Source organism: Lynx rufus, unplaced genomic scaffold (assembly GCF_022079265.1).
Source record: "Lynx rufus isolate CCGP_SWC_20201006 ecotype Redwood Valley unplaced genomic scaffold, mLynRuf1.p SCAF_17, whole genome shotgun sequence".
In the NCBI taxonomy this organism is placed as follows: domain Eukaryota; kingdom Metazoa; phylum Chordata; class Mammalia; order Carnivora; family Felidae; genus Lynx; species Lynx rufus.
Genome location: NW_025814831.1, coordinates 39,959,939 through 40,104,117, shown reverse-complemented (window position 1 = coordinate 40,104,117; position 144,179 = coordinate 39,959,939). Strand labels below are relative to the sequence as shown.

Here is a 144,179-nt window from a genome sequence, read left to right as displayed (position 1 = left end):
GTCCTTTATACATCAAGAACAGTATCAGTTCATAAACACTTCCCTTCCTTGGCCCCTTCATATTCTTATTCTGTCCTTTCCAGCCTGCTCCAATATCTTGTTACAAATGCTTGAAGATTCAACTTAAAAATCAGTTGCTGATGGCTCATCCTATGTATGCAATAATGAAAAATCGGAGCTGACCCAAATGTCTCTCTGTGGGTGATTCATTAAATAAATATAGTGAATGTATAAAGTGGAATATCATTCAGCTATGAATAATACAATCTTCCATGGTGTGGAAGATTGTTCATGATGCATTTTGCATGGAAAAAGTGGGTTACAGTGCAGTATGTGTAATAGAAAGATACTTCTAAATATGCATATCTGTGTCTTAGTCTGCTCAAGCTGCTGTAACACAATATTGGACTGGGGGCTTGTAAACAACATTTATTTCTCACAGTTGGGAAGTTTGGGAAGTCCAAGATCAAGGTGCTGGCAGATTCAGTGTCTGGTAAGCTGCTTCCTGGTTCATAGATGGCTATCTTCTCGCTGTATCCTCACACTGAGAAAAGGACAAGGGAGCAATCTGGGGTCCCTTTTATAAGGGCACTGATCCCATCATGAGGGCTCCACCCTCGTGACCTAATCACCTCCCAAGGGCCCACCTCCAACTACCAACCCATTGGGGATTAGATTTCAATATGACTTACGGAAGACACAAACATTTAGTCTATAGCAATTTGTGTGGCAATGGTTTTAGAAGAGTTTATTCCAAATAGCCAGAAGAGGGACGCCTGGGTGGCGCAGTCGGTTAAGCGTCCGACTTCAGCCAGGTCACGATCTTGTGGTCCGTGAGTTTGAGCCCCGCGTCAGGCTCTGGGCTGATGGCTCAGAGCCTGGAGCCTGTTTCCGATTCTGTGTCTCCCTCTCTCTCTGCCCCTCCCCAGTTCATGCTCTGTCTCTCTCTGTCCCAAAAATAAATAAAAAAAACGTTGAAAAACAAAACAAAACAAAAAATACAAATGGCCAGAAGAGGTTACCTCTACACAATGGAATTAACTTTTAGTTTTAGTTACTGTTACTGTTACTGTTACTATTTAAGTTTTCTTACTGGTTTTTTACAAAATTAAACTGCTTCTGAAATACAATTTCATCACCACTTACTCAAAGTAAGTTATCAAAGAGTCACTTTCCCTAGTTTCTCACTGCTTCTTCCTTTTTTTTTGATATAGGAATCAGGGGAAATGTTTCTCATGGTTTCTCAACTACCAGAATTCAGAGAAAAAACTGAAGCTGTCACTGGCCTCTTTCCTTCCCTCCCAACCACAAATTCAACAGTATGTAATATGTGTACAGCCCCTAGAGCCCAGGATGGCCTCTCCAACTGGTGACAGAAGCAAAGCCCATTATAGTCTGAGAGACAGACCTGACTCTTCCTCAAGGTCAAAGTCAATATCCACACTTTGTATGCCCTGTTGATGACATCTATTTCATTCAGCCACAGCTCAGAGTTGGTAATATGGACCCTTGCTGAGGTTACTTCTGCAAATCATTTCCAGGGAGATTGGTTGTGTTTCCAAAATAAGGAGATTTGGGGGAATGTTTAACCCATTTGAACAAACCTGCCATCTTCAATTTGTTTAGCAATATCCTTTTTGTACACAGTTGTATATGCAAGTACAATGATTTCTAATTATTCGTATTCTTATCTACTTAACAATTGGGGCAACTTTTTCCTGTTCATTTATTTGTATCATGACAATCTTGAGGACGACAATACGAGATGTGCTAATGAATATACAGTGAGCGATTCAGATTTCTTACCAATTCAGGTTGGGCACTCTCCATGTCAAATGAGTTTAACTTTACTATAAAAATGTATCCACAAGTAAATGTCACCTAAAAATAATGTGTAGGGTTTATGCATTCATTTCTTCATTCAGTGAGAAAACATTATTGAGTGCCTATTCTTTGCCAGAAGTTGAGTTGATCCTGGGAAAATGGACAGAAATAAGATAATCTTTCTGCACTTAAGGATCTCCAAGCCTGGTGCAGGACACATACAGGTAAGGAGACAATTACTCTCCAGGGTAGTAAGTGCTATGATAGAAACTCCAGTTATCTCTTCCACATACTCAGCTGTTTTTTGGATATCCTCATTTAGATGTTCCTCAGAATAAACAGGCATCTCTGAGCATTTAAAACAGAGACAGTTCAGAGCACTTGGGTGGCTCAGTCAGTTAGACATCCAACTTTGGTGCAGTTTCTCATGGTTTGTGAGTTTGAGACCCCCATCGCGCTCTCTGCTGTCAGCACAGAGCCTGCTTCAGATCCTCTGTCTCCCTCTCTCTCTGCTCCTCCCCCATTCACAAGTGCATGCTGTCTTTCTCAAAAATAAAAAGATAAAATAAACATTTTTTTAAAGTCTGTTTCAGGGGCACCTGGGTGGCTCAGTCGTTTAAGTGTCTGACTTCAGCTCCGGTCATGATCTCACAAATAGTGAGTTTGAGCCCTGCATAGGGCTCTGTGCTGATGGCTCCAAGCCTGGAGCCTGCTACAGATTCTGTGTCTCCCTCTCTCTCTGCCCCTCCTCCACTCGTGCTCTGTGCGTGTCTCTCTGTCAGAAATAAATAAACATTAAAAATATTTTTTCTAAAAATCTGTTTCAAAAAATTAAATTAAATTAAATTAAAATAAAAGAGAGACAGTTTAATGCTATGCAGGGGAGAGAAGAGGGGAGAGCCTGAACAGGAGACTCCGAGGAAACCCTGCGTTTGGCAACTCTAGGAAGCTAGTGCCACCCTTAAAGTGGAGGGACGGAGAGGGTGATTGAGTCACTAACCAAAGATGTGGGTTATTGGAGGAGAACGAGCTGGGCCACAGAGCAGACGCAATTGCTGCTGGAGACACTGCCAGAGGTAGAAAGGGAAGAGGAACAATATCCTGGCTTTTCCCCTCCTTTTGTTCTCTAATCCCTTGCCAGCGCTTCCCATTGCCCAAACCAAGCTACCAGCCAGCTAACACAGGAGCCTGGGAGTCTTAACCAGCAAGTCAGCTCCTGTTGATACACAACAGAGCAGGGAAGAGCAAGGAAAATGATATGCGGGCAAATGCCCAGTACCAATACACGCCTCACACTCAACTCAAAGTGTTCAAAACTGAACTTTTCATTTCCCTCACAGCTGAACCCAACCCCCCAAAACCTCTCCATCCTCCTTTGCCCCTTAATGATTGCTGTCAACAACTGTCCAGTCCAAAAATTTGGGTATCATCCTTCATTCCTTTCTCATCCTCATCCTGCCAATCAGTCACCAATGCCATTGGCTCTGTCTCCTTCATCTGTCAAAACAATCATTCTTCTCCATCCCAACCGCTCATCCTCTTTTCAGACTACCATCATCGCTGACATCAGTGACCACACCAGCCTCCCAACTGATCTCCTGCTGTTAGACCTGCCTCTTGCTTTCCTTCCAATTCATTTTACCCAAAGTAATCTTTATAAAGCACAAATCTGATACATCAACCTCTTGCTTATGCCTTTCTTCCTTCTGTAGAGTACCGATGGGGTGTCCTCAAAATAAAGTCCAAATTCGTTTTCATATGAGTTCCTTTTAATCTGGCCCCTTCTTCAGCCTCATTTGTTCATTCATTGACTGTGTGCATTCAATCACTAAGTGTTCATTCATCAAGTGCCTGCTCTTTCTATTGGGCACTGGGCCTAGCACTGAAGACACTCCTACTCTGAATGAGCCAGGCTCTTACTAACCAGCACCTGGAACCATGTTCCCTCTCTCCTTTCTCTTCCCCAGCCGCTCCCTGCTTTACCCATTCCCATGTCCTAACTTATTCCTATTCTTCCTTCATATCTTAGGTGAGTCTTCCTCCAAATAGCTGTCCCTCATTCCCCAAGTCTGGACTTGTGTCCCTTCTGAGTATCCCCAGAGCACCTTGTGTATATTCATTCATGAGCTAACCACACTTTATCACAATTGTCCCCTTACTGTACTAAATCTCAACCAATGTGTAAATTCCTTGAAAGCAAGAGCGCTATTGTATTCACCATTGTATTCCCATCACCTCACACAATGCTCAGCCCATTGAAAACTTCAAATCTTTATTAAATAGTTCAATCAAGTAACTAATAAGGAAGGTGCCATAAAGGGGCATCTGACCCAGACCTAGGAGTGGTAGAATGTTGGGAAGGAAAGGCTGGGCAAGTTTACCCAGAAAAGGTAGCATCTAAACTCTATTTTGAAGGACAGGTTGGAAAGTTTGTTGGCAGTTGGAAAAACAAGAATTAGGTTAATAAGCAAAAGAAAGCATACCAGTGAGAAAAGTTAGCATGGTGTGAACACAGGAACTTTAGGTAGCTTCCTTCAAATAGCCTGGTTCATAGAGTCAGAGGAAAGACAATGAAAGACGAGGTTAACTAGGGATAAGAAGGGCCTTGCTCAAGAGTTAAGAGCTTAAACTGAAAATTTTTAAAGATGTTAAATGAGGAGTTGAGAGGACCACACTTATACTTACAAATACCACTGGCAACTGTGCAGTGAGTGAATTAGAGACAAGCAAGGCTGGCAGGAGGAAGAGCAGTTAGACATGAAATGATTAGGACCTGAACATGAGCAGAGTGGAGAGATACTAGAGAAACAGAATTGACAAGACTTGGTGACTAATTGACAGGACTTGGTGACAAGAAAAAAGACAGAGTGAATCTAGAATTATGAGTTCAATTCTATCATTTTGGGTTGGAGGTGTCTCTTGTCCATCAAGGTAGAAATTTGTATTTGGACTACATAGGTTTGAACTTAGAAAGGTCTAAGCTGGGATGGGCATTTCTATGGGAGTAAGAAAGGAATGGACATATGGATGTTCACTGCACAATATTTCTGGTTTTTCTTCAACTTGAAAATTTTCATAATAAAATGTTGAGGAGAAAAAGTGAGAACAGGCTGAATAAAGCAAAAGGAAAATAGAACAGAATTGCATAAAATAAAATAAATAAAATAAAAGTAAAGTAAAAAAATTTTAATGCAATTTAAGAGGTAGATAGAAAACCAGCAAGGGGTGGAATTCTAGAAATCAAGGGAAGTGTTTCAAAAAGAAGGAAGTAATTAACAGTGTCCATTTCTGCAGATCAGTAAAGCGAGGTAAGAAACTCTGACTCACTTATTGAACTAAGCAGTGGAAAACCTAGGTAAAGGCCATTTTGTGGAGTGTTGGGAGTAGAAGACAGTGAGGATAAACAGTGATCAGGGAGTGAACAATGCAGACAATGAGTGCAGACTACTCTTTTAAGGGAAAGCAATAGCAGATGACAGCTATAGGGGACTATTGAAAGAGTCTCTTTCTAGATGGGAGGCATCTGAGCCTGTCTGTACCCTGAGGGAAAAGAGTCAGGGTAGAGGTTGAAGATAGAGGTGAGAGGGGAGATAAACGGAGTTTCCAGATCCCTGAAGAAAGGGCAGGTGACGAAATCCAAACACAGGAGCAGAGATTAGCTGCTGGGAGCAGAAGAGATAGCTCTTCCTAGAGACAAAGAGTTAAGGATGGGAATAGATGCAGGCAAATTTGTTCAGGGACACAAGAAGCAGAGCAAATGCTTGTCCACCCACCTCTAGTTTCGTTGTGAAATGTTGGCCAGGACACTTGCTGATAGGGACAAGGAGGAGACAATCCAAACAGCAAGGTTATAGAATGGATCTATCTGTTTAATAGTTTTCATGTATACTGTGCACTTTTACCAATTTTCATGGAATTAGAGAACTGTGGGGTAGAATGCAAATACTCCACCAAACTATCCATAACATGATATAATCTTTAAGCTTTCCATTGCCTGAGAGTAATTTTTAATTATCAGTCATATTTACAGTACAATCTGCTTGAAGAAGTGCCAGTGGATAGAAATAATCTCCCTATGCCTCACAATGCTCATCTGTAAACCAAAGCATTTGAATCACAACCAGATGGGTCTTAATTCTTACGGTTAGTGTATGTGACGGGCCTTGAGTGCGCCCTATGCAATGTGTGATACTTTGATGTCCAAGCAATGTTTTCGACAATGTTTTCTTAAGAGGTATTTAAAAAATTTCTTGGATTCACACAGCTTTTATTTAGCATGCTATAAAACTCCCCTGGGCTAAGAATCCACTGCAGTGCATGTGGTAATCTCTCTCCCAGACAACGCAAAATATAAATTGAAGTCAGATTGGTTTTAGGTCAACCTCTTCCATAAATTCATTTCTTTATTACAGATAGCTAGGAGGTAGAAAGTTGCAAATGTATTTTATAAGAATGAATGATAAAGCTGTAAGCCTTAAACTTCAAAGTAGCAGAGGGGTGCCTGGGTGGCTCAGTCAGTTGAGCATCTGACTTGTGATTTCTGCTCAGGTCATGATCCCAGGGTCATGGGATTGAACCCCGCATCAGGCTCAGTGCTGAGTGTGGAAGTCTGCTTAAGATTTTCTCTCCCTCTTCCCCTCTACCCCACTCATGTTCTCTTTCTAAAAAGAAAAAAATAATTTTTTTAAAAAAATTAGAAAGGGCGCCTGAGTGGCTCAGTCAGTTAAGCATTCGACTCTTGATTTTGGCTCAGGTCATGATCTCACGGTTCACGAGTTGGAGCCCTGCATCAGGCTCTCTGCTGTCAGTAACAGAGCCTGCTTCAGATCCTCTGTCCCTTTGTCTCTCTGCCCCTCCCCAGCTCATGCTCTGTTTCTCTCTCTCAAAAATAAATAAACATTTAAAAAAATAGCAGGGGTGTTAAGGGTAAGACATTGTTCTCTTAATGATTAGAGCCAATTACCCTTTCTGGGTAGTGATTCCTTTCTTGCCTCTCTCTTGGCACGTGGAGCCCAGAGTAACCAGGTGCGAGCTGAAGCTTCAAATGCAATGGGATTCTTAGTATGTCCTCTGATAACAGGGCCTCCAGACCTACAATGCCCAAAGCAGGGATGAGAAGTACACATTTCTCAAATGTGTCACTGGGAGTGATGATAAAAAAGGATAGCCCCATTCCATTCCTTGTGTTCCAAACTTTCGCATTTTACCTATCAGAGATACAGAAATACCACACAATGTTTGTCATTGAGGATTTACACAGCATCCTGGAAGATGGTGCCAACCTCACAAGGTATCCTCTTCAGAATGGAGCCTCAGATTCATCTTTCAGAAGCTGTTTCACCGCTCTACTGGACTGATGGCTTCTGGGGGATACAGCATGAGATAGGAACAATGGACCCCATGGCCATGTGCCACTGCTGCACCCCTTTGTTGTAAAGTTAGTCCCTACAGGAGTCTGAAAGAATCCAGTTCATAATGGGCTGCATGAGCTGGAAGACTACTTGATGTCTCATGTTATATGCTCTCTCTACCATGACCCAATAGTCCACTGAGTACTGTTTTGAATGGTTGGCCTTGTGCCAGAATCCCAAAGGTGTACATTATGGTTTTCCTTTGAAACTTTCCATGAACTGCAAATGATGTCTTTTCCCACCACAAATATTTCTAATACACACATTTTTAAATGAGGGTGATAGCATCCACAAGAGGGCAAAAAATGATTCTTGGGTAGTAAAAAACAAAATACAAAACTCTGAGATACTACAATGGTTTGTGGTTATTCAAAACTCAACTCTACCTGACAAAATCATATTCCTTAATATTTCATTTCTCTTACTGGATTTTCTTGGGCATTACATGAGCAGCATTGACATTGATTTCATAGAAAACACACAAAACATATATAAGATGAGTGCTACAAAACTATGGTGAATAATGGCTGTGATTGGCAGATTTTCTCTTGATGGATTGCTCTATCTTGCAATGATACAGTGAGAGTGGGCTGTGTGTATATGTGTGTGTGTCTATTAGATGCTATTTACTACCTTGTAGATGTTGTCCATGTTGGATCCTCAGTGCTGTTGTGCGTGACTGGGACTTAATAAGTAAAAATAGTTTCTATTTTATAATTTAATTCTACAAAAGTCTTTCAACCCATCATTAATTATGTCAAGCATTTAGAAGATGTTGACAATATCTCACTGAGTATCAGCCTATAGTTTTACTGAAAGCCCATTCAACTCAAGACAGTCCATGTGTCATAGCGATAGTTCTTTTTCCCCTGACCTTATGAAACTACTTGATCACTTGAAAAGGAAACATCCTGATAAAGTAGGCAAATGTATGTAGTATATAAAGTCTTTAAAACAGAATTTTAAGCTATCTAACACTGCTACTTCCTTAGTTAAGAACACATGAATGAATGGCAATGGAGTGACTGGGCCTTAGAAAATTGCAGAAATCATTACAAAACCTGGTAGTGCTCGTACAGTTGCTAAGAGTATTGTGTGAATGTGGAGACTACAGTTTCAATAGTGATGTAGCAAAATTCAATATTTTAAAAGAACTGCCATTAAGCGGTGATTAGATTCATAGATGTTACCTATGAGTTGTTAGTTGAGAAGCAACTAATCAGCACATTAAAAACAAGAAAAATTTCTATGCAGAATGATGAAATACAGTTACTGACGATAAGTCCTTCTAATGGCAACTATTGTTATCTCTGGGGTGATTATAAATTATTAGGAGGGATGTTTATAAATTCTTTAGAAACTATACTATCTATTTTTGCTGTTGTAGAATTTTGGCTCAATGAAACACAAGTACCATTGGAAAGTTAAGTGCCCCATGGTGCTTCTGGTGGAGCAAATTAAACGGTTGGAAGACATAAAGATATATAGCCCACCTAAAGGAATTATGTCCTGAAGTTCTCTCAGTAAACTGCATTGTGCATTGACAACAGCTGATTGCAACAAATGTTAGTCCAGTCCTTTATCTCACTATTGCAATTAAAACCATCAATAAAATAAAGTCACATAGAAAATATGATTACCTTTCCATAAATCTTAATGTTGGTAAGGAATAGTATGTGAGGCTTCTTCTGCAAAAAAAAAAGTCAGATGGCATCCTGAAGGAAACTAACAAGATTTGTAAGCCTTTTGGATATAATCCATTTTTCAGAAAATAAAGAAGACAGATTTAGCAAAGGAGATCAGCAAACACACACACACACACACACACACACACACACACACAAAGCTTATGTGCTATGGTTTGAATTTTTCAGAAAACTTGATAAAGTAACATTTCAACTTCAGGTGAAATTATATATTATACAAATATGCAAATTTAGCAACACTCACTGAAAATCTGGAAATATTTTCAATCAATTGAATGAGAAAATGATGTAATAGAATGCAGGACTTAACTGAAATCAATGCATTAGTCACTGAGAATACAGTTAAGAATTTTTGAGAGAGTTTAAGAAGTCAAACTTCCAGCCAGATAGCAAGCTATAGCAGCATGGCTTAAGAAGAGCCAAATCCAGAAAAAAAATTCATTGCCATAACACTGCAGGACACTTTGTTAGCAGATGTTCCCACCTGTTCAGGTAAGTACTCCAATTCCCCCGAAGTGTTTTCGGAGAGCCCCAGAGGAGTATCTCACATACCTTCACTGATCAGTGCGGGTCCTTCATTTCCTTACTATAGCTGGCCTCTGTAGTGCCAGGGCTCTGCTTTGGTAAGTGCCAGCTGGGGATCTGCTTAAATGCTGTTACTTGCTTCTGCCATGTTGACGTTCTATGCCAGGTACAAACCCTTGCCAATCACTCCAGCTACCAGTGCGCTCAACTCTTGCTGTATATAATGATACGGCAGCAGTGAACTGCAAAGTGAGGAGGGAGACTTTTCTCCCCTCTGTGTTATACTGTTGGAGGGTTTTGTAACAGCACTCCAACTGGTCTTAAGGGTTAACTTACTTCAAGTTTATGCACTCCTTGCTTGCTGACCTGAACCCCATAATTTATAATGGAACTAACCCACTTCCCTAAGATCCTGCAGACCGCTAGCCTTGAGAAAGGAAGGGCTGGACTTTTGGGAAGATAAGGCCTGACCACACTCGAAAACAGCCACCACTGACCATGATATCCTCAATAAGAGACACCTGGGAGCCTTGATTCCTGGGTACATGGGGAGGAGTGTGGATGGCCTTGTCAGGGCCTGGCTTGTTGGGCTGTAAGGGTATCCTTTACTGAAAGACACCTGGGAGCCTTGATTATGGGCAGAGAGGAGGACTCTGGACACCTTGCAAGGACAAATGATTAACTGCTGAGCACCGGCTTCTCCTGTATGTAGTCCGTTCACCATTTCCTTCACCTCTATGGGGAGGATGGTCTTTGGAACATTAGTCTTCCACCTTCCCAGGTTGCCGACCTCTTGAATAAAGTAACCTTTCTTTTCCAACCAATACTTGTCTCTCAAATATTGGCTCTCCAGAGGAAAGGAGCCAAACCTGAGTTCGGAACCAGTCCTCTGTCCAGTAACAATCTCACAGCAACATTCTCAAACTCTAATATGTAAAAATAAAAATTAAAGTAAATAAATACAAAATAAAAAACACCACCAACAACAAAACAAAACTGCCTCCTTCAATCACTAGATCACTTAAATTATGTTGCTAAATCCAGTCTACAACAGACTTTCTATAGGATAAGTTATCTTTGAGATTTAGTTGTCCTTTTGCTGTAATTTGCTTCCATTGAATTCTTCACAATTTACAGGTGCCTATGTATGCCTGAAATCAATAATTGCCATGATCCCAATTATTTTCCTAAAGGCTTATCACCGTCTGTATAAATCGAATAAAATGGAATAGATACAGGTAGACAGGAAGTTGCCTGTCTCTGCCGATAGCTGGATTAGGACTCAGTTTTAGTCAACCTAGGATGTCCTAATTCATTCTCAAAGAAAATGTAAAGGATTTTACTGTGAAACTTAAAAAACACATATTTTTAGAAGGAAAAAACCTTAAGCTCAGATTCTGGAAATCGGGTTTCTTTTTTTTTTTTTTTTTAATGGTTATTTATTTTCGAGAGAGACAGAGACAGAATGCGAGTGGGTCAGGGCAGAGAGAGAGGGAGGCACAGAATCTGAAGCAGGCTCCAGGCTCCGAGCTGTAAGCACAGAGCCTGACACGGGGCTTGAACTCACGAGCTGTGAGATCATGACCTGAGCCTAAGTCAGACACTCAACCAACTGAGCGCCCCTGGAAATGGGTTTCTAATCTTATCTCTGTCTCTAGTTTTCTGTACCTCATGCCTTGAACCTATTTCTTACCACACTGTATTAAATAGTTACACAAGATGGCTTTGATTGTCAAGCAGGGTGATAGATGTCAAAGTGCTTGGAAAATATTAACTGTACTGTTCAAATGTGAAGGATTCTCATTTTTATAATATTTACTTCAAACTTTACCTTTTGAATTTAATTGTCCACCTACTAAGTTATGACATTAACTCTGTGTTTCTCAGTCTTATACCTTTAAAGGCTGTATGAGATAAATTACTTTAAGGGAGCTTTGTCATAAAACTTTAGAGTTAGTAGGGGCTCTGGGGATTACATAGCTCAAATCTCTCATATTTCAGATAAGGGAACTGAGTCCCAAAGAAAGATAGATTATCTTGGTTGTGGATGGTGTAAAAGGTCAGGAACACAGGATCCTGATTGATACATAGTACTGTCATGTCATAGAAGCATGCCCTCAAGTACATTATTTCTTTTCAGAGATTATTCAGTATGAACAGTTGTCCAACATGCCTATTCACCAGGCCTCCAGATAAGCTATGTGATATTCATTCACACCATTCCTCATCCCAGAGCTTTTAAACACTAGTGCTCATAGAGCCCAGTTTTTAGGAGACCAACAAAATGGTATTTATTGAGTTCCTTTTCTGTACCAGGCACTATCTGAGGCACTGAAGATCAGCATAACAAGATAGACAAACCACTGCTATAACAGAGCTTATATCCTACTGAAATACTGACATAAAAAGTAATATATATGTTAAAAGGTATCTGTTGTCTTAAGCTTATAGGACACACAGTGAATGCTGTCCTTGGCAGTGTATTTCTTTAGTTGGAAGTCTCTATTGGAACACTTTTCTCCATATTGTACTAATATTCAAGTTTCAGTCTTCCTAGAAATAGTTTCCAAGTCCTTTAACCATTTAAGAATATATCTATGGGGGCACCTGGGTGGCTCATTTGGTTTCGTGTCTGACTCTTGATTTCAGCTCAGGTCATGATGTTGCAGTTCGTAAGATGGAGTCTGAATCAGGCTCTGCGCCGACAGCACAGAGCCTGCTTAGGATTCTCTCTCTCCCTGCCCCTTCCCTCTGTGTGTGTGTGCTCCCTCTCTCTAGCTCTCAAAATAAATACATAAACTTACAATAAGAAAAGAGAATATATCTATGGAGGCCCACATGCAATTATGAGAACCACCTGTATGTTTCAGGCATCTGCCTCGTACACAATGACACTCATATTTTGCTAATACATACCTTTGGTGGCATTCATTTCCTAAACAGAGCAGACCTTAGTTGAGTAGGAATGAGAAAAGAGCCATCTTTTAACCTCTGTGTCTGGTCATTTCATTTTCCCTTCACACTTTGGAGCAGAGGCAATTCATTCAGCTATTTTACCCTCCTGAATTTTTCTCCTTTATGCCAGCTGACAGTCAGCTGCTATATATATTCTTCTGGTTGGAGTAGTGAGAACTGCGCATGTAAAGCTCTGAAAAATGGAACTGGAAGCAGGATCCAATGAGCCATAGACACAGCCACGATGAAAGACAACAAAGGACTAGGATATAGACAGCATTCAAGTGTTCAACCAATTGATAGTTGAAATGTATCCTAATGAGGATAATACCGAAGAAAGGTCAGAAACTAGACAAGAGGCACAGTGAACAGGTGGTCAGCGTCTTTGTAAGAGTATCATTTCTTATCTATTTTACTGAAGTGTAATTTACATACAAGAAAATAAACCACTTTATGTGAGTTTGATGTGTTTTGAAATATGGACATACTTGCATATCCACCACCATATCAATACAATAAGGTCTTAGGATGGACTCCTTTTTCCCTCCATGTAATCTTCTCAGCTATTTCTTCTTGCAGATTCTAGGATTGCTAAACTCTGGGATTTGTCTTTGCTCCAACAGAAAGTATCAATGAAGTACCAGCAGCAATAACACCTTGAGATAAATTCTTGTCCCCAAACCTAGTTGCCACAGATCTTGTTAACGGGATCTGGAAAAGGCTTGGTAAATGTTTGTGCAGCAAGCATCAGAGATGTTCTGCTGCGTGGGCATGTGGGGAATATGGAGGAAACAGTTTATAAATCCAGATGCTTATCTGTCCAAATACAAAAGGTTTTAACAGCTCATTAAGTTGTTTTCCTTCTGTCCCTTACAATCCTAGAAAAGTAGACAGGAAGTGAGGAGTGGAGGTGAGGGTCAGGACTAGAAGTATTGGTTGAAGTAATGATAGACAATGTCTGCAATTCCCAAGATCCACCCCATATGTTGATACATAGTGCATGTTTAATATCATGTGTCCTGATAATAAGATAATGCTGGGAAGCTTTGGCTTACTTGGTATTGCCATGTAATGTACACTCACACAGGAGTGTAGCTAACCTGTCTTTGCAAGTCCAGGTATAAAATTAATCAACTTCTTGTGACTGCCTCTGGTTCTTCATAGGCAAGTCTTGACACACTTAACCAAAGGAATCTTTGTAAGTTTTCCAATATAAGAGCCAACTAGCTAATGTTTCTGCATTACCCACAAAAAATCAAAGGGAAAATATTATCCACCCCAAATTTGGAAAGTATGAGTTGCCAGTGGCTTAGTGCACATGGAAAGAAAACCAAGCTAGGATAAATATTAAGCAATGTAAGATTCTTGTTTTCTTTCTGCTATAATTTTTCTATCACAGTTTTTCACTTAAAAATGGTTATTTTAAAATACCTGGATAATAGAAAGATAAACTTGTAGTAGAAATTAACATCTAGAAGAAAAGTACCTTTTAAATGCCATGGTCACTGGTACTTTGAGTGTTCTGGGTAGTGTTTTCTTCCTAATAGAAACTGCAGTTGATTTGGAAAGGATGAGTATATCACACAAACAGTTTCTAAAAGTTAAGCACTCTGTCCTAAGATTTATTCTGGGGTTCTCTCACCTACCCTCTATCATCTGACTACCTGTATTATAATTTGAAAAAGTTTTTTTCTGTGAGCATTGAAACAAAGTTGGATGGAGATGCACAGAGATTCTGGAAGGCTACAGGCTTGCAAAAGATTATTGTTTGACAGGGTTTGGGCAGAACCTCAGCAGACAGTATATAGAACTTGAAGATGTTTCTCCTCTAGAAATACGTGAGCCAATCTAAATTTTTACCCCGAAGTATAATTATTTAATATTAATTCATATCACAATCAGAAATGCTCAAAATCTAATAAATGCATTCCTAAAACTCTTACTATAGAATTATTAGATTCACAGTGTCCTTTTCACTCATCACTTTCATAAAAAATCAGATGAAGCTCACCTGGTTTCAAATGGATCTGAAGTCATTAGTTGTTTACAATCAAGAGGTTTTGTGTCCTTGCAGCTAAAAAGATGATGTATGATACACAAATTCAGAGTAGTTGCTCTAAAGATAGTAAGGATAAAAGAAAGAAAAAATAATTTTTAACTAGTTAGAATGGTCAAAATAGGTAAAATACAAGTATTTTTTTTCCATTTATAACTCATTTAAGGTTGATAGCTTTCATAAACAGATAAGGAAATTGACATGGTGAAGTTTTTCCAAAGCAAACTATAATATAAAAATTTGTCTTGCTAGCTGTCAAATGTCTCTTTGTTAACCTGCCTAGAGAAATCCAATTTTATTTGCGGTCAAAATTAAAAGATACTTGTTCATAGATATTAAAATTACGTTAATTTTATTTTAAAATTCTTGCCAAGTTGCTGTCTTTGTCATCATCCATCGGTTTACTGTAAATACTGAAAATATTAGATGTATGTGAACTGATGAGAGATAATCTCCAAATGATATTGTTATGTGAAATAGATTTAGTAGGTAGTCAAAGTAAATACTAATCTATCATCTGTACAGAAAGGAAAGGACACAAAACAGATCTTTTGGTATGCTAATATCTCTGGACAGACACACAAATACTGGTAACAATGGGTTCCTCTACAGAGAAGGAGGAGGAAAGGGAGGTCAGGAGAACTTTTTGTATTTGCTCATTTGTTGAATTTGAATTTTTTCTAGCCAAAAGCACAACACACCCTACAATCACACGCATAGTTATATTACTCAACTTTTCCTCATTCTAAAATTGATGCTGTAGGAAGATGATGAACTATGTTTTTGTCCTCCTCACCCTACCTTCCACAGCTTCGAGCATTTTCTGACACACAGGTATCACAGTTTAAGTGCCATAAAGGAGTGGCATGGTCTATAATTCTGGTTCCACTAATTCCTAGCTTTGTGATTTTGTATTTTTACCTCTTTGACCATTAACTCACTGATCATGACATGATCACCACAATTTCTACCTCGCAGGGATGTAACAGTGCTTAAATGAGTGTATCTAGAAATGCTTAGCCCACCACCCTCCAAAAAAACGCAAAAAATAAAAAAATAAAAATGCTTAGCCCAGTGATTAGAATATGACAGGTGCTTAAGAGATGGTTGTTCGTATGTGCTGGGCACCATCCCAGGTTCTAGGGCTGCCAATATAAAGGATTCCTGTTCATAAGGAGCTCATACTGTATAATGGCACATACACCTGCAGATTAAAGAAAAAATATGTCTGGCCCAAAATAGAATGGCTCAGTTGGTTGAGCATCCGACTTTGACTCAGGTCATGATCTTGCAGTTCGTGAGTTCAAGCCCCGCACCAGGCTCACTGCCGTCAGCCTGTCAGCGCAGACCCTGCTTGGGATCCTCTGTCCCCCTCTCTCTGCCCCTCTCCAACTTGTGCTCTGCCCAAAATGAATAAATATTTAAAAACATGATACAATTGTATACTCTAAGTATGTAACATATTGGTGTGGTCTGGGATGGGGATAGAAAACAAGCAAGGCGGATTCTTTTTTTTTTTTTTTTTTCAATGTTTATTTTTTATTTTTGGGACAGAGAGAGACAGAGCATGAATGGGGGAGGGGCAGAGAGACAGGGAGACACAGAATGAGAAACAGGCTCCAGGCTCTGAGCCATCAGCCCAGAGCCCGACGCGGGGCTCGAACTCACGGACCGCGAGATCGTGACCTGGCTGAAGTCGGACGTCCAACCGACTGCGCCACCCAGGCGCCCCGGCAGATTCTTAATAAATACTTTTTTTTTGAGTTATTAATGTACCAACTTCCATACAGGTGAAAAAAATATGTGGAAATACTATAAGCATTTGGATCGGGAGGTAGTATTACCATTATTTTTCAAAGATAAGACTCTATTCTCCTTTTTCTTTTATATCTTTACTTTCTAGAAATAAAAACTTTTATAGAGCTGTGGCTTTTCAGAATCTTCTTGCTTACTTCGATGCTGGAAAAATATCCAAATTTCACTTTTCTTTTTAGTCAAAGGGATGTTTTATCAAGGTTGATTCTTACAAATTTAAGCCTTTTGCTTTATTCAGGAAGATAAGAAAACTTGACTTTGGAAGGATATTCCTTTTTTTTCTCTTATAATTAATAGACTATTTCTTAGTTTTAGGTTTACAGAAAAATTAAACAGAAAGTACAGAGAGTTCCCATGCATTCCTACTTCCTCCCCCTATAAACACACCATTCCCTTATTATTGACATCTTGTGTTGGTATGGCTCATTTGTTACAACTGATGAAGCAATATTGATACGTTACTATTAAACAAAGCCCATAGTTTACATTAGGGTTCACACTTTGTGCTATAGAGTTCTATGGGTTTTGCCTAATGTATAATATCATGTATGCGTCATTAGGGTATCATACAGAATAGTTTCACTGCCTTAAAAATTCCCTGTGCTCCACCTATGCATCCTTCCCCTCTTCCCTCTAATTCCTGGCAATCACTGATCTTTTTACAGTCTCTGTAGTTTTGCCTTTTCCAGAACGTCAATAGTTAGAATTATATGCTATGAAGCCCTTTCAACTTGGCTTCTTTCACTTAGCAATATGCATTTAAAGTTTTCTTAAATATGCATTTGATGTCTTTTGGTGACTTGATAGCTCATTTCCTTTTAGCCCTGAATAAGATTCCGTTGTTTGGATGTATCACAGTTTATCCACTTACCTAGTAGTGAGTTTTAGTTGCTTCCACTTCTTGGCAATTATGGATGAAGTTGCTATAAACATTCATGTGTAGGTTTTAGTGTGAATGTAAGTTTTCACCTCATTTAGTAAATATCTAGGAGCATCACTGCTAGATTGTTTAGCATTGTAATCAACTGAGAAATTATACTCCAGAGTGGCTGTGCCATTTTGCATTCCTACCAGCAATGAAGGAGAGTTCTATTGCTCCACATCCCTGCCAACACTGGTGTCAGTGCTTTGGATTTTAGCCATTTAAAATGTGCAGTGGTATCTCATATTTAAATCTGCAATTCCACGGTCGCCTTGCTGGCTCCATGGGAAGAGCACTTGACTCTTGGCCTCAGTGTCATGAGTTTGAGCCCCAAATTGGGTGGAGAGATTACTTAAATAAATAAATAAATAAATAAATAAATAAATAAATAAATAAATAAATATTTTTAGGGTATTGGTTAGGCATCTGACTCTTGGTTTTGGCTCAGGTCATGATCTCATAGTTTGTGAGTTCGAGCCCCACATTAGGCTCTTTACTCACAGTGCAGGGCCTGCTTGGGATTCTCTCTGTCCTCTGTCTCTGCCCTCCCCCACTCATGTTCTGTCTCTCTCAAAATAAATAAAACTTAAGAAGAAATAAATATTTTTAAAAAATAAAATAACTTTGCAATTCCCTAATGACATACGATGTTGAGCATCTTCTCATATGCTTGTTTGCCATCTGTATATCTTCTCTGGTGAAGCATCTGTTCAGGTTTTTGGTACATTTTTAAATTGGATTATCTATTTTTGACTTACTGTCAACAATTATCTTATTGTTCAGTTTTAAGAGTTCTTTGTATATTTTATATGCAAGTCCTCTAACAGATATGTGTTTTATAAGTATTTTCTCCCAGTATGGCTTGTCTTTTCATTCTCCTAGTAGTGCCTTTTGCAAAGCAAAAGTTTTTAACTTACTAGACCCCAATTATTATAGAAATAATAATCTATATTTTTTCTTTGTCTCTGAAAACTTAACATTTTCTTTCATGGATAATGCTTTTGGTGTTGAAGCCAAGGTCACCTAGCTATTTCTCCTATGTTATCAAAAAAATTTACTGTTTTACATTGTACATTTAGGTCTAAGATCCATTTTGATTTAATTTTTGTGAAAAGTATGATGAGGTCAGAGTTTAAATTCATTTTTTTTAAATGTGGATGTCCAATTATTCTAGCACCATTTGTTGAAATGATTTTTTTCTCTATTGGATTGCCTTCTTTGCTCCTTTGTCAGAGATCACTTGGCTCTTTTTGTGTGAGTTTATTTCAGAGCTCTTTATTCTGTTCCATTGTTCTATTTACCTATTCTTTCGCCAATACCACACTGTCTTGATTATTGCAGCTGTATACTAAATCTTGAAGTTCTTTGTTCTTCTTCAATACTGTGTTTAGTATTCTGATCTTTTGCTTCTCCATATAACTTTAGAATCAGTTTGTTGACAATGAAAAGTAACCTCCCAGGGCTTTAGATCGCATTGAGTCTATAGATCAGTTGAGGCAAGAATTGACATCTTAACAATATTGAGTTTTCCTGTCCATGAACATGAAATCTCTGTTTATTTAGATCTTTGTTGTTGTTGTTGTTTTTCCTGAGAGTTTTTATAGTTTTCCCCACATAGGTCTTGTGCATTTTAGGTTAGATTTATACCTAAGTTCCTTCCTTCCTTCCTTCCTTCCTTCCTTCCTTCCTTCCTTCCTTCCCTTTCTTTTTTTGGTGCTAATATAAATGGCATTGTGTTCCCCCCTCCAGCTCTACTGAGGTATAATTAATATATAACACTGTGCACGTTTAAGGTGTACAATGTGGTGATTTGATACATGTATATGTTGCAAAGTGCTTACCACAATAAGATCAGTTAACACTCCTTTACCTCACATAATTGCTATTTTGTTGTTCTTGTTATGGTGAGAACATTTAAACTCTACTCTCATAACAATTTCCAAGTATACAATACAGTATTGTTAACTATAGTTAGTGGTGCTGTGTTTTTAATTCAAATTCCAATTGCTCATTTCTGTATATAGAAAAGCAATAGACTTTCCTATATTAATCTGGTATCCTGCAATCTCACTATAATTGTTTATTCATTCCCGAAGTTTTTGTTTGTTTTGTTTTTAGTTTTGTTTTGTTGAACCTTTAGAATTCTACTTGTTGCCCTTGTCCTTCATTTCTTTTTTGTCTTCCACTCCTTTTCTGCATCTTTGGTTTGAAAAAGAAACACTCCTGGGGCACCTGGGTGGCTCGGTTGGTTGAGCATCCAGCTCTTGATTTCGACTTGGGTCATGATCTCACAGTTTGTGAGTTTGAGCCCCACGTAGCGCTTTGCACTGACAGCTTGGTTCTTGCTTGGGATTCTCTCCCTCCATTTCTTTCTCTGTCCCTCCCCCACTTGCTCTCTCTCTCTCTCAATCTAAAAATAAATACATAAACATTTTTTTAAAAAGAAACATTCCCTCTGGTTTACTCTATATGATTACATTTTCTCTCCTCTCTTAGCATATCAATTATACTGAAAAAAAAAAAAAAGGCCCAGGGAAGGGGTGGGATAAAAAAAAGAAAAATCAGTGGTTACCCTACAGTTTGCAATGTACATTTATGACTAATCCAAGTCCACTTTCAGATAACATTATACTGCTTCATCAGAAATGCAAATACCTTATGAGAATTTTCCCAGTTCCTCCCTTCTGTCCATTTTAACACTGCTGCCATTCATTTCACTTATCCAAAGGTATAATCATTGAATACATTTTTACTATTATTTTTCTGAACAAACTGTTATTTGCTAGAACTAAGAAAAATAAAAAAAATTACATTCATTTATTTTTTCTGTAACATTCTTTTTATGTAGATTTGAGTTTCTAATTTATATTATTTTCTTTGTCTCTGAAAACTTAACATTTCTTGCAAGGCAGGTCTACTGACAAATTTTTTTTTCAATTTTATTTCTCCTTCACTTTTTTTTAATTAAAAAACTTTTAATGTTTATTTATTTTGAGAGAGAGAGAGTGCAAGGAGGGGGGGTGCAGAGAAAAAGAGGGAGAGAGAGAATTCCAAGCAGAACACATGCTGTCAGTGCAGAGCCCCATGTGGGGCTTGATCTCATGAACTGTGAGATCAGGACCTGAGCCAAAATCAAAAGTCACACACTCAACAGTCAACTGACTGAGCTACCCAGGTGCCCCTCTCCTCCACTATTGAAGGATGATTTCACTGGGAACATTATTCAGGATGGTGTGTTTTCTTCCTTCAGCACTTTAAATATTTCACTCCACAGGCATCTGGTGGCTCTGTGGGTTAAGCGTGACTCTTGATTTTGGCCCAGATGATGATCTCACAGTTGTGAGATGGAGCCTCATGTTGGGTTCTGTGCTGGGTGTTAAGCCTGTTTGAGATTCTCCCTCTCCCTCTGCCCCTCTCCTCCACACCCCTCCTCACTTTTGTGTATTCATGAGTTCTCTCTCTCTCTCTCTCAAAAAAAAAAAAAATCACTCCTCTGTCTTGCTTGGAAGATCTCTGAAGAGAAGTCCAATGTAATTCTTCCTTCCTCCTCTATACGTAAGGTATTTCCACCCCACCTCCTACCTAGCTTCTTTAAACACTTTGTCTTTGGTTGTCTGCAGTTTGAATATGCTATGTCTAAGTGTAGATTTTTTAGTATTTATCCTGCTTGGCATTCTCTGAGCTTCCTGGATTTGTGATTTACTGTCTGTCATTAACTTTGGAAATTTTTCAGTCATTATTTCTTCAAATATTTCTCGTGTTTTTCTTTCTTCCCCTTCTGACATTCCCATTAAACCTTTTCTCATTGTTCCACAGTTCTTGGATAATTTGTTCCATCTTTTTCATTAATGCATTTTCTTTGCATTTCAGTTTCGGAAGCTTGCACTGACATACTTTCAAACTTTCATTCTTTCCTTAGCTGTGTCCAGTCTACTGATGGGCCCATCAAAAGCATTATTTCCATTACATTGTTTTTCATTTCTAGCATTTTCTTTTTCATATCTTTGCTTATATCACCATCTGCTCCTGCATGTTGTTCACTTTTTCCATTACAACCCTTAGCATATTGATCATAGTTATTTTAAATTCCTGGTCTGATAATTCCAAAATCTCGGGCATATCGGAGTCTTATTCTGGTGTCTGGTGTTTGGTTTATCGCTTCAGATTGTGGGGTGTTTTTTTTTTTTTTTGCCTTTTAATATGTTTTGCAAATGTTGTTGTTGTTGAAAGCTAGGTAAACAGAACTTTACTATGAAGTTTTATGTTTATCTGGCTAAGAGTTAGGCTGTGTTATTGTTTGTTGTAGCTGTGGTGTCTGAAGCTAAAATTGCCTCTAGTGTCCTTATTTTTGTTTCTCTTGTTGTCTTTGGATGTCCCTAGTGATTCTTTAAATAAGGTCTGAGGCTTGTTGTTCTTTTAGCTGCAGTTCCCTACTATTACACAGAAGCCCTACTGATGTGGTAGCATGGTCAGGTGTGGGAGGAAGGAAAGCATTCTATAGTCCTCTGATTAGTTCTCAGTCTTTTAGTGAGTCTGAGTTGAGTATTTCCCTTCCTCCATGTTGAAGGCTAGCTAGGGCTGGAGCTGGGTGTTTTCCCTCCACAAGGTCAGTTGAGCTCTGGCAAAATAGTTTCCTTTGAGGGCAGATCTTGTTAAAAAGAACAGAGTGCTCTGGAAGTATTTTTAAGGGTTACTTTCCCCCACGGAAAGCAAGAGGAGAGTTTTCTCAGACCATCACAGTGAGAATTTGTTAGGGCTCCTGAACGTAAAACTCAGAAAAGTTGTGGCACCCCTCTAAGGCTGAGCCTCAGAGTTTTATTTTTTTTCAATATATGAAATTTATTGTCAAATTGGTTTCCATACAACACCCAGTGCTCATCCCAAAAGGTGCCCTCCTCAATACCCATCACCCACCCTCCCCTCCCTCCCACCCCCCATCAACCCTCAGTTTGTTCTCAGTTTTTAAGAGTCTCTTATGCTTTGTGAGCCTCAGAGTTTTAAATGCTAAAGCTGGTCCCCATAGAGCCCCCAGCAATCCACAATTATAATTAAATTAAAGTATTCCTACTGATATTTGCTCCAACTGTCATGTTGGCTTCAGCTGCTGGCTTCGGCTCCTGGTAAACTGTGATCTTCTGGTAAGCTGTGATTCTCCATATCCATCTGTCTGTCTCTTCAGTTTTCAGGACAACAGTTTGCCCAGTGACCTCAATTCTCTGATGGATCTAAAAAGAGTTGTTGGTTTTCAGTTTGTTCAGCTTTATTTTCTTATTGTGAGGATGGAAGCTTCCAAGCTTTTTAAATATTGGACCAGAAACTAAAAATCCTTCAGCATTTTTCTGTAAAATTATGCTTAAAGTCCGTATCATAATTAAAAAGTGCTAGTGGCAAATTTTCAGGCTATTCTTATTTTCCATAAACTCAAACAATGTATTTATTTTGTTTTGATCCTTGAAAGAAAAAGATGAAAGATCTGTAATTCTGTTACCTTCTAGGCACTTTCCTTCCAGATGATCTGCTTTTCTTTCTTCCTTCCTTTTTTTTTTTTTTTTGTTATTGTTCCTAGAGTAGGTCAAAGGTGCAGGAGGAACTAAGGGTAATAATAAGCCAAGAATCACTTACCACAAGTTCTTCCCACATAGTTTGATACATTCTAAACTATCTGAATCTGACGTTTCACTCGTTAAAAGTTTCAATGCTCTATTTAGTAGCGATCCAAATTTCAAGTTTTACCTTGCCTCATCCTCAATCACTGCCTAACTTCCTGCTTCCTACTAATATGGGTTAAGGGTCAATCAAGTCATTTGCAAGTCACCTGTCAGTCCACTTAGAAAGTTCCTCGGAGTGTTTTACATTTAAATCTGCTTACACAAATTAGAAAGTGAATAAATAAGACTGCTCATTAAGGTTTATTTAAATTGTAATAAAATAAATATATTTACTAATAGGTGGTTGTAAAGAGGATAACTTAAAATTTTATCCTATAGAAACCCTTGCTTTTTCAAATTGTTACTTAAATAGGAGTGATTGGATTATGGAATACTACTTGTCTCATTGGTAATAACGTGAAAACAAATTGGTTGAATATTACTGCTTTCATTGCTCATACATGGTACGTGTGTGTGTATAAGCATATATACATACATACTTTTCACACATCCATAAAATACCATATTCTTCACATTTTTGGAAAGGAAAATTGAACTTTGGGGCAAATTTAACGGAGGCTGAAAATGTCTTTTGCTGATTGAATTATCCTTCTGCTTTTAACATTTGAAATGCTCAGTTGTTAATAAATGGCTTAATTTGCTATTACAAAGTGCTCATTTTTTAAAAATGTAACAGACATTATACACTTTGGCTATAATCACAGGCTAGAGAGAATTTCTTAGCACTATAATGAGAAAGGAACTGATTGAGGGTCTCTGCCACCATGCTTATATACAAGGATGGTAACACCATGGGCAGTTCCAAAGTTTAAAAGAAAGAATATTTGTGGATTATATTAACATAATAGGCAGTCTTGGATAGTTAAAACTAGCTGAACTGTGACAGAAGCCCAAGCAATTACTACCAGCAGAAGCACAAATTTGGGGGCAAAAATAATAAGAATAATTTTTAAAAGCCCACCAACAATACTCATATTCACATTTATTGATTGCTTACTGTGTTCCAGCAACTATTCTAAGTGCTTTAAATGTATTATCTCCATTATGCCATAATTCTGTGACATAGACATAAATGAGTAAACTGAGGCACTGAGAGATTAAATAACTTGTTAGTGTCAGAGTCTGTCTTCAAACTCACTCCTGACTGGTATCAGTATATTTAACATTGAGTTTTCAGCATGTCAAATTAAAAGGTTTGTGTTTTATAGAGCTATTCTTCACAACTAAGAAAGAAAATATGAGTAAATATTTTTGGTCCTTTTTTCTTTTCAGGCCTTTCCAATGGTATTTTTCAAGAAGACATATCATTCAGCAATGTAGAACTAAAACTTAAAAAAAAATAACATTAAGATCAGTCTTTATATCTTTATGGGTCTAGTGAATCGGTTTTTAACAGAGTTTAATGCTGTGTTAGATGGACTATTGTTTTTACACAACAATATAACTGAATCCAATATAGATATCCACATTAATATACCACTCTAAGCTAGATTGTAACAATATAATATGGCAAATATGAGAAGTAAAATAATCCAGCATCAAGTGGAGATAAAAGCGCAATGATTTTTTGTTGAACTCAAAATACATTTTTCTTTCGTTTAAAAGATTTACAGGTTTGAAATATATTTTTTCAAAGGCAAAAAGTGATTTTTATTCAGTAGCTTGCAAAGTCATGTTAGCAAACAGACAATACTGGCCGCCACCATGTCGAGTTAACTCCGGTTCAGCAGTCCGCTGCCCAAGTCTGGGCAGGGGGTTAGAAGAATCCTTCCTCTTTCCAGTCTATACAGTGAATTAAAGGTGGTGAGTCTCAAACTAAGGGTCATCTTCCATTTTTCCCAGTCCATCTAAGATTATTGTGGGCTCTTTTACAAACAACAAGAAAGTCTACCTAAAGCCATTTTCCTCCCATACCCCTGAAATTCTGGTTTACGCCTTTATTAAAGCCACTGACACCTATTTGTAAATGCTTAATTTCAGATTTTAAGATTTCCCTGCTACCTTAACTACTTCCCTTGAGAAGTTTACAGCATGAGGCGTTTGTTTGCTTTATATTTTTATTTGCATTTACTCAGTAATCAAACTTCTTCATAGAAAAACTTAGTGGACAAGGAGAGTACCCTTGCGTTCCATGGCAAAAAGGGCGCTCGGTGACCGGGCCCCCGTGGTTGGACAAGCTGGCAAGAAAAACCCCATTGTAACATATAAGCAAAGGGTCGAAAGAGAGCTGCCACGACGTGAAAAGTCTGCTTTGTTGAACTGGGGCTCAGCACAGCTGTCAGCAACCTTGCACAGCACAGCCACAGAGGAGAAAGACATCGCAAGACTTGCTGCACCGGGAGCAGGAAACGCGATGCAGGCTTGAGACCCAAATCCCTTCTCAGCAGCGCCTCCCAAAGCCAGCCACTGCTTTCCCTAGGAGAAGGCAAAGCGTCCCCAGACCCAGGTTGGCCGCACCCCAGCTCCTTTCTCTTTCCTCCGCAGCTGCACACAGACGAGCACGTGAGCCCGGCAGCGCTTCCCAGCTGTGCCTCAGCTGACCGCTTCCTGATTGGCTGAGACAGACGTGGGCTGGGGTGGGACTGGCCGCCGGCGTCGCTCGCCATTGGCTCTCAGGGAACCCGCCTCCCCCTCAGGTGAGGCGGGCTTGCGTGAGCGCGAGCCGGGCTCCGCGGGCGGGCGCGCCCCCGACACTCTCCTCCCCCCCCCCGCCCCATCCCGCGCGCCCCCGAGCGCGCCTCCGCCCTTGCCCGCCCCCTGCCGCTGCCTCAGCTCCTCAGTGCACAGAGACGCCTCGTCTGAGGGGACGCGAGGATCGGCCTCGCCGCCGCTTCGTCCGGTGCTCGGGGCCCTGACAAGCTGCCTGAGGGGAGGCTCTTCAGAGCCGGACCTGGACTCTTACGATTGCCGCCTGCTGCTCCTGCCTCCGGGTTTACGAGGGGGTTCCCGCCTTGCACCTCCCACCTCTGGACGTGCCTCCCCTTCTCTCCTCGCGTGTGGAGGGAGCCAGCGCTTAGGCCGGAGCGAGCCTGGGGGCGGCCGGCCGTGAAGGCTTCGCGGGGACCGATTCGCCATGGAGGGCGCCGGCGGCGCGAACGACAAGAAAAAGTAAGCCCCTTTCCTCCGTCCGTCGCGTTCTCCGCCGGCGCCCCCCGTCCGCCCGCCGCCACGGGCTCGGGGGCCAGCCTCAGCGCTCCGGAGGGGGCCGCCTTTTTGTTTCTGCCTCTTCTCCCCTCCCCTCTCTCCCCCCAGCCTCGCCGGCCGGGCTCCCCCGCTGCCCACGTCGCCATCTTGTCGTGGGGGGTGGGAGACGCCTCGAAAGTGCTTTCAGGGGCCGGGGGCTGAGCCCCGCTGGCCCTCCCCTCCCTGCCGCCGGGGCCTCGCGCCGCCCTCCTGCTAGCCTTGAAAATCACCCGGCCTGCCCTATACCCCCATCCGGGTGGACTTTCCCTGGCCCGAAAACCCCGGGAAGAGAGACGAGTCGCAGCTCGGTCGCCGCCGTTTGCACCCGAGCTTCCGCTCCTTCCCGCCCCCATTCTCTCCAGTTCCATTGAACACTCGGCCCCGGGGCGGACCCTGCGCGCTGGTCCTGGCTTCCCAGTGGGCTCGGGGCCCTGGGTTTCCCACCCAGGGGCTCGCGTGGTCAGATGAGACCTTACGGTGCGGTTGTCTAGTCGCGGCGGGTGTCTTTGCCTTTGTGCATTAGGGATTTGTCGCGACGGCCTGAAGATGCTAACTTTAGTTTGCACGTGCAGGTTTTGTTTTGTTTTAATCGCCTTGAAAAACTTGTCTAGATTGAGGAGTCGGAGTAACGGGAATTTGGCGAAGTAGCAACATTTTAAAGAGGGCATCACAATTGGATTCTTGTGTTTATATCAGCTGTCAAGGGAGCCCAGACGTTATAAATTAATATGTGAGACTGAAAAAGTATGTGATCGCAGCAAGTTTCAATGTAGCATCGAAATTTTTAGAACGGTCTCATTTTCATGAAATTGAAGCATATTAAAGGAAAACCTTCAAGATGTATCCGAAGTAAATAATCATTCTGTTAGAACTTAATGCAAGTTTTTAAAACACCTTAAAGTTTGAGTCTAAATGGTACATTATAGGATTAAGAATTATAAATGGATCCAGTGGGATTGAGGCCCCCCCCCCCCCCCCCAGCCCCTCACACAATTTGGTACATTTTTGGTATTTTAACCTTTGTGGAAATCGTTTTTAAGGAATTGGAGATTTATATAGTAAGAGTTGTGATTGGTAGACTGGCTTTACTCCTTAAAGTCCTTCCACTCTTCTGGGAGAGATTAAGATTAACTTCCCTAATCAGTATTAGCAGAAGATAAACTTGTTTATATGTTCTTGCTATTTCGTAGATACCATTTTGGTCCTTATTTCGTAGAATGATAAATTCTCTTTGTACACCAGAGAAAACCCTTATAAAATTCAAAAAGTGAGTAAATAGGCCTGGACTTAATTCCAAGAGTTGACAGGAATTAATTGCAATTATTTTTGCGGAAATGATTACAATGCTTTTAATGAAATGATGAAGCTGCTATATTATAAACGTGAGGCAGATTACCTCTGTGTAGTGCCAGTTTTCAGTTCTTATTCTGTGCTGAATCATACTTAATACTGTGCATCAAGTTATACACCAATCATTTCTTTTTTATATGCAATTCTCTTTAATTGTAAATTCTTTGCAGTTAGTTGAGATTATCACAAGCAGCTTTAATATATTTGAATTAATTAGTTACTGTGCATCACCCCCCAATTCTAAATTAGTTCTTAGATTTTGCTCAGTCCCATGTGTTATTTTCAAAATACTCTCATTTGAAAATTTAGCAAACTTGAATCGGATTGCATCATATTTCTTAATATAGAGGTTCTTATAACTGAAAAATTAAGTTAAACACTTAATAAAAAGCTACTCAACAACATTTAGATGTTTGTTAAAGATATCTGGTTTTTATCCTTTTCTAACTAATAATTTTAAAACTTTCTGAAAAGGTAACTGAGATTGAGGGACAAGGTACTTTCTTCTTACAATTTTTCCATTTTAAATGTGCTGTAGAGTCCAGTTTGGGAAGACAAATTTGTCTTCTTAAAGATGTTCTAGGAAACTAAAAAACTGAAGGATTGGAAGAAATCACAACAGGATGGAATAGTTACAATAGATTTAACAGGGAATTTCATGTTGATTTCTTAGTGGTAGGTAGGGCCTGGACTTAATTTAATAGCACATTAATACTGATTTTTAGATTTCAGAGTAATGTCAAGAGGTTCATTGTTCTATCTTTAAGGTGTCAGGCCAGACTCCTTCAGTTTCCAATAACAGTTATTGGATCATTAGAGTAAAATTTCTGAGAATGGACATTTCTTAACTTCTTTAACTTTGGCCATTAAAGTCAAGAAGCTCTCATTTATTAGTAAACTTTTCTCTTGTTACAATTGTACTTTGATTTTCCTCTTTTTTGAAGAAGAGCATGGTTGGTAGTTGAGAGTATAGGATCTGGACCTAGACACTTCTAGTTAAGAGTCCAGTTTTTTCGCTTGTTAGCTTTGTGAGCTTGGGCAAGTTACTGAATGCTGTTGAGCATATTTCCTCCTTTTGGAATGATAATAATAGCAACCATTTCAGTGGTTATTGTCAACATTACATGAGATAATGTTCACTGTATGTCTGGTTTAGGAATCTTGGGAACACTGTATACTTGGAAATATTATTTGCATTACCTGTTAAAGTTCTATTTAAACTTCCACAACACTTAAAAACTTTTTTGCAAGTGTTTCCAAATATTTATGTTAGTTCTTCTCCCCGCCTTCATAGATTTTTTCTAAATCTCCTAAAAATGAAGGCCAACATTGGATTTAGAGCTTTAAAAGGGGTTCTTTTCCAGTTAAAACAGTATATCCCTGGGTTATGTTGGCAGCTAGCATCGGTTACTCTTCTTGAGCATCTGTTCTCTCTACTCTCGGGTCCCTTCTTCACAATTCCTTACCCTGCTGTTTCCTCCCCAAATAGGCCACTTGTATTTACTTTGGGCATCAGAGACTAGAGTTGTAAACAAATATACTAGGCTTAGAGTTTATTTCAGTAAGGTATGTGCAAGTAACTTAAAGGTATGTGCAAGGAGTGGCAGTAACTTAAAACATTTTTTGTCTTGACTCCATAGTTAAGAGTAGATAGTTGCATAAATACTTATCTTTGCTAAACATGGTAAGTTGATAAAATGCTCCTGGTAAAACATGTGAACCTACACAATAGAAAAACTCCTTTGCTTATGAATTTCTCCAGGTAAGACTACTGGCCTCTGTCTCAAGGCAAGGCTTCAAGCTGTATGTTAGTCTGATTTTTTGAGGCTTGATTTGTATGAAATCTGTATTAGTGCAGTCTTTTACCTAAACTGTGGTAGTTTGTTCCTGTAGTCCACTGGAAAGCATTTTGTGCCATTGGGAGAATGTCCAATCTTTACCTGGTGATTTCCATTGTCTGCAGCACTAATGGTGTGTGGGCCCAAAGTTAAGATTTTATGGTTATATTCTATTGTTGTATATTAAGAATGATGTGTAGGAGGCTGAGGAAGATTAGTCTTGACTGATGTTTTCTGAAGAACTCCTAACAGTTGATTATGTTTGCTGGTGAAATTAAAAAAAACTGTTACCATACATGAATGTTAAAGATTTGGATTAGATTACTGAGTTTGTTCATAGATACAGCCTCTTAAAATGTAATTTTTAACATAGAGATACTTCTTAAAATAATATATTCTTTGTTAAAAATTTTTTTTAATGTTTTCTATTTTTGAGAGAGGGAAAGGGAGACACAGAATCCGAAGCAGGCTCTAGGCTCTGAGGTGTCAGCACAGAACTCGATGCGGGGCTTGAACTCCTGAGCCGTGAGATCATGACCTGAGCCAAAGTTGGGACACTTAACTGACTGAACCATCCAGGCACCCTTAAAATACTGTATTTTTATCTAAGATTGTTAACGTAAGTCTGTTTATAAAGTAGGAGAAAATAATCAAAATTAAATGTGTTGTTAGATAGTTTTCTATTAAGAAGTTGATTTTAATTCATAAGAATGTTCTCTTTTTATCTTGTTTCTTTTTTTTTAATGATGGGACTAACTATCCAGTTGGTGGATTTTAGCCAGCTTTCTGCGACATGTGGTGTATGTATTGTGTATGTTTTCTGCCTAACTACAGAGCTAGAAAAAGAATTTGAAGCTAAGTCAATCATATTGCTCAGTATGTTTGGTAAAAGTTTGGCAAGAATTTTTGAAATAACTAGATCTTGGAATTTTAAAAATAATTTTATACCTCTCTTTCTTGGAGCATCAAGAATTAACTCTTTTGTATGTATATTGAGATTTAGATTAAAATTCACGTTTCTGCAATAAAGACTACCAAACCCATATCATTTGCCAGACATGACTCTTTCAGAAAAATGGAATATATAAAATCTACATTTATAAAAACAAAATTTAAGTGATTTCCTCATGACTTGTTTTTCCATAGCTTTTGAAGTGATTGTGGGGTTTTTTTAAAATTGTGGTTAAAAAAAAAAAACCCACATAATGTAAAAATTCCCATCTTAAGCATTTCTAAGTGTGCAGTTCAAGAGTAAGTGTATTCATGTTGTTGTGTAACTAGAATTTTTTTACCTTGTAAAACTGAAAGCATTAAGCATTTCTCCTAGTTTCCCCCTCCTAGTTCTTGATGACCATCATTCCACTCTGTTTTTATGAATTTGACTACTGAATACCTTACGTATGTGGAGTCATAAAGTTTTTGTCTTTTTGTGACTGGTTTATTTCACTTAGCATAGTGTTGTCAAGATTTATCCATGTCGTAGGCCTGTGTGAAAATTTCCTTATTTTTAAGGCCAATATACACTACATTTTGTTCATCCATTCATCTTTCGGTGGACACTTAGGTTGCTTCCACGTGTTGGCTGTTGTGAATAGTACTGTTATGAACACGGATGTACAAATATCTCTTATAGATCTTGTTTTCAGTTCTTTTGGATATATCCCCAGAAGTATGTTGCTGGATCGTATAGTAACTATTTTTAAGTTTTTAAGGAACTGCCATACTGTTTTCCATAGTGGCTGCACCATTTTATATTTCCACCAACAGTGCACAGGGGTTCCTATTACTCCATATCCTCCCCAACATTTGTTAATTTCTGTTTTTGTGATAATGACTATTCTAATGGATATGTTCAAGTGGTTGTATTTTAAGGGTTTGTGTGTAATAACCAACTTAAAAGTTAACAACAGAGAACAGTTGCCAGGGGAAGCTTTATCGGACATGAGGTTAAGCTCCTGTAAAATGAGAATTAAGTTTTTCTAGGGACTCAGATTTGATCTGCCAGTACATTTTCAGAAATACTTATTGATTAAAATGGCCTGTAACTGTTTTGTTGTTAATAAAGTTACACTTAATTGGTAACTTATTTTAAATGACTTTTAAAAATAATTGAAATGACTTATTTTCATAAGAAAATCACCTCCAAGATGATACCATTTAGTTCTGGTGATCTCAACTGTTGGAGTATTTCTTCATTTTAAAATTTAATTTATAATATTAAACATAAAGATGATTTCACAGTGTGATTTTCAAAATTTATTGTTTTGCAAGTGGTTCAAAAATCTAGTGATGGAACATAACTTATGGTGGTTCTTCACCTACTTGTTTTGAAAGTCACAATATATTTAGGCAAATTAAGTGTCTGCCACTTAATACTGCAATTTTCACTCATTTGTAACAATTTCCTGTGCTGCTTCTCTTTTCCTAATAGTTTGTGAGAATCTGTTTTGCCAACTAAAAAATAAGATTTAAAGGCAGTAAGTTTAAGTCTTTAAGAGTTCTGATATATTTCTCTTCTTAGAGATCTTGTAAATTAAGATGCTAACTAGATTTCTCTAAAGTGACCCTCTCTCCTTTTTTCAAATTATAAAATTGAAACATTTCAATGGGCAAGATCACAAATGGGAATAATTGGAAGCTTGTGGTGTAAAAGAGAATACACACAGTGAGTTCTTAATAAATATTTGAATGAACGAAGAGAAAGCAGAGAAAGATTTTAAGGTTTTTAAAAGGTTTTTTGGAAGTCATTATTGTCCTCTCTTCTATGTCTTAATTTTCATAGGAATTTTTCTTATGCTTGGAAATGCCTTGTGTTACTTTGGAACTTCCTTGAATCTTGAAATTTATTTTTTTTGTTCTTTCAGAAATGTTTATAGTATCTATTAGAACCAGGCTAAAAAAATTTTGTTAGTAAATACAGCTATATCATACATACTTGGCCTTGAAAGTAAATCAGTACCCTATTTTAAGGTATGTTAAAACTTAGTGCTTGCCAATTCTATATTGGAGCACTGAGTAAAAAAAGTTTACCAAAAGAAGCATATGTATATGACTGCAGGAAATTCGCTAGTTAAATGTATGGAATGTGTCTTTACCTTGTTTCATCTTTAGCAAATGTTTCTTAAGTCTGCTCTAAACTTTCAGAAAGTTTGGACCAATTAATAGTCTCCAGCAGTGTTGGAGAGTGCCAGTTTCTTGTACTTGGTCATCATTAAAGTTTGCTTCAAGTATGAAATGCTTGAAGTTTATAAGTATATTGGGATGCTTTCTATTGCAGTGTAGAGACATAACTCAAGCTAGTTTAAGGGGGTAAGGCAGTCATGGGCTTACACATGACAAGATACAACTCAAGCTAGTTTAAAGGGGTTAGGCAGTTAATTGGCTTACACAGTCTAGTTTTGGTTGAGAGAATAGTTAAATCCAGAGTCTCAAGTGATGTCCTCAGAGTATAATTTCTGACTTTCTCTTGAATATTACTTGGTTTATATGTCTTTGTTCTATATGCATGTTGGCCTTGTTCTGCCACTGACCGGCTATCTGTATGGTATGAAAGATGGTACCTAGCATTCCCATGCCTGCATTCATAGAGTTTGTGATTTAAAAATGAAAAGAAACTGGCTCTTCTAGTATCCATATAGCTGTCTCCTGGATTAATGCCAGTTTGCCCTGCGTGGACTATTCATTTTTAACCATGTCAGTGGGGTTCCCTGATTACATGAGTCAAATGTCTTATTATAGTATTTCATTGTCTTGATGTAGATTATTAATTATCTCCTTATCTAGGACTCTTGGTCATTGCTGGTATTGTAATGAATGGGCTATAGGTTTTTGTTGCAAATCATCTGAATACGTATTCTACAGATACCAACCATAATTGTTCTTGCTGTGCACTTTGGGAAGCTTAGAGTCTCTTCTGTGGATTAGGGTTTTCATTTCAGGTTCCTTAAGAAAGAAGTAGAATGACTAATGGCTAAGAACTTAAGTGCTAGAGGCTGGCTGCTTGCTTTGCCACTTACTAGCTATGTGGTCTTGTACAAGTTGCTTTACCTCTGTAGATCTCACTTTCTTCATCTATAAATTAGGGTAAGAATATTTGCCTTTTAGGATCATTGTGAGGATAAAAAAAGATATTAACTCATGTGAAACACTCAAGAGTTCTTGGCACAAAGTAGGGGCTTAATAAACTAGAAACTATTATTAGGTTCATATTATAATTATTATGTTTTTTCAGAAGAGTTTCACTCTTTTGAAGTCTCATATTTAGAATCATTCAAGCCTTCTTTGGGACAGTCTAAGAACAGATGGTATCTTTTGGGCCACACCATTAGTAAACCTGTAATAGTAGTAGAATATTGGTGATGCTTTTCCTCTACATTGGTTTCTTTTCTCCACGAATGCCTGGCCTTTGCAGGTTAAATAAAGATATTTGTGTGTGTGTGTGTGTGTGTGTGTAGATATGCTGTTTTAAAGTATTTTTTCTGGGGTGCTTGGGTGGCTCAGTTGGTTAAGCGTCTAACTCCTGGTTTTGGCTCAGGTCATGATCTCGCTGTTCATTAGTTTGAGCCTCACGTTGGGCTCTGTGCTGACAATGTGGAGCCTGTTTGGGATTCTCTCTCTCCCTCTTTCTGCCTCTCCCCTGCTCATGCTCGCCCGCTCTCTCTCTCTCTCTCTCTCTCTCTCTCAATAAATAAATAAATAAATAAATAAATAAATAAATAAATAAAAACGTTTTAAAGTAATCATTCTTCATAGTGATGATGGTAGAGAGGAAAAAAAAATATTCACAAGGCTCTTTATTTGGCTGTTAGAGGATGGCAAATTAAGAAAGCCTACTTTTCCATACTCTTTTGGTGTCAGGAAATCATTAAATGTCTTTTAATCCGTTTGCAGAGGAGAGTTGGAAATTGCTTGCCTTTGCAGATAACATAGCTAAAATGTTTAAATGGGTTATATGTCAAACCAGTAGTCAAAGCCTTCACTGTGAATCGAGGAAGTACTATTTTTCTTGGGTAATGTGAGCAAGTTGATTTATTTCAGTGGTTCAAAAAATTTTTTTCAACCCAGGACCATTGCTCCAGCACCTAACCACTTGACCTGTAACAGATTATTGTATATTCATTTGTTTAGCAGATATTTGTGCATCTAATTTGTCAAGCAGAGCATTGAGTTGTTGATGGCTCAGGCCACAGTTGAGTAGTTTTTGATGCATCTGTTATGTAGTCCATCTTTTATTTTTTAGTACAGTGATTTCAAGTTTGGGGTTCTTGCAAAATGTAGACCAGGATTTAAGTTTTGTTATTAATACCAATCATCACGGAAGCATCCTCTATAATTGTATTTACTTATTTGGCCAGTCTGCTTTGAGAATTTTGACATACACAGAAGCACTCTCATAAAACAGTCTATTCATTTTTGGCAGCTTTAAATGTTAGAAAGTTCTTTTGTTCCAGTATTTCTTGACACTGACCAATGTTTAGATCTCTTTTGGATCAAAGCAATCCCTGTGAACCTTTGAGATGTACCGTCTGTGCACTTTAAAAAAATGTAACTATTCCTTTTAGTGATCATTTGGTACCAATTTGATCATAAACACATGCAACCTCAAACATAGAAAGTTTGTGGCAACAATATAGACTTATGTAGAGATTATTTAGATGATCCAGAATATGATTTTTTTCCCTTTTTCTTACATTGCCACCAGAACGGGAACACAATTTAAAAATTCATAAAGTTTACCTTCAATACTGTTTTAACTCTGTTGAGCAAAAAGCCTGCCATCTTTTAATTCCTATGTATTACTCTCTGCATTTGAAAAAATCACCGAATTTGTATGACATCCTTTTCAAATACCTGAAGGTAGTTATTTCTATTCCTAAGTAAAAACATCCCCAAATTTCTTTAATTTTTCCATTTAAAAATTATTGAGCATCTGATTTGTGGAAAGGCATAGGCTATATTAAATATGGGAGCTTCAGTCTTCGGTGGAATCTGAGCCCTTCCACTTACTGATAGTGTTACTTCCTTTATATAAAGGAAATAGGATCGGGGGATTCATTGGGAAAATTTATTGGGTAACATTGGATAGGATTGATTAATGTAGGTGGAGGACCGAGACATTTGCTTAGGAGAGCTTTTTCTTTGTCATTGTTTCCAGGATCTTCATTATGGTCAGGGTTTAGAACTAAATAAAAATCTTCAGCTTGTGATTTCTATGTCTACACCTTTATTTCAATACATGTGAATTTTTTTACTAAGTACTTATTGTAACTTACATATTTTCTGTTATATTTAAGCAAGTAATTAAGGGCACATTCTTCTGAATACATACATCCACACACACACACATGTAGTGTCATTGACCTTCTTTAAGTTCCAGTGTCAGTTCTATTAATATAATAAAACAAAATCATTTACAAGCTGAGGTGGCTAAAACGTAAAGGGAGAAGAGTAACAGAGGAGGTGATGTGCTTTGGGGAAAGCCATTAACACATAGCTGTTACTCAGGGACAGTGATTCTCAACCCCTTTGATGTTTGTGACATTCATAAAGAGATTTAAAGGTGAATTTTAAAAATTGTTTAAAAGGTTTGAAAAAAATCATTCTATGGTTATTATGTTTTTTAATTGGTCATCTTTGAAGCCTAATTATGCTCTTGTATTTTATTACTCACTTGTCACTGAGCTGTACCATTCATTAGCTTCTTATTCCTAGCAATTGTGCCTCATTCTACACAGCATCGCCCAACCCACTGAGTGCAGTGTTCTGCCTGACAAACATAGTTGTCTAGTATGTATATGTAGTTGCAGCTAAAAATAAATTTTTCTTATTTTTCAAAATTTGCTGGCTAACCTGTTAAATCTCTGCTATAAGACCTGCTGGTGGTTCTCAAATTTCTGTGACTTAATCACCTGGGTGTTTACTTAATATAAGGATTCCCAGGTACCCACCTGTAGACATTCGGATTTGATAATTTTGGGATGAGATTCAGGAATTTTTAAACTTTACAAGCACTGATAGATGAAATACAAACTTTGAATAGCTCAGAGTGCTAAACAGAATCATCTGAGAGATTGTTTTTTGAAAGACACATTCCAGGTCTACCATTTGAATTTCCAGGGTTGGGATTTAAGCACAAATACCTGGGAAGAAAGTTCCATTACTGATGATGATGTATATCACAGATCAACCAGTGTCTAATCTAGTCTAAGTCCTTAGTGTATTTTGTAGTTTTTGAGTTCCTAAGTATTGGCAATGCTAATATATGAGAGATTGGATATGTTTCCTGTACATGTAAAGCATTTGGGCAGATTGAAAAAAAAAAAGTTAACCATTTTTGGGTGTTGAACAGTCTTTTACTTCTCTGGGAATTTTTGAAAGACACATAAAGTATTTTCTTAGAGTAGAGGGGCTCAAAGTATTCTCCAGAGCAGCATCATTGGTACCTACCTGCTAACTTGCTACAAATGGAGATTCTCAGGCCCCATCAAGCTCTCCTGGATCAAAAACCCTGGGTAAGGCCCAATAATCTGTTTCCAGAATCCTGCCAGTTGATTGTGATACAAGCTAAAATTAGAGTAATACCTTCACATACACATTTTTGGTTTTATATATCTAGTACTTCATATATAGCAGAGGATCAAAGACTTTTTTGAGAGGCCCAATACCAATTCTGAACCAGGAGAGAGATGATGTAAATCACTAGTTAGGAATAATCTAAAAACAAAAGCATATTCCTTTTACAGACAGAACTTTAGTACATAATATTGTCAACAGATGTAAATCTGTTAGCTAATTAATAAGTTTATTTAATGTATAAATAGAACATTTTCACATTAATACTACTCCAGATGTGATACAGATTTTTTTTTCAGAATGTACCCTGAATTTAAAACAGTAAATCTTTCTTCCCTGTTTATTTTACTGCAGCATTAGAAAATCGAGTATTAAGCATTTCTGTGAGGTTATTGGAAGGAGAATAATCTATCTTTTTCCTAATTGTGGATATTTGCAAGATATTGCCAAGCTAGTAAGATAGTAAACACTTAAACCAAGAAATTTAAGTTCCTTTCAAAACTCAAATAAGTATATGTATACTGAGTATTTTTCTTTGGAAACCATTTCACTTGATTTTATAATTTCAGATTAATTATGAAATGCCAAATTTAAAAGCCAATAATTAGATGAGAACGAGAGACTGAAAATATTGAATTATATTGCTTACTCAGTCACCACTTTCCGTTTCTCTGAAAGAAATATGATTATTCCTGCTTCATTTCCAAAATGAAGAAAACATTTAACTCCTTTCTAATTAGTCTTTCTGGAAAACAAATTGAAACGTTAGATGACTACTTCTTTCAGACTTTTCTGACAAATGCAGGTACATAATAGTATCAGTTCACCGATGAATTTTGAAGTACAAAATATTCTGGGATCTTGCCATCTTGAAACTATGAATTTGGTAACTGTATATTGTGTTTTTCAGGTTTTATCTAAGCATTTGTAAGTTACATGTCTGTATGTATATGTGTACATATATACATACTGATTTACATATGTACACAGGTATTATACACAGAAAAATGGATTCATATTCAAATTTTGTTGTATACCCTCTTCACAATACTATACTGTAACATCTTCTATAAGCACAGATTAATTTTTGTAGACTTTTTTCTTGTGTCTTAAATTTTTGTTATTTGATTTTATGGAAAGATTTTTCCTAGGGCAAATGTGTCAGTTAGGGATTGACCTACTAACTGCTACTGAATAAAGACAAGAAACATAATGGTATATTTGTCCTAGAATGTAAGCTCCATGGGACAAGTAACATGGTCTGTTTTGTTAATCAGTCTTGCTGAGAACAGTATATGGCTCAATGGAGATGACTAAGAAATACTTGTTGAATAAATGAATAATATTCTTTAACATGAATATCCTAAAGGTTCATTTTTAAGTTTATTGGAAGTTAGAAGACATTTTCCTGGAGAAAATAGTTATAAATAATAACTAGCTGTCCTGAAAATGTAATTCATGTTTAATTTTAAATGTCACTGTTTGCAGTTTTTTTCCATTAAGTAAGGATATATATTTTTAAACATTAGTACTATATTGCATTTATCAAAAAAAATTCCGTATATAAGTGGATCTACACATTTCAGATCTGTGCTGTTCAAAGGTCATGTGTATGTAGCAAAATAACCAGAGTGGTGAAATTTAGGGGAGAAGAACAGTTTTGGAAGACAGAGTAGAGACAAAATAATGCTGGGTTGAATCTTAAAAGTTTCTCACATAAATTTGCCAAGTCACATACTGAGAAGGGTACCTCAGGCTGAGAGAGACTGAGCGAGAAAGGAACGAAATATGTTTTTGAGTAACTGCAGTGTGACCAAAGGAATAGGGAATAATGAAGATGAAGAGATGGACAGGGAACTAGCTAAGGGAGGGTTTCTTTAGAAAATAGATTTTGTCCTGTGTACATTTGATGGGATTTTAAGCAGGGCATAATATGAGATTTCTGACTGTGGAATGATAATTGGGTAGATATTTGGGTGAAATTAAAGCACAGTAATAGTGAAATAGTTCAGTCAGTGGTTCCCAGATCTAACTGTGTATCATATGCATCTTGGGAGTTTTACAAACCCAGAATTTTGGGCCCTGCTTCAGATCTACTGAATCAGAATTTACGAAGGTGGAGCCCAGAAGTTTGGAATGTTGAATGCCCCTAAATAATTATGATGCACCTAGACCAGCATTTGAAAATATAGCACTAGGTAACTATTTCTACAGTAGGCTAAGTGGGAGGCTATCCTGCTTGTCACTATATTCCTTATAACTTGAACAGTGCATGGTAAATGCTCAATAAATATTTATGTAACAAATATTTCTTGAATGAAAGAAGTTATTCTGAAGTTCAGGAAGTCCACTTCCCATCTTGTGTTTTGGTTCTCTATAGAGTTGTTTTCATGAACTGAGCTAATACATGAAAGTGTTTAACATAGTGCCTGATACACATTAAGTGCTCAATAAATGGTAGAAGGGGAAGATTTTCTTCGTCTTTTTTCTCTTACGTTACTTTGTGTGATTAGGTATCTTGGCAATTTAGCTTATGCTTAGCCAGCTTTGAAGTGAGTATGCAGATTGGTTTTACTTTGGGGATCCAGATGTGGAGCAAATAAAACACCAGCAATAGTGAGCTGAGATGTTTGAGTACAGTCTGGTGGGATTATATGAGGTAGATTGAATTACTGTCCTCTGATTCTCTCCCCTTAGTGGTTGGCAGTATCCACTAAAGGCTGTATTGCTTTGAAGAGCTGGTGGACAGTGGAGCCCAGAGCATCGCCATTGTAGGTGCTTTTGAATTAGGATTTTGGATTTATAAGCGGATACCAGGAAAGAGCCTGCCCGTGAGTGCTTCTGAATGGCTTAGAGTCAAGTTCTAAATTCCAGAGCCAACCCCTCTACCTCTCCTTTATGTCTTGGGAGATGTGTAGACAAATTTTGAACTTTATAATGCCTGGATATATGTATACTTACCTTAGTAATTAGAATTGAATTTCTGAGAGGTAGCATAGTCTGTTGTTAACAGCATAGTTTTTAGAGCCAGACTGCTTGAGTTTGAATAAAGCTGTGCCACTTATTAACTCTATAAACTTGGGTAAGTTATTTAACCAGGTTCCTTATTTGTAACATGGTGATGATAATAAAAATTAAGTTAATTGATGAGAAATGTTTAGAGTACCACTGTGTACATAGTATAATCACCTTGTATAGGAGTTTGGATTAAAGCTGCAGGCCAAAATGCCAACTAAGAACATAAAAATTTCCTTGGAATTTCCTCTGGCCTGAGATTTTAAGAAGTGCAGGGCAGTTAAAACAGTGAGATGTACAATTTTTCACCTATCAGCTTCACAAAAATTAAAAAGGTAAAAAAGACCCATAATATATATATTACAGCAGAGTGCGTGGAGAAATAGATAAACACATTCATGAATTTGCAGAGACAAAAATAGTTACAGACCTTTTTGGAAAGGTACATTTAAATGCCACATCCTTTAGATCATGGAATTTCACTTCAGAAGTTCTGTCCTGTAGAAATACCAACATAAGAAGTGGAAAACAACAACTTGTACCTTCAAAGCCAGAAAGAGTTTTTAAAGCAACAAATAATAGATTTGAGAGACTTTTAAAAAAAAATGTATACATTAACTTTATTAGAAATAAGATGAATCAGGGTGCCTAGGTGGCTCAGTCGGTTAAGCATCCGACTTCAGCTCAGGTCATGATCTCGTGGCTCATGAGTTCGAGCCCCACATCTAGCTCTGTGCTGACAGCTCGGAGCCTGGAGCCTGCTTCAGAATCTGTGACTGCCCCACCTCTCTGTCCCCTCCCCAGCTCATGCCCTGTCTCTGTCTCTCAAAAAATAAGTAAACGTTAAAAAAGAAAAAAGTAAAAAAAAAAAAAAAAAAAGGAGGATGAATCAGTTCTTAACGTTTTGAATGATTGGCTCTAAGTTCAGGTCTTTAAGTCACATGTATTTGTAATCAGGAATGTTAATAGGCTTTTCTTTTATAATTAGACAACAAAAAGATGAATTAAAATATCTGCAATTATTTTGTGTTCTTGTTAATCTAAAGAATACTAAGCATTCTCTGTAAAATGGCTATTGCCATTCAACTTTGTATACAAGAAGGTTAGTGACAGCGGCTCATTTTCCTAAGTGTATTTTCTATACAAAATAATTTCAAGATATAATTTAGTTAGCTTCTTGTCCAGTGCTGTATGTTAAATAATGATGAAATAGTAAGTGTGTGAAAACTACAGTACCACAAAGATCAACTTATTTTGCTGTTTTCCTCAAATGTTAGTCCTAAAACAGTCATAGAGATGGGTAAGCAAACTATTGAAAAGATAGATTTTTTACTATACTCTTAACTGATTTCTACTAAGATGTGAAATAGCACTTTATACAGACATGTCAGTGCAGAACTTTACTTGATTTGTACTTAATTAAAAACAACAAAGATGGAATTGATAATTTAGAGAAATACAGTACCTTATTTGCATGCAGAAAATCTGCCCATTTTCTTCTGATCTACAAAAACTTTTATTTTGCAATCTAAGTAGTAAGTAAATAAATAGTACAGGATTCATCTCTGTGGGACGCAGATGCTGTGGTTTGTCCGAAATAATTTCTTGGCTAGTACTTTAATTCTGTGGGGTATGACCTGATAAAAAGAGCCTTCTGAGGAGACAAGAAGCTGAGCCATGCTGATGCTGAAACTCATAAGAACTTTGTTGGTTATAGCTTTAAGCTAAGAAATGTTTTAAGAGCCCCCATAGTCACATGTGTGAAGAACATCATATAAATTACTATATTAAATCTTTATTATAGGTCTCCTGATTGCTTTATGTCTAGATAGATTACGTAATATAGGACACAATGATTTTCATCACCTTCATCTAATTTAGGTTTGTCAACTCTTGAAATACCCTGTTACTTGTTTTATTGAGGCTTATTTTTCTTGCAGAATTCTGGCTCATGCTCAAATTCTTACTCTCCTAGTCTTCACTGCTTAAGTATATTATGCTATAAATGTTTTATCCAGGCTCACATTTCTTATGGATTTGTCTTATAAATTTAGTTGCCACATCTTTAACAATATTATCTTCAGAGTTCTGGATAATACAAGTGTTTCTAAAGGTGTAATCACCATGGTTAGCTAGATCAGATACCCTTTAAAAGCATATAGCAGGTAATAAAAGGATTTAAATTTTTTACCAAGTAAAAATTTGGATAGTCATTTATTGGTAGCTTTAATTTGGTTGAGTAATTAACAAAAGAAGCCTAGTAAGTTTGATGAAAGTTGTTGATAAAATTCTGATCACCTGGACTAATTGTGACATTTGAACTAATATTCAGGTCAGTTGGTCATCACACTTTTTTTGCTAGCTTTACTTGAACCAGATAGTAATCTGATTTCCACTATCATCCCTTCCTCTCACTTGCCAATTCAGAGGGGAAAGAGAGGAAAGTTAGATGCTAGAGCCAATAGGGACATATTGGATCTCTCTCCCCTAGAAACTCTGGTATGTGTATAAAATAGATTTTGAAAACTTTTATTATTTTACATTTTATTCTAAGTTCCAATTTAAACATTCATTAAAAGTTAACGAGAACAGTGAGGCAGTTCTAATGCACATAAAAAATGAAGTTGCAGACTGTTGACATTATTGAATTTTCATGGTAGCCTCGGAGTCTAATTTATTTTCATGTTTTTAAAAAATTATACAGCATTGGAGTGCCTGGGTGGCTCAGTTGGTTAAGCGTCTGACTCTTGATTTTGGTTCAGGTCATGATCTCACGGCCCATGAGTTCGAGCCCCGTGTCGGGCTGCACATTTGACAGTGTGGAGCCTGCTTGGGATTCTCTCTCTTCCTGTCTGTCTCTCTGTCCCCCCCCCCCCAAGATAAATAAACTTAAAAATACTATATGTCATTAAGAAAATCTTGATTCACATAGATCACTAGTTATAAATAGTAATAGTTTTTAATAGCTTACCTTAAATCTCAAAATACTCAAGTAAAATTGATCTAGATGCTTGAGTTGAAAAATTTGTATCAAAGTTCAGTTACTAACAACAGCAAATATTCACATTCCTTATTAATGTATGAAAGTCAGATACACACACAAATTTAAGTGTTAAAACTAGATTATCATTGTTGCACAATACAGCTGTTACTCAACATAATGGGAGCATGTGCTGAGAACCCTGCCTGTTTTTTTGAGAGTGTTGCTTCTATGATTGAACCTTGCAGTTTTGCAGATCATCTGGAGGGAGGAGAGATTTGAGGTAGATACAATTATGTGCTTCATTCATAGGATGTAAGGAGGATTAAGTGATAGAATGCTGACAAAGTCCTTAGCATAGTGCTAAGTGCTTAATAAATGGTAACAGCCGTTTTCAACATTTAATAAATAATTGACTTAACAGAATGAGGTTGAAAGTCATAGGAGCATGCTGAGTATTTGAGGTAGAAGCAGCATTCTTCCTTAAGATAAAACACTGGAAGAGCAAACAGACTTTGGAGTGAAAAAAACACCTTGTGTTCAAATCCCGTCTGCTAATGGCTGTTTTTAGCCTACTGTATAACCTCATCTGTAAAAAGGGATAATATTTACCCTATTTACAAATTTTGAGAGAACTAGGCACCTGGTATGGGGTAACATTTGGCACATAGTAGGTTTTAATAAACAACAGCTCTTAAAGAAGCTAAGGACAGAACCAGGGTTAGCCTTGTTTACCTCCTCCAGCTGGGTCAGGAGGAATAGATGTTTCTACACAGTCAAGCAAAGGAAGGTGAATGTCTCTGCTTAGGAAAATCTTTCTGATTTTATTCTTGGAAAAGTTCCCTAAAGATATATCCTTGTTTTGACACCTTTCTTAATGTTTATTAACCTGTTTCTTTCAATTCTTAGTATTGTGTCACATCTTTTTTTTTTTCTTCTATACTCCTGCTTTTATTTGGTACTTGTGCTAGTAAAGAAAAGGCGCTGCTAAAGAGGCTGCTAAGGGAATAAGTAACCTGAAAATGGTAACTTATTATAGCTGCTAATATAGATTTCTTTAGCTTATAGTCAGTATTGCTCATGTGGTAGGGTAGAAGAAGTTGGGAAAATATCAGAGTCCAAAGAAACAAGTCAAAAATCAGTTTGTAGCTGTAACTGTTCTGCCAGCTTAACAACTCCTGTTTTCAAGTTAATATGTACAGCTTTAGTTTCTTTAGACTTAATGGTGCTTTCTTTATGTTGAAACTACTTCTGAATGGCTATGAGGGTGCACATACACAGGCTACTTTTAAGACTTTGGCTAAAACAAAATATCCTCTCTAATTTGATATGCCAGGAAGGAAATACCTGTTTTAGACAGGTTTAAAGCTCCATCTTGGACTTCTTTGTTAGAGTTCCCTATGTCTTCAGTAATCCAGAAATTTGTGTATCTGTCTCCTACATTCTTACTTTACACATTCATGTAGTAGACCAATCTCTATATAATTACATGGCATCTTCACATTGTTTTATGGAAAGCAGAAAGATGTAAAATTAGTTTTATCCAAGCAAAGGCAAGCTAACTTATATAAATTTTCTTTTTCTGTCCTCCTTTTTTTGCTCAATAGGATAAGTTCTGAACGTCGAAAAGAAAAGTCTAGAGATGCAGCGAGATCTCGGCGAAGTAAAGAGTCTGAAGTTTTCTATGAACTTGCTCATCAGTTGCCACTTCCCCATAATGTGAGCTCGCATCTCGATAAGGCTTCTGTTATGAGGCTCACCATCAGCTATTTGCGTGTGAGGAAACTTCTGGATGCTGGTGAGTTGTTTTACAGGGGCGTAATGAGCCTAAAAATTAGAAATTAGAAGTAATTAGAAGGTGGTCATACTCTCTGTCCTTTAATGTAATTTTTATTACCTGCTTTTAAAGCTTCAGTAAGGAATTTTTAAGATACTGGCCTTTTCCCCCTCTTTCTCTTTTGCCCCACCTTGCTACCAGTCTTCCTTTTAATAACATGACCCTTCTTTTCAATGGTTTGCTTGCCATGTTACTTTAAAAATAATCAGGGGTGCCTGGGTGGCTCAGTCGGTTGAGCGGCCGACTTTGGCTCAGGTCATGATCTCGCGGTCCGTGAGTTCGAGACCCGTGTCAGGCTCTGTGCTGACAGCTCAGAGCCTGGAGCCTGTTTCAGATTCTGTGTCTCCCTCTCTCTCTCTGACCCTCCCCCGTTCATGCTCTGTCTCTCTCTGTCTCAAAAGTAAATAAACATTAAAAAAAGAAAATAATCATTAAAAGCAACTGGCAAGTCTAATTTTAGTTTTTAAATAAAGTATCTGGGGAAAACTTTATACAACTACCTAAATATTGCTATCATTTAAGTATAACTTTTAATTTATTTTCCTTTTCTTATGTCCTTTTTTAGGTGATTTAGATATTGAAGATGAAATGAAAGCACAGATGAATTGCTTTTATTTGAAAGCCTTGGATGGTTTTGTTATGGTTCTCACAGATGATGGTGACATGATCTACATTTCTGATAATGTGAACAAGTACATGGGATTAACTCAGGTAAAATACCCACATATTAAGAGCACTTCTAATTTTTTTTTTCATTTTATGATACAGATCTAATTTTTTTAATGTTTTTACAGTTTGAACTAACTGGACACAGTGTGTTTGATTTTACTCATCCATGTGACCATGAAGAAATGAGAGAAATGCTTACACATAGAAATGGTAAGAAGAAAAGTCTGTTGTTTGATTTAATCTGGCAGGTGGTTTTACCTAATAAAATACTGTTACTAATTTAAAAATTCTGCTATTGTACTAACCTAAGGCTCAAAACATCATTTCATGTTTAATAAAATGTTATTCTGTTCTTTGTTAAATCTTTGTTACTCTGTTTTTTAGAAATTTCATAAAAATACCTTAATTTTTAAAGCTCACTGAATTCCATAAATAATTATATAGATAATAATACTACATAAAATGAAAAAGTCAAGACCCAAAGAGGTCAGTTTATAGCATACAACTTTTAGGCAAGGGGAAGTCATAATAAATAATAAGATTTTAGATAGTTGTTATACTTGAGGTACCAGTTTATGTTCAAGCTTTCTCAAGGACCAGGGTAAAGAAAAGAGAAAGTTCACCAGATTTTTTAAAAGCCTAATTGTTTATTTGACTTCAGGATGTTCACAGTAATTTGAGACTATGTAGTAAGATCATAAAGTATTATATTATTGAATGCCCCCACATTAGCAGCAACAAAAAAGACCCACTAAGACCTCTTAACTCTCAGACTTGAGGGTTTTTTTTTAATTTTTTTTAATGTCTATGTATTTTGAGAGAGACAGAGCATGAGCTGGGGAGGGGCAGAGAGAGAGACAGAGAGGGAGAATTCCAAGCAGGCTTCATGCTGTCAGTGCAGAGCCCAATGAGGGGCTTGATCTCACGAACCCTGAGATCATGGCATGAGCCAAAATCAAGACTCAGATAGTTAACTGACTGAGCCACCATATGCCCCTAGGATTGAATTGTTCAAAATAAGTCTTAAAAGATTTTTGGAAAATACCTCTTGAATTACAAAAGCTTAATAATTAGTCTCTCCACCTGTACCTTCTTAAGGCACAAAGTATACTGATAATTTATAGTCACCACAATGAAAATTTGTCATTATGCTCTGTAGCTGTCCTTTGCAGCTCTCTAATTTAAGTGTGTAAGTTTGTTTGCTTCTGTATTAAACAACCTCAAGTTCATAGCACTTTTTGAATATTTTTTGTTTTTTTAATCTCCTTTCATTTATGATAATAGTTAACCTCTATTGAGAGATTACTCTGTGCCAGAACACTGTTCTCTGCATATTATATGCTTTAATGCCTTTTTTCTTCACAACACCCTGTGAAGTTACTATTTCTATTTTACTGAGGAAACTAAGGCACAGAATTATTTGGAAACTTACCCAAGATTACTTGGTTAGTAAATGGCACAGTATAGGTTAAACTCAGGTAGTTGGGCTCATTAGTACTTTGGAGATCTTTCATGTTCAACAACTCTCAGTACTTTCTGTGGCTACTTTTGACCCTTTCAGTAGGAGCCTTCTCCTGTTTTTTTTTTAATTTAATACTTGGTGTTCACTGTGAACTTGGGAAAACAAATAAGATTTTTAGAATTCTGTATAAAGGAAGAGTAAATACACTTCACACAGGGACCTAAGTGGGCTGTCAATTAGTTTAGTATAGGACTTCTAGTGTTTAGACTTTGAAGTTTAGACACTGAAGTTTGGATGCTCAGTTCTTCCCTTGGGCTATGAATGGATGGATATGAGGAAATTTTGTTTTGATTGGGCAATGATGCTAATGCTTTATTCTAAATCAAATATATTCCACAAAATATAGTTTAAATGTATGTTTTTGAACAAATGTTTTTTTTTTTTAAACAAATGGCTTTTTAAAGCACATGAACTTTTTGAAAATCATTCCTAATGTAATGAATGTTTGATGTTTTGTTGGGAAACAGATACGCACTTTTCACTTTTAGAAAAAGGGTTTGCTGCAATGCGTCACGTATTAATGTTATGCTAAGAACCAGTGGTGTGTTTATACAACATAGTTCTATTATTTTTTTCATTTAAATTCTAAAATGATGACTTAGAGTTCACTAAATTATTATAAAATATGATTTATTTTTAGAGGTCTGAAAATTTAGTTCTTTTAAAATGTTTTTTTTTTTTTCCATTAGGAAAATGATAGTACCTTGGTTTTTAAATTAATCTTCCTGTCCCAATTCAAAGGCTTTGGGTTTCCAAAGGTCAGTACAATTCAAGCTTAGATTACGAAGGACTGAAAATCCTCAAAGAATTTACAAGTAGATCTCTGTTGGCATCACAACCACAACACAGCTCTATACCACCACTGAGACCAGTGTGGTTCTTGTGGCATCTTTTTAAAATCCATTCCCAAACACTGTGAGGGAGGGCAAATTGAATCCTGATTTGACTAAACCCAAATAACTTATATCAGCACCAAGACTGCCCCTTTGCCTAATTTCACTAGCATGGAATTAGAACTCTTCTAGAAGAGTCCGGCGTTTCTACCTAAGTAAGCCTAAATTTAAGCTATCTTATTTCTTTTCTACTTGACACTTTTTTTCAATATAACTAGCCTTAAAATCTCCAGATCCTTTTTTTTTTATTTCCCTCCTCCCCACTTATTTCTATCAGTTTTCAAGTTTTTTCTAGTTCTTTATATGTCATTTGTCACCCTTCTTTTCACTTCTCTTTACTGTTCAGCCTGATTACCATCATTGTATTTTAATTCTAATACATCATATATATTGCTTCTAGATTAATGTACCGTAAGTTCCTGACTGTGCTTCCCATCTCAGAATTTTTTAGAAGCTCCATGTTGTATATTTAAAGCTGAACTCCTAATTAGGGCATCCAAGGCCTTCCAGTTACAGCCCTAATCTTCCCTTTCTAACTATCTCATTACGCTTCTGCAAGTACTTTATATTGCAGCAACCTGATCTATCTACTAGCATCTATCTATTCCCCAAACATGTGTTCTTTTTCCCCACCTCTGTGCTTTTCATTATTTTCCTTTTCACCATGTTTTAGTTGTATAAGGTTTGGATTGGGAATAAATAGACCTAAATTTATTTCACTCTAATTTTGCTTTGAAAAGTCATTCAATATTTTGGTTTTTTCCTCTAATAACAAAGTAGAAATAACGTCATGCCTGCTTTACAGGAAGATTTAAGGAAACGTCAGATATATAAAAATGTTACCTGCTTTGAAAAGAAAGTTGATATTTTAAAAGTTCTGTAAATACATGGAGTGTTTATTATAAATTGAGCTAACACATTTAGCAAAGGTTGGAGGAGTTCACTGAAGTTCTTTTTTGGGGGGTGTGCTTATAACACGGATACAGCAATTAAACGGGTACACTTAATAAGGCAGATTCCTACATTTGTATTTCTTTGTAATTTTGCCAGCTTTACTGGCTTCAGTGTGAAATGGTTAACTGTTATTTGCAATCAGGGAATCACTGGAATTGTGAACCCCAGTTACTGATTCGAGCATATTTATCCCTTGGATGTGTTTGAGTATGAATCACTGTTTATGCTGAGACTTTTAATTGAATAGGACCTAGGTGCTACTCTTACTAAAACAAATTTAAATATTTAATTATGTTTTTAAATTTTATTTCCTGCTTTTATTAGGCCTTGTGAAGAAGGGTAAAGAGCAGAATACACAGCGAAGCTTTTTTCTCAGAATGAAGTGTACCCTAACTAGCCGAGGGAGAACCATGAACATAAAGTCAGCAACGTGGAAAGTAAGTAAAAATGATTTCTAAGTGGTGATGCACTTAGTTTATAGATAAATTCATACATCTTAACACTGCTAATATTTAAGATAGCATTAGAATTGTGAGGGGAAACGTACAGTTGTTCATTGGCATTTGCAGATTTACCATCCCAAATTGTAGTAATTTGCCATTTTGAGGCATGAACTTATGTGAATTGTGATACTGGTATACCAATCTAACTTAATCAGCTGGTTTTTCCAACCCACCCAGTGTTTGAATCTTGATAGAAATTAATTTTCTATTCATTTTTGTTTCATTTCTTTGCTCGGTGTTGAAATAATCATCAAAGCAAGAAATAATAAAAATAATAAATAAAACTGCCACTATGACTAAATGAATGAAAAATCAGCCCAGATTTGTATGAAGAGAGTATTTTAAAGAGTAATTTATGGTGCCTGAGTCTTGAGTGGTGTCACAGGGGAAACATTTATTGATTTCAAAGATAGGGTTAATCCATGAATGACAGTAAATTTTATCAAAGCTTACTTGCCATGTCACACTTCAGCTATTTATCTCTGTGGTTTTTTTTAACTAGCATTTTATATTTTTTAAAGAATTGCTTTGTTTTCTTTGTACACAGGTACTTCACTGCACAGGCCATATTCATGTCTACGATACCAATAGTAACCAGTCTCAGTGTGGGTATAAGAAACCACCCATGACGTGCTTGGTGCTGATTTGTGAACCCATTCCTCATCCATCAAATATTGAAATTCCTTTAGATAGCAAGACTTTTCTGAGTCGTCATAGTCTGGATATGAAATTTTCTTACTGTGATGAAAGGTAAATGATATACAAACTATAACATGAAAGTTTTAATTAGTCCATAGCAAAGACATATAATGCATAATTTGAGGAAGAATAGGTTACTTTTGGTTATGGACAAGAAAGGAAAGTGTTTGATCATCTCCTCACCCTACGTATTGCCCATGATTTCTATTGCCATTTCCCTTTACGTTCATAACTATTTTTAATTGCCAATTTGATATTTTTATTTGGATATTTTTCTATATTAATAAAATATTTCTGTAACTGAACTGTACTACTATTGCCCCAAAACATCAACCTCAGAAATTGCTTTTCCTTTTATAATGCCTAGCATGGTTAGTATATCACTATAGGCATACGACTCCTACAAATATTTGGAAGTCATCCTTAACTTTTCTTCTACCTTCATTATGTATACCCGTCGGTCTCTAAATCTTACAGATTTACTGTCTAAATACATTTCTTGATCCATTTGTTCTTTCCACCCTTGCTTTCCTGCCACTGAATTCTTCAGCTCATTACCTTTGGCTTAAATTGTTGCCATAATCTCCTAAACTGTCTCTTTGCTCACAGATTTTTGCCCTCTAGTCTCTCATCCAGGATCCCAAAAAGTGGACTTCCTAATATGAAAATCAGATCTTTACACAGAAAAAATTCTGGCTTATAAAAATATTAGAGGAGGGCAGGAGATTTTTCTTTATCAAAAGAAAAATGTGCATTTTGAAAAGCTGAAAGAAAAATAGACCTTGACAATAAAACCCAAACTTTGCTTAGCATGGCCAACAAAGATATTTATGATCTGGCCTCTGCCCACTTGTCTAAATTAATAAGGAAGAGAGGGTGTGACCCCCCCCCCCCAACACCCTACAGCTAGAGAGCACCATGTGCTCATTTGCTGTCTTAGCGCCTTTACATATATTTTCCCATTCTGCAGTGAGGTTTTCTTCAACTCCTAATACATATTTACCTTTCAGGAGCCATCTAGATACTCCTTTGGGAAGCCCTCCTTGTTCCTTCAGGACACTATACTATTCTTGTGCATATGTCTGTCATAACATTTCTTCTACTCTTGTAATTATTTACTTGTCTCACTTTTTACTATAAGACTATAACATCATAGCTGAAGGCATAGATTATGTAGCCAGACTACTAAATCCTGATTCTGTTGCCTATATCCAAGTAATCTTGGGCCCATTAGTTCTTTTTGAGCATCAGTTTCTTCATCTTTTGTAACACCTACCTAACGTAGGGTCATCTTAAAGATTGTATGAGGGAACCAATTTTAAGCACTTAGTCATAATATAAAGTAGGTAGAAATCCCCACCGTAGTGGACAAGGAAATGTGACAGATCTCTGGCTTTAGAATCACATAAGCCTGGATTCAGTCCTGGCTTGCAGCTCTGATACTACAGTGTGGTCTTGGTATTAAAACTTAACTCTTTCAGGGGCGCCTGGGTGGCTCAGTCGGTTTAGTGGCCGACTTCAGCTCAGGTCATGATTTCACGGTCCGTGAGTTCGAGCCCCGCGTCGGGCTCTGTGCTGACAGCTCAGAGCCTGGAGCCTGTTTCAGATTCTGTGTCTCCCTCTCTCTGACCCTCCCCTGTTCATGCTCTGTCTCTGTCTCAAAAATAAATAAACGTTAAAAAAAAAAAATTTTTTTTTTTAAAACTTAACTCTTTCAAATTTTACTATCCTTACAATAAGGGTAATATTTCAGAAGGTTGTTGTCAGAATTGAAGGAGTTTGTTGAGTGCCTTGTACACGTAATAAATGCTTCACCACTGGTGACAAGCATTTTATGGTGTTTATTGCCATTAATCATGTGAATATATGATAGAACAGAGATACCCATCCCTTTTTGAGGAATTATTTTTTATCTTTTGAACTCAGTAGCAAGGTATAGAGATAGGCTGGGGAGAATGGAAAGTAGTGGAGCTAGAATGAGAATTGAGGAAGGGAGTGACATTTCTCTCAGGTCCTATCAGAAAACTGGCAAAATGATCGTGACAGGGGAGTAAAGACTGCCAACTTAGAGATCAGCCAAGTGAGGTTTTAAGTTTGACCGGGAGATTGTTATTTTCTGGTTAGAGCTCTTTACAGAAACTTCTCACATCTAAAACCCCTAATAACTGAGATCTAGAAAAATTTTTGCCCAATTTTGAGAAAATCTAACCTACCCAAAACTTACGGCATTCAAAATATCTCACAAATGCTTATTATTTACTGTACTAATTTCTGCTTATAGTTAATCTGCACATTTATTTGAGCATCTACAATGTTCATGGCAAAGTAGAAATGAAGAGTAACAGTTCTTGGTCTCAGGACACTTACAATGAATGAATAATACGCTGCATTGTTGCTTTAGATCACAGGTTTCCTAGTCCATTAAAAACACATTATGATCAAATTTCCTGGATCACTCTCCTTTTTGGTACAGAATATAAGCTATATAAGTCTCTAACGTTAAATAAAATTGACTTTCTAGGAAAGCATTCTGTTTATATTTTAACATCTTGCATCCCTTAATGATAGATGTACCTCAACTCTGAGAAGCACTGATTGACATCTAATTAAATCAGAGCTTCTTAACATGATAATAAAAGGTCCCCATTAATCTCCTTACATCTCTAGCCTCATCTCTTCTCACCTGCTCCCACTAACCACATGAAAGTCTTTCTCATTTATACACTGTCAAGCATTGTCTTCTCTCTGTCTTTGCTTCTGGTATATCTTCTTCCTGAAATGGTTTTGCTGCTCACCCAACCATTTCTTCTCATTGATAAGGGTGGTTCCTCTGATTCCTGCAACAGATTACCATCATTACACTTACCACATTATTTCATTAGTAGTATGGTAAGTGTTCCAGAAGATTAGCTACACGTTGAGTTTTGACCTTGCATTTTCACACCTAGAACAATGCCAGGCATACTTAGCATATAAAGATTTATTTTTTTGTTAAGTTTACTTATTTATTTATTTTGAGAGACAGAGTACAAACAGGGGAGGGGTAGACAGAGACAGACTCAAAGCATTCTTCGTGCTGTCAGTGTAGAGCCCAATGTGGGGTTTGAACTCATGAACCGTGAGATCATGACCTGACCTGACTGGAATCAAGAGTCTGATGCTTCAACCCACTGAGCCACAGAGGTGCCCCAGGCATATAAAGATTTAAATAATGGAAGTTTTTTTAATCCCACGGGAATTTTGTTTAAAAGTAACCAATATAAGATGAATTAAAGTTATTTTTAAAGCATAATTTAAAGAAATAGGACCATTTTTTAAAAATACTAGTTTCCTTTGTAATGCTGCCACCTAGTGCAGATGTGTTTAGAGATGCCTCTTTGTAAAGAAGTCTGGATTTTAGCTTTGGTTTAGTTTTTGTTTTTTGTGTTTTTTTACAAACCTCTTTCTATTTATAATTATTTTGGAATAAACTGTATGGCAGATCTTGCCTTAAAGTGTGACAACACAAACTCTTTTATACATTTATACATTTTACTTTTATACATTTCTTAGAAGGATATCTTTCTTGTGTGTTTTTTGTAGTTTTTTTTTTTTTTTTTTGGACACAGTACACTAAGTAACTTTTGCTTACAACTCCGAAGTCCTGAGAAATTGAAATGTTTAACTCAGATTTTGCTCCTAGAAAAAAGAGAGCAAAGTGTGGTGTTAAGAAGACAGCTTTCTCTTTCACATGAAATGGATTCCGTTTCTGACTGGTTACACAGAGTAGTAAGATCTAATCTATGTCCTAAAAGAACTTTCAGGAAACCAAAAGGGGTTTAGACTAAATTACTTTCTAGTCCATTTTCAGTTTGATATCATTGTTTCATCTAAAATGAATTCCTATAATTTTATATTATTTAAAAAACTAAGTTACAAGAGCATCTTCTAAAACAAACATAATGTGTATCTCTCTTTACTTCCATTTAGTGTAGATATTCTTTGGTTGGTGATACTAAAATTGTGTAGTAGATGTTGACTGAAGCCTTGCCTAAGGGCACTGTTAAATAAAGAATCTGGTTTGTACACACTCAATACAAAAAGAATCTGGTTTTATGGTAAACTAATGTTATGGATTTAATCTTATATTTCAAGTTAAATGTCAGTGATTACCATTACAACTTTTACCATTTTATTTAGCAGTACTTTCTATCTACTTATGAATCCCCTTATTACCAAAAGTAAGTACAGTAAAACATGATGACAATATGTAATGAGTTTGGGTGAAAGGGATAAACGGGTTAAGTAGCAGGATGTGAATCCAGAGGATTTAAAGAACATGCATGGTGCCGTATTTAGTAACTGTAGAGTTACCAAAAGTGAGATGTAAACTTCTTCTTAGCAAAGAAGGATGCTCTTTAGTTTTGAAAATTCACTGGTCCATGAGATTAATTCATATCAGTTACTTTAAAGAAGCAAAATTTCTCTTTCTCTTCTTACATTTTTTACTTAACAGAATTACTGAATTGATGGGATACGAGCCAGAGGAACTTTTGGGCCGCTCGATATATGAATATTACCACGCTTTGGACTCTGACCATCTGACCAAAACTCATCATGACAGTAAGTACAATGGAAAAACTATATAGATTTTCTAATTATGTAATTTGCAATCTCCTTACTGTTTGGCCATATATCTAACTTTTTGGTTAAAATTAATCAGTCTTCCTAGACTAAATATCTTAATAGAATTCTTCATAAGGGATGTCAACCATTAAATCTATGTTTTGTATTTGTTGTAACTGATACTAGTTAAAGTAGAATCATTTAATAATATATAAAACTAACCTGGCATTTTTAATACAAAGACTAAAAAATGTCATGGAATATTATAGCATCATTTTCAGAATTCACATTGAAGTATTTAGATCAGTTAGCACATGGAAGGCACTTAGAAAATAATTATTGAGTGACTTAGTGAATGTGAAGGCAATCAATGTCATGTACAAGTAGTAACAAGTACACTTGACATAAGATAAATACTCGTGAATGTTATTTGAAGATCCCATAGTAAGACTTTCGAATCTCACTTGCTTATTTAATCTGTACCTAAACATGACTTCCCAATGTGATCGGGGATACCTGAATGTCACTGAGTTAGAATGATTAGCCTTGAACTACAAAATGAGCCCAAGTCAGCAGTCAGGACCCCAAGACTCAAGATAATGTCATCATTACTTTTTATCTGGTACTTGCTCCCAAATTAGCAATTGATTAAGTTTGCCTAAATTGCCAAGATTTCAGCATGATACCAGTTGAGATTCAAATATGCGAGCACAGCTATTTGAAGCATTGCTAATTCTCTGGAAACCTCAGTAGAAACGTAAGGAAATGTAGCAGTGCCACTTGCTCAAATGTGCTCTGTAGAATCAAGATTATTCATTGTCTAGTCTTTTTGATACTTTCCACATATAAGTCATTAAAGGAATTAGTCACTGCTGTCCCTCATTCCTGGCTTTCATTTTATTTAAAGTGAAGATTGGCAGGAAAGGAGTTTATTTTAGGGGTTAGAAGAATGAACTGGGTATATTTTTGGCTATGCTGGGGCTTTTTCTCTGTCACTTTAAACAATTATAACTGATTCTATTAAAATAAACATCTCTTTTCTAAAATAATCAACATTCAGCATCCATTTATTTGATTGAAAATTAGAAGTTATTTTCTCTGCATGACTGTTTTTCCTTTTCACTCCTAGTGTTTACTAAAGGCCAAGTCACCACAGGACAGTACAGGATGCTTGCCAAAAGAGGTGGATATGTCTGGGTTGAAACTCAAGCGACCGTCATATATAACACTAAGAACTCTCAACCACAGTGCATTGTATGTGTAAATTACGTTGTGAGGTAAGCCTGAAAAGTAAATATTTTGGGGGAGGAAGTAATAACCTTTTTGGATATTTTGTTCTTTTATATAAAGGGAGATAAGATTATAAAATGTTAACTGAATTTTATTTTCACATTTCCACCTAATTACGGTTTTCAGTACTTAGACCTGAGTGTCCAGGCCTGCTATTCTGCAGTGATTGTACTATTACCAGTACCCATCTATTCACATTCTTCTCACTCCCATTTTTAAAAAGACGTTAAAAAAATACCATATCTCCTATTGGGTTAGTTTGCTCTAGTCCTATTTCTGTCAGCATATACTATCTCAAATAGCTATGTTATTTTTGTAGGAAAAACCCTGGCCTTGGAATAGGTAGCTTTGTGTCATAGCTCTTTCACTTATTAGCTGCATGACCTTGGGAAGTTCTTATTACTTTGAATTTCACCCATATAGGAGAGATGATATTTATCTCCTCAATATTCTGAGGATATTTAATCCTCAGAAATGAGGATTAAATGAAATTCTATGTGAGATTACCATAAAAGGCTGTATAATATAGTGCATGGCTCTTGTGTATTCAAGAACTCTTCTTTTAGTTGACTGGCTTGTGAATATTATGGATATCATAAACTGGCCTTCCATTTGATCTGCTTCAGCAGACTCCCTTCTAGTCCATCTTCCACATTACCACCATGCTGAGTTTTCTTGCATGGATATCTGAGCATCTCCTTTTCCTTAGAATTGTTTTAAAGATGCTTTATCACCCCCGAGATAAACCCTTGCTTGACTTACATAGCATCATTTCTTGTCATTTTGTATATTCTTCATGCTTTCGTTGATTCCACCTACCCTCTTTCTAAAATCTGTGACTACCTCTCTTGGTAAGACTTTGGTCACTTGTTTTAATTTTTGCCACTTCTGACACCATCCTTTAATGTTTTTTGTTTTTTTTTTTTAATTTTTAATTTTAGAGTGTGCAATTGGGGGAGAGGGGCAGAGGGAGAGAGAGAATCTTAAGCAGACTCCACACTCAGTGCAGAGGCTGACTCAGGGCAGAATCCTATGACCCTCGGATCATGATCTGAGCTGAAATCAAGAGTTGGACGCTCAACTGACTGAGCCACCCAGGCGCCCATCCTTTAATGTTTTAATATTAGTGTCAAAGAGTTCTTTTGTGACTTTCCCATTAAATTACCCACTTGGAATGTCCTTCTTTTGCCCCTGTCCCATCTGCCTAACAAACCCTACTTGAGCCGAAGTTTCAGCTTGTTGGCTGTGAAGCACACCTTCTCTATTTTAGCAATTACCATTTTGTATTTTAATTGTTTGCACATCTACATTGCACTTCTGAGGACAAGGGTTAGGTATTTTAAACTTTGTATCCTTGGTTTATTTCACTTAGTAAACACCTCGATGTTTTTGATTAAAGAAACAATAAAAACTTACATTTAAGCCAAACACATGGATCTGTTGTTCATCATCCCTCTTCCACTCTATCCTGTAGGTGTTATCACCGTATCATTTTCTTACCACCAAGGAAAATATGGCACCTGCCTTAGGCCTTGGACATTTATCTATATGTCTTTATATTCTAGGGCCATCCTTAGGTCATGCCTCATACATCAGTCCCAAAGAGTTCTTCTGTGCCAGTTTCATTACATGTGAATCCTCACAAAAATTATTTAGATGTGTTGGTGCCCTTCATGTACTTGACTATTCCATTTCTTTGTCACCATCACTCTTCCCAAAGGGATAGCTGAAGTTTCTTAATTTAGTCAAATATTTAAACTATCTTATACTATGAATTTTTATAGGTCTTTATTTCATATTGGCATTTTAAACCCTGAATGTGAGCAAGTATGCATAAACTATTAGGTTAAAGCATCTTAAAATGTTCCTTTTCATAAAGCAGTATTTTAAGAGACAAGGTTGTTTCAGAGACCCCCTGCATTGTGTCAGTGCTCAGTTAAGAATTACTAATCTCTCTTTTTTGACAGTGGTATTATTCAGCACGACTTGATTTTCTCCCTTCAACAAACAGAATGTGTCCTCAAACCAGTTGAATCTTCAGATATGAAAATGACTCAGCTGTTCACCAAAGTTGAATCAGAAGACACAAGTAGTCTGTTTGATAAACTTAAGAAGGAACCTGATGCTTTAACTTTGCTGGCCCCAGCTGCTGGAGACACAATCATATCTTTAGATTTCGGCAGCAATGGTGGGTCTTTAGTTATTCTGTTGATTGCCTAAACTATGTCTATTGCTGTAAGCCCATTTTAACTGAATTTGGACATTTTTTGTTGGTAATCATTTGGATGTTGTAGTCTTACATAATTTGTTTTTCAAAGTCTTCAAAGTATTTGCTTAAATATTTTTGCCTCTGTAATTTCTCAGCATTCCTGCTTCTGTCATATTATTGGAAATTGTGCTTCAAAGGGTGCTTAGGTATTTCTTCTTCCCACTTTAATGTTTCTCAACCACCCTGCTATTTCTGTATTTCCCATTGCCCTATTTTCTCCACAATTGAGCAGAGTTCTATTGCAATAGGCATAGTTCACTAAAGGATAAATCACCAGTCATACCATAATATCAGACATTGAAAATGAAAACTGTAATTTCAAAGTTAGTTAAATTTTAGTGAATAAAAGGTGAGAAAGGGTTGGAATTGCAGAGTTGGTTATTTTTTTTTTTTTAATATTTATTTTGAGGGAGAGAGCACGTGTCAGTGGGGGAGGGGCAGAGAGAAAGAGAGTGAGAACTCCAAGCAGGCTCTGCACTGTCCACAGGGAGCCCACCCAACTCAGGCTCAGTGCCACAGAACTGTGAGGTCATGACCTGAGCCACAATCAAGAGTTGGAAGCTTAACCAGCTAAGCCACCCGGGTGCCCTTGCGGGGGTTTTTATGCTATAAATATAATAGGAGCTGTCAGTAGATTGGAAAGATAATGCAGATTTAGAGTTGTACCATAAGATCTGTAAACTTTCTGATGAAGGAAAATTTAGCAACATTTTTGTTTGAGTGAATTAGACGTGTTGTAAAAGGGGGCTTGCATTTCTGTATATGTTAAAATATAGCTATTCTTTAAATTGACTAATAATTTTTTACCTATAGACACAGAAACTGATGACCAGCAACTTGAGGAAGTTCCATTGTATAATGATGTAATGCTTCCCTCATCCAATGAAAAATTACAGAACATAAATTTGGCAATGTCTCCATTACCTGCTTCTGAAACTCCAAAGCCACTTCGAAGTAGTGCTGACCCTGCACTCAATCAAGAAGTTGTACTAAAATTAGAGCCAAATCCAGAGTCACTGGAACTTTCTTTTACTATGCCCCAGATTCAAGATCAGCCAGCTAGTCCTTCTGATGGAAGCACTAGACAGAGTTCACCTGAGGTAGGTGTCATAATAAAAGAAGAGCATAACTTTCATATTTTAATGTTCAGAAATGTATTTATAAAATGAGTATCAAAAAAGTTTTGAATTTAGTCATTGATAGAGAATAATGCCTGTGCCTATAATAGCTCCAAGCCCATACATACTACTCATTGTGTTGGAGAATTGTCAAGTAGCAAAAACCTTACTTCAGCAAAGCTTAAAAAGGGAAAGGACCATAAGCTAATTGCTGAATTTTGTCCAATTTCCATTACTTGAAATTCTGGGTAAATTTAACATGAAAATACCAAGTCTTACACAGAGCAAATACTTGGTAACTATTTTTTATTCAAGTTCTGTCTTGATAATAGTTTTTCTATAAACACAAAGAAAATAGTCTTTAAGGGCTAGGCTGAGGTCAAGCCTAACGATGTCACATGGGGCTCTGTTTCTAAATCTAGAATGATTCAATTTTGATTCAGTAGAGCTTCCTATATCTGAAGATAGCTCAGGAGTAGCACAACTCAGACTTGAATATTCCGACTTGGTGAGGCACAAATAAGCCTTAATAAATGGTGAATAAGTTTACATTAAATATTTATCAATTCAAACTGGCAGGCTAAGAGGAGATTTGACATTTCATAGCCTTCGGGAAAATATACTCTGTGCTTTGGTGGCTCACCTTCCCCAGCATAAAAATCTGTTGATTCATTTTGTTTTTTATCAGACAAAGGTAAATCTAACAAAAATGTTAAAATGAGGGAAGCAAAAGTTTATGCTTAAATTACATAGCTTTGGTTTTCTGGTTATAATCCTTGCTCAGAACTCCCAAAATCATACTACATATGTTAAGGTGAATGCAAGTAAAACAACTTAAGTCTCTACCCCTACTTCATCCCAGGGTAGATGTGAGATTTTTAGGTAGATCACCACAGTAGCGTGGCCTCTCAGTACAAAGGTAGAGTCCAGTGAATAGTATATCATATCTAATTATTGGCCAATTAGGTACCATGTGGGCGTTGAATTATTAAATGAATTCTCCTAGAAGCAGATCAATACCTTTTAGTCCTAATTTCATAAATGATGTTACACAGAAATGTATGTGTTGGCAAAATTAGTTACAAGGGTAAGTTCAAAAGTTTAACTTCTCTCTAGTTAGATAAAATGTGATAGAAGAGATGGACTTTGTTGGTTTAAGAATTCTAACAACTAGCAAAATATGTGCAGGTTTCCTCAGAGAAAAGTAAACCCATTGAATTCCTTTTACAGCCTACCAGTCCCAGTGAATATTGTTTTGATGTGGATAGTGATATGGTCAATGAATTTAAGCTGGAATTGGTAGAGAAACTTTTTGCTGAAGACACAGAAGCCAAGAATCCATTTTCCACCCAGGTATATAAACTTGTTTATTATATTTTCTGTTAAACTTTATTAATTGTTAGTTGGAAGTGACTTTGGGTTTAACTTGTTTTTCTTTTATAAGATGTGGCCATTGAAAAACTCATGTATTTTTTTGTTTTAAAGGACACTGATTTAGACTTGGAGATGTTAGCTCCTTACATCCCAATGGATGATGACTTCCAGTTACGTTCCTTTGATCAGTTGTCGCCACTGGAAAGCAGTTCTACAAGCCCTCAAAGCGTGGGCACAATTACAGTATTCCAGCCGGCTCAAATGCAGGAGGAACCTCCTGTTACCACTACCAGTACCACTGCCACCACTGATGAATTAAAAACAGTGACAAAAGATGGTATAGAAGACATTAAAATACTGATTGCATCTCCATCTCCTACCCATGTACCCAAAGTAACTACTGGTGCCACAACATCACTGTATGGTGATACTGGAAGTCGGACAGCCTCACCAAACAGAGCAGGAAAAGGAGTCATAGAACAGACAGAAAAATCTCATCCAAGAAGCCCTAATGTGTTATCTGTCACTTTGAGTCAAAGGTAATTATATACAACATTAAAGTTATAGTTGATTTATTATTTTTGAGAAAGTATGTGTGGTAATAACTTAATTCTAAGCATAGAAAACTTTCTGGTAATATGTTTTTGACATACAAATTCTGGACTTAAAACAAGCACTCAAATTAACTTGTGTATTTTCTTGAAGATAACCTTAGCACCTATCTAAATGTAGGAGGTAGGAGGATCTTCTAGTACTTCTAAAAATTAAATGCATCCAGTAAGTTCAGTAAATGTACAAAAATTGGCCCAGTTTTTTGCAGTTGTTTAAATCAGACTAGTTGACTCTCCTCACTGTTTCTGTCTCTTTGAGCTATTTTAAAGCTTACCTGAATAAAAGACCTTCCAACGTAAGGGTATTTCCAATTCCCCATTTCACATTGAGCCTGATGATCTTCAATCCTCAGTATTCAACATAGGTATTTATAAGCCTCCTTTTAAAATTTATGTATAATTGTGCTCTTTTTCCATTATATTTTTATAGAACATTAGCTAGACTATAGGTTTAAGAGCTACAACAGGAATCTGAACATGATTTATGATATTGCTTTTGTGGAGTTAGTTTGAACAAATACCTGTACACTACCCAAATTTTAAGTTACAATTTCTGTGTATAATTTCTGTATATAACTTGTAACGGGATTTGACATTTTAAATTTGAGGCTGTAATCAAAGGAAACACGTTTTAGCTAGTCAGAGAGGCAGTTTGTAGAGGAAAGAAACAATTTCTGTTGTGCCTACACTGAACCAGATAACAACAGCAAGGAAAAAGCACTGACATAAGAAGAGTCTATGACTTTTCTTCTCCAGCCTTTCATCGCTGTTTTGAACTAGAATGCTAGGAGAAACCTTTTCCCAGAACTAAGAAAAGATCTTGGGGCTTTAGATGAACAAGGAAGCGTTTATATTACTTTATAAGTTAGTATGTCACCAAATGACTATAGGCTCTGACCTTTAAGGCAGTGACAGTCTCTTAAACATTTCATTGTATTAATATTTGGTCACTAAATGGCTATTAGAAGATGAGTGAATATAGTAATAGAATTGGCTATGACCTATAATTTACAGTTTACTATTAGCTACAGAGGACTATGGGATATTCCGTTTTCTGAACAACTGTGTGCTTGTCAAAACCAAAGTCTAACATCTAGTCACTTTTTTTCACATTAGTATCAAAATAGTATGCACTAAATACTTGCAGAACTGTACGAAGGCTTTTTCTTTATGACCTCTCTAATTGCAAAATCAACATGTTGCACTAAACCAGATGACTTACAGCTTTAGAGCAAAGATTAAAGATAACCCATTAAGAAGTGCCTGGGTGGCTCAGTTGGTTAAGTGTTCAACTCTTGATTTTGGCTTGGGTTGTGATCTCAGGGTCATGGGATTGAGCCTCGCGTCAAGCTGCATGCTGAGTGGGGGGGTGGAGCCTGCTTCAGATTCTCCCTCTCTCCCTCTTCCCCTTAGCCCCCCTTACACGTGCTGATAAATCATTAGAAGTGCTACTACTAAGATGATATTTATATGATAGATTGCACTGTACTTCATAAAGATAATATATTTCTATAGGAACTTAAAAACCTGCCTATCTATAATAATGAAGGTTTTACAGAATTTTTTTTTTCAACATTCATTTATTTTTGGGACAGAGAGAGAGCATGAATGGGCGAGGGGCAGAGAGAGAGGGAGACACAGAATCGGAAACAGGCTCTAGGCTCTGAGCCATCAGCCCAGAGCCCGACGCGGGGCTTGAACTCACAGACCGCGAGATCGTGACCTGGCCGAAGTCGGACGCTTAACCGACTGCGCCACCCAGGCGCCCCCAGAATTTTTTAAAATACAAAACAAAACTGCATGTAGGAGAGCAGTTTGAATAATGTGTCACTCATATGGCATTTTCAACTATATGGAACAGAGCAAGAAGCTGTTGTGATTGTGTATGGGCTGGGGGGAGGAGTTCTTGAAAAGACAAAATGGATAACAGAATTCATGTGCCTGATACATAAAATAGTTATTTACTACATAATATTAATTTTAAATGGAGATAGTTCAGGTTTGACAACCAGATCAATACTGAGGGCAAAGTGGCTTAGTGGGAAGATTACTGGGAGGGGAATGGGTATCAGGAGATCTAGAAGGCACTTCCATATCTGCAGCTAACCAGGTAATTTGCTCCAAGTCCCATTGCTAACAAGCCTCAGGTTTCTCATTTATAAAATGGGTGTTTTATACCTCTTGGAGATTGGTGTAAGACTAAAATGAACTAATGAACATGCAATGTTTTATAAACTAAAAAAGCCATAGAAATGTGAAGTTACTCTTATAATAGTCCCAGGAATATTTGAATATTATACTGGCTGGAATGGAAAAGCCAGTATTTAACTTTAACCTACAAAAATGTCAACTTAGTTCTGTTCAGATTTATTTTATAAATAGGTAAATGCATATTTTAAGAAATTCTTTTAAAAACTGAGCTTTGACTTCAGATGATAAACTTTAGTAATCAGAAAAATTCTCTTACATATTAACATTATATTCCTTAATGTTGGAAAACAGGCATCATTTATTTTGCTCAAAAAAAGTTAGTTGGGTATTTTAAAAATAGTAAAGCAACTATGTGGTTTTTTTTTTTTCCCAGAACTACCATTCCTGAAGAAGAACTAAATCCAAAGATACTAGCTTTGCAGAATGCTCAGAGAAAGCGAAAAATAGAACATGACGGTTCACTTTTTCAAGCAGTAGGAATTGTAAGTGTGAGAATATGTTTCTTTTTCTGTTGTATAGAAGCTAATGTGCTGTATACAATGTGAGCCAATATATAGGTGATTTCTCATTTCTTCCATATACGAAAGTTATATATTCAGAGGTTAAACATTGTTTCTTTCACTTGGTATTAAAAGACTATTTCATAAAAATACATTTAAATTTTTTTTTTTTTCAACGTTTATTTATTTTTGGGACAGAGAGAGACAGAGCATGAACGGGGGAGGGGCAGAGAGAGAGGGAGACACAGAATCGGAAACAGGCTCCAGGCTCCGAGCCATCAGCCCCGAGCCTGACGCGGGGCTCGAACTCACGGACCGCGAGATCGTGACCTGGCTGAAGTCGGACGCTTAACCGACTGCGCCACCCAGGCGCCCCTCATAAAAATACATTTAAATGAGGGTATCTGGGTGGCTCAGTTGGTTAAGCATCGGACTTCAGCACAGGTCATGATCTCACAGTTTGTTGAGTTCCAAGCCCCGCATCAGGCTCTTTGCTATCAGCACAGAGCCTGCTTTGGATCCTCTGTCTCCCTCTCTCAGCGCCTCCCCATCTCTCTCTCTCTTTCTCTCTCTCAAAAATGAAACATTAAAAAAAATACATTTAATGAATACATTCTCATTGTAAAAATTCCAAACAAAGCAGATGTATTTTAAGTAAAAAGTGAATTTCTCCCCTCATTCTAACCTCAGTGTCACCACCAGTCTTGTTCTCTTCTCTTTCAGTTACTTTTCCTTCTTACCTCCAAAAAAACAGTTAAAGTTAAGTTAGTGCTGGTATAATTCATACTGATATTTTCAGACTATATTTACTGGAAAGCATTTACAGAAACAGTTGCCATAATGAGTGGCAAATGACTTTATCATAGTAGTATTAAGAGAAAGAATTAAAAATAATTTAGAACCATATTTAAGAAATACAGTTATTAATCTGCTTTTACAAAGTAAGTTTCTGCTTTTATAAAATTTCAACATAGTAAAATTGAAATAACTGTGCTGTTTTTAGGGAACATTATTACAGCAGCCAGATGATCGTGCAACTACTACATCACTTTCTTGGAAACGCGTAAAAGGATGCAAATCTAGTGAGCAGAATGGAATGGAGCAAAAGACAATTATTTTAATACCCTCTGGTTAGTTTATTCTTTCTACCCTTGAACATCCCACAGAGAATTAAAATGTATGAAAGTTTTTTATTTAGAAGCTTTACTTTCAAAGTGATTTTCATTCTTTAGCATCATTAAAAACTAAGGTAGCATTTTATCCACTGGTGGTGAATACAGGAATAGCTATTCAAGATGGAACTTTTAATTTATCTTTGTGTGCCATCAATATTCAGTAGAAGTTAAAACTTGTACATTTGTATGAGATTTTTTCAGAATTGATTTATCACTTCTTTGTGCCATCATTGTATCCTTTAAACACTTCTGACATAGCACCAGTAACACTTTATTCCACTTGCTTTTTCACATAGTTGTGGTTTTGCCCTGTAGACTAGAAACCCAGAGCTTATTTGCTTTAGTTTTCTGCAATACCTATAGCACAGTGAGTGTTCAGTAATATTTATTGACTAGGTGAATGAATACTTAGGTATGTCTTTGTTTTTCAGATTTAGCATGTAGACTGCTGGGGCAATCAATGGATGAGAGTGGATTACCACAACTGACCAGTTATGATTGTGAAGTTAATGCTCCTGTACAAGGCAGCAGAAACCTACTGCAGGGTGAAGAATTACTCAGAGCTTTGGATCAAGTTAACTGAGCTTTTTCATAATCTCATTCCTTTTTTTGGACACTGGTGGCTCATTACCTAAAGCAGTCTATTTATATTTTCTATATCTAATTTTAGAAGCCTGGCTACAATACTGCACAAACTTGGTTAGTTCAATCTTGATCCCCTTTCTACTTCATTTACATTAATGCTCTTTTTTAGTACGTTCTTTAATGCCAGATCACAGACAGCACATCTTCACAGTTCCTTGGTATTTAAACCATTACATTGCAGTAGCGTCATTTTTAAAATGCACCTTTTTATTTATTTATTTTGGGCTAGGGAGTTTGTCCCTTATCGAATTATTTTTAATAAGATGCCAATATAATTTTTGTAAGAAGGCAGTAACCTTTCATCATGATCAGTTTGAAAAATTCTTACTCAGTTTTTTCACATTTTACATACACAATAATGATTTGCCAGCAGTACATGGTAGCCACAATTGCACAATATATTTTCTTAAAAAAATACCAGCAGTTACTCATGCAATATATTCTGCATTTATAAAACTAGTTTTTAAGAAGAAATTTTTTTTGGCCTATGAAATTGTTAAACCTGGAACATGACATTGTTAATCATATAATAATGATTCTTAAATGCTTGTATGGTTTATTATTTAAATGGGTAAAGCCATTTACATGATAAAGAAAGATATGCATATATCTGGAAGGTATGTGACATTTATTTGGATAAAATTCTCAATTCAGAGAAATGATCTGATGTTTCTGTAGTCACTTTGCCAGCTCAAAAGAAAACAATACCCTATCTGTAGTTGTGGAAGTTTATGCTAATATTGTGTAAATGATATTAAACCTAAATGTTCTGCCCACCCTGTTGGTATAAAAATATTTTGAGCAGATTGTGAACAAGAAAAAAAAAATCATGCTTTGTTAGCAAAATTGCCTAGTATGTTAATTTGCTCAAAATTTGATGTTTGGTTTTATGCACTTTGTCGCTATTAACATCCTTCTGTTTTCGTATAGATTTCAATAATTGAGTAATTTTAGAAGCATTATTTTAGAAATATATAGTTGTCAGTAAACATCTTGTTTTTCTATGTGCATTGTACAAATTTTTCATTCCTTTTGCTTTTTGTGGTTGGCTCTAACACTAACTGTATTGTTTTGTTACATCAAATAAACATCTTCTGTGGACCAGGCCCCCTTTGGTCAGCTTTTATATTAAAAATTTTGTTTCAATGCCTCCAACTCATAAAATTGATTACCAGCAGTTATCTTATGAAAATTAAATTGCCAGTGATTGTTTCTACATTTATTTTATTGCCATCACTTAAATGTATACTGTGTCCGTAAATGTCCTATTAAGTAAAAGCAAACTATAATGTTCCACTGTAAAAAATACACTTTTAGGAAAGAAACTTGTCATTTATAAATTTATGAACCTATTAAAGTAAAGCAAATTTTAATGCTTTAATATGAATGGGATGAGTAAAGCAAATCCCAAATATTATAGTTACATAATGTTGTAAGGATGAGAAGTACCTCTAAAGATCTAATCTATTTCCATTTCACAGATGAAGAAATGTAGACCTCAAATGATAATCGATTTGTCCAAGCCTTCAAGGTAATAAATGGTACACCAAAGATTTACACTTAGGTTTTCTCTTAGTATGAAACTAGAACAAACCTTGCATGTTTTTAAAATCAGAACTGTATATTTTATATTTTTTAAATAACTTAATTCATTTTTTTCTGTATGTTTTTATGGAATTGCTATATTTCTTCGTGATTATAAAAGTAATATTCTCGCTGTAAAAAAAAAAAAAATTGCACAAAAAGATGAAAAATCACCATGAGCCTCTGCACCTAGAAGTAACAGCAAATTATTTTTATGGACAAATTACAAAGGCAGTGGCCAGAGCCTTAGGTCCTGTAGCCTGAGGTTACAAGAACCAAAATATCTTGAACAAAATGAACTAAGTCCAGATCTTATCTTAGACTGAACAAAATGTTATTACAGCGGCATGAAAATTTGGGAACAAAAATTTATAATTCGAAGGCTCCAAGTTTTTGGGGGCACATGCATACTTCACTGTAAATACTATGACCCAAAGTAGTTTTGCATTTCATTACAGATAGTATAGAGGTGGTATTTTAGAATAAAATAGTTGCTTAGTATTTTCAGGTCAAAAACACCCCAAAATTATGCTTATTTTGGTAGCAGAATTAGCTTTAGTCGAAAGCTAGAAGTTTATGTGTAGTTTTCAAATATTAATAAGTGGTCAGGTTATGTAATGACCGGGAGTCAGAAAATGACTTGTAAAAGCAGTGATTTAGAAGAGAAAGCCACTTTAACAGACAGTAGAACTGGAAGAAAGTAAGTACCCACCTCTTGGTCATTCAGGAAACAACCCCCATGGAGTGCTTGAAGCTGCTGGAAATAGAAGAACCAGCCCTTCCTTCCCAGCTTTGTGCCCTCTCTCTCAGACTGTCACTTACTTCCTTATAATGCCTTTCTCTGAAGTATAACCCTACCCTAGCAACTAGAATTCTATAATAGCTCTTCTGTCCTCCCGATGGATGCCTATATTTTCCACTTTTCTGGTGCTGCTGTGAATGAATGACCACAGTATTATTTTACTTACCTGAAGAAAGTATGGCAAAGGAGTTTAGTGTATTTTGTTCTTTTGTGCTCACCATTAACTTTGGAACTAAAAAGGGTTCTACAGAGAGCTTACCACAACTAAGTACAATGGCTTTTAGATGAGTTAAAATGAATCTAAACATCTATTAGGTCCTATATGCTAGACTTTGTGCTAGGATGTTATCTCACAGTCTTCAAAAAACACTTCTGAATTAATATTTATATCATTTTGTAGATACGAAAACATTCTTGAGACCTAGCCTAAGGATCAGAGCATTTGAGGTGGCCATCAGTGACTCCATAGCTCATGGTGCTAAACACCAGGGGGGTACTAGCCAGTTGGGTAGCAGTAGAGCATGCCCTTTACCCTATTAACTGTTTAAACAGCAAACAAGAGAAAGCAATGGGGTGAAGGTAATGAAATCATAGGGGATGTGCTAAGAGGAATGGCAAGACCAACGGAAATGAGTTAAGTGGTGTTCTAAAGTGCTATCGAGAATTTTGAGTTTGAACTAGAGATTCAGGTGTCTGGTGATGGAGATATTAACAGGTAAATGAGATGATGTATGGAAAGCCCGTTAATGAACTATAAAAGATTACATCAGTGTATGGCATGGTCCTCTTAGAGCTGTCTGACTTACTGGCATTATACACGTTTACTTTAAGTTTGTATAACTTTGCAACTACCTTTCCAAATAGCAATTTTCCCCTACAACCTTTAAAACAGAGAAGTGCCCTTAAAGTTACTGGCTGTGCAGAAATTTAAACATTTAGATTCTAGAAGTTCAGATTTCTAATGCAGCAACGTCAAAAATAAGTTGCAAAGAATATGTAATCTTTTTTTTTAACAATGGACTTTTGGTTAAGTAAAACCTTTGCAAACATGTTGCCAACTGAAACCAACAGTGTAAAGAAAAAAAATCTTACTCAGGTGTTTTTTAGGTCTGCCGCTAACCACTTTACTCGTATTTCATCTCTTAAAATAGCGCTGAACCTGTTGTCCCAGATCGTTTTACAGATCGTTGTTTGATCTGTAGAATTTGATACAAAATGGTCTCCCTGTAATATTAAGCTACGTCTTACCACAAACCCTCCTATCAATACCTTCTGGAGCTTTTTTGTGTTCACACCTTTCAGAGGTTTGGACATAATTTTCTTACCTGTAGTGGACGGTTTTATCCAAGACGCTGCCCAGACACCCGATCTCGTACTATTTAATTTCCTTTATTCCCTTGTCTCGGATCCATCCCGGGACGGAGAGGAAAGACAGGTGCCTGAGAGCAGCAGTGATCAGACAGCCCCCTCAGCGGGGAAAATAACAAGGATGCGGAGGGGACCGACCACCCCTAACGTCTGTGGTGCCGCTGGTACTACATGATGAGGATGCGAAACACAAGCCGTCGGGAGAAACTTCCCCAAACCCCGCCCGCCGCGCTGCAGGCCACGCCCCGGTACGTGCTCGGGCGCAGCACAGCAGCCCCGGCCCCCGCCCTCCGCCCCAGGCCCGGTCCGCTCCGTGGGGCGGGTGCTCCCAGCCCGGGCCTACGTGTAAGATCTCACGTGGGAGGCTCGGCCCCACCCGGCCTGCTGCGGCGCGGGGTGGGGCGGGTTCTCGAGGGGTCAGCGCTGCTCTTTGTCTTCCGTGACTTGTCCAATTCCGATGCCTGGCGCTTTCCCGATTTTTTGGGGGGGATGGGGTGGGGTGGGGTATAGGACTGTTACGAGGTTCAGGGAAGGAGTCTCATGTGTCGCTGTAGAGCTGTCTGCGGAATTCCCAAATGTTTTGGGAGTATGAAACTGTGTTTTGTGGAATAGAAACATATCTGAGGTCTCCTAACAGATGGGATTGCTTAACTATATAAAAAGGTTTTAAAATATTAATCATTTACTAATCTGGTAAAAAATGGAGGACTCTTTTGGTTATTTAACTATATTCCCCATGAGGCACTCAAAGACTTAGTTCATTTTAAATAAAGCGCTTTGAGATATCCCTGATAATGTAAATTGAAACTTTACCTGCCCCAGGTGGTTTTTTGTTTGTTTTTTGTTTTTGTTTTGCTTTTTGCTTGTTTGTTTTTTGAATACTGTGTGCCAGCACCCTACCAATGCCAGATATTAAGACTCCTTTGGAAGAAGATAATCTTGTTGGACAGAAGGGAGGTGAGTTTATGGAATATGGGAAGGCTTGGGGCATTGAATTTAATCTCCTGTAATTCGTATGTTTAGGTTGATCAGTTTGTAGTAAAGTACAAAGAAAGGTATTGTTTAACCTCATCCATGCATATCCGGGGTTGTCAACATTTTACATTTTATTTTAAATTGTTTCCTTCAGGATAATTCATTGTTTATGGTTTTTCAAACAATATTTAAGAAAGTAAGAGTCCATTTTTAAAAAGTGGGGGAGGTGTTTTAAATGTTTTTTTACTAATAAAAACTGATCTGTAGCCTTAGTATCTTGTGTGTTTGTGTTTAATTAGAGAGGTGCTATTTAAAGAGGGTGCTCAAGTCTTTTGGTCCTATGGATGCTTAATAACCATAAACTGGTGATTCTCCACAGAGGGGAGCAGGCTGGGGGGGGGGGTGAAGTGGCTGCCTGTAATGTTTATCACCAAGGGCAATGCATTTTAAAAAGTTCAGAAACATCATATAATTAGCCTCACAAGTAGACTAGGACTCTGTTAAGTCAAATCTGTTTTTTTAGAGATCTTTGAAACATTAAAATATTAAGAAAAACATTAAGGTCCTTTTCAGTATTTCTTGTTTATATTTTTTGCTCTTTGAAACAAATTGTTTTTAATGTTTTACACACAACTATGTGTCATATACACAGCGATGACAAACTCTTTACTAGGAGCACTGAACAGCTGTGGGGTGAGCCATTATAAGCTGTGTCCTGATTTTGCAGTCTGCTGGTAGAATATTGAAAGCAAAACCAAAGTGAAGTATTAACAGTACAAATCAGAGGGGCTAGCACAGCTTGGGTGGGTGCTATGCCTCTTCCCAGGCAGATTCAGCTGCAAATATTTGCCACCTCTGTGAACTTACATGGCACTACACCTTTAGCTTTCTTACTTTACTTCTTGTTGTATGTGTGGTTTTTTTCTTTTGTTTTAATTTAATTTTTTTTAAAATTTACATTCAAATTAGTTAGCATCTAGTGCAACAATGATTTCAGGAGCAGATTCCTTAATGCGCCTTTCCCATTTAGCCCATCCCCCCTCCCACAACCCCTCCGGTAACCCTCTGTTTGTTCTCCATATTTAAGAGTCTCTTATGTTTTGTCCCTCTCCCTGTTTTTATATTATTTTTGTTTCCCTTCCCTTATGTTCATCTGTTTTGTATCTTAAAGTCCTCTTACGAGTGAAGTCATATGATATTTGTCTTTCTCTGACTGGCTAATTTCGCTTACCATAATACCCTCCAGTTCCATCCACATAGTTGCAAATGGCAAGATTTCATTCTTGTTTGCTGAGTAATACTCCATTGTATATGTATATACCACATCTTCTTTACCCATTCATCCATCAATGGACATTTGGACTCTTTCCATACTTTGGCTATTGTTGATAGTGCTGCTGTAAACGTTGGGGTGCATGTGTCCCTTCGAAACAGCACACCTGTATCCTTTGGATAACTACCTAGTAGTGCAGTTGATGGGTGGTAGGGTAGTTCTATTTTTACTTTTTTGAGGAACCTCCATACTGTGTTCCAAAGTGGCTGCACCAGCTTGCATTCCCACCAACAATGCAAAAGAGATCCTCTTTCTCTGCATCCTTGCCAACATCTGTTGTTGCCTGAGTTGTTAATGTTAGCCATTCTGACAGGTGTGAGGTGGTATCTCAATATGGTTTTGATTTGTATTTCCCTGATGATGAGTGATGTTGAGCATTTTTTCATGTGTCGGTTGGCCATCTGGATGTCCTCTTTGGAGAAGTGTCTATTCATGTCTTTTGCCCATTTCTTCACTGGATTATTTGTTTTTTGGATGTTGAGTTTGGTAAGTTCTTTATTGATTTTGGATCCTAACCCTTTATCTGATATGTCATTTGCAAATATCTTCTCCCATTCTGTCGGTTGCCTTTTAGTTTTGCTGATTGTTTCCTTTGCTGTGCAGAAGCTTTTTATTTTGATGAGGTCCCAGTAGTTCATTTTTGCTTTTGTTTCCCTTGCCTCTGGAGACGTGTTGAGTAAGAAGTTGCTGCGGCCAAGATCAGAGAAGTTTTTGTCTGCTTTCTCCTTGAGGATTTTGATGGCTTCCTGTTTTACATTTGGGTCTCTCATCCATTTTGAGTTTATTTTTGTGTATGGTGTAAGAAAGTGGTCCAGGTTCATTCTTCTGCACGTCACGGCCCAGTTTTCCCAGGACCACTTGCTGAAGAAGACTGTCTTTATTCCATTGGATATTCTTTGCTGCTTTGTCAAAGATTAGTTGGCCATACGTTTGTGGGTCCATTTCTGGGTTCTTTATTCTGTTCCATTGATCTCAGTGTCTGTTCTTGTGCCAGTACCATACCGTCTTGATGATTACAGCTTTGTAGTATAGTTTGAAGTCCGGGATTGTGATGCCTCCTGCTTTGGTTTTCTTTTTCAAGATTGCTTTGGCTATTCGGGGTCTTTTCTGGTTCCATACAAATTTTAGGATTATTTGTTCTAGCTCTGTGAAGAATGCTGGTGTTATTCTGGTAGGTATTGCACTGAATATGTAGATTGCTTTGGGTAGTATTGACATATTAACAGTATTTGTTCTTCCTATCCAGGAGCATGGAATCTTTTTCCATTTTTTTTTGTGTCTTCAGTTTCTTTCATAAGCTTTCTATAGTTTTCAGTGTATAGATTTTTCACCTCTTTGGTTAGATTTATTCCTAGGTATTTTATAGGTTTTGGTGCAGTTGTAAATGGGATAAATTCCTTGATTTCTCATTCTGTTGCTTCATTGTTGGTGAGTAGGAATGCAACTGATTTCTGTGCATTGATTTTATATCCTGCAACTTTGCTGAATTCATGAATCAGTTCTAGCGGTATTTTGGTGAACTATAGACCAATTTCCCTGATGAACATGGATGCAAAAATCCTCAACAAGATATTAGCCAACCGGCTCCACCAATACATTAAAAAAATTATCCACCACAACCAAGTGGGATTTACACCCGGGATGCAGGGCTGGTTTAATATCTGCAAAACAATTAATGTGATTCATCACATCAATAAAAGAAAGGACAAGAACCGTATGATCCTCTCAATAGATGCAGAGAAAGCATTTGATAAAATACAGCATCCTTTCTTGATAAAAACCCTCAAGAAAGTAGGGATAGAAGGATCAGATCTCGAGATCATAAAAGCCATATATGAACGACCCAACGCTAATATCATCCTCAATGGGGAAAAACTGAGAGCTTTCCCGCTAAGGTCAGGAACAAGACAGGGATGTTCACTCTCGCCAGTGTTATTCAACATAGTATTGGAAGTCTTAGCCTCTGCAATCAGACAACATAAAGGAATAAAAGGCATCCAAATCGGCCAGGAGGATGTCAAACTTGCACTCTTCACAGATGACATGATACTCTATGTGTTTTTGGTTTTTTTTTTTAATCTTCCTTGATCATTCATGCATGTCTCATCTCCCCTACAAAAATTCTTAATTCCTTTGGAGCATGATTCCATCGGATTGATAATTTGTTCCTTAAAAACTTCCACTCTGTTTGCACAAAGACAACTCACATATGATTAAAGGTGGGAGAGGATCTCCTATGATGTGGGAACCAGAGAAGAACTATGATCAGAGAAACAATGGGGAAAACAAGACTGTTTTCTAGTCCTTGCAGTGAAATCCATTCATTCAGTGAACAACAATCGAGGGCTGAGTGAGTCCAAGGTGTTTGCTATGTTCCAACTGTTTGTTTCCTCTCAAATTCATATGCTGAAATCTAACCTCCAAGATGATAGTATTAGGAGGTAGGGCCTTTGGGCAGTGATTAGGTCATGAGGGTAGACCCTGAAAGGGATTCATGCTCCTACAAGAGAGGCTCCAGAGAGCTCTTTTTCCCCTTTGGCTGTGTGAGGATTCAATGAGAAATCAGCAGTCTGCAACTGGAACAGGGTTCTCGCCAGCCTCCAGAACTGTAAGGAGTAAGTAGATGTTTGTTGTTTATAAGCTACCCAGCTTATGGTATTTGTTACAGCAGCATGAACAGACTCGGACAATTGTTACTATAAGACCTGTTGGTGATTCAAATATTCTAGAATGTAGTGCCTGCCATCAAGAGTATGGTTAATTCCCATTCTATGAGCTACTCACATTCAACTGTAATTGGGAAAAACACAACTGGAAGCTAAACAGAATGTTTTGGCCATTTAAGATGTTCTAAGTCACCATTACCTTTCCTTTTCATGAATTGTTTGTAGCTTGATAATCTGAATCCAGACTATACTGCTCCCCACAAGAACCTCAAATTCGGCCTCTGAAAAACTAACTGTGCTCCAAATGGTTCATCATATGTTCTCCAAATAGCTCCCATCCTGTGTTCCCTGCTCAGTGAATGGCACCACACAGTCTCCCAAACCAGAACCCCAGAGGTCATTTGTCACTTACAATCTTATCCACCACATCCAGTCTGATTCAGTTCTTTTCTTTCCTTACATTTTCACTATGAACATGTACAAGACTTTTAACATGTACAAAAGTAAAGAGAGTAGTATAATGGTACCCAAGTCTCTGCCATTGGGTTCCCTAGGAAGTGGACTCAGATGGACATCACAGGTCATGTCTTAGGGAGTGCTTTAAGGAACAACACAAGGAAACGAAAACGCAGAAGGGGGTAGATGAAGAACCTGTTGAGATGCAGTCCCAACAAAGATCTTCAGCAGCCATATGGGAGCTCTGGCCCTGGGATAGTCCTTGAGAGTTGTCCCAAGTCACAGAGAGGGCCAGAGCCTTTTCATCCCTACACTGATCAGTCATTGGATGGGGGAGTTATACCTTTAAATCTATCTCCAGGAAAATGGCAGTAATAGGAGCTCTGTGGACTTGCTCTCCAGTGAAAGTACAACTGGCAAGAATTTTTTTAAAATACCATTTAAAGTTTCTTGAAATTGAAGAGAATACAGCAGATGAAGAAATTTTTATTCAAGAAAATATACTAAATCTTGTTAAGAACATCAGGAGTCAGTGACCCTTGAGACGGGATCTGCTGCCTCTCCCATCCTGCTCAGTATGACAGAAGCTCAACTCCCTCTAAGGGGCTCCCTCTTTTGCTAGATCCCAGTAAAGGGCTATGTCATCTCTCTGGGAAGGCCAGGCTGCTAGCATTTCTCATCTTTAGAATCATGTTGCAAAAGCTAAATTTCAGGTAAGTATGGCCTAGACATTGGGGAGATTGCGAACCCCTTTCCTTTCAGGCACCATTCATTGGACAGAGGCTCTATCCCAGGTGCAGCAGTCCAAAAGTGCTGTGATCCCAATTACTTTCACCCCGGCTCACATGTAAACTGGAAAGTTCCATGCCAGCAGAAGCAGCCTGAGAAGAATAGAAACTGCCTCCTCCCAGAGCCCTGCTCCTAAAGCAGAGGTATCATTCTGAGAGAAGTGGGCCATTGTCCCCATCCTCAGCTCCACAGCAGTGGCTCAGAGATTTTGCCCAGGGGGAGAGAAAATCCATTAGAATGGAGAACTCAGAAGCTCTCCCAAAAGAAAGGGCTTTATTTGGAAGAGTGTGAGAAAATTCAAACTCAAAGGTGCTCTTGAAAACAACGGATATTTTGGTGGTAAATAATTAAGAGGAGGCTGGTAGCTCCATGGCAGCAACAAGTTAAACTGCAGGCTAACTAGTTTACCAGAGAAATCCAGGGAAAGAGACAACTAAGAGGAGCCCTCTTGGGATCAGAACAAACCTCAAAGACTACCTCTAAAGGAGCCTAAATGTGATTGGATTAGACTCTGGAGCAATTCATGCCCCAGCACACTCAAAAACAGTGGAGCAATCAATAGGCAATTGGGGTAGCCTAATAGCTGGGTGTGATACCAACAGAGTCAGGCTCTTTAACAGAGAGCTCTGGAAAAGAGACAGCCAAAGAAAGCCTTGGTAAAACCACTGTGATCCCAGGCAAGTGTGTGCATAGCCAGGGCTGTACCCTCTGAAGAGCTACTTAGGCTCTTAAGTGGCCTTAAGAGGGAAATGGACTTCACTAAAATAGTCTAATCAGGTAAGTAAACAAATAAAGAAAGAAACCACAAAAACAGCAAGCCCCATGGGAAAGGGGGAGCAACAGGTATTCAGAATTGCTGCAATAAATTATATATACTAACAGTAATGTAAATATTCTGGCATCGTAACAACAGGTACAGAGCCACACAATTGTGTATTGGCTTCAGTTAGCCCTGCACACTTAGTATGTGACAGAAGTGACTTTTTAGATCATTAGGGAAAGGATGGATTATTCAGTTGGAGGTGCTAGGAAATTACACATATGGAAAATACATATACATGCATATATATATTTATATATATGCAAAAAAAAAGTGAAATTGGATCCTTAACCCATACCATACATAGAAATCATTTTTATTTTTATTTTTTAACGTTTATTTATTTTTGAGACAGGAAGAGACAGAGCATGAACAGGGGAGGGTCAGAGAGAGGGAGACACAGAATCTGAAGCAGGCTCCATGCTATGAGCTGTCAGCACAGAGCCCGACGCGGGGCTAGAACTCACAAACTGCAAGATCATGACCTGAGCTGAAGTCGGCCGCTTAACCAACTGAGCCACCCAGGCACCCCTAGAAATCATTTTTAGATGGATACAGTGAATTAACAGTGAAAGGCAATACTTTAAGACTTTTGATAGAAAATTGTGGCAGCAATGTTGGCAGTTCGACAAAGATTAAGTACCTCTTCCACAGATTGGAGTTGTGAGGAAGAGTTTGCCCAGTTAGGGACAACATTTCTCAGGTCTCTTTGCCTCTGGGTGGGCCCATGTGACTAACTTTTGGCCAACGGGATATGGACTGAAATGGTGTACCCCAGTGCTTCTCAAACTATCTGTGGTAATGGACAATTTCTCTCCAATTGTGGACCAGTGCTTTTGTAAATGGAAAAAAGAAATAAATTACCAGAAGACTGAGATTTAAAAAGTCATGTCATATGCAGTCCCGCTTTTTATTATTAGATTTAACAGACATAAAATTACTTTGCCAGATTGCTAGTAAGCATTTGCAAATACTTACTCTTAATTTCTGTACTAAAGAGTGATGGAGAGGTAATAGTTTGTAGACCAGCAGAGGTCAGCAGACCACCTTTGAGGGTGTACCACTTCCAGGCATGGCCCATAAAGTCTCTCATGCAGTCTTTCACATCCTCTTTCTTTCCCTGTCTACAGACTAGATGTCAGGGCTCAGCGTGTCTTGAAAACCATTGACTGGAGACAGCAGAGGCTTCATCAGTCTGGGTCCCTGGATGACTTCTTGGTGCAGAACCCTTCCCATCCCAACTTGCCATTAATTGAATTTAATGGGAAAGAAAAGTAAATTTCATTTATGTTAAGCCACTGAGCATTTAAGGTCTATTAAGTTACACTATTGGTATTCCCTATAATGAAATATAGAGAATATATGTATCGACAAAAGTCCTTATTGGAAAAGATTTAAAAATTGACTACAGTAAAAATAAGAATTTCTGTATATCAAATATCACCATAAAGATAGTAAACAAAAATAAGTCAGACTGGGGAAAGATATTTATAATACATATAACAAACACCAGTTTAAGATCCAGAATATATAAGGTGATCCTACAGATCAGTATGAAAAAGGCAAACAACCCAATTGAAACATGGACAAAACATATGAACAGGCATTTCATAGTAGAGGGAACAGGAAGAAAATTAGACTTTAAGAAGATGCACAACCATTAATAATCACAGAAATGAATGTTAACAGCACAATTAGGTATCAAGTTTCTGAGATGATATGGCTGAATTTGGAACTGCCATACACGGATATTGAAGTGACAATCCGTTCAACCACTCTAGAAAAACAATTTGACGTTATCTTTTAAAGTTTTACACTTGCACCCATTATCATCCAACATTTCTACATATATATGTATATATATACATGTGTGTATATGTGTGTATATATGTATATATACATATATGTGTATATATGTATATATACACATATATGTGTATATATGTATATATACATATATGTATATATATGTATATGTGTATATACGTATATATGTATATATATACATACGTATATATGTATATACTGCTGTAATGTGTAAGTAGAATTGCCATATTTGACAAAGAAAAATAAAGGACGTCCTTTAAAATACAGTTAGACTGTATTTAAGATAAACAAGGAATAACTTTTAAATATTTATTTATTTTTGAGAAAGAGCACAAGTGCGGTAGGAGCAGAGAGAGAGAGAAGGAGACAGAATCTGAAGCAGGCTCCAGGCCCTGAGCTGTCAGTACAGAACCCAACAAGGGGCTTGAACCCACAAACTATGAGATCATGACCTGAGCTGAAGTTGGAGGCAAAAGAATGAGAAGCAAAACAAGGTAGTTGTTACCATGGTAGTGGTAAAGGCAGGGGAATAAATTAGGGGAGGAGTTCACAGATGAATGTGACAGACTTATTCCTGTTCCTGTTCCTCCACAGGTAGAAGGTACACAAATGTTCACTTCATTGTTATGCTTATCTTAGACATGTTACATAAGGTTTTCTGTATACATAAATATTACATAAATTTTTTTTAAAACGATCAATGATCAGGAAAGTTAAGTGAGTTGAACCTCCATCTACAGATGGTCTAATGCTTTCCATTATATTGGCATACCACTCCTAAAGAATAAAAATAGCATGCCCTGCAATCTGAAAATGGTGAGAAGTCCAGCATACTACTCCATATCTAGCTCCAGGGAGTAAGAGGTGGAGGATACACAGAGTGCCAATTAAGCCAAATAATCGATAAATACGTACTTTCTGCCAAGTACTAGGCCAGATTATTATGAACATAGGGGTGTGAGCGGCGGTGGGGAGATGTTCACAAGTTTCTCAATTTGTGGTTGCAGAAGACTGCAATGGTTACAACGAGAGACACACATTGAACACTATACTATGTGGTTGTAAACTATGAGAGAATAAGTGGAGTTCATTTCCTAGTAAAAGGTCTTCTTTAGATCCTGTTTCCACGAAGAATTAGGTGGAAGATGGGACCTGTTCTTGCCGAACTATAAAAGTTGACTTCTGTGACTCCAGGATCACTTTAATGTTTATTTTTGATATAAAGACAAAGTGCCAGCGGGAGAAGGGCAGTGAGAGAGGGAGACACAGAATCTCAAGCAGGCTCCAGGTTCTGAGCTGTTAGCACAGAGCAGGATGAGGGGCTCGAACTCACAAACCCCCGAGATTATGACCTGAACCGAAGTCAGGGGCTTAACTGAGCCACCCAGGCACCCCCAGGGTCACTTTAAAGGAAAGTAAGGGTAAAGCCAATTTACATAAGCTAGCCTAATGCAGACCTAAAATCCTGCTTGGGCTCACACGACTCCTGAGATAGAAACTTCTTCAATGAAATTGAGAGAACTGACCTTAGCCCTCTATCTTTAAGCAGATCAGAGCAGGTACGGGCACACATCCACTCATGCGCAAGAAGCAAAACCCACAATTCGCACCAGTCCAGCTAGAGGCGGAGCTAAAGGGGCCGGATAAGGCAAGTACGTCATGCACAGGGGGCGGGACGTCCGGCTTCGGTTTCCTGGGCGACAGCCGCCGGCTGGTCCGCGCGTGGTCTAGGGGCTTTTGCAGGCATGGGGACTCCTGCAGGCCTGCAGACTGACTGCGAGGCGCTGCTCAGCCGCTTCCAGGAGACCGATAGCGTGCGCTTCGAGGACTTCACGGAGCTCTGGAGGAGCATGAAGTTCGGGACCATCTTCTGGTGGGTGTTTCTAGTCCGCTACCCTCGCATCACTCCCTGCTCAGAGGCGGAGTAGGAAGCTTTTTTCTTCCCCAAAGCGCTGCTGCTCCTGGGAAGGGCTGAGGAAGGCTGCAGCCCCTGCACGCTGCCCCCAGCTCTCCCGGGCCTTCTTCCTGGGCAGTTTCATTGGCTTCGTCTGCGTCCTTTTGTGGCCTCCTGCCGAGTATGTATTTCTGCCTGGCCACCCTTCTAAACCGTCTTCTCCATCTCCTCTGCCTCACCCTGGCCCAGGTCACCCACCATTTGCCCTCCTCCAGCCTTGTTCTCCTAAAGCCCCTTGTTTAAAAACAAAACAAACACCCAAGCAAAGACAGAACGCTGCACGACTGAATTCGTTTTTCATACAACCACAGCTGTCTTTCTAGAGTGCCAGTCCGATCCTGTCCTTCCCTTGCTTACCACTCCAGTGGTTTGTCTTGCTCCAGGCCGCCTGTGGTCCTCTTCAGGCTTTACTGGGCCTGGAGCTTTCCCCCCAGTTCCTTCTGCCAGACCACCTTTTTCTAAACTCAGATTAATCTCAAATGAACAGTGTTTCAGGGAAGCCTTCCTTTGCCCTTCTAGAGTAAGTCAGGCGTTCATACTGGGTTTTTCCCCAGAGCATTATGCTTCTTTTATCTCTCGACTTAGCACAGGTTATTTTCAGCGTGTAGTTCAAAAGGTGGTAGAGTATAGCGGTTAAGAGCAAGCAGATTACAGAGCGGGACTGCCTGAATTTGAATCACAGCCCAAAGAGTAACTCTGACTTCGGGCAAATTACTTGCCTGAACTTCCATATCCATAGCATGGAGACTGGAATACCTCTTATTGCAGTCATGAGTGTTAAATGAGCTAATACGTGTTAAGGGTACCCTTCATTGCCCTGTAAATATTCATTTATTATTATTATTATTGCTTTAAAGTTTTCCTTCCATTAGACAGAGCTCTGTGAGGACAGTGACTGGATAAGTTTGATATTCATTAGCATAACACACACAATATTGAAAAAGCTAAATGATTGGCTGAATGAATTCTTGTGATTAAGACTGTGTTTTCCTGAATCAGAAGTAAAAGTTCTCTTTGTTTCAATGTAATAATTACCTGTGTAGTTTGTACATTGCGGGGGATGGAGGATAGAGAGCTATTTGTTGTACAGTTAATGAAAGGAACTAATTTTTTTAATGGCTACTAAATGTAATACATTTATAGCTTAATGTATTTAATCCGTAGAACAACTTTGAAAAGCAGGTACATAATTATCCTTGTTTTATGGAAGGGGAAATTGAGGCTTAATGAGGTTAAGTAATCTCCGTGGTCACACAGCTAGTAGGTGGTAAAGCAGATATTGGAAAATATTGCGGGGGTTACCTCCATATATTTAGCTAAGGAGGAAAAAGTAAAATGAGAAAAAAAGTAGACACTACTTGAGTAGTGGTGATGTTTCTTTAGCAGTTGCTTTGGTTGCTAATACTACAGTAAGTATTTTGCATTCTTTTAGTGTATTTATTATTTGAAGATCCCAGGCTTTGGGAGTATAGTGAAGTCTGCTTTTCTACCCTGCTCCTTCTTTACTTTGGTGAGCTTTGTCCTGCAGAATTGGGAGGAGGGTGTGGGTTATGTTGTATTGTGGTTCTTTAACTTTTTCACCTAGGTGTCTCAAGGACTAATGAGGTGTAGAGTGTATCCCTGAGAGTATTGGGGAAAATCTCCGTTGTATATTAGAAGGCATATAACTTTTGTGTTTTATTCTGTAATATAACCATGGTTATTTTAATTTTTAAAAATGTTTTAAATTCTTAACCAGGAATAATTTGTAGCCCCTCCCCCTTTGCTCCCCTATTCAGCAAGTAAAGTTGATGCCTTAGGAAGATGCATCCTGTTTACCGAGTGCATGCCTATTCCTCAGTGTAAGAAGCACAGCAGAAAAGTAAGTTTTTGTGCTTGAATTGTGAAAGGATCAGATGTGGAATGCCCATCCAGTTTCTAGTAGCTGCTAGAATATACCTCTTCTAATTCGTGTTCATTACTGGTTTACTTAGAGTCATAATATATTTTCTCTTTGTTTTCTAGTGGTAGAATGAGAAATTTAGAAAAGAACATGTTTACAAAAGAAGCATTAGCTTTGGCTTGGCAATATTTTTTACCGCCCTACACCTTCCAGATCAGAGTTGGTGCTTTGTATCTGCTATATGGATTATATAACACCCAACTGTGTCAACCAAAACAAAAGGTAATACTTGTTGTTTTCCCTCAGCAGAAATAGGAAACAGGTACAATATTTTTACAACAAACTGATTTAAACAGGAATGCCAATGTTTCAAAATTAAAATACATTAATGAAAAAGATATACCTTTAGTAACTTTTTTACTGTCTTGTTTGTAGATTAGAGTTGCCCTGAAAGATTGGGATGAAGTCTTAAAATTTCAGCAAGATTTGATAAATGCACAACATTTTGATGCAGCTTATATCTTTAGGAAACTGCGACTAGACAAAGCATTTCACTTTACAGCAATGCCCAAATTGGTATGTTATCTAAAATAGATTGTTTTTCAAAATGAGAAATTATACTTCATTGTTCATAAAGTACCTCAGTCTCCATAAAGTAGAAAGAATATTATATAATTTCCAATACAATTAGAACAGTGTCTTAAAATAGGAGAAAATGCTTTCTGATTACTTTTTTTTGCAAACAGAAATTTAGTCTCTGCTTTTAAATACAGTGTGTTTCTAGATGCCATCTGTTAAGCAAATTGTTAGAATAGGAAATGAGATTTGGCATTTGCCATTTGTTTATTCCTTTATTCAGATCAGAGAGGTTACTGAAAGAAGACCAAGGAATTTTAAAGTCAGTTGGTGAAGAACTGAAATGTCCACTAATAAAATGTTTCTTCAGTCTTATGACACTTGAGATATTAGATTAAAAGAGCACCAGGTCCTAATTCTGGATCTGACATCAGCTGGCCAATCATGTAACTTCTCTATCATTTGAATTTATAATCATGTGGCATGACATCTTAAAGGCTATTTTATTTTATTATTTTTTTAAATACTTTATTTTATCTATCTATCTGTCTATCAAAGAGGGCACAAGTGAATGAGGGGCAGAGAGAGAGGGAGAGAGAAAGAATCCCACACAGGCTCCATACTGTCAGCCTGGCCAAATTGGGCTCGAGCTCCCCTGAAGTGGGGCTCAAGCTCACCTGGTTTGGGGCTCAAACTCATGAACTGTGAGATCATGACCTGAGCTGAAGTTGGATGCTTAACCGACTGAACCACCCAGGTGCCCCTTAAAGGTTATTTTAAAAGTCTGATAGTCTTTGGAAAATGGATTATCTAAAAAAATGTCCTTTAAAAGACATTCATTATCACACAGCTATCATATAGAATGAAGAAGAAAATTCAACGAGCTGAAGTTACAGAAGAATTTAAGGACCCAAATGATCGTGTAATGAAACTTATCACTTCTGATGTGTTAGAGGTAAATTCGTTTTTTATGCTCTTGAAATTAAAAAAAAAATGTTTTATTGTTAACTATATATAGAAGTTACACCTTCATCTAGGGATACTGAAATTTTTTCTAATGATTTTAACCAATCATAGAATGCTTATTGTTTCTCTAAAGTATCAGATGTAATACACTCTAAATATATGAAAATTTATGGAATAAATCTTGAAACTCTGTGAGAAGCAAAAAATATAGAAGACTGCCCTTGGACTTGGGATGTTTAGATTCAAATACTGAAGCCACCATTTATGTTTGATTTTAAATAGGTCATAAAACAAGAATTTAAAGTGACTTAATTTTTATTTTTTAACACTATGTATTTATTTCTTAAGTTGCTTTTTATAATGCTTATTTTAAAAGCCACTGAAAACAATAAAGCTGTTCTGATAAAACAAAAATATGAAATCAAGATTTATGGATAAGAGGCATAGTCTTAAAGCAGCTTTACCATCTAATGTATTTTGGTATTTTATTTGAGTTGTCAGTATTGAGAAAAATCATCTTTCACATGAATAAGTAGTAAGACTCCCAGAATTTTACATGCATGGAATAGCACTGCCCTGAGGTTGAAACAAAACCCATTTTTGGTTGTGGACTGATATGGTGGTAGAAAGTTAATTTTTTGTCAACATACCTTCTTAAACATGGTTTTTGATTTTACGTTCTTTTAAGAATTAAAGGTTCTGAAAGTGTTGAAATACAGGTTCCTTTGTTTGAAAATATTGTCTATGTCAGCAAACAGGTATGGAAGATTTTATATTTTATGTTTTTAAGTTAATTTTTATTTTGAGAGAGAGAACGAGCAGGGTAAGGGCAGAGAGAGAGGGAAGGAGAGAATCCCAAGCCAGTGCCACACTCAGCATGGAGCCCCATGTGGGGCTCGATCTCATGACCATGAGAACATGACCTGAGCTGAAATCAAGAATTGGATGCTTAACCGACTGAGCCACCCAGGTGCCCCTGACAGATTTTAGAGAACAGAGCTGGGGTGAACAAAGGCATATCCTTTTAGGGTGATCGGGGAGAAGGGTCCAAAGGGCCAAGCTATGGAATGCCTATTCCTAGAAGCTTCTATGTGAAGTCATCGTGATTTTTTGTAGGGTCTTTCACTTACCACAGACCTGCTTTAAGAGCCTTTTCCCTCTGTTGACTCTGTTCACCCTGTCCTTGTGCAGTCTTTCACCTGTTCTCATAATAATCCTTACATTTAATACTTGCCTACGTTGCTTCTCCTGCCTGCAAATGCTATTAAGCCTACATGTCAGCAGACCTGAATTTGGGTCATGATTCAGCTACTCATTAGTTCTAGCTTTGTGGTTAAGGATGCAGAATAAAATGAAGAGACTAGGATATTGAATCAGAACTTCTGATTTTTGTTGAGTCACGGTGTTGTATACCTAAAACTAATATAACACTGTATGTTTACTATACTGGAATTAAAAAAAAAAGTATATGGGGAAAAAGAAACTTTTGATTTTGAATTATAACTCTATTACTTAAATATGACCTTAAGCCAGTCATTTCTTTGTTTCTTTACTTCTACAATTATAATACAGTAGTGGCTATCATGTGTTGCGTGTTCAGCACGTGCCAGGAACTGTTAGGTGTTTTATGTCTGTTATCTCACTAATGATCATAGTAACCCTACAAAGGAGGTGGTATTTTCCTGATTTCAAAAACAAGGAAACTGAGGTTCAGAGAAAGTAAGTAATTTGCATAAAGTAGGGTACAGTAAGGTACAGACACTGGATTTGAATGTCCAAGCCTATAAGGCTCCAAGGTGCATGTACTTTCTTTTATTTCTTAATCCTTTAACTTTGTATGTTGCTTTACGTTTTATAGAACATTCCCACTTGTATAAGCTCACTTAATATAGTTTACAGTGGGCTAGATGGCATCACTTAATTTTTTACAAATGTGGAATGTGATTCTCAGATTGAGGGATTTGCTCAAGGTCACAGTCTAGCAAATGACAGAACTCAGCCTCAAAACCGGGTCCAGCTAGTGGTCTTTCCTCCGTATTTTATTGCATGTAGTAAAATAATGGAATTCAGCACACTGCAAGCTGTACAAAGTTAGGGGCTCCCCATGTCTGGACAGTGTTCTCCTTTGAAGGTCCTGCATGAGTGAGCACTCAGCACTGCCCAGCAGCTCGTGATTGTTTGAACAGATCCCTGTCAATGCCATCAAAACCTACTGGAAATGAATTGAGTAGCCTAACTTGGGGATGACTTGGGTGTTGCAGTGGTCATCTGTGATGGGAGTGTCAGTCGTTCTCTGCTGCTCTTTGAGCCAAGTCTCAATACTGGCTTTATCTGATTTCTGAAGTCTACCTGTAATGTGCTGTCTTTCCCTTACCCATAGACCTGCCCAACTGGCTGGAGGTTTCTGGGGAAGAAGGTCTATGTGATGCCTCAAATGTTGTCATAATTGCCTTCTATTTCTTTTAATCGTGGATCTTACTAGTGAAGTAATGATGGAGCTTATGGGGACAGGCACAGAGGCTTTGAGGTTTGTGAAGATTAGTGGATCTCTGTGGAGACCATTAATAAAGTTGTACTATTTGGGTTGTGTGATTATATTGTTTTCAATATACTGTAGCTGATTATTCTTTATCAACTTAGTCACTTGGGAGTGTCATTTTATTTTGTGTTGGTTTTGCCTTTAAGTTTCTCCTCAAAAATTGAACTGAAAGATTCATCTTTTCACTTTTAGGAAATGCTGAATGTTCACGATCATTATCAGAACATGAAACATATAATTTCAGGTGATAAATCCAATCCAGACAAAGCCCTCAGCTTGATAAAGGATGATTTTTTTGACAATATTAAGAACATAGTTTTAGAGCATCAGCAGTGGCACAAAGACAGAAAGGTATGTGACTGCTTGTTTAATATATCACTGTTGTATTTGCATTCTACACTAATGGCTAGACAGGGATGATGAGGTTGAGAGGCAGTTTAGTTGAGTGGCTACATTCTCCTGGAGTTAAGATTTCGAGAGCTTTACTTTTCTAGGTCTGGCTTTGCCAGTTATCAGCTATGTAATGCTATTTAACCTTACAAACAGATTTTGTATGTCATTATATATATATTTACACAATTATTAATAATAATTCTATAATATGTATTAAATAACATACATTATATATAATATCTATCTAACTTTAGAGGAATAAGTAATCTTGGTATACCATAGATTTATTCCAATCTTTATAATTTAGCATTTTCTAGAGGTTGCACACTGGCGGTCTTTGGGCCAAATCCTACACACACGTGTGGTTTGTTTGACAGTGTTGATCCTAAAATTGTTTTAAAATGTTAAAATAATTACTGGCACTTAAATATTTGTGGACTTCAGTTAAAATTCCAGACATCTAGCTTCTGTTAAAAATCAGTGGTTTGTAATAGTGGTCCCACTTTTGTGCATGGCAACAGACTGCTAGACCTGAGTGGTGGCTTCTTCCATTGTGAGAGGGCATGCTCTGCCTGCTTCGATTTATCCATTTACAGATCTCATCAGCACAGTTTAGTTTTACACAGTTTTACAGATTTTCAGTTTAGTTTTCTGATCCAGATACTGACGCTGGAGCTGCCCACATTCCACAGTAACATTTTCACCTAGAGAAACTTTTTACCCTGGAAACCTCATGGCCAGCCTTGCTGAATTTAGCTTTGAAATCACCACTCCATCTTATTTTAGTAAATACTTTTAGGAAAAAATAAAAGTAAAACATAAGCAATTTCTGATGACTTATTATGTGTCTGATAATGTATTAGTGTTTTCATAAATGCTAGATGGGAATTATTATTTTATATATTGTCTTTCAGAAAGATTGGTTGCCAGTTTTTGGCTTTTCATTATATAAAGGGATTTGGCTCAAAACTTAATTTTAGAAAAGATAAACAAAGAAAGTGATGAGATGACAGTCTTGAGAAGAAGGAAACAGTTTGCTTCCTCTACCCACATTTATTTTAATGAGAGACAGCACAGTTTAGAATGTTTGAATACTTCGGGGCGCCTGGGTGGCGCAGTCGGTTAAGCGTCCGACTTCAGCCAGGTCACGATCTCGCGGTCCGTGAGTTCGAGCCCCGCGTCAGGCTCTGGGCTGATGGCTCGGAGCCTGGAGCCTGTTTCCGATTCTGTGTCTCCCTCTCTCTCTGCCCCTCCCCCGTTCATGCTCTGTCTCTCTCTGTCCCAAAAATAAATAAATGTTGAAAAAAAAAAAAAGTATCAGAATGTTTGAATACTTCAAGTGTTACAAATGGGTTACACAAATGACCTAGGCAATCAATGTAAAAATCTATCGGAGTACTCTCTTATTGCCCTTTTTTTATACTACTTTTTTTTATAGCACCCTCTTTGAGTAAACTCTAGTTAGCATTACTAAGACCTCTGAATACCTGAAGGAAAGGAGAATAAACCAATTTTCTTACTACTATGTGAAATGCATGTTTTCCTTCCTTAGTTAGGAGGATTTAGGCATTTTATTGATGATTTTTAGAACTATTCTGAAACCTAACCTGGATCTTAACTTAATGTCAGGTGGTGGACCGTGCAGTAATAAGGTGAAATGATCTTTTAGTTTTGCAGTAATTAAAAAAATAAATGATTCTCATTGCTCTGAAATTATTTGCAATTGATTTTTAGTTAATTTGAATTGTAAATGTGTATATATAACTTTTGTGCTCTTCCAGAATCCATCCTTAAAATCAAAAGTTAAAGATGGAGAAGAAAAGAGAGAAGGAAATTCACAAGAATCAGAGGTCAGAGAAATTCACTATCTGATTGTTTGCAGGGCAATAGTTTGGTTAGTTTATTTTCATTTTTGTATGGTTCTGTATACAAGTATTAAATATACAAGTGAATCTGTGTACAGGTATTATGACCCTTGGTATTAAAATAATTATCTCAGACAATCCTGAAACATCGGCTCTATGAAAAGTTAGTCTGTTTTTTCCTGGAAACCTTGTGGAAGACCACAACAAGTGTAAATTGGGAGTGAGGATGTTAAGAGTTTTTGCAGGGAAAGGGGAGAATGATGGTGGAAGGTGCTCTTAGTCCTTACACAGGCAGAGTAGGGTTTTTGAAATATGTCTTTTCTTCCTGTCCTACTTTCAGCCAGTGTGGAGCTCTAGCTACTGTTTATTGATTCCTGCCTCCAGGGTTTTCATCCATCTTCGTGGATGAGACAGGAGTCATTTTGGGGCATAGGCAGAAGAGGAGGCAGATGAGGAGGGAGTGGCCTGATCACCAAGGCTTTCATTCATATAATCTTCCTTAAATCCTGAATTTCAACAGTCAGAAGCTATGGAGATGGTATTGTGGACCTGCTATGAGAATGTTGTGTGTGTTTATATGTCTTTGGTCAATATGTGTCCAAAAAATGTTAATTTCTTTTTACCGTACCTTCTATCTCCAGTCTTATTTCTGATATCAAATACCTGGGTATTCATAATTTCTTTTAATGTTTATGTGTTTTAACTTTTTCACCTTCCTGTTTATTTCTTATCCAGAGATGTGAAAGGGCAGAATCCTTAGCAAGAATAAAATCAAAGGCCTTTTCAGTTGTTGTTCAGGTAAGTTCTTTCTTTCTTTCTTTCTTTTTAATTTTAACATTTATTTTTTTATTTTTTATTTTTTCAGTATATGAAATTTATTGTCAAATTGGTTTCCATACAACACCCAGTGCTCATCCCAAAAGGTGCCCTCCTCAATACCCATCACCCACCCTCCCCACCCTCCCACCCCCCCCCCCCCCAACCCTTAGTTTGTTCTCAGTTTTTAAGAGTCTCTTATGCTTTGGCTTTCTCCCACTCTAACCTTTTTTTTTTCTTCCCCTCCCCCATGGGTTTCTGTTAAGTTTCTCAGGATCCACATAAGAGTGAAACCATATGGTATCTGTCTTCCTCTGTATGGCTTATTTCACTTAGCATAACACTCTCCAGTTCCATCCACGTTGCTACAAAGGGCCATATTTCATTCTTTCTCATTGCCACATAGTACTCCACTGTGTATATAAACCACAATTTCTTTATCCATTCATCAGTTGATGGACATTTAGGCTCTTTCCATAATTTGGCTATTGTTGAGAGTGCTGCTATAAACATTGGGGTACAAGTGCCCCTATGCATCAGTACTCCTGTATCCCTTGGGTAAATTCCTAGCAGTGCTACTGCTGGGTCATAGGGTAGGTCTATTTTTAATTTTTTGAGGAACCTCCACACTCTTTTCCAGAGTGGCTGCACCAATTTGTATTCCCACCAATAGTGCAAGAGGGTTCCCGTTTCTCCACATCCTCTCCAGCATCTATAGTCTCCTGATTTGTTCATTTTGGCCACTCTGACTGGCGTGAAGTGATATCTGAGTGTGGTTTTGATTTGTATTTCCCTGATAAGGAGCAACGTTGAACATCTTTTCATGTGCCTGTTGGCCATCCGGATGTCTTCTTTAGAGAAGTGTCTATTCATGTTTTCTGCCCATTTCTTCACTGGGTTATTTGTTTTTCGGGTGTGGAGTTTGGTGAGCTCTTTATAGATTTTGGATACTAGCCCTTTGTCCCATATGTCATTTGCAAATATCTTTTCCCATTCCGTTGGTTGCCTTTTAGTTTTGTTGGTTGTTTCCTTTGTTGTGCAGAAGCTTTTTATCTTCATGAGGTCCCAGTAGTTCATATTTGCTTTTAATTCCCTTGTCTTTGGGGATGTGTCAAGTAAGAAATTGCTATGACTGAGGTCAGAGAGGTCTTTTCCTGCTTTCTCCTCTAGGGTTTTGATGGTTTCCTGTCTCACATTCAGGTCCTTTATCCATTTTGAGTTTATTTTTGTGAATGGTGTGAGAAAGTGGTCTAGTTTCAACCTTCTGCTTGTTGCTGTCCAGTTCTCCCAGCACCATTTGTTAAAGAGACTGTCTTTTTTCCATTGGATGTCCTTTCCTGCTTTGTCAAAGATTAGTTGGCCATACGTTTGTAGGTCTACTTCTGGGGTTTCTATTCTATTCCATTGGTCTGTGTGTCTGTTTTTGTGCCAATACCATGCTGTCTTGATGATTACAGCTTTGTAGTAGAGGCTAAAGTCTGGGATTGTGATGCCTCCTGCTTTGGTCTTCTTCTTCAAAATTACTTTGGCTATTCGGGGCCTTTTGTGGTTCCATATGAATTTTAGGATTGCTTGTTCTAGCTTCGGGAAGAATGCTGGTGCAATTTTGATTGGGATTGCATTGAATGTGTAGATAGCTTTGGGTAGTATTGACATTTTGACAGTATTTATTCTTCCAATCCATCAGCACAGAATGTTTTTCCATTTCTTTATATCTTCTTCAATTTCCTTCATAAGCTTTCTATAGTTTTCAGCATACAGATCTTGTACATCTTTGGTTAGATTTATCCCTAGGTATTTTATGCTTCTTGGTGCAATTGTGAATGGGATCAGTTTCTTTATTTGTCTTTCTGTTGCTTCATTATTAGTGTATAAGAATGCAACTGATTTCTGTACATTGATTTTGTATCCTGCAACTTTGCTAAATTCATGTATCAGTTCTAGCAGACTTCTGGTGGAGTCTATCGGATTTTCCATGTATAATATCATGTCATCTGCAAAAAGCGAAAGCTTGACTTCATCTTTGCCAATTTTGATGCCTTTGATTTCCTTTTGTTGTCTGATTGCTGATGCTAGAACTTCCAACACTATGTTAAACAACAGTGGTGAGAGTGGACATCCCTGTCGTGTTCCTGATCTCAGGGAAAAAGCTCTCAGTTTTTCCCCGTTGAGGATGATGTTAGCTGTGGGCTTTTCATAAATGGCTTTTATGATCTTAAATATGTTCCTTCTATCCTGACTTTCTTGAGGGTTTTTATTAAGAAAGTTTGCTGAATTTTGTCAAAGGCCTTTTCTGCATCGATTGACAGGATCATATGGTTCTTATCTTTACTTTTATTAATGTGATGTATCACATTGATTGATTTGCGAATGTTGAAGCAGCCCTGCATCCCAGGAATGAATCCCACTTGATCATGGTGAATAATTCTTTTTATATGCTGTTGAATTCGATTTGCTAGTATCTTACTGAGAATTTTTGCATCCATATTCATCAGGGATATTGGCCTGTAGTTCTCTTTTTTTACTGGGTCTTTGTCTGGTTTAGGAATCAAAGTAATACTGGCTTCATAGAATGAGTCTGGAAGTTTTCCTTCCCTTTCTATTTTTTGGAATAGCTTGAGATGGATAGGTATTATCTCTGCTTTAAACGTCTGGTAGAACTCCCCTGGGAAGCCATCTGGTCCTGGACTCCTATTTGTTGGGAGATTTTGGATAATTGATTCAATTTCTTCGCTGGTTATGGGTCTGTTCAAGCTTTCTATTTCCTCCTGATTGAGTTTTGGAAGTGTGTGAGTGTTTAGGAATTTGTCCATTTCTTCCAGGTTGTCCAGTTTGTTGGCATATAATTTTTCATAGTATTCCCTGATAATTGCTTGTATCTCTGAGAGATTGGTTGTAATAATTCCATTTTCATTCATGATTTTATCTATTTGGGTCATCTCCCTTTTCTTTTTGAGAAGCCTGGCTAGAGGTTTATCAGTTTTGTTTATTTTTTCAAAAAACCAACTCTTGGTTTCGTTGATCTGCTCTACAGTTTTTTCAGATTCTATATTGTTTATTTCTGCTCTGATCTTTATTATTTCTCTTCTTCTGCTGGGTTTAGGCTGTCTTTGCTGTTCTGCTTCTATTTCCTTTAGGTGTGCTGTTAGATTTTGTATTTGGGATTTTTCTTGTTTCTTGAGATAGGCCTGGATTGCAATGTATTTTCCTCTCAGGACTGCCTTTGCTGCGTCCCAAAGCGTTTGTGTTGTTGTATTTTCATTTTTGTTTGTTTCCATATAGTTTTTAATTTCTTCTCTAATTGCCTGGTTGACCCACTCATTCTTTAGTAGGGTGTTCTTTAACCTCCATGCTTTTGGAGGTTTTCCAGACTTTTTCCTGTGGTTGATTTCAAGCTTCATAGCATTGTGGTCTGAAAGTATGCATAGTATAATTTCAATTCTTGTATATTTATGAAGGGCTGTTCTGTGACCCAGTATGTGATCTATCTTGGAGAATGTTGCATGTGCACTGGAGAAGAAAGTATATTCTGTTGCTTTGGGATGCAGAGTTCTAAATATATCTGTCAAGTCCATCTGATCCAATGTATCATTCAGGGTCCTTGTTTCTTTATTGACCGTGTGTCTAGATGATCTATCCATTTCTGTAAGTGAAGTGTTAAAGTCCCCTGCAATTACCACATTCTTATCAATAAGGTTGCTTATGTTTGTGAGTAGTTGTTTTATATATTTGGGGGCTCCTGTATTTGGCACATAGACATTTATAATTGTTAGCTCTTCCTGATGGATAGACCCTGTAATTATTATATAATGCCCTTCTTCATCTCTTGTTACAGCCTTTAAAGTCTAGTTTGTCTGATACAAGTATGGCTACTCCAGCTCTTTTGACTTCCAGTAGCATGATAAATAGTTCTCCATCCCCTCACTTTCAATCTGAAGGTGTCCTCGGGTCTAAAATGAGTCTCTTGTAGACAGCAAATGGATGGGTCTTGTTTTTTTATCCATTCTGATACCCTATGTCTTTTGGTTGGCACATTTAGTCCATTTACGTTCAGTGTTATTGTAGAAAGATACGGGTTTAGAGTCATTGTGATGTCTGTAGGTTTCATGCTTGTAGTGATGTCTCTGGTAGTTTGTCTCACAGGATCCCCCTTAGGATCTCTTGTAGGGCTGGTTTAGTGGTGATGAATTCCTTCAGTTTTTGTTTGGGAAGACCTTTATCTCTATGACAGACTTGCTGGATAAAGGATTCTCGGCTGCATATTTTTTCTGTTCATCACATTGAAGATCTCCTGCCATTCCTTTCTGGCCTTCCAAGTTTCAGTAGAGAGATCCGTCATGAGTCTTATCAGTCTCCCTTTATATGTTAGAGCACTTTTATCCTTAGCTGCTTTCAGAATTTTCTCTTTATCCTTGTATTTTGCCAGTTTCACTATGATATGTCATGCAGAAGATCGATTCAAGTTACGTCTGAAGGGAGTTCTCTGTGCCTCTTGGATTTCAATGCCTTTTTTCCTTCCCCAGATCAGGAAAGTTCTCAGCTATTATTTCTTCAAGTACACCTTCAGCACCTTTCCCTCTCTCTTCCTCCTCTGGAATACCAATTATGCGTAGATTATTTCTCTTTAGTGCATCACTTAGTTCTCTAATTTCCCCCTCATACTCCTGAATTTTTTTATCTTTTTCTCAGCTTCCTCTTTTTCCATAATTTTATCTTCTAGTTCACCTATTCTCTCCTCTGCCTCTTCAGTCCAAGCCGTGGTTGTCTCCATTTTATTTTGCAGTTCATTTATAGCATTTTTTAGCTCCTCCTGACTGTTCCTTAGTCTCTTGATCTCTGTAGCAATAGATTCTCTGCTCTCCTCTATACTGTTTTCAAGCCCAGCGATTAATTTTATGACTATTATTCTAAATTCACTTTCTGTTATATTGTTTAAATCGTTTTTGATCAGTTCATTAGCTGTCGCTATTTCCTGGAGTTTCTTTTGAGGGGAATTCTTCTGTTTCATTACTTTGGATAGTCCCTGGAGTGGTGCGGAACTGTGGGGCACTTCCCCTGTGCTGTCTTGAATAACTTGCGTTGGTGGGCGGGGCCGGCAGTCAGAACTGATGTCTGCCCCCAGCCCACCGCTGGGGCCACAGTCAGACTGGTGTGTGCCTTCTCTTCCCCTCTCCTAGGGGCGGGATTCACTGTGGGGTGGCGTGGCCCGTCTGGGCTACTTGCACACTGCCAGGCTTGTGATGCTGGGGATCTGGTGTATTAGCTGGGATGGATCGGCAAGGTGCACAGGGGCAGGAGGGGTAGGCTCAGCTCACTTATCCTTCGGTGATCCACTTTGGGAGGGGCCCTGCGGCACCAGGAGGGAGTCAGACCCGCCGCCAGAGGGATGGATCCGCAGAAGCACAGCGTTGGGTGTTCGCGTGGTGCGAGCAAGTTCCCTGGCAGGAACTGGTTCCCTTTGGGATTTTGGCTGGGGGATGGGTGAGGGAGATGGCGCTGGCGAGTGCCTTTGTTCCCCGCCAAGCTGAGCTCTGTCGTCAGGGGCTCAACAACTCTCCCTCCCGTTGTCCTCCAGCCTTCCCGCTCTCCAAGCAGAGCTGTTAACTTATGACCTCCTAGATGCTAAGTCCCACTTGCTGTCAGAACACACTCCCTCTGGCCCCTCCGCTTTTGCAAGCCAGACTCAGGGGCTCTGCTTGGCCGGCAGGACGCCCCTCCGCCCCGGCTCCCTCCCACCAGTCCGTGTAGTGCACACCGCCTCTCTGCCCTCCCTACCCTCTTCCATGGGCCTCTTGTCTGCGCTTGGCTCCAGAGAATCCATTCTGCTAGTCTTTTGGTGGTTTTCTGGGTTATTTAGGCAGGTGTAGGTGGAATCTGGGTGATCAGCATGACGTGGTGAGCCCAGCGTCCTCCTATGCCACCATCTTCCCTTCTCACCCCTTAACATTTATTTTTGAGAGAGAGAGAGAGAGACAGAGTGCGAGCAGGGAAGAGGCAGAGAGAGAGGGAGACACAGAATCCAAAGCAGGCTCCAGGCTCTGAGCTGTCAGCACAGAGCACTACGTGGGGCTCCAACTCATGAACTGTGAGATCATGACCTGAGCCAACTTCGGATGCTTAACCCAACTGAGCCACCCAGGCGCCACAATACAAGTATGTAGTTTAAAAAGTCTAATACTACTACAGAGCTCATATAACCCAGCACTCTCCTGCTCCACGACTTCCACCCCGGAATTCCTAATCCATCTTTAACTTTTTCTCTTTCAGTTATCTTTTCTGGTGTTTACTTGGAATTTTGACACTGTTGTTTGTTATTGTCTTCCAGCTTTTGATATTCTTGATCATGGAAGGTTTTAGGACTTTCTATCCCTGGAGTTTTGAAATTTCATGATAATGTAACTTGGTGTGGGTCTTTTTTTTTCCATCGCTGCCCTTGGCTTTCAGGGCAGGCATCCTTTCAATCTGATAGCCTTCAGTTATGAGGAGTTTTTTATATTGTTTCTTTGATAGTATTTTTGCTGCATTCTTGCTTTTTCTCTTGAATTTTCATTTTCTTATTTTTGTTTTCTGTTTTCAATCCCTGTTTTCAGGAAGTCTGTCTAAACTTTGTCTTCTGAACCATTATTTGAATTATTTCTGCTGACCTTTTTTTATTGCTAAGATTTTTTTTTCTTTTCTGAATCTTTTCTTACTTAAAATTTTTTTTTTTTCTGGAGACACTATCTTTTATCTGTTTGAGGATATTACAGTATTTTGAAGTTTCCTCCTTTCTCCCTAGAGTTCCTATTTTTGTTTATTTTGATCTCTTTCATTTTGGTGGCTTTGTTGAAACGTTTGAAGAGCCTTAGATCATATTTAAGAGTGGTCATATAGAGCTACAACTTTTAGCCTCAGTATTTCTTTTCCTTGGATCTGGTCATTTTTACCAGACAGCTTGTCTGTGGGAAGGAGAGGTAAATAAACCAGGCTGCCAATATTTTGGGAGCCTACAGAGAGAGTCCCTCAAGAGGCTTACCGTTCCTTATGCAGATTTCACCTAACTCCTGGGTTGTCAGTGAGAGACTCTGTCCCCTTCTTCTGTTACACCATTCCTCAACCCTGCAGCTTAGCCTCTCCAGAGAGCAAGCCTCCTGTTTTCTGCAGGAGGTCAGTTGTTGAATTTTGAGGTTGGGAAACAGGACACAATTACTTCTGTAGATTTTCAGCCTATCTGCCATTTTTGTTGTCCCATTTCTTTTTTTTTTTTTTTAAATGTTTATTTAGTTTTGAGAGAGAGAGGGACACAAAGTGTGAGTAGGGGAGGGGCAGAAAGAGAGGGAGACACAGAATGCAAAGCAGGCTCCAGGCTCTAAGCTGTCAGCATAGAGCCTGATGCAAGGCTCCAACTCATGAACTGTGAGATCATGACCTGAGTCAAAGACACTTAACCAACTGAGCCACCTAGGTGCCCCTTTGTTGTCCCATTTCTGATGAATAATTCCTGATCCACTTGGGTCAGCTTGCTTTCTAGTAACTTCCTCAATATAGGTAATTAGATTTCAAATTTCTTCATTCACTTCAATCAGCTACCACTCACTGTTTCTACTGCTAAAATTTTTTTAGCAGCTGCATTGTTTTCTGTTAGCTCTGTTTTGTGGATTTATTCATTTTTAGCTTCTTACTTTCATGTTAGTGGCATTTTAGGAGAGAGCACTGATAAACTTATGTGCTCAATCCCATATTTTTTCCTGTTTTTTTTTTCATGAATCCAAGAATGTCTGTATTCTGTGGGAAATTACTATCATTTTCTAGTTGTAGAAATGAAAAGGAATAAAAAAAGTTAAAAGTGACTGTAGATTTGTTAAGTGTTACATATAGGTATCTCACAGTAAATTAAGTACAAAATATTGTTGAACAAAGAACAATAAATTAATCCAAATTGTTTTAAACCAGAACTGTTTCCATATAATATAGTGTCAATTGATATTTAATGTGTATCTTTAGACATTATGAAATACTTTTTAAAAGTTATTAAAGAATTAAATTATAATTCCCATAAAGTGTTAATAGAGTGTCATAGCATAGCTGCAGATTTTTTCTTTATTGAGACACAATTAACATATAATGCATGATAGTTTTTAAACAATTGTTAATACCTGCACTGCATACATGGCATTAACTGAAAACTCCTGTGAGAACTCTGCTTAAGCAAGTAAGGGAATTCATTGACTGATGAAACTAAAATGTCCTTGCACCGTCCCTCCATTTCTTACCTGCTGTGTTGCTTTTACTGTCTTCAAGTGTTCTTCCTGACAGCCTGCTTTGCCGTGGTCCCAGCTTAAGTTCAATAGAAAGGGAGAATTTTCCTTCCTGATAGTTAACTAGAACTCTAAAATGGAGTTATTCTGGCCATGATAGAGATCACATGCCCAAAATCAGTGGCCACGGGAATGTGAAACTTTTGACTAGGTCAGCGGCACATACCTGGAACCAGGCATAAAGTAGTTCCACTCAAAACATATGGTGGTAACTAGGGAACATAAATGTTACTAGAAGAAAGGAAAAATAGGTTATTAGACAGTAAGAAACAGTACTCATCCTTTACACCTGTTTCCCAGCCATGCAACTACAACTACATTTTAACCCAACAACTACATTTTTCACCCAGTTTGAGTAGTTGCTGATGACACTCCAGAGAGGCTTTCCTATTGTAAAGATAAAAGAGTATATATATGCAACAAGTGTTAAGCCAGCATTATGGTAAAGTACTTTATGATTTTTATTTTTCCTCCTCTTTGATTGTATATGCTTCTTTCCCTAAATTATCCATCAGTTGGATTCATTTTGTGATTCATTGTGGTTAATTGGATTTCTCACTCTCAAGGCATCCAAGTCAAGAAGGCACCGTCAAGTCAAACTTGACTCTTCTGACTCTGATTCTGCATCTGGTCAAGGACAGATCAAAGCAACTAGGAAAAAAAGAAATAAAGAAACATTGAAATCAGCAGGAAGGAAGATGTCTTCCAAAAACAGAGGTAACTTTTTAAAGTCTTTTTGAGACTCAACAAGGGATAATGGGTCTTATTCAAAGCCTCCCCTTACCATTTTTTTTAAGTTATATTCCTATTTTATTTTAATTTTTTAAAAATTCTTTATTTAAAAATTTTTTAAGTTCATTTATTTATTTTGAGAGAGAGAGAGAGAGAGAGAGAGAGAAAGAATGACATAGGGAAAGGGAGAGAGAGAATCCTAAGCAGGCTCCATGGTGTCAGCACAGAGCCCAATGCAAGGCTCAAACTCACAAACTGAGATCATGACCTGAGCTGAAATCAAGAGTTGGACACTTAACCAACTGAGCCACACAGGCACACCTATATTATTCTTTTCAAATATGTATTTTGTGTGATAATTATGGCCTTAGACAATTTTGCAGAACAAATACATCCAATGAAAACTGGACAAATTTACAAAGATAAACATGAGGCTAATAAAGCTATTACATCATATCAAACTTACCTATTTTTTCTTTATTAAAAAGGATTAGACACTTGTTTGAGAACCTTGTGAGATTTAATATAAAAAATAAATTAGTTATCTTAGATTCTTAGAATCTTACTGCTGAAAGGGACTCTAGGAGTCATCAAATTCATCATTTCATAGACGATGAGATTCAGTTCAGGTCCATACAGATTAAATAACTTGTCCAAAAGTCACGTAGCTATATAATTATAGAATCAGTCTAGAATTTCCAGAGTATACTTTATTAGTAATTTTTGTGTGTGAAATAATGTATTCTATAAACTGTATTTCCCTTTAGCTGCATTAGTTAAGATGCACCTTTTCTTTTAAAATAGTGTGTCTATAAAATTAACCTTGGTATGTGATTCCTAAAGAAATTACATTTTAATAGTTTAATTTTTAAGAAATTACATTAAGTATTACATATTCACCATACATACACACATAGCAGACTTAGGAGAAAATAAAAAAAAGCATTAGAAGCATTAGTAAATATTCAGTCTAGTATAAAACACTCCCAGCTTCTAGAGCAGTATATGAAAATATGTTACAGCCTTTTAGCATTGTTTTCCTTCTTATACTGAGGCAGTAGAAGGGGAATTGAAGTTAAATTCCTTTAACATAGTTCAGATATGATTAAGTTCAGTAACAGTTGCTTGAAGAACACTGAACATTCAGAGGAACAGATACCGTATTTGTTAAGGATAATCAGGAAATACTTCAAAAGCAGATTTCTTTAGTTCTTTTTTACAAGGCTAGCAGATATTGGGAAGAGAACTGTTAGACCAATCTCACTTATAAGTATTACTGATAAAAAAATTCCTGTTACATGTATCAGAAGAATCCCAGATATAAAACAACTTGACTGGGGTACCTGGGTGACTCAGTGGGTTAAGTGTCCAACTCTTGATTTTGGCTCAGGTCATGATTTCATAGTTCTAGAGAATCAAGCCCTGTGTCGGGCTGTGTGCAGACAACCTGTTTGGGATTCTGTCTCTCCCTCTGTATCTGCCCCCAGCCCCACTCACACATGCTCTCTCTCTCAAAATAAACATTAAAAAAAAAAAAAGAAAAAAAAAACACCTTGGTGCATTCATTCCAGGATGCAGGGATAGTGCAATTAGGAATCTCAATATAATTTGCCATATAAATAGGTTAAAGAGGAAAATGTAAATTCATTATAACACTTACCCAAGAAGATGTTTGATAAAATCTAGCATCCATTCTTAATTAAAAGAAGAATCCTCTAAATTAGGGGGTTAGCAAAACTGTTGTAAAGGGCCAGAGGGTAAATATTTTAGGCTTCATGGGCTGTCTGATTTCTGTCACATCTACTCAATTCTGCCATTGTAAGGTGAAAGTAACTACAGACAATATAGAAATAAATGAGTGTGTTTCAAAAAAAGTGTGTTACAAAAACAGGTGGTAGGCCAGATTTAGCCTGGGTCCATAGTTTGTCAATCCCTGCTCCAGATAAAAGAAGTAGATGGTTATTTCTTTAACTCAGTTTTAAAAAGTGTATGTCAAAAGGCCACCTCATGTTTGTTGGTAATATATAGAAGTATCACAATTGTATTTAATATTGATCTTGAAGGGCTAGGCCTATTAGTGTAATTAGGCAGGAGAGTGAAGTGAGATATGCTTTTTTATAAAGGTTATAAAATTACCATGATTTATAAATGACTGATTTTATGTTTAAAAGTATCTTAAAGAGAATTCACTGAAAAGAAAATAGTAACAAAAAATTTAGTAAGGTAAGGGATACTACTGTGGACCTTACAGAAATTAAGAGGACAATAAATAAAAATTGGGAATACCTTTTTTAAAAAATATTTATTTATTTTGATAGAGAATGTGTGAGTGGGAAAGAGGCAGAGCCTGATGTGAGGCTTGATCCCCAAAACCATGAGATCATGAGCTGAGCTAAAATCAAGAGCTGGACACTCAACTGACTGAGCCGTCCAGGTGTCCCTGAATACTTTTGTGCCAATAAGTTAGATAGCTTATATAAAATGGATATATTTTTTAAAAGACATTTCCAAAACCAATACAAGAAGAAATAGAGAATCTGAGTAGTTCTATGTTTACTAAAAAATTAAATTCCCAGATGGCTTTGCTGGGAATTCTAGCAAACACTTAAGAAAGGAATACTGTGAATCCTGTTCTTTCTGAAAAAACAAGAAAGAACACTTACCAGCTTATTGATACTATAAGAAAAGACAACTAAAGACCAATATCCCTCATGAAAGTAAATGTAAAAATCCTTACAAACTGTTAGCAAGTTGAATCCAACAGTATATTAAAAGGACAATTTGGTAGGACAAACTAAGGTTTATCCCAGGAATATCAGGCTGGTTTATTTAGGAAATAAACCAACATAATTCACCAAATTAGCAGAATAAAGGAGAAGGACTATATAATCATCTCAATAGATACAGACAAAATATTTGACAAAATCCAGCATCTACTCATGATAAAAGCTCTGGGAAAATTAGCGTTAGAAGGGAACTTCCTCACCCTGATAAAGGACTTCTGTGAAAAACTGTAACTAACATCATACTTAATGGTGAGACCATACTTTTCCCCTAAAATTGGAAACAAGGTAGGGATGACCGCTTGTTGCTCCTCTTACACATCATACTGGAGGTCCTAGCCAGTGAAGTAAGGCAAGAAAAGGAAGAATAGACATTTAGATTGGAAAGGAGGAAATAATACTATGTCTGTTTGCAAATGAAATTATTTCTTACACAGGGGCGCCTGGGTGGCGCAGTCGGTTAGGCGTCCGACTTCAGCCAGGTCACGATCTCGCGGTCTGTGAGTTCGAGCCCCGCGTCGGGCTCTGGGCTGACGGCTCGGAGCCTGGAGCCTGTTTCCGATTCTGTGCCTCCCTCTCTCTCTGCCCCTCCCCTGTTCATGCTCTGTCTCTCTCTGTCCCAAAAATAAATAAACGTTGAAAAAAAAAATTAAAAAAAAAAAAAAAAAAGAAATTATTTCTTACACAGAAACTCTCAAAAAATCTACACAGTAGCTACCAGAACTAATAAGTGAGTTTAACGAGGTCACAAGGTGCAGGGTTAGTATTTCTCTGTGCTAGCAATGGAATAATTGTCAATTGAAAAAAATGTTAAAAAGTATAACACCCAAAACACCCAATAACACCCAAAACACAAAATACCGTGGTATATAGGTAACAACATATGTTCGGGATCTGCATGCTGAAAACTACAAAACGATGAAAGAAATCAGAAAAATTAAGCAAATAGAGGGATAATATGGACTTCATGGATTAGAAGACCCAATACGTTAAGAGTCAACTAATCCCAAATTGTTCTGTAGCTTAAATGGAATCCCAATAGAGTTATTTTTTATAAATTAACAAACTAATTCTTAAGAATATAGGGAAATGAAGAGAAACCAGAGTAGCCAAAACAGTTTTGAGAAATAACTATAAAGCTTCAGAAATCAAGACTGTGCTCTCTGCAAAAAGACAGACATACAAGGTAATGGAAAAGAATAAGACATCCTAGAAATAGATCCATACTTCAATTTTATATTCATATGCAAAAAACAGACCCTCAACTCATACCTCTCATCATTTACAGAAATTAATTTAAAATGATCACAGACCTAAATATAAAACCTAAAATTATGAAACTTATAGACAAAAACATAGAAAATGTGGTCTTAGATTGGGCAAAGACTTTTATACATGACATAATAAATACAAGCCATAAAGGGAAAAAATTGACAAATTGGACTTGCCTCAAATTAAAATTCTTTGGAAGACACTGTTAAGAAAACGAAAATACCAGACTACAGACTGGAGAAAATATTTGTAAAATACAGACCTGATGGAGGTCTTGTATCCAAATATATAAAGAACCGTCCAAACTTAATAATAAACAAACAACCCAATTAAAAAATGGGCAAAAGATTTGAGCAGACACTTTGAAAAGAATATATAGATGGCAAATAAACATATCAAAAGATGTTTGACATCTTACAGTTATTAGGAATACAAATTAAAAGCATACTGACATTCTATTTTCCCTGTTGGAATGGCTACAAAAAACAAAAAACAAAACAAAAAAATTGGCAATAACAAAAGCTGATAAGGACACAAAACAGTTTGAACCTTTGTAGATTTCTGGTGGGAATCCAGAATGGTGTATAATCACTTTAGAAGACTGGCAGCTTCTAATAAAGTTAAACACACAACTTAACCATATGACCCAGGAGTCCTACTACTCCTTGGTATTTACCCAAGAGAAATGAAAAATTATATATTCACATAAAAATTTGTATGTAAAAGTTTATAATGGTTTCATTCATAATTGTGAAAGATTGTAGACAGCTTATATGTCTTCAACTGGTCATTGGATAAACCAACCGTGGAGTAAGCATCCAGTGGATACTATGCAGGAATAAAGAAACTACTGATAACATGTAATAGCATGGGCGACTCATATGTATTGTGCTAAATACGGTGCTAAATACATGAAGGAAGACAGATACAAAAGGCATATAAGCCATTCTGGAAAAGGCAAATCTGTAGGGGCAGAAAACATTACTGGTTGCTAGGAACTGAGGGTGGAGGGAGGTGTTGACTGCAAAAGGGCACAAGGGGGATTTTCGATGTGATAGAAGTGTTCTGTATGGTAATCACACAACTGCATTGTCCAAACTCCTAAACCTGTAATTGAAAATGGTGACTCTTGTTATATGTAAACAATACTTCAACAACCAAAACAAAACCAAATGAGAGGACATAAAGAAAAGAGTGATTAGTTTGATTATATGTAAAAATTCTGGAAGATTAAGACTTTTTTTCTAAGGTACCAAAGAGAACTTAGGTTTCAAAAGCTGCAGGAGCATTTTTTGTTAGTAATCAACCTTCACACAAGTGCAGAGAGAGGTCAACTGACCAGGCTGGTTTCTTAAACCCCTAAAAAACAGGTAGTGAAATAGGGTGTGTGTGTGTGTGTGTGTGTGTGTGTGTTTAATGTAGTTGAGGAACAAAGGAGAAGCAAGTGCAAGATGGGAAAGAAATTAAAGTGGTTTTTTTTAATGTTTTTTTTTTTTTTAATTTTTTTTCAACGTTTATTTATTTTTTTTGGGGGGGACAGAGAGAGACAGAGCATGAACAGGGGAGGGGCAGAGAGAGAGGGAGACACAGAATCGGAAACAGGCTCCAGGCTCTGAGCCATCAGCCCAGAGCCCGACGTGGGGCTCGAACTCCCGGACCGTGAGATCATGACCTGGCTGAAGTCGGACGCTTAACCGACTGCACCACCCAGGCGCCCCAATTTAATGTTTATTTTTAAGAGAGGGAGAGGGGGAGGTGCAGAGAAAGGGGGAGGGCAGAGGATATAAAGCGGGATCTGCACTGACAGCACAGAGGCCGATTCAGGGCTCCAACTTATGAACTGTGAGGTCAATGACCTGAGCTGGTCAGACGCTCAACTGACTGAGCCACCTAGGCGTCTCAATGAAAGTTTCTTTTCATCTTAAATATTTGGCAGGTGTAACTTATGAAATATCACTTCCTTCACTAACTGTATTTTATTACTTAATGTAGTTGAAACATTTTCATCACCTCTGAAATTAACTTTAAGAACTGGTTCTTTATCACATCCAAGATTTGTTACTGAATTTACTTAGAAGTATTAGGGAGGATTTAACCCGTGAGAAAGAAAGTGGCTCAGAAGGTATTGTAAATACTCTGAAGCAGAGGTGGTTTGTTAGTCTGTATGTTAATAGAGGTCCATCTGCTTACTTCATAGTTTCTTTTTAATCAAAAATTCATTTCCCTAATGTGAAAGGGTATTTTTGATTTCATGCTCTTTCCAAGAGACATCTTATATTCTATAAAATGCAAAAGAGTTTGTAAAACTACTTGCAGCACATATAATAATGTTAACATTTCTAATTTTAGGGAGCTCTTACCGGTTAGTAACAAAAGGGCCACCACTCAGTAGAAAAATTGGCTTAGGAGATGAGCAGGCAATTCACAAAGTGCAGTCAACATGCATATGAAGAGATAATTAATCTCAATAATTAATATAAATTAAAATATGATTTTTATATAATTTGTTAGATTGGCAAAGGTTAAGTATAAGTGAATACCCATTGATAGTGAATGTGTGAAGATGTAGAATCTGAATTTAAGTGGGAGTATAAATTGGCACATCCTTTTCAGACAGCAGTTTGGAATCATCTGTCAAAATTTTAAAGGTATGTGTCTTTCAATGTAGCAATTTAGTTTCTCGGAATTTATCCTTTACAAGTGACAAAAATAGGACATTCACTCCAGGATTATTTGAAATGGCAAGTACTAAACAACTCAAATGTATAACATTAAAAAGTTGGGTATATAAATTTGTCAGCCCATATAAAAGAATATTTTGTAGTTATTAAAAAGCTAGAGAAAGTTCTATGTATACTGACATGAAAATATGTTCAAAATCTATCAAGACATTGCTTAGTGAAAATGTTTTTTTATTTTTTTTAATTTTAAAGACTTTTTTTTTTTAAGTTTATTTGAGAGAGAGAGAGAGCGAGAAAGCATGGGAGGGGTAGAGAGACAGGGAGAGAGAGAGAGAATCCCAAGCAGGCTCCGCACTGTCAGTGTGGAGTCCAGTGCAGGGCTTGATCCTGCCAACTGTGAGATTGACCTGAGCTAAAATCAAGAGTTGGACGCTAAACTGACCGAATCACCCACGTGCCCCAAAAATGTCTTTTTAAAGAGGAGTATGATTGCATTTCTGTTCATAAAAATATATGTAGACATAAACACAATATATATCATTGAAGAAATCTAGAAGCTTTTTAACAGTGGTTAATTCTCAGGGATGGGATCATGGGGAATTTCCAAGTCCATAAATTTCTGTAATGTTTGAATTTTACGTGATAACTATATGTTACTTTAGTAATCGGGAAAATTCAGAGATTTTTTATTTTTAATAAAATAAATGTAACAATAATTTCATAGGCTTAAGACAAGTAGAGGGATTGGTATGAAAAAAAGGAAGGGTAGTTGGAAGTATAGAGTGACTACATTTTGCTTGGAGTGTAATGGATGGGTTGAGGAGTTAATGTAGAAAAATATGTTGAGGATTCTATTGTGACCAGCCCTGAAATGTGGAACCAGTAGACTTTGGTAGGCAGTGGGGAGTCATCTGAGACTTCTGAGCAAGAAAGTGGTATGACCAGTTTTCTTTGAAGAAAATCAATCTGGGAGTAGTATGGTGGGTAGGTGGGGACAAACTGTAAATAGGAACACTAAGTAAAAGGCTGTTTAGGAGTAATGAGCATCTGGCCAGGTGGTGGTAGGAATTAGACAAGCAGACGAACAGATAGGAGAACCAATGTCTATAACCAAACGTACATGCAATTTAGAGGTATGTCACCAAACACAGAGGCTGATGGAGAGGGGTGAGATAAGGATGCTTAATGCAACTGAAGGAATATTGATGCCTTTAACAGGAATAATGATCACAGGGTGAAGATTTCTTTTGGGGTAGAATTTGCCCTGATCTGCCTTTTCAGGTTCAATTCCTATAAGAGCCGTCTGGCACATAAGTAACTGCTCAGTGTATTGGCTGGATTTACCTAAATTTGTATTATTTAAGCTCCAGCTATATCTGTTCCCGATTCCTAGACCATAGCATGCACATTTCTAGGAGGACATCAATAATAGTAATGATATGGTTGTGAAGAAGATAGCGGCTATTATTTATGCCACATTTATGATCTGCCACAGTTTTTTCACATGTCCAAGGTCACCTAGCTATAAATAGAGCTGAGATTTGAATAGCATTCTGTTTGAATACAAGCCTGAATCTTTAATTGCTATACTTGCTGTTTCTCAGGTAACTGGAAATAAGGATATGGAGCTCAAATTAGACATGCAGTTAGGTACATTGTATTCTAGCTGCATGTCTAGTAACCATTTGTTTTGAGATTGAGCATTAGTCTTTAGTTATAATTGTGTCCCACAATGGTAGCTTTGAGCACAGTATAACCATCTACCTGATACCCTCTGGGGAGTTAGTGTTTGTGATAACTGAGGTTAATGATTTAAATGTCAAAATTTACTTTTTAAAAGTTTATTTATTCTGGTTAATATCTTTCTAAAACATTCTTCTCTATATATTTCTTGTTTTCTACAATGTGCACTTATTTTTATAATGAGAAAAATACTAAAATGTATTTTCTGCTCTCCTTTTTTCTAGAACAGTGTACCCTAAACATAAGTTTTCTCTTTACGACTCAGAGTTATCATCATAAGCATATTACATTACTGGGTTTTATAATAATTGTATCAAGAAATATGTTAAGGGGCACCTGGGGGGCTCAGTTGGTTAAGCATCCAACTTCGGCTCAGGTCATGGTCTCTCAGTTCATGAGTTCAAACCCCACGTCGGGCTCTGTGCTGACAGCTCAGAGCCTGGAGCCTGCTTCAGAGTCTGTGTCTCCCTCTCTCTGCCCCCTCCACCACTCGTGTGCTGTCTCTGTCTCTCTCTGTCTCAAAAATAAATAAACATTAAAAAAAATATGTTAAGTGTGGGGAAATTTATCTTTATACTTATGGCTTCATGATACAGTACTTTGTCAGCTCTTAGGTCTTGTTTTGTAAAAAGTTTTTCTGTTATATTTATTGTGGTGGGTGTCTTATTTCTACTCTCATTGTGGCTTGTTGCAATTTTTGGCCCTTTTGCTCCTTCTTAACCGTAATGGTTTAGGAAACTGGGTGGCCATTCAATTCAGTTTTTATGTACAATAAATGCAATCAGGTTCTGGATAAAGGCCTGGATAAATAAATGCAACATACTGGTGACTGAGTTCATAAGCTTTATTTACTGTGTGGACTTTGAGATAAACATCTGAAGTTTTGTGTGCCTACTTCCTGGTTCCTTGTATTTGTATTGTACTTCTTGGTTTGTATTTGGATTCCAAATACAAAAGCACTGTATTTGTTTTTAAGAGCTTTTAGAGAACGTTGCTTTTTAGTTTTTAAACTTAATGTAGAAATCCATCTCTAAAATGTAGTTAATCGTCATGTGACTAGATGAAAACTTGTTTCTCAGCTGTCAGTTTTTAACTCAGTCCTTTGACGTTGTTGGATAGATTGTTAGGTTGTAAATGTGAATTTAGGGAAAAACCATTAATAATGGATATGGATGGACATTGCTAAAAGATTGTGAAGAACAGTATCAGTAACTTTGAGTAGATTGTACTGATTATAATTCTGCAAATTGAAAAATTTTATAGGTTCAAGTTAAAAAAAAAGTGATTAGATATACAAAAAGATTTCCTAAAACTACCATCTTAAAAATCATGTAGTAATTTACTATAATTAATATTTATGATTTGCAAGTAAAGGCAAAATTCTATTTTAATGACTTGAAACTTGGTATTATTTTATTAAGCTTGAATTGTGTTTAAATGGAAGCTTATTACCGTTTACTCAACTCTACCTTAGAGCAGTCTATTCACTGCATAAAGTCTATACTCCATTAAGGTCCCAAGCATACATACGTTCAGAGTAGAAAGCTTAAACTTATTTTCATTTAATTTCTTGCCTTTTGCACTGATAGGTACATATTAGCATATGTGCTAAATGAAATACTGTGGTATAAAAAAAGTCAAATACATATTTAATCATTTAATAAATATTTGTTGAGGCTCTACTATATGCCAGGCACTTTTCTAAGTGCTGGGGGTACCTTAACTTAAATCAAAATCTATCTTTGTGAAACTTACATTCTAGTGGGAGGAGGCAGACCATAGAGAAAGAAATTCACATATAATAATAGATCAGGTGGTAAAAGGATTGGGGAAAAGAATAAGGCAGCGTAAGGAATAGAGAATGACTGGATGTGGGTGTTGATGTTGGGACCTAAAAATTACGTGCTAAATGGGACCTGATAAGACAACAGTGTTTCATAAATTTCTTCAGGCACCAGAAGGTTGATGTAGAAAAATCTTTTGGAAAATGGAAAGCCAATGGCAAATTATGACTAGAGAAATCTGTCTTGTAGAGTATATATAGTGAGAAAAGAAAGTATACATTTAAAAACAAGGCCATTAACCTTAAAATTAAATTTGTGATTAGTTAATAAAGTTGAAATAACACACATGATTATTCCCTGATGTCTGTAGATATAACCCGTGATGTGTGTGAATAAAGCTTGAGTAAGATACTCATGTTTGGTTAATTTCATTTTTCCCCTTTTTCTCCATTTTCTTTACTTTAATGGAAGACTTAGGTTATTTTCAAAGCATAGATACAAATGTATTAGTACTTAAAGACAGATACATGTTTTAAAATGCATATTTCTCTTTATCATTACAATTTTAGCTTTTAGTTTAAATATCTAATTTTTGTTATTGTAATAATGACATTATTTGTGTAAAAAGTTTCCTCAAAGACTAACATTCTTTGCTTTTGTATAAAATCATTTTCCCAACTATTTCCAGATGACATGCAGAATGTACATAAAGAAGATAAATCTTTAAGGCTGAGTATGCCTGTAATTACAGAAGAAGAAGAGGACAATGAAAGTTTTAGTGAAACAGGTACAGATGAAATTTTGTTAAGCTCCTGATGGAAGGTTTTGGTCTTAGAGTGTCAAGGTTTAGAGTCCTTAAAGAGCTTGATGGTTGGCTGTATATTCCTGTGGTACTTTCTTCTTTGACACTTGGGGAATTTTAGTATTAATCATACCATAAATCATGACACTTTAGTATACGTGCTGCCGAAGCGAGCACAAATCATGACACTTTAAATGTTAAGACAATAAATAAATGGAAAGGAGAGGTAGTGGTCGATTGGGGTGAGAAGTGAAGGTAACATTCTGTTATTAGTAAGTGAATATGCCTCATCATGAGGATGTCTGCTTGAGTACTCCTAACAAATGGCAAGGTTCACAAGTTACAAATTTTTGGATAAAACTTTAAAAAGATTTTATTGTTAAAAATAGTTATTTCAAATTCTAAGGAAAAATTTTCACCTATGAAATGATGATTGTAAGTATTTAGTGGTAAATTGCATGACGTGAATTAAAATGGCTATACCTTTTAGTGTAGCTGTAGTTTTCATAATTTGTAGTTTTATTAAACAACAGTTTAAATAATATTACCTCTGGTAATGATAGTATTACAGAGAATAAGTTATATTTAGCAGGCTAGGCTTGATAATTGGTAATCCAATAATGAATATAATGTGGATTAAGAATAATGCGTAAGGACTTGTTTCATTTTTGCTCTGTATTCATTCAGCATTTATTGAGTGCCTATCATGTTTCAAACACTTAGCTATGTACAGGGCTACAAAGACATATACTACTAGAATTTAAGAACCATTTTATTTTGATCACAGTTATGTAGATCTGAGCAGTGACTGGCTCATAGTAGACTTAAGTAAATGTTTATTGAATGAATCAGATCAGTCTGTGCCTTCAAGAACCTTACAGTTTAGTTAGGGAGAAAAACAACCCAGTTCATTATGGTAGAAACAGGGTGTTATTCAAGTATGTAGAAGACAAAGAATAGACATTTAAAAGGGAATATTTGTACCTTGAGAAATGTGAGTGCTTCTGTGATTTGCTTATGGCAGCGTAAAATAGTTCTTTACAATCTTGTGATGAATTTCACAATAGTTTCTTTCTAGTCTTGGTTGGCAGCTTTATTTTGTGAGTCAACAATTAAACACACATACACATTTTTATGGCTGTTTGGCAAGTCCCATTTTTGTCAGTTTGTGGGGCACCTGGGTGGCTCAGTCGGTTTAGCCTCCGACTCTTGATATCAGTTTAGATCATGATTTCACTGTTCGTGGGACTGAGCTGTTAGCGCAGAGCCTGCTTGGGATTTGTTCTCTCTGCCCCTCCCCCCTCTCAAAATAAATAAATAAACATTAAAAAAAATAAAATCTTTCAGTTTGTGATTTCTAAAAATTTGGTTAAATCATGACATATGCACATGATTTAACAATTAAAATGATTTTATAATATTCATTATAAGAAGCCACAGTCTTCTGACTTTGACTCCTATTTCATTCTTTCTTCATCATTTTTGACTCTTTATTGTTTTGGTGTTTATTACCTCCATGTCTTTAAATAACAGGTGTATTTTGTCACTTCTTTTGTGGATTATCTCTTGACTTTCCACTGAGGAAGGCAAGGATTTAAGTCTCTTTAATATATTTTTCACATCCCACCTCAAACACATGTATACTTCCCAGTTCCCAGCCTCCCAATTTAATTATTATTTTACTTATATCAGTATTCAGCATTTACAAAACATTACTGGCAATAGAGCCATGTAATATAGTATGATTCTTCCTTAATCTGTAGATTTGTTATTTTTCCTTATTTTTTGCCTTATTTATTTTTTCTATAGACTTAACACTGATTTTTCCTCAAACTTTTCCTCATTTGTATAAATCTCCTCTTAGGACATTCACACACATGAGGCATTTTGTCAGTTTCATCTTTTTAAAGAAGTCTCTTGCTGACCTCTGAACCTACTTTACTGTGGAAAGTTTGCTGTCTTGGTCTGCTGCACTCCATCCTGGCCATTGCTCTCTTCTAGGAATCTAGAAGATTGCTGGAATCTCTTTTTCTTCTTAGTTTCTTCCTTGTTTTTTCTCATTCCTTTTCCTGTCACTCCTCTTTTGTTTCTCATTGGTGGGGAATATTTCACTTCTTCACATCTTTCATAATTTTCATGTTTTTGTATCTTCTGTTATTTTGTTTTAATGATCTGTAATTTTTAGGTTCACAGCTATTTCTAGATAAACACTCAGTTGAGTGTTAGTTGTGGCATCTGCTGTTGTATCCGAAAAGATGTATGGTACTAGGGGTTTGGGTTACATTTTCAGGTTTAATTGAAATGAAAATCACATCTTTATCTCTCTTTGCACTGGTCTGTATACCTTTCAGATCTGGTTTACTGGGTTTGTGTTAGTTATAGGGAGAGCATACCCCTATGAAACAACTTCAAAGTAGCCAATTATTAAATAGGATTTAGGAAGACTAGGACCTACCTTAGTAGATTTTCAACTGCAGTATATCCTTTTGAAGAAAATCATGTATGTTGGTTTAGGATTTATTTTTGGAGCTTTGTTTGAAGGCATTCCAATTAAGCAGCTATATAGTTTAAATGTATGTTATCAGTTAAAGTATTATTTTTTAGACCTGACAGACTTCTTAATTTTATGTCTTTAGAGTTCACGGCACCCAAGAGGAAAAGAAAATCCAGAACAAAGAACCTGGTGTAGAGTTCTTAATTTTGACCTTTCTGAAAGAAGAAAAGATTATATTTTTTGTATATTGAACAGGAAGACTGTCAGTATTAAAAATAATTCTTCTGGGAAACTGTAGGTTATTTCTTTGAAATGACAATATCTTAACATAGTTCTATACTAAAGGAACAAAAAAATAGAAATAAAAATTTACTTCAGAATTTAACTTTAACATTTCTGTTTATGAAGTCTGCATAAATGGAAATAAAGTTTGGATTTAGAATGTAAAAGAAATAATCCTGTTATGTGCAGATTATTACTGTTTCTGAAAACTTTTTGTGATGTTTTATTACTACAGTTCTGATAATATTAACTATTTAAAATACTTGTTCTTGAAATAGTAATGTTTATTACATGCAAGTGGTTAATTATATTTATAGTCTGGTAATGGATTTCTTTATGATGTGTATTAACTATTCTATATATTGTATGGTTGAGTGCAATACAATTTTTGCCTTATTTGCTTTATTTTTAAACCTATGAAACTTCTGTGGTCCGTAACTTAAATGATTGATAATTTAGGAAGCTCAGTTTCTACTTCTGCAATCAATTAAATATTCTCTGGTGCTTGTTTCAAAGCTCCCTTTGGCCTAACATTTATGAATGTATGTATGTTTGTTTGTGTATATATAGATACATGTAGGCATGTGTCCATATGTACATACATGATTAGTTCAGTACATTATTTAAATACATTTAAATACTAATTATTTCTGACAAAACCTTTAAGAGTGGTAATGTGAATTCTAGAATGTGTCGTACATACAGAAAAAAATGTCTATAGCTTTGTGGATGTGCCTCTGTTTAATTTCTCATTTAAGACCTTTAAATGGAGATCACTTAAGTTATGTTGTTTGAATTGCTGCCATTAGCAGACCATCTCCGACCATGTAGTTGGCTCCGCCTGTCTTACAGTTGAGTATACTCCATGTTGTCTTCTAGCATTGTAAATTCAGGAATTTTGAAAATGTCCTGTGAGTGAAAATGTGTGATATCTGTCATCTTTTAAAATCAAAATACTAATACTAGCCCAAATAAACTTTTATAAGAATCTATGATATCACATTTGTTATAAAAAAAAATTGTTTCCCCTGATTTCAGATATTCCCAGTAGTAGATGGGGTGGTTTTCATAATATGGACATTGGGTAGAGCTTCTGGGATTTAAAAATTCTAGTGTTGGGGCACTTGGAGGTATGGATCTGTTATTGGCCTCTTGTGTACTAGGTTACTTACTAGAGCTTGTCTGATCATTAACATTTACAGACATTGTAAAGCTAAAGTTGCCCTCTGTTTTCGCATAATAGTAGTTACAAAATACAAGGTTGTCATTTCACTTATACAATGAAGAAACTCTGTCTTAAGATGGTAAGTGCCTGGCCCACATTCACAGCGTTCGTAAGTGATGCATCTGGGATACAAATACAGGACTCTTGCCTATAATTTCAGTGTCATTTTACATAAGACAAAAGAACTGGAAATCCAGAGGAATACTCTGGACTGTAAGCAATAATACCCTATTTCACAGTGGCTTAAGCAGTAAGGAAAGTTTAAAACCAGTTAAGTCTCAGTGTAGGGTGGGTCTGAGTTATCAAGTACGTCTGTCCCATGATGGCTTCATATGCCAGGTTTGGGTCCTCAGGGAAAGCTGTATTTCTGCGTAGGGAACTGTTCACCAGCCAAGTTCCCAGATGTCAGCCAGGGACCAGCCTTGCAAGCCAACCTTTCTAAGGATTGCAGTCTCAGGCCTGCTGGGGTGCCTCTTTTGTGCACAGATTCGTCTCATTTTTCACTATTTCAAACAGTGCTGTGTTGAGCTTCATGTGTATATCTTGGCTCACTTAGGCTGGGATTTCTGTTGGATAAACTACACATGAATTTGCATGTTGTACTATGTGACTATATGTAAAATTTTGTCAATTATTGCCAAATTGAAATCCAAAAGGACTGCCAATTTACTTTCCTCCTAACAGTATTTACAAAGGACTTGCCACGTCTCCGTTACACTTGCTATCAATCTGTAATTTTTGCCAGTTGAATATAGCCTGAATCTTAACAGCAGAAAATGTAGAAAGACCATTAAAAGTAACAAAATTGTATTAAACAGTTGCGAGTTGTTATATGGCCACATCTGACACAGTATAATGCTTTAGCTGATAGCAAGTTTTTCATGAATATATGATGATGATAGCATGTGAATCACTTGATAATTTGCTTTAAATATGAAATTGAAGTTTATTAAATAGAATTCAAATAGAAAATATTTGTGTTTAACAGTGGGATTTCAGAATTAAAATGTGGTGTCATAATACTTGCTACCTACTAAATTAAGTTCTTTGTATTGTCAACTTGATTATAATGCTGCTTCAAGTCATAAATATATGATTTTAATATTAAATACTTACTAATTTTTTATGAGGAAGAGCAGTTGTGTGGCAGTGTTTATAGTCACAAGATATATTTTAAAACCATTCCAGGGGTACCTGGGTGCTCAGTCAGTTAAGCTTCTGACTCCTGATTTCTGCTCTGGTTATGATCTTATGGTTCATGGGATCAAGCCCCACGTTGGGCTCTGCACTGACAGCATGGAGCCTGCTTGAGATTCTCTCCCCCAGTCTCTCTGCCCCTCCCCCTGTTTCAGGCTCTCTCGCGCTCTTTCATTCTCTCAAAAATAAATAAATAAACATTAAAATTCCACTTTCAGAAATCTTAATATATGAAAGTACTGTTCAAAGTAGAGGCTTGGAATTTGATGTCATATGCCTTTAATGTCATATGCCAGGCTTACTTGGAGAATTTAAAAACAAGCCATGAATAAAAGAAGTGGAGCCATACAGGAAATGGAGCTTGTGTAGATACTGATTAGGGCAACATTTTTCACTTTGAAAACAAGATATTGTAATTTATGTCTTCAGAAGAAAGTGACCCTGTGTGTTTTCTTTTCTGATACTCTTGAATTTATGTTGTAAGCACACCCATGATCCCATCTGGGTTTATAACCCCTTAATGCCTCAAAGGCTCCCTGTGAGTGGACATTTTTAACGTGGGGAAACATCCCCAGTCTCTTTAATACCCGGTTAAAGTGCTTATTCCCTGAAACGGACACGGTTGTATCATCCGCAAGCTCTTTCTTACTGCCAAAGGAGAGATCATGAACCAACTTTTAGGCAAGGATTTTGTTTTCTTACAGGCATTTCCAGAACAGTGGTACAATAGGGAAATGTATTTAAAAATGCATTTATCTAAATGATTTGTATACCTGTAATTTTCTGAACTAGAAACTAGGGAGTCAAATATTTGTATCCTAGTTCTGCCACTAGGATTCATTATGTATCCTTAAAAAATTCCTTTTTGTTTAAATCCTTTTCTCAGTTGTAAATTCAAGATGATACAGAACTATTTTACTAACTTGTTAAAAATATTTAGAATTGCATAATGCTTTGAAAATGCAAAGATATGAATGCTAAATTTCAAAACAATAACAGCTGGAAAGTAAGCTTTTAAAAAGTACTCGAATGCCAAGGAAACCAGAGTGATTTATTCGTTTTTAATGTGATTTTTGAGGTGATTTTCTTAGGCCCATAATTGGAAGCTTATGTGTTTACACAGATTTTCAGATTGACATGAGACAGGGCTCTCGGCTCAACGGACAAGGAGAGCCTGCTTTCCTTTTTGTCAAGGTGGATTAGCTACAATATATATCCTCTAATAACCTATTTTGGTTTTGACAAAAAGATTCACAAATATATAGAGAGATCAGCTATCTTTAAGTATCTTTAAAAATGAGCTTTATGAACTGAAAATTAACTTTTGCTTTCACCTTTGTAAAGAGCCTAGGAAAATAAGCAGAATTGTTAATGCCTTCCTAACTTCCCCTTGATTCTTGAATTACAGTTCCAAGAATGCTTGCTTTTTAAATGGCATTGAGAAGACTGTGGTGTGTGCTTAACTATTCACATTTTCATTTATCTTCTGAACTATGTAGTAATTTTCATTGCACATTAAAAAAATTCCCTGTATTAAAGTAAATACTCAAGCCTCAGACTGTATAGCCTTTTTGTGTAGTAATGTAGTATTTTTTTATGCCTGAATTGTTTTTCATGTGCTGTATATTGCAGGTCTGGGTTTTGTTTTGTTTTTCTTCTTAAGATAAATTTGGACAGGCTCCTTTTGGTTGCAAGAAATAAAGGCACATTCATATTATCTTAAGTGCTGGAGGCTTATTTTAAAATATAGAGGATAAAATGAGAGGCAACCATCTCAGAGGCAAAGCTTCTTGGACACCTGGAAAAACAGCTCTTTGTCACGTAGTGAACACAGGAGCTCAGATGGCTGGGTTGTGTCCACATCTTTGAAATGGGTGCTGTGTAGTCCCAGTATGCATACTCTTATTCATGTGTTTTCCAGCTTCTCTCTGTAAATTTCTCTGTCTGCTACTCCTACTGCTCCCAAAAGAGGATCTGAATAAGCCCAAACAGAGCTTCCTGATAGGGCAGAGATTATTCTGCTGGGTTATTCTGGCCTCCATTATGTCTACCCTCCATGGCAGAGATCTCTGGTACAATCTGTTGTGGCCAGTGTAACAGGGTCACAAGGCACAGGGCACAGCAAATTATGTGGAAAGACCCAACTCTGGCAGCTTTCTTTAGAAGAGGTGAGCCCACAGGCCTTTTGAATCTCAAGAATTTCTCAGTCCATTCATGGTTTAAAATGATTGGGGCGCCTGGGTGGCCCAGTCGGTTAAGCGTCTGACTTCAGCTCAGGTCATGATCTCGTGGTCTGTGAGTTTGAGCCCCACGTCGGGCTCTGTGCTGACAGCTCGGAGCCTGGAGCCTGCTTCAGATTCTGTGTCTCCCTCTCTCTCTCTCTGCCCCTCCCCTGCTCATGCTCTGTCTCTGTCAAAAATAAACATTAAAAAATTTTATTAAAAAATAATAAAATAATGATGTTATAAATTATCGATATTGCAACTAAGTGAAGTAATCAAGTGGTGGCAAAAATGTTCACTTGACAACAGGAGCATTGCACAGTGGTTAGGAGAAATTGGTCAGGGGCCAGAGTGGGTTTGCCCTGAGGTTACAGTGTGTACCTGTGACTTCATAAAATCTACCTGTAGATTCACTCAGTATAATTCCATTTAGACCTCCTCTCCATTGTGATATTGTTACATATTTTACTTCTGTATGTTCTAAACCTCATTATACATTTTAATTCTTGCTGTAAACACAAAAAAATGAGAAGAAATTGTAGACATTTACCCACATCTGAACCTTTTCCAGCTCTCCTCTTTCCTTCATGCAAACCTAGACTTGCATTTGGAATAATTTTCCTTCAGTCTGAAGAACTTCTTTTAATATGAATTTCTTTTTTTTTTTAATTTTTTTTTCAACCTTTATTTATTTTTGGGACAGAGAGAGACAGAGCATGAACGGGGGAGGGGCAGAGAGAGAGGGAGACACAGAATCGGAAACAGGCTCCAGGCTCTGAGCCATCAGCCCAGAGCCCGACGCGGGGCTCGAACTCACGGACCGCGAGATCGTGACCTGGCTGAAGTCGGACGCTTAACCGACTGCGCCACCCAGGCGCCCCTAATATGAATTTCTTGTAGTTCAGCTGCATTGGAAACACATTCTATCAGGTTTTGTTGGTCTGAAATCTCTTTATTTCAGCTTCATTTCTAAAAGGTATTTTTGCTGGTATTTGAATTCTAGGTTAACAGCTTCTCCTTTGGCGCTTTAAAGATTGGTCCATTGCCTTCAGCCTTCTTCCTTGTGTCTGACGTGAGGTTAGTTTCCATTCCTGCTGTTATTCCCTTATATATGATATGCTGTCTTTGGATGCTTTTATGACTTTGTCTTTGTTTTTGGTTCTCAACAATTTATGACATGCCTGCTGTGGTTTATATTCTCTGTGTCCTACACACCATACCGGGCTCACTCCTCTCTAGGATTCCAAGTACATGTGTGTTGACTGCTTGATAGGGTCCCACAGGTCATCGTGGCTTTTGTCCCCACAATAATTTTTCTCTCTGTGCTTCAGACAGGATGGTTCCTTTTGACTTGTTTCCGAATTGATGAGTCTTTAATTCTAATGTAGTCAATCTGAAGTTAGTCTATCCAATAACTTAAATTTTAGGTGTTGGATTTTTCAATTTTAGGATGTCCCTGGGTTCTTTTCCATGGTTTTCATACTTCCACTGAAATTCTCCATTTCTTTACCCACTATTTTCATCTTTTACTACAGATTGTTTAACATACTTATCTAGTTATTTTCAAGTCTTTGCTAGTTCCAACATTTGGTTCATCAGTGTTTGTGTTTCATTGGCTGATTTTTTTTTTTTCCTACTAAGGGTCACATTTTCCTGTTTCCTTCCTTGTCTAGTAATTTTTTATTGTATAATGATACACGTCAGAGATTCTGGATTCTATTATTTCCCTCTGAAGAGTGTTTTGTTCTAGGAAGCAGTTAAATGACTGACAGCATCTTGAACTTGTAAGAGGTTTGACTGTAAGCTTTGTTACAGGGGATCTATTTTGGTTTTGTTCTTAGTTTTAGGGAAAATACCTCATTTCTGGTACATGGCTCTTATTTCTAAGGTGTGGCCCTTATGAAGTTTTACCAGAAAGCCTGGAGTGTTTGCCACATCACTATATCCTGGCAAGGCTTGAACTTTGAGCTCTTCAGCAGTTCACCTGCCTTGGAATCATTGGAGTTATTGCCTGCTTTCAGCCTAAGCTGTGAGGGCATTTTACACTCACATTTTGGGGGTGGCCCTCTCTATAATCACTGCCCTGGGGGATTTCCCATCTCGATTTCTAACCACTCTGACAACCCAGGCTTCCTTCCTGATTCCTCAGGTCTGTAGGACTCAGGCAGGAAGACCTGTTCCACTGTACCCCTGTTCACTCAGGGGTGAAGTTATATGAACATGACTCTCTCCTTTCAAGGATTGCATCCCCGGGGGCACCTGGGTGGCTCAGTCGGTTAAGCATCCGACTTTGGCTCAGGTCATGATCTCACAGCTCATGAGTTCGAGCCCCGCACTGGGCTCTGTGCTGACAGCCCAAAACCTGCTTTGGATTCTGTGTCTCCTTCTGTCTCTGCCCCTGCCCCACTTGCTGTCTCTGTCAAAAATAAACATTAAAAAAAAAAAAAAAAAGGATTGCATCCCCTATATTTTTATCACAGAAAAGAATGAGATGATAGCCTCCATTTCACCCATAAGTTACTAAACCTTCTTCACTAGATTTGTGCCCTGAGTGTCTCCCAGGTTACCAAGGTTCCACTTAGTATTTTTGGAGAGTTTATTAACTCATTTAGGTCACCCACATGCGATTGATCGTAATATAGTGTGATACTAACATAATGGCTTAAAAGAAGTTGGTGCACTTCTGAAAATGTTAAAAATCCCTGATTTTTCAAGGAAGTTAATCTTCCCCAAATTCTAAGTACTACAGAATAATCAAGTTATGTTATTAATTTGCTTTTGGTTGCAGTCTGCAAAGCCTGATCATCAGGCTAATTACAGATTATGCTATGAAGGAAAACTTTTATACACACCAGTCTTCTTTTCTTACAAGTGCTTCAATATGAGGCTTTAAAAATCTTATTTTATTTAAGATAAATAACAAAAATTAAAAAAGAGAAAGCCTTCATATAATTACATTATCTACAGGCTGATTTCAAATACCTTGTCACCATAGTACCTAATTAATTGGGCTGTTAGCTTAAGTTAACTATTTTTAGAAAAGTCAACCCCCAAAGATTTGTTGAACATCTTATAGTGTATGTGATTTAAATGAAATGAATTTTGCTCAAGTCTCACAAATTGTTAACTCTTCTGCCTTTGTTACATGTTTTAAGTTGTTGATTTATCTCTTAGTTTCTTGTAGCATAATTGGTATACTGCCTTTCTTGCTAATTCTACACATCATTTTATTATACACTTGGTTAACTGAACATACTCTCTCTGTAAACTTCAACTAGTTGCCTATAAAATTTTCCCAGTAGATAATTTCCCCAACTTTAGCATTGCATTTAAAAATGAAATATCCTATCCTTTATTTAGAGACCATATGTCTGGAAAGTCATTCTGTCTATATTTAAAGATGAATCAACCAATAAAAAAATATAGCTTATCATCTTTAGTGTTCCCACTGACACCTAACACAGTACCAAATTACTAGCAAAATTGCCTATATACTGTATATGTTGTACCAGTAAATAACTCTATTAGTCTTCTTTCTGAAAATCCCTTGTATTTACAAATATAATTAATTCACAAAACTACACTCTACAGAAATAGGATCATATCTCTTTATAATGTTTCTGTATCTCCATAACTGGTACTTACTGCTTCAGAGAAGAAAACGAAAAATGTATAACGTCTCCTTCGGGCTGTGTGGTCAGAAATTTCTTTGTCCTGGGGCATCGGCGTGGCTCAGTCAGTTAAGCACCTGACTTCAACTCAGGTCATGATCTCACAGTTCATGAGTTCAAGCACCGCGTCGGGCTCTGTGCTGACAGCTCCGAGCTTGGGGCCTGCTTCAGAATCTGTGTCTCCCTCTCTCTCGCCTTTCCCTGGCTCACACTCTCTGTCTCTCTCTTTCTCAAAAATAAACATAAAAAAAAAAAAAAAAGAAATTTCTTTGTCCTCTGGTAGATTTACATACTTTTCCTGATACCGATTTTTGATAAAATAAGGAGAGTATCTCTAGCAATGTGTAAAGCCTGGGTGACTGGGCAGGGTGAAATAAAACAAGGTAGGCATGGGCTTCCAGGTAGGCCTCCTTAGGCTAGAATTTGTGGCACCAAGGGGAGCTAAGTCCAAGCCAGGCCATGGCTCCATCCACTGAGTTTTTAATTTCCATTTTGCTTTTTCATTTGAGATTTTTATTTCTATGTACCTACATAATTTTGATATTCTCTTGCTCTTTGACTTTTTTAAGTTCAACTTTTATTTCATTAAATATTTCAATTATTTTACATTCTGTATCTGATAATTTCAGTAGCTGAAATTCAACAAGTTAATCTATTATTTGTTGTTTCTGCTCTCACTCATGGTGGTTTTTATCCTCATTGTTTTTGGAACTTATATTTTCTCAAATCTAACATGTGGGAATCCTGTGTGCCTAATTTGAAATGCTTTCCTTTACAGAGGACTTATGTTTATGCCTGCTGTGAGCCAGGAGTACTCCAGTTCTGATAATTCTAATGTCTTTGGAGTCTCAGGGTAAGCTCCAAGTTTGGTCTCTTGATGCAGGAGTTATCAGGTCAACTCTGCTTCGCTGGTCACTATTCCATTTGCTTGCAACATACTGTCTCCTGGTCTGGTTTCAGCTCATTGTTTTCTTTTTCCCCTTGGAGATTTTCCTTACTTTCTAGTGAGTACAGGAATGCATTAAAAATTATTTTTATAGTAATTTATCCAGGAAGAGTGACAGTGCCCTTTGAAAGTATCTGATTTGTCATACTGCCACAAGTAGAAGTCCCAGGAGGTATTATTCATCATCATTTTACAGAAGAGAAAACATAGGCACAATGATGGTAAGTAATCAGTATCTTGCCCAGTATCACAGAGCTGGTGAGTGATCAAGACATTGGACCCCTGTGGTCTATCTCCAGAGCCTATACTTTCTTTTTTTAATGTTTACTTATTTTTGAGAGAGAAAGTAAGTGTGTGAGTGAGGAAGGGGCAGAGAGAGAGGAAAACAGAGGATCTGAAGCAGGAAGCGGGCTCTGAGCTGAAAATGGAGAGCCCAATGTGGGGCTTGAACTCACAAGCCCGAACTCACAAATTGTGAGATCATGACCTGAGCCGTAGTCAGATCCTTAGCCGACTAAGCCACCCAGATGCCCCCAGAGCCTACACTTTTAACCACCACACAGGTGAGTCTGAATCTCAGGGGAGATTGTACAAAATATTGCAAAGAATTGGTTGTTGAGAGGAGAGATGACAGGATACCAAGGGAGTGTGTAGGATGGGACAGTGAACTGAGGGTAGAGCACCAAATATAAGGGCAATCTAAGGGGGAAGAGGAACCCTGGAGAAGAGTATTGATAATGACATGAAATGTAGGTGGAAATTTAGGAAAATGAAATGTCACAGAAGCCAAGGGAGTAGAATTTTAAGGATGAGGTGGTAAGTCGTGTCATTATACACAGCAGTATGATACAATATTGAAAATTATCCTTTAAGTTTGGCAATTAGGTCACTGCCATAACTGAGGGTGCTAAAGATGGAATATTGTATTCCCCCCAAATTCTTACGTTGAAACCTAATCTCCAATGTGATGGTTGTAGGAGGTGGGGCCTTGGCAGGCCATTAGGTCAGGAAGGTGGTTAGTGCCCTTACAGGAGAGACCTCAGAGAGCTCCCTTGCCCCCTCTACCATATGAGGACATAGAAGATGGACCTTCATGAACTGGGAAGAGGCCTTTCTCCAGACACCCAATCTGCTGGTGCCTTCATCTTTAACTACCCAGCCTCCAGAACCATGAGAAATAAACGTTCAAACAACCCAGTTAATGGTACATTGGTTATAGCAGCCCAAAGAGATCAAGACAAGGGGCTAATCTTAGTAGTGGATTGAGGATTAAATTGGAAGTGATGCATTGTGGATGGGAAGTGTGGATTGTTCTTTCAGTAGCCTGCATGAGAATGAAGAAAAACTGGTTCAGTGCGAAGGAAGCTCAGGATCAAAAGCTCAATGTGTTTACAGGTTTAGAAAATAGAACTAAGGAGAATGATAGGAGAAATGATTTCTTAAAACTATAAATTGTATTCTAGCTTGAAATATGTTAATATTGTGAATCAGTGTTTTACACCTTACTTACATTTCCCCTTTTAGTCATCCAGCTCTATTCTCTTGTGTCAAATAGAAAAAATATTAACTACTCAGAGGTCAAGTGGATGTTTTATTTCCTGACAGCCATAAAACTCTCCTTGTCCAAGAGTTACTCTAATAAAACACAGCTTTGAAAAATCATGTCCTATTCTTCTAGCTAAAAACAAGTAAGTACTTTGACAAAGTGACAAAGAATTAAAGTTACTTAGCCTGGAGAGAAGAAAGAAACTGTATGGCCCTATGACTCTTGGAGCTTTTTCTTATTATATGTGGAATTAATTACTGAAAATTGTGACCAGTTCTCTATGAAGGATTAAAAAGTGGACTTTAATGGGCACCTGGGTGGCTCAGTCGGTTGAGTGCCTGACTTTGGCTTAGGTCATGATCTCATAGTTCGTGAGTTCGAGCCCCGCATCGGGCTCTGTGCTGACAGCTCAGAGCCTGGAGCCTGCTTCGGATTCTGTGTATTCCTCTCTCTCTGCCCCTTCCCCGCTCATGCTCTGTCTCTCTCTCTCAAAAATGAATAAACATTAAAAAAAATTACAAAAAAAAATAAGAAAAAATAAATGGACTTTAATTTTTCACTGGGTATCTTGGGGCACCTGGCTGGCTCAGTTAGTCAAGCGTGCAACTCTTGGTCTCCGGGTGGTGAGCTGGAGCCTCACATTGGATGTGGAGCCTACTTAAAATAAATAAATGGAAGTCTTTAACTAGATCTGAGTAAGAGCCACTTACTGAAAAGGTTTGTTAACACTGAGTTTGTTTCCTAGTGGCTAAATTCTCAGCATTTATAATTTACCAGTACTTTCACTCTCTGTTGTTAGATGGAGTAGACCAGAGAAGAAACTCCCAGGTCTGGCATTCTAGGTCTCCGGGTAGTTGTATCACCCTGTAACTAGCTGCTGTTCCTTGGGTCAGAGGTTTGCTAATTTTAGGCTGTATTGGAAACACTAGGGGAGCTCATTTAATTTGCAGCTCCTAGGGTCCCATTGCTACAGCTTCTGCTCCAGTGAGTGCTGGTTAGGGTCTGAGAATTGGCATTTTTAACAAGTTCTCCATGGGATTCTGGACCAGGTGGTCTGAGGCCCAGAGCTGGTGAAAGCTGACCTAGGCTTGCCTTTGGCAAAAGCAGAGAACAGCCATTAGGATGCATTTCTTGGACCCTGCCCTCCCTCACCTTCATCCGAGCACACTGGACACCAGGGTGAATATGTGTTTCTTGAGATCTTTAATATTCTATAACTGTGTATTGCTTCCTGAAATGAGGTGATTAGACACTTGTGAACTTTTTTCCTGAATGACTGTTAAAATGTATTAAAAAAAAAAAAAGAAATTAATGCTGTGTTCACACAGAGTCTTGAACAGCAAAACCTTCTGACCTATTTGTCTATCTGGTCTCCAGACCGTCTCTTACTTTTTTTCAGACTGGTTATTTTCCCCTAAGCTCTTCTGAATTCCTACTTTACAGATCCTTAAATATTAACCTGACATCATGTATGGATTAGCTAAGAGACAGCCTGCTGTGAGATATACACCCTAATGCTGTGGTTTTTGGTTTTAAGCCAGTGAGTCTCTCCAGTGTTTGCTGGAACTTTAATCACTGACCCACAGGCCAGAACCCAGGCCTTGCCCTCTTCCCAGACCAGACTTCCACCTGACTAGCCCTGTTGTACCTCTGCCCATTTCCTGTGTGACTTGTAAGAGTTGAATCAGAAGACAATGCTATTTATTACCCAATGGCTACTTTTTAAAAGGCTTCATTTGTTTATTAGCATAATGCACGTCATATCGAATGTTCTGAAGTATTGGGAGTTCAGAGGCTTAGGACAGATACGGAGACTGAATAAAAATCAAAGGCAAGTTTTACAGAACACAAAAAGTTCCTCTCTTGTCATATAAAACACCCATTAGCTCACAGGCTACATGCACAAATCATAGAATAATTTTTCTGTTTTCACCCACTCTAACAAAGAAACAAAGCAGTAGCTATCTGAACCCCAAAGAGTCTCCACAGTGACACAGACCCACTCGGCGTGGTGGCTACAGCCCCTCACCTTTCTCTGTTCTGAGGTCTTGTTTATAGCCAGAGTTAATAAAGTCAACAGGATGTGGTCATAGGCCAAGGGTCAGAGAGACTATATGGTCATTTCCACTCAGTGTGTGTAAGAGGTATTTATCCTTTCTTATTTTGGAAATGAACTTAAACAATGTGGATGGTGATATGTGACTCACAGTTACGGCAAATAATAAGTTAGAAGAGCCCGGCAATAATCACAGATTACCTGAGCCGAAACCCTTTGTAAGCAGTTGCTGGGTCCTGTCCTTTCTCCATCCCGACCCCCTTTATGTAGGTGCAGTCCAAAGTGCTGGTGTTTTCGCAGACCACCGGAGCTTCTTCTCACCTGCCCTCCTCTGTGTCTCCCAGTCATGAGCTCCTCCATATTCTCCTAGTCCCACCTGATTCCCTCTGTAGCTCCTCTTTTCCCTCCAACTCCTCTGAGCCCCGGGGCTGGTTATTTCAGGGACACAGTGACCCAGAATTCCTCCCCTTTTATGGCCTTCAAGTCCTGTCCTCTTCCATTGTCCGCCCTTGTGCAGCCATGGTGGAGAAAGCTTACATGTGGCCGCCTTCCCTCCTGTGCTCCTGAGGTCCAGTTCCAGGAGGGCCCTCCCTGCCAGCTGGAAGGCCTCTTCTGCTCATCCCTTGGATTCCCTCTCACCTTTCCAACAGAAGCATCTTACCACCTTTCCACTCGAAGTCCTCCACCCCCTTCTGCTTCGTTCTTTCTTGGTAACAAAGCACACGTCCTCACGTGATGGAGAACTCGGGGACCATACAGCACCCCTGAACTCCCTCAGCCCCCCCTCTTCCAACCCGAAATCCCTTTGTTATCACCTTCTTTTTGCAAACTACGTTTCTGAGACTGCAAATGTGTCTTTCTAAGGTGGAAGTCTCCGCCTATACTGGCAATGACAGCACTCTTTCAACCAGAGGTCCTGCCTCTATATTTTAGATCCTTCCTCCTTGAGCACTCCTTCTTTATCCCCCTTGACACTGTACTAGTATCCCGGCTTATTATTGACTTGTGTGGTTTTTTCCATTCCTGTTATGTAATTTCACTTACAATGTGGGTCTCCCTGTGTCTAACTAGAGTTGGGCATCTTAGGTTGTATAGAAAACCAAAGAAGGCAGGATCTTGGCTTTTGAATTTCAGAGGATAAGGTCCATGAACAAGACACACAGATTTGCAAGAATAAAGGATGTTTTAACAGTTTTCAGCCCCTTAGGAGATGGATTTCCTCAGCCTTGGAGAGAGGAACTGTCATAAAAGAGAACAAGGAACTGAGATCCTACTGTGGTGTGAGAAGACAACAGCAGACACTGATGGGGTGCCCAACCTTACTTCCCTACCCATTCTCCTTTGCTGACAGAACCCACCTCATGTCATAGAAGCTAAAGATAAGACACTCACTTTCCCAGCGTCCCAGTGTAGCTAGAATGGAAAGGAGGAGGCTTCTAAAGGCTTTTTACAAAGATTGTCTCCCCTGATTAAAAGAGATGAGAAGGAATGCCCCATCCCCCAACTTCTGGAATGCCATTTGAGAACGTGAGGTTTTGTGCTGTGGTTGTATTCTTGTCGTGAGGGGACCTGCTGCTGACAGATGAGGATGGCAAGGTAGGAAGAGGGAAGGAGTCTGAGTCTTCACTGACATTGTTGAGATGCTTTGGATTCCTTGTTCTAGGAGATAAGGTGTTTCTAGGCTTAATCCACCCTCTGCAGTTAGTGTAGTTGCAAACATCCTACACCCATTCCCTCTGCTCCTCTTCTAAGAGAAAAATTCCATTGCCGAGAACCCAGGGGGATGAAAGAACTTCCAGATAGGTTGGGGATCTACGGGGACATTTGCCTCATATCATATTAAATGTCTTCTTTGTTGACAAACCATGCAGAGTTCTCCTTCACCACCATGGCAAGGGGATGGTAAGAAAGGCGAGGTTGTGTGGCCCATTCAAAAAGGCCCAAGACGGGGCGCCTGGGTGGCGCAGTCGGTTAAGCGTCCGACTTCAGCTCAGGTCACGATCTCGCGGTCCGTGAGTTCGAGCCCCGCGTCAGGCTCGGGGCTGAAGGCTCGGAGCCTGGAGCCTGTTTCCGATTCTGTGTCTCCCTCTCTCTCTGCCCCTCCCCCGTTCATGCTCTGTCTCTCTCTGTCCCAAAAATAAATAAAAAGCGTTGAAAAAAAAAAATTATTAAAAAAAAAAAAAAAAGGCCCAAGACTCCTTCATAGATTTCCCTGTCACCCCAGAATGGCATGGGCAAAACAGACTTCCCTCCAACAGCAATGGAAATTTCAAGGGGAGGAGTCAGCCCTGGCGAGGCTCTGGGTGTGGATGAGAAGACAGAGCAGTGAATGTACACTCAGGAACTGGCACCTGGAGGCCGTCCCCAGCTGGGGAGGTCTGATGGGCGCGGCAGTCCAGACAGAAGATGCCCATTACAGTGTGCAGATGGTGCCGAGGGCCAGATACCTCCTAACATCCCCGATGCTGTCCAGCTCTTTCCTCCCATGTGGATGCAACCCCCAGAAAAAGTGGGGGGAAGAAACTGAACTGCCTGAGAAAAACCTGAATCAATGGAGTTTACCCTGAACCAACTAAAAAAATCAAGCTCCCTAACAAGAGGTGGAATGGGGACAGCAGCCAGAAAGTCAACTTAGTTCTAGAAAAGCAAGCATTTTTTTTTCTTTTACATACTTGAACGTGTGGACTGAAATAATCCATCCTGCTGAAAATCCTCTACCTTAGAAAAGAAAAAACAAAACAAAACCCAGTCTTACCTCAATCCCACCCTCCCCCGAAGCACTCCATACCCATTATTTCCCGCATGGCTAAACTTTGGGGGAGAATTACCCACACCTGGGGTCTCCACTTGTTTGACATCCACTTACTCCTCAACCCCTTCCCATCCCTCATCTGGCTCCAGGCTAATACACCTGCTATGTAACAGGTCAGTCATTCAGAAAACATTTATTGAACTTAGAGTTCTCACTTTTCAAACTCTTTCTGACTTAGAAATGTAGGTACAATTAATGAATAAAGAGCCTCATGAATGTTCTATTGACCCTTCAAATGAGTTCAAACCCAATCCACGGCCTTCCCCCTCACACCAGCTTAATCTCCTGATTTGTGAGCTTCAAATAGATTCCAAACTCCAGGGGCATCTTTAAGTCTTTTTTTTCTTTTCCTCACCTGACCCATTTCAAGACGTTTTGCTTTGGGGCCTACCCCAAAGGGTTGCTGTGAAAGACCAATGAGCCAGATCTCCATGCTTGTTAACTAGAAGTATGCCTCAGAACTGCCTGTGCTAAACACACAAAACATAAAAACAAACAACAACAACAAAAACTTATGCCCCTGGGTCCCACTCCAGATGTACTGGCTCTGGATGTAGAACCTGATCAGATTATCACTGCCTTTCTCATCTGTGTTCTGCGGACTGATCAGAAAGGACTCCTCTGTGTTGTTCTCTGCTATTCCCAGCCAGATGAGAGCGGCTTCTGATGGTGTCTTACGTATCCTGTTGTCTTCTCAGCGTCTAGCCCAGGGCTGGGATGATCCCTGTAGGGATCCCTACTGATTGGGTTCAATGTGGATCCCCAAATGCATCAAATATATCATATTTGATAGAAGGACTTTAGAAGGACTTTAGAAGGACTAAGCCATGCGAAGCCTGCCACGTGCTTCAGAACACATGTTTGAGCTGTTTGATTCTTTACATAAAGGGTCTGGGGCTCTCATGTACCACTGTCCCTGACATAGCAGGAGTCCATCAGAAATTGGTGTGTGAACTTCAAGAAGATGTATACAACTCTCACAGACAGCTTCAGCTCAGAGCCCTCCCAAAGCATGCATGAATGGCCTGAGGCCACAAAAGGGCTTGCCTCACTCATCCTGGCTGATCCACTTTCCCAAGCGTCCACTCTTAGTCAGCTGGCTGGGCTGCGGTTTGGTCCGTGGTCACCCGTCAGTCAGTTGCTCATCCAGTCGGCATCCAATCAGTTGGCTATTTATTCATTCATTTCCTCATGCAGGCCTCCAGTCATACAGTCGTCCATCCACCCGCCCAACAGATAGTTACTGAGAGCCTACTATGTGCCAGCCTCTATTTTCACACTGGAGACAAAACAGACGGTAACATAAGGGGCACAGGACCCCCGGAACCTACCAGCAGGTTTCCCAGCAGTCCTCTCGTCTGTCCGGGAGGATTGATGTCCGGCACCTGGCTAAGCGTTGCCCCCCCCCCCCCCCCACTCCCGACTCTTCATGCTTTGCTCTTTCCAGCTGGGGTTGAGCACTGACTCTTGGGTCCCAAGCCCCGGACAGGAAGCTTGGACAGAGATGAGGTGGAAATTGTGAAGGTGACATGAAAACAAGAACGTAGCAGGGAATATAGCGGGAAAGGCGGCCTGGCGAGGCAGCCTGGCGAGGAGACCCTGGCGTGGGTGGCCAAGAGCGTGTTTCCAGGTTGCTGCCTTCCTTGTCTTTGGGGGAGGGGAGAGGTGAGGAGGTGGGAGGGAGGACTGATGCTGCGAGTCGGGGAGGGGTGGGTCAGCCGCCGGGGCGAACTCCGCCGCCTCTGACCCGCGGGACTGGGCTCTCGGGGCGCCGGCGGGGCCGGCGGCGGCGGCGGCGGCGGCGGCGGGCGGGGGCGCGGGGCGGCGCGGCGGGGGCGCGCGGCGGGAGGGGCTGTGCGCGGCGCGGTTCCCGAGCGCGCGGGGCCTGGCGAGGAGCGCGCGCCCGGCCGGCTCGGCTCAGGGTACCCCAGCCGCGGGCGGCCGCCCAGCAGCCCCTGGCCGGACCATGGCGACTGGCAGTAAGTGCGCTCGGGCCGCCGGGGCCCCGGGTGGGAGGCCGCGGGGCCCACGGGTGGGAAGTTCTCGTCTTTCCGACGCCTGCCTTTGTGCCAGTCTCGCGGGAGCAGCGGCCCGGGTCCCCCCACCTCAGCCCCGGGCGACCCCCTGCCCCTCTGCCCATCAGCCTCTGCCGCCTGCGGGACTTGAGAGGCGCAGGTGGTTCTGGCAGCCCGCCCGGGAGGGATGTGGCCGAAGGGCGTGCTCCGATGTGGAGGGGACACAGCGATGCCGCGGGGCCTGTCATCGAGCCCTTTGGGGGCAGTGCCCCCAGGCCCAGACCCAGCCTGTGGAGATTCCTGCCACTGAGGCGCCGCGGGCTTTTGGCGCTGTCAGTTCAAGGTTCGCCTGGAGTTTGGGTTGGATTTGTGCACTTGCCTTCTGGGGATCAGGGTGGCTTGACTGGTCGGCTGCCCAGTGGCCCCCCACCTGGGCCATGTTCCCAGCGGGCAGCTGAGGGACGGCCAGAGACCGCATCTGGTCACCACCGACGGTAAGCGAGGTTAGCGCGTGGACGTAGGTTAAAACTACTGAATGGAAGTGTTGGAAGGCGCTGAGCTGGCCTCCTTTGAGCATCTTGGCACCACTGCTTTCTTGGCTCAGTGCTTTTGGAAACGGAATCACGTCTATGAAAGCTGGTTAAGTAAGCTGTATTGGAAACTGGATGCATATTAATAGAGTCTCAAAGGGAGGTCAGAGTGACACCATCAGTCACACCTGCCCCATACTTACCTTGTAGGAGGTGCTGTCTCCGAAGCCCTTACCACACAGCGCATGTTAGGGAACCCTTCAACCAATGGATGAATGAATGAATGAATGAATGGTGTATTGGTTAGAGAGGAGCTTTGGCAGGCATTTTTGAGGTGTGAGACAGGAAAAAGATGGGAAGATGGAGGTCCACATTTCTGCAATAATTATTATTTTTCTTTCTTTTTTTTTTAAGTTTGTCTTTTTTGAGAGAGAGAGTGTGAGTGGGGGAGTGGCAGAGAGAGAGGAGAGAGAGGGCCCTACATGGGGGCTCAATCCCACCAGCAGGGAGATCATGACCTGAGCCCCAAGCCAAGAGTCCAGGCTTAAGCTTAATCCACTAGGCCACCTAGGTGCCCCTGTTTCTGTTTTAAACAAATTGTTATCCCAGCCAAGAATACAGCTTTGGTATAGTACAGAGTGTGTAGGTTTTTGTAGCCAAACAGTATTTTAAACTTACAATATTTACTAGTAATGCGGCCATGCAAATATCCTCGGTTTCTTTTTTTTTAGTATTTATTTATTTTGAGAGGGGAGTGGGGGAGAGAGAGAATCCCAAGCTGGCTCCACACTGTCAGCTCAGGGCCCTATGAGGGGCTTGATCTCACAAACTGTGAGATCATGACTTTAGCCAAAATCAAGAGTGGGACACTTGACCGACTGAGCCACCCAGGCACCTCTCCGTTTCTTTATCTTTAAAGTCAGGATAAAGGCTAAAATATCTTTTGGATAGTGATGGGCACACAATTGGTCCTCAGTAAAGGGTGGTTGCCTGCCCTCTTTACCATCATTTTATATGTGTGGAGATACCAACATCATTTCCTCCTTTTTTTTAATAAAAATCTAGTCATGTTTTTATAATAAAATCAGCTAATCTGGGCCAAGCTTCCCCTTTTCTCTCCTCATTTATAACTTTTTTTTTCTTTCTTTCCCTTTTTTTTTTTTTTTTTTTTTTTTTTGGTCTACGGAAAGAAATTATGGATTTAGCCTTTTGTTAACAAAGTAAGACTCAACAAAGAAAAAGATAATTACATTTGGCCTTATTCTTGTGTTTCTTAAGAAAAACAAAGGAGCTTGATGTATCTATAGGCATTTGTGCATCACACAAATGCAGTATGATAGTGTTCTATTATTCGTTTCCTATGTTTTGGGCAAAGAAGATACATTTGGTGTTCTGGAAAAAAGTTGGCCTTGCTTCTGTCCCAATTTATTTAGATAAATGTTTCTTCTACTTCCTTACATGGTATTTTCAACTCTCCTGAAGAATCAAACTTTATTCCATTGATTTTGTTTATGGAAAAATTATAATATTTAACCAGATTACCTCATGAGCTGATTTTTAGGCACAGTCTGAAATCTGTTTATTCTCAACTGGGATGGAGCTGGAAATCTGAAAAGTTTCCAGGGTGTAGAGGATAATTAGTTTGTCTTTGTTCTTATTCAGAAGTGATGTGAGTGACTTACAACACGTCTCTGCTGTGGAAATGAAGAGAAGGGAGGTATTCTCAGCCAGTGTCTTGAAAAATTCTCCCTACATCTTGACTATGTTTACAGCTTCAAGTCCCGTAGTCCTCTTATAGTTAGCGTGAAAGTGGTCCCAAAACTAGAGTCCAGGGCTCCTCCCAGACAGAGTTCTCAGCCTGGCTGTGTATTAGAATTACCCTAAGAGCTTAAAGAACAAAAACAAAAACAAAAACAAAAACAAAAACCCTCTGGTACCTATCTATCATCTATCTTTTAACATTTTTAAAACGTTTATTTATTTATTTTGAGAGGGAGAGAGAGTGTGTAAGTGGGGAAGGGGCAGAAAGAGAGGGAGATAGAGAATCCCAAGTAGGCTCTCCACTGTCAGCACAGAGTCCTACATGTGACTTGATCCTATGAACTGTGAGATCATGACCTGAGCCAAAATCAAGAGTAGGTCACTTAACCGACTGATCCACCCAGGCACCTCTCTCTTCCTACCTACCTTCCTTCTTTTCTTTCTTTCTTTCTTTCTTTCTTTCTTTCTTTCTTTCTTTCTTTCTTTCTTTCTTTCTTTCTTTCTTTCTTTCTTTCTTATGTGTATTTTATTGACCTGGAAGCCTTGTTAAAACAGATTGCTGGGCTCCAATCCTAAGTTTCCAATATAGTAACTCTGGATTGCTGCTGGAAAGTTGACATTTCTAACAAGTTCCAGTTGATGTTGAGGCTCCTGTGCTTCCTGTCCTCCCTACCTCTGCAGGTGAGAGGCAGGTCTGCATATAGAGTGACAGTCACTTCTTAGGCAGTCCTGTCCTGTCACTGGGCAGTGAGGACATGGCCTCATTAAGATATCAGACCTGGTCACAGTGCTGCCTTAGGGCTATAGCTGATTGCTCTCCCCATTTTTCTCCCCCAGGAAATTTCCCCTTGAGAGAAATATTGGTTCTAAAGCCAGGCAAAATCTCAATGCTCTACTCCAGTAATTTCTGGAAGGAATCCAGAAGGAACTTCTTTATGAATGTGGTATGTAAATGGATATAAAAAACAGAGATACTTTAAAAATATTTGCCTGGCAACTTATAACCTTCACAAAAAAAGAATGTAACAAATAGAACAAAAATATCCTTATGTCCAGACAACATGCTAAGGGCCGATTCCCGAGGAGGAATGGAGAATCAGAACACCTCAGCTTCGTGTTCAGTGAGTTGTCATGAAATGGTACGGAACTTGTGATCTTCAAACTAAATTCCCCTGGGCTATTCATATTTCTATTTGTATAATTCAGGTTATATGATCTTTAAAACATATAAAGTGGGAGGAATTGTAATAGGAAAAAAGGAGGAGAGACTAGCAGGAAAAAAATGCTGTTAGCATGAACAGCCCAGTTATTATATAAAGTGGTGGTACTTAGGTATTTGAACGATGTTTCTCGATTGCCTCATTAACAAGTGCTCCAGATTATTTTGCGTTTCCAAATCCCAGTGAAGTATTTTTTTTCTTTTTTTTCCATTTATGTCATTTGTTTCATTACTGATATTTCTCCTTATGAGTCTTTATTATTGAAGTCATTGCTATCTGTTTATGAGAATAGTTTCTGAGGAATAGCTAGGCATGTTGGGGCATTGTTGGGAATATGTAATTATATTACACCCCAGAAATCTCAGGCAAGTCTCAAGTGGATGGGTCTTTGTGGCTGTTGTTGATGGACATTTAACATTTGGCTTCATAAGGGAAACATCTGGTCCCCATCTGGTTGCTCCTGGTTTACTGGTTGAACTTGTGCCATTTTTGTTGGTCCATTCACAAGCTGAGTGTTGCTACCCACAGGCGACCTCAGCCAGTGGCCATTCCCTCCCTTCTACTTTTGGTCAGTAACTTGTAGTTTGTTTTTTTCCCCATCTACCTACCCCAGCAGCAATTTCCACTCTGTGCCAGTGCCCAGGATAGAAGGAAGAGAGAGCAGGGAGAGGAAAAATCAAATGCAGGGCCTTAGCAGGTGAAGGCTGGAGCTTCTGGAGACAGTTACTTGAGCTGTTCAGGATTTAGCATATTTAGGATTTAAAAGAAAATCGCTTGACTTTGAGTGAACATGGATTTGTTCTTGAGTAAAATGATTTCCAATTCTAAGGATTATTTTTAAAAACTTACAAATAATGGCAATTAAAAAATATAGACCAACTAAAAGTTGGAAAATTACTCCTTTGCAACCATCACAGTAACAATTGATTCCTGCAAGAATCATCCATGGATGCCAAACTATTGTGTGAAAACTCGAAGACCAGAATATTTACATTCTTGGAGAATTTCCCCACAGGGGACTTATTAATTGCAAAGAGAAGATGGTAATTTTATAGTCGAGAAACCTGGGGGTTCACCACCCTATCCAAATAATCAAAGTTAATATCACTGGTAATGGGGCAAACTGATATCCTGTGCTTCCTGGTATGAAGCACTGAGAGTACTTGTGCCAAAAATGTATAATCTGGTTCTAAGCAAGAGGAAATATCGGACAAACCCAAATCCAGAGACATTTCACAAAAGTCTATAGCATGAAAAATGGCTGAGACACTATTCCAGACTGAAGGAGACGAAAGAGACAAATGCTATGGATGATCTTGGATCAGATCCTAAACTAGGAAAAAATGTTACAAAGGACAATATTGTGATAATTGGTGAAATTTTAATACAGTTTGTATATTGAATAATAGTCTTATAGCAAAGTTAACTTCCTTAAATATGCTATTTTTATTGTAGTTTGGAAGAGAATGAGCTCATTCTTAGGGGAAACTGAAGTATTTACTGGTAAGGGGACATAATGTCTGTAACCAAATCTCAAAAGGTTTAGGAGAAAAATATGTACGTGTGTGCATTTATATGTATATGTGTGTTATACAAAAAAGGTAAAGGGCACATGACAAATTTTTAACATTTGGGAAATCTAGGAGTGCTTTGTACTATTCTTGCAAATCTTCTGTTAAAAAAAGAGAAAAAACCCCGACAACTTACAAATGGCAATGCTAGTTCTAGGCAGTATGGTCTAGTACCATTGAGTCTACTTTTTGAAATAAATCGTGTTGAAAGACTGAATTCTGAACACCTAACTTTGGTTTTAGATCATAACCTTAACAAGACTGTTTATTATAGAAAATTTATATACATGAAAAAGAAGAGAGAATGGTGTAATAAACCCGCATGCACTCATTCTTTTTTTGGCAATTTGTTGCATCTGTCTCCCCACTACTTTTTGGGGAGGAGGTATTTTAAAAGCAAATTCAAGGGGTACCTGGGTGGCTTAGTTGGTTGAGAGACTAGTCTTCATTTTGGCTCAGGACATGATCTCAAGGTTCATGGGGTCAAGCACTATGTTGAGATTCTCTCTCTCTGCCCCTCTCTGGCTTGCACGTGCTCTCTCTCTCAAATAAACAAAAACTTAAAACTCAAGAAATCATGCCACTTTAACCACTGATGCCTCAGTGTGCCTCTGTGTACACTTTTCCCCTCCCATAACGCCCACGCTGCTAGTGCACTTCGGAAAAGTAACAATTCTGCAGTAAGAAAGGATAACATTTGGATATTGTTATTGTTACAGAATAGTAGCCAGAGTTCTGAGAAATGTATCAGTTTGACATATATGGGTTGTACACTTGTTTTAAGTTTGAAAAGCTTACTAAACCTGGTAATTATAAATGGTGTAGAAAAAAGGATCTGAGAAGCTGGTTGTTCTTGTTGTGTTTTCCAAACTCCTCCTCCTGATTTTGTTTTTGTTTCTTAATTTTTTAAAATGTTTATTTATTTTTGAGAGAGAGAGAGAGAGCAGTGGAGGGACAGAGAGAGAGAGAGAGAGAGAGAGAGACAGAATCTGAAGCAGGCTCCAGGCTTCAAGCTGTCAGCACAGAGCCCAACACGGGGCTCCAACCCATGAACTGCGAGATCATGACCTGAGCTGAAGTTGGACACTTAACTGACTGAGCACCCAGGCCCCCCTCCTCATCCTCCTGTTTTTAAACCAAGAATTAAACTTGAAGAAAACATGAAGATAAGCATGAAGACCCTATTCTAGACTGATTTATCTATTTGATGTTACCCTATTGAAACATTCTGAAAGTCAGAATGGCTAACGTCATACTGAATGAGGAGAATTCCATATGTTTTAAGTTCAGTATGGCAACTTTGATTTGGTAAGCCCAGAGAAGCCTTTTCTTGCTGAACTGAGTCTCTAATGTTTTGTATAGAAATGGGCTAGATCTCTTGGGAGGAATAAGCCTCTTCCTGCATATGGTAGATTTGGATGACATTTATTCTTTTAGGTCACTAGGATGTTATTTAGTTATAAACTATTATTTAACTCTTATGGGTTTATAAAAAGATGCCCATTATGCCATTTAACAGTGATTATGTATATATTAAAATGATGGTAAAACTCACTGACAGCTCTTTCTAATAAACTAAGGAGATATCTAAAGTATATATTGCAAATAAAATTCTTATACACAGATATTATACTCCCAGTTACAGATTATGCACATTGGATTTTAGGCAGTTTAAGTTTATGCATACATACCATTTACAATAGATTTTCTTAGAAAATAAGAGTATAGTATTCCTGAGAGTTCTAATTTTAGGAATGCAATAGGCCACATTTTATAGTTTGATTTACAGTGAAATGAAGGTTAAGTGACATAAAATGATTTTATCCACCCTATGTGAAAATTACCCTGGCTTACGTACTAATATATTTATGTACTATTTCATTTTATTTTTTTAACTTTTGTAGTGTTTATTTATTTTTGAGACAGAGACAGAGCATGAGTGGGGGAGGGGTAGAGAGAGAGAGGGAGACAGAATCCGAGGCAGGCTTCAGGCTCTGAGCTGTTAGCACAGAGCCCGACGTGGGGCTCGAACTCACGAGCCGTGAGATCATGACCTGAGCTGAAGTCGGACGCTTAACCGACTGAACCACCCAGGTGCCCTATGTACTATTTTAATTATAATCTATTAACCACTCAGAATTAGATTTTCAATTGACTTAGCTCAATAGATAATTGAAAACGTTGATGAACTCGGCATGGTGGTGGAAGAAGGTACAGGCTTAGTTTCAGAAGAGCCCAAGTTCTGACCTCTGGACCTAACACTCACTGCCTGGGCAACCTCAGGTAAACTGTTTAACTTCCCAGAGCTTTGTCTTACTCCACTTTGAGAAGTTGCAAAAATTAAATGAGATGGTGAACATAGTAGGCATTAAATGTCTCCTTATCCTCTTCAAGATTCCCATAGCATGTGCCTCATGTTACAGGAATAATCTGTCCTTTAGAAATGGAGTCCCTGGTCACTGATTCCATTTTTCTTTGTGACAAATAAAAAATGAAAACTAAATTACCTTTAGAAATGTAAGACTCTACAGAAGAGAGTCTAGGAGAAATCACCCAAAGGTAGAGAGCTCAGATTTAAAATAAAGTATTCAATCATGGTGTTTTCTTTCCCAAGGCTTATCATTTTGCACAAGTGTGCTTGCAGCATTTTTGGGAGCATGTGGGCATGTGGTACATGTGCACACATACACTTTTTAATAACCTCAGGAGAGTTCAGTGATGGGCTCTCACAGGTGCTACAACAGCTATCTCTTGTATGGGAGATCCAAGAGGGCTCTGGGGTCCTCTCTGCTGACTTGCCTCTGGTGACCCCTTTGGGCTTTGTAGTTTTGCCCCTCACTTGGGCATGGCTGATAGGTGGCTGTCATACTGAGTGGATGCTGTTTCAGGGTGTCTCCCCAGGGTTTGATACCTGCTGGCTCTGGAGTCTTATAAAAGCCTGTCCAATGATGTCGATAAGCCTGAGGAAATTTCGGTTTTCCCATTATCGAGCTTTAAAAGGGTGTAATCTTCTAATAAGGTCCATAATGACCTCATCCGCCTGATGTCTCTGCTGCTCCTGATCTTGGACATCCAGGTTCTAAGAGTAGCCTTTCTCTGTCTCATACTTCTACTCTGGGGGACCCGCCCACTGTCCATCTTGATATTCCCTGTTTCTCTTGCATTGCAGCCCATGCTCTAACTCTCCCTATGAGCCAATCTGGTTTTTTTTTTTTCCTTCCCTTTCATTTTCCTTTGAACTCTGGCTGAACCACACTAGCCCTGTCAACCTTAGGTTTGTAGAGGCCTCCGCAGCTAGGCTGCCTTTAACAGCCTTCCCCTGCTTCTCCATTGTCAGAAACTAGAGGATAGTCCTTCACCTCTCAGACTCTACAATCCTATCCTCAGACTTTTTAGAGGCACAATTATAATGTCCTCCTTGACTGGTCTATTAGCATAAAATCAATTGTTAGATTTCAGTGATGATAATCACAATATAATTATAGTTATATATTGTTTTTCATTGTGCTCCCCCTTTATTTGTTATCTATTGCTGTGTAACAAATTACCACAAACTTACTGCCTTAAAACAATACATCCATCTCACAGCTCTTTTAAGTCAGGAATCTGGGTGGGGCTTCTGGGAGTTGGGAGTCTGCAAGGCTGCATTTAAGGTGTCAGGCAGGGCTAGGTTCTCATCTGAAAGCCTGAGGCTTGATTAGGGAAGGATCTACTTCCAGCCTTACATTGGCATACTATTCCTGTATCACGTGTTGGCAGGACTCAGACCCTTGCAGGCTCATGGACTGAGGATCTCCATTTCTCATCAGCTGGAGGCCACTCTTAGGTCTTTAATACACGAACCTCCTTAGTATGTCCACTTGCTTTATCACAGCTAGCAAGGGAGGGAGTCTTCTAGCAAGACAGGTATTAAAATCTTAAGTGATAGAATCATGGAAGTGACATCTCATCACCATTGACATATTTTATTGGTTAGAAGCAACTTACAGATTCTGCCTGCACTCAGGGGTGTGAGTACCAGGAGGGGGGGACAGTTGGAGACCATCTGAGACTCCATCTGCCATATTCCCTGTGAAACTTTTAGCATCTACTTCAATTAGCTTTTTGCTTGGAGTATCACATCCCTTTTCATTTCATTATTATTTTTTTAATGTTTATTTTTGAGAGAGAGAGAGAGAGAGAGTGTGTGTGTATGTATGTGAGCAGGGGAGGGGCACAGAGAGAGGGAGACACAGAATCCGAAGCAGGCTCCAGGCTCTGAGCTGCCAGCATAGAGCCCAATGCGGGGTTCGAACTCACAAACTGAGAGATCATGACCTGAGCCGAAATTGGACACTTAACTGACTGAGCCACCCAGGCGCCCCATCCTCTTTAAAACTTTAGATAACATTGGGGTGGTAAAGCCTGAAATGATAATTGCCCCTCTCAGAAAAGAAATTGTTTTCCTCCCTCCTACCAGAGACGTTTTGTGCTGGAGGAATGATGGTAGAGCAAGGAAGGGTACTATTTGGTCTCGGAGTGGAGTTACTGAGGAGGTTGTGTCTGAATGGGATGCTGCTGAGGGGAGCAGAAGACTGTATGCTGTGTGAATTAATTTTACGAAAACTTAAAATTTTAAAAATTGAAATGCTCAAAATGTCTCATTTTTGGAAAAGTTAACAAACGAAGGAAGTAAAGGACAGAGCTATGAAATTAGGGTTGAAACTCGGTGAAGGTCCCAGAGTGAGAAAACTAAGGGGGATGAGAACACTATCAAAGAGAAGCTGTTTTGTCATGGGGGTAAATGGATTTTATTAAGGTGCCTTGTTAATGTGGGAAGCATTCTAAGGGGGTAGGAGGTTAGTTAAGGTTTAAGTGTCTGTCTGTGTTGCATTCTTGTAAATGATTTTATCCATCTCCAACTACTGTTTTTGACTTAGAGGAGGGCAGATACCCAGACACTGGATGGATCCTGACTGCTGATAATATTGCTGTGTGCAACAACAAACTGCAAGCTAAATTCTTGCTTTAAAATTGACTCTGAGTTTAGAGTATGGGACGACCCTGCAGAGGTTTTTCTCAGTGGCAAATGTTGATTTTTGTTGCATGTCCCTTTCTTGAAACTCTCAGCATCTTGATTTTTTGGTTGCTACTTACTGCCTGAAAGCTATTCTATCATAAAAGAGATGTAATCATGGCCATTATTTGTAATCAAAATAAGACTATCCTACTTTTAATAAATTGAGTTGGATCCTGGAGACAAACATTTACATTTTTATCTGCTAAAATGAGCCTATATAAAATGAATAGAAGGGAGGAGTCTGAAATTATTTTCTTAAAAGGGATTTCTCCCACATTGTGGCCCAAATCACAGGCTGTTTTGTCTTTGGAGTATTTACAGACTCTCCAATAGATGCAACTGTCCAATAGATTCTCAACAGAATCTGTTGCTCATTTTATCTCTACCTCTTAAGGTTCCCCCCCCCTCTTTTTTTTCACCTCTTGCTAGTCTATATGTTCTTTGAGGGACAGATCTACTTTTAGGTATATTTCTTCAATTTTGTCACTCTACTGAATAAACATGGTGCCTTGCATAGAGTGACCACTCACATGGTTGCCAAATTCTGTTTCTCTACTGCGAGACTCCTTTTTCTTGGATTCCCTTCTTTGCTTCAGTAGTTCTCAAAGTGTGGACCTAGCAGCCAAGGTGGGGGAGGTCCCTGAGACTTCAGAGGGTCGGTGAGGTCAAAACTACTTTCACAATAATGCTAATACTGTATTTGTCTTTTCATTTTCCTTTTCTTGACTGCTCATCAGAATTGGCAGAGGGTACATAAGGAGCAGTGACCTCTTCACCCTGTGGCCAATGAATGTTGTGTCTGTGTATTCTGTTGCTCACCGTCGTAGTTCAGTTGTCCAAACTTTCCTGTGTCAAGGCTGATTTTGTGCATGGAGCATTCAGGGGTGTGCTCAGGACTACCTACACAGATTTCAGGGTTTACTCTGTCTAGTTCCCTCTTCTCTGTAATCTTTGCCCCCCCTTCCCCGGCTGAGATGAGGTAGGGTGCTGTCGCTTTGCTATCCTTCCCTTGCTACAGTGTGGTGGTTGATAGTGCTCTCTTTCATGGGCTGTGGCCTCTGTGGTCACTGTGCCAGTGAAGGGAGGGAGGGCCGCTGCCTCTTTCCCGAGGTTACTTAGTGCAGAGCAGGGATGGTCAATGAGGCTCCACCCACCCCGTGTGCAGCACACCCTGGGAAGAGGAGGAGGAGTGCGGCCTGTGCTTTGTTAGTGTGGGGTGGGGATGGGCAGCAGGGCTCCTCCCCTCGGTCTCCACAGTGCTGGGTGAGGAGGCAGAGGGAGCTGGCTGTTTCATGGTGTTTGCTTAGAGCAGACTAAGTATATTAAAGGAGGTTCTGTGGGTGGCTTAGTCAGCTGAGTGTCCGACTCTTGATTTTGGCTCAAGTCATGATCCTCAGGGTCATGGGGTCAAGCCCAGGGTTGGACTCCATGCTCGGTGTGGAGCCTGCTTAATATTTTCTCTCTCCCTCTCTCCTTCCCTCCCTGTCTCTCTATCTCCCCCTCCCTCCCACTCCCCCCTCCCTCCCTCTCCTCTCCTTCCCTCCCTCTCTCCCTCTCTCTTCCCTCTTTCCCTCTCTCTCTCTCTCTCTCTCTCTCTCTCCCTCCCTCTCTCTCTCCCCCTCCCTCCCTCTCCTCTCCTTCCCTTCTCTCTCCCTCTCTCTTCCCTCCTTCCCTCTCTCTCTCTCTCTCCCCCTCCCTCTCTTCCTCTCCCCCTCCCTCCCTCCTTCTCTCCCTCCCACTACTCCTCCTCCCACTTGCTTGTGCTCTCCCCCTCTCTCTCAAGAAAAGGAAAAGAAAACAAAAGAGGTTCTGTCCTTTAGGGCTATCTTCTTCCAAGTCCTTTGGCTAGAGAGAACAGATTTCAGTTGGGGATGGTTGGCCCTACAGGTGACTGAAGACATTTTTTTGCTGTCACAAGTGGGAAGTTGTTACTGGTATCTAGTGGGTAGAGGTCAGAGTTACTGCTAAATATGCTACGGTACATAGAACACCCCTACCACCACCATGAACAAAAAGGTATTGTCTAGTCCGAAATATCAATAATGCCAAGGTTGAGAACTCCTGATCTACAGAGACTGGACTTTTCTTACAGCTTTTTTTTTTTTTTTTTACATTTATTTCATCTTGCCCCCAAATGGAAGTCTCCTCAACATTTTAATATATTATGTTTTAGTTCGTTGGCATCTATTATTGATGAGAAATGTAATTTATAATTTACTTTTTTAGGGGTGCCTGGGTGGCTCAGGCGGTTAAGCATCCAGCCTCAGCTCAGGTCATGATCTGATGGTTTGTGAGTTTAAGCCCCACATCAGGCTCCGTGCTGACAGCTCAGACCCTGGAGCCTGCTTCAGATTCTGTGTCTCCCTCTCTCTCTGCCCCTCCCCCACTTGTGTGCATGCTCTCTCTCTCAAAAATAAATAAACATTAAAAAATTAATATAAAAATAATTTACTTTTAGATACATTATCTTTTCCCTTTGAGTTTAAGAGTTCTTTTCAGTTTCAATTTCATTATATGAATACATGTCAATTTTTTTAGCCTTTTTTTTTAGATTCACAACAAAATTGAGAGATAGAAGGATTTCCTGTGTACTCTCTGCCCCCCATATATACATAGTCTCCCCCATTATCAACATTACCTACCAGAATGGTACTTTTTTTTTTTTTTTTTTTTAAATTTTTTTTTTTTTCAACGTTTATTTATTTTTGGGACAGAGAGAGACAGATCATGAACGGGGGAGGAGCAGAGAGAGAGGGAGACACAGAATCGGAAACAGGCTCCAGGCTCTGAGCCATCAGCCCAGAGCCTGACGCGGGGCTCGAACTCACGGACCGCGAGATCGTGACCTGGCTGAAGTCGGACGCTTAACCGACTGCGCCACCCAGGCGCCCCATTTTTTTTTTTTTTAACAAAGATACATCATAATCATCCAAAGTCCATAGTTTACATTAGAATTCACTCTTGGTGCTACACATTCTGTGGGTTTGGACAAGTTTATAATGACATGTATCCACCGTTATTTCATACAGAGCATTTTCACTGCCCCTCAAATTCTGTGTTCTGCCTATTCATCCCCAGCCCCCAGCAACCACTGATGTTTTTGCAATTTTGCTTTTCCAGAATGTCATATAGTTGGAATCATACAGTATGTGGTCTTTTCAGATTGGCTTCACTCACTTAGAAATATGTATTTAAGTTTCCTGACTTTTCATGACTTGATAGCTTATTTCTTTTTAGTGCTGAATAATATTCCATTATTTGGATGTATCACAGTTGGTTTATCCATTCACTAGTAAATACAATTTGGTTGCTTCCAAGTTTTGGCAGTTATGCATAAAGCTGCTATACACATTTTTGTGTGGACATAAGTTTTCAACTTATATGAGTAAATATCAAGAAGCACAATTGCTGGATTGTATGATAAGAGTGTGTTTAGTACAGTAAGAAACCACCACACTGTCTTCCAGAGTGGTCGTACCATTTTACATTCCCACGAGCAATGAATGAGAGTTCCTCCTGCTCCACATCTTTGCCTTGATATTGTCAGTATTCCAGATTTTGGTCATTCTCAGAGCTGTGTAGTGGTATCTCATTGTTTTAATTTACATTTCCCTGATGAGATATGCTATGCTATAAAGATATGCATCCTTTCATATGCTTATTTGCTATCTGGATATTTTAAAATTGGGTTTGTTTTCTTGTTTTTGAGTTTTAAGGGCTCTTTTATACTTTGGACAATAGTCCTTTATCTTTATAACTGTGTTTCTTGCAAATATTTTTTTCTCCTAGTCTTTTCCTTGTCTTTCAATTCTCTTGATCTTGTTTTTCACAGAGCAGACAGTTTTAATTTTAATGAAGTCTAGATTATCAATTATATCACAAATCCTGTCTTTGCCGTTGTATCTAAAATGAAATCATCATAGCCAAGGTCATGTAAGTTTTCTCCTATGCTATCTTCTAGGAGTTTTAGTGTTTTGAATTTTATGTTTTGGTCTGTGATCCATTTTGAGTTAATTTTTGTGAAGGGTATAAGGTCTGTGTCTACATTTTTTTTTTTTTTTTTTGCATGTGAACGTCTAGTTGTTACAGCACCGTTTGTTGGAGAGACTGTCTTTGCTCCATTGTGTTGCCTTTGCTCCTTCATGAAAGATCAATTGACTCTACTTAAGGG

General features: G+C 38.3%; 2 protein-coding genes across 5 annotated transcripts; both read left to right on the top strand.

Moving 5' to 3' along the window:
* The first annotated feature begins 25,655 nt into the window (after positions 1-25,655).
* Positions 25,656-66,802, top strand: HIF1A (hypoxia inducible factor 1 subunit alpha). The gene is made up of 15 exons (XM_047079550.1): positions 25,656-25,991; positions 44,429-44,619; positions 45,224-45,369; positions 45,453-45,537; positions 49,021-49,133; positions 49,747-49,949; positions 54,394-54,500; positions 55,633-55,780; positions 57,761-57,981; positions 58,876-59,162; positions 60,411-60,533; positions 60,666-61,093; positions 63,750-63,858; positions 64,880-65,006; positions 65,483-66,802. The coding sequence occupies exons 1-15, from the start codon at positions 25,957-25,959 to the stop codon at positions 65,632-65,634; spliced, it is 2,475 nt and encodes an 824-aa protein (XP_046935506.1). The 5' UTR covers positions 25,656-25,956; the 3' UTR covers positions 65,635-66,802.
* A 13,224-nt stretch (positions 66,803-80,026) lies between these two features.
* SNAPC1 (small nuclear RNA activating complex polypeptide 1) lies at positions 80,027-114,472 on the top strand. 4 transcript variants are annotated; one of them, XM_047079545.1, is made up of 10 exons: positions 80,027-80,189; positions 82,275-82,434; positions 82,588-82,728; positions 83,579-83,683; positions 86,426-86,584; positions 88,408-88,476; positions 89,227-89,289; positions 98,171-98,321; positions 109,288-109,386; positions 112,038-114,472. In XM_047079545.1, the coding sequence occupies exons 1-10, from the start codon at positions 80,062-80,064 to the stop codon at positions 112,088-112,090; spliced, it is 1,128 nt and encodes a 375-aa protein (XP_046935501.1). In that variant the 5' UTR covers positions 80,027-80,061; the 3' UTR covers positions 112,091-114,472. The 4 variants fall into 4 exon arrangements, with proteins under 4 accessions (XP_046935501.1, XP_046935503.1, XP_046935504.1 ...); XM_047079546.1 differs by lacking the exon at positions 80,027-80,189 and adding an exon at positions 81,843-82,131; XM_047079547.1 differs by lacking the exon at positions 82,588-82,728.
* The last annotated feature ends 29,707 nt before the right edge of the window (positions 114,473-144,179 follow it).

What these genes read in the sequence shown, in the direction of transcription:
- HIF1A (XM_047079550.1), top strand. Translation starts at nt 25,957, where the DNA reads ATGGAGGGCGCCGGCGGCGCGAACGACAAGAAAAA. An exon ending in AATGCTTACACATAGAAATG is followed by an intron (nt 45,538 to 49,020) that starts GTAAGAAGAAAA and finishes TGCTTTTATTAG; the next exon opens with GCCTTGTGAAGAAGGGTAAA. An exon ending in TTTTCTTACTGTGATGAAAG is followed by an intron (nt 49,950 to 54,393) that starts GTAAATGATATA and finishes TTTACTTAACAG; the next exon opens with AATTACTGAATTGATGGGAT.
- SNAPC1 (XM_047079545.1), top strand. Translation starts at nt 80,062, where the DNA reads ATGGGGACTCCTGCAGGCCTGCAGACTGACTGCGAGGCGCTGCTCAGC. An exon ending in GAAATTCACAAGAATCAGAG is followed by an intron (nt 88,477 to 89,226) that starts GTCAGAGAAATT and finishes TTTCTTATCCAG; the next exon opens with AGATGTGAAAGGGCAGAATC. An exon ending in GATGTCTTCCAAAAACAGAG is followed by an intron (nt 98,322 to 109,287) that starts GTAACTTTTTAA and finishes AACTATTTCCAG; the next exon opens with ATGACATGCAGAATGTACAT.